The 108,822-nt window shown below is 45.0% G+C and overlaps 2 protein-coding genes across 2 annotated transcripts; one reads left to right on the plus strand and one right to left on the minus strand.

The window, feature by feature from the left end:
• Nucleotides 1-27,350: 27,350 nt before the first annotated feature.
• On the minus strand, nucleotides 27,351-61,818 carry Hacl1 (2-hydroxyacyl-CoA lyase 1). Its single transcript, XM_021181400.3, has 17 exons — nucleotides 61,557-61,818; nucleotides 61,271-61,375; nucleotides 56,803-56,843; nucleotides 55,110-55,190; nucleotides 53,775-53,847; nucleotides 51,839-51,916; nucleotides 50,906-51,000; nucleotides 47,407-47,519; nucleotides 43,589-43,724; nucleotides 41,675-41,780; nucleotides 40,533-40,616; nucleotides 39,637-39,738; nucleotides 36,054-36,208; nucleotides 35,048-35,206; nucleotides 33,859-33,966; nucleotides 29,456-29,642; nucleotides 27,351-27,527 (listed from the first exon to the last, which is right to left on the minus strand). The coding sequence occupies exons 1-17, from the start codon at nucleotides 61,644-61,646 to the stop codon at nucleotides 27,495-27,497; spliced, it is 1,746 nt and encodes a 581-aa protein (XP_021037059.1). The 5' UTR covers nucleotides 61,647-61,818; the 3' UTR covers nucleotides 27,351-27,494.
• On the plus strand, nucleotides 61,809-89,362 carry Btd (biotinidase). The gene is made up of 4 exons (XM_021181401.3): nucleotides 61,809-61,914; nucleotides 83,223-83,478; nucleotides 87,060-87,209; nucleotides 87,903-89,362. Exons 1-4 carry the CDS (start codon nucleotides 61,904-61,906, stop codon nucleotides 89,073-89,075), a joined length of 1,590 nt encoding a protein of 529 aa, XP_021037060.1. The 5' UTR covers nucleotides 61,809-61,903; the 3' UTR covers nucleotides 89,076-89,362.
• The last annotated feature ends 19,460 nt before the right edge of the window (nucleotides 89,363-108,822 follow it).

Below are 108,822 nucleotides of genomic sequence, written 5' to 3' on the forward strand. Positions count from 1 at the left end.
TAGCCCATGGTATGCAATCAGTGAAAAAGAGTCTCGGATAGAAATCTACGTCAGTGGTAGAGCACTCTAGCATAGAAGAAAATTGTGCAAGTCTTTGTACCAAGTGGTAGCTAGGAAAAAATGGAACTTCAACATACAAAACAGAAACAAAGACGAGCCCTTTTTTACCTTATCCCACTCATAAGAATTAGTTCAGGAGTTTGGGGTTTGAATATGCTTGGCCCGAGGAGTGGCACGATTAGGATGTGTGACCTTGTTGGAGTAGGTGTGTCACTGTGGGCATGGGCTTAAGATCCTCATCCTAGCTGCCTGGAAGCCAGTATTCTCCTAGCAGCCTTCAGATGAAGATGTAGAATTCTCAGCTCCTCCTGCACCATGCCTGCCTGGATGCTACCATGCTCCCGCCTTGATGATAATGGACTGAGCCTCTGAACTTGTAAGTCAGCCCCAATTAAATGTTGTTCTTATAAGACTTGCCTTGGTTATTGTGTCTGCTCACAACAGTAAATCCCTAACTAAGACAAGGAGCTAGGCAGAAGGCTCAGTAAGGTGCTCTAACGTGGATCCTCAGAACCTATGTAAAAACCAGACCGGGTGACATACACATGTAAATCTAGGGCTGGGAGTGGTGGATCTCAGGGGCTCGCAAGCCAACAGTGTAGCCAATGCGATGAGATCTGGGTTCAGTGAGAGACTCTTTCTAAAAAGACTAAGATGGAAAGGTGAGGAAGACAATGTCAACCTCTGACTCCACATGCGCCTGTGTACACCCTGCCATGTTCCCACCAGACACATGCACACATACACAAATAACACACACAATAAATGAATAAATTGGGGTTGGAGAGATGGTTCACTGGTTAAGAGTATTGACTGCCCTTCCAGAGTCCCAGCAACCACATGGTGGCTCACAACCATCTGTAATGGGATCTGATGCTCTCTTCTGATATGTTTGAAGAGAATGGTAGTGTACTCACATGTGTAAAATAAATAAATAGATCTTTAAAAAATAAATGAATAACTAAATATAATAAAAAATAATTAGTTCAAGTGGACATGCCTATAATCACAGTTCTTGGGAGGCTGGACAGGAGGATCACAGGCTATGGTTAGCAAGACTAATCTTAAAATATCAGTTCAAAATAAACCATAGACCTAAATATAAGAATTAAAGTCGTTATCGGGATGAGCTTTAGTGCATTGCTTTCCTGCTTTCCTTGTTGCTGTGATAAATAACTTGACAGAAGCAGCTTAAGGAGGTTCATTCTGGCTCACCATTTGATGGTGCAGTTCACCATGGGGAAGGCACGGCAGTCGGAGCATGAGGTCACACGGCATCGGCTGTCAGGAAGCAGAGAGATGAATGCTGGTGCTCTAGGGATTTCTCCTTTATATTCAGTGCAGGACCCCAGCCTGTGCATGGAGGCATCCCTCACAAGGTGAGGAACTGAACGCCCTGGAACTACTCTCACAGACACGCTCAGAGATGTATCTCTTAGTTGACTCTAAATCCCATCAAATTAACAATTAAGATTAACCTTAAATTATTATTAGAAGCACAAATCATGTATAACAACAGACAAGAAGACATGTTACAGCCATGAGATGGCTAGGTGGGTAAGGTCTCTTGCCACCAAGCCTGATGACCTGAATTTGATTCCTAGGACCCACGAGGTGAAAGAAGACAACCATCTCCCAAAAGGTTGTTCTCTCACTTCCTTATGTGTGCTGTGGCACACCCACACTCATGCACGTGCCCACACATGTGCACTCACTCACACACGCACACACACATGCACACACACGCACACTCACATACATGTGCACATATTCACACACATGCACACTCATACATGTGCATATACTCATGCACAGACACACACACATACATGCACACAAAATAAATACCTAGGTAAGTCAATAAAGATTTTAATCTTATAAACAGTTGTATAATATAAAGTTTTTACCAAAAAAAATTTGTTTCGGTTTTTTGGGATAGGGTTTCTCTGTGTAATAGCACTGGCTATCCTGGAACTCGCTCTGTAGATCAGGCTAGCCTTGAGCTTATAGATATCCACCTGCCTCTACCTCCAGAATGCTGGGATTAAAGGCTCTACTACCTGGTGGTTTTTTGTTTTTGTTTGTTTGTTTTTGCTTTTTGTTTGGTTTTTTGATATTATTTTATTTGTGCATATGTGTGCTTTGCCTGAATGTATGTCTGTGCACCACATGCATGCCTGGTGCCTAAGGAAGTAGTGAGCCTCTGCATATGGATGCTGGGAATTGAAGCCAGGTCCCTTTCGAGACCACTGAGTCAACTTTCCAGCCCAAAGTCTTACAAAATTTTAAACTTACATTTTAAATTAAGCAATTAAAGTCTATCCAACTGAGGAGTAAAGAGGAAAGAAAAACAGCATTTCTTCTGCATGTCTCAAGTCGTTCACCTACATGCCACAGGGGCAAACACAGTTAGTGATCGGCACTGGCATATACACACAGTTCCAAAGCTAGTCTTTCTGGCTCACAATTAACAGCAGTTCAGTTCCACAGAGGTCTCAGTGACCTCTGCCAGTGCACCAGCAGGCAAGACACAGAACTGAGCAGTGAGAAGCCTCAGGAAGCCTCAGTCTGTCCTCTGGAAACTTCATCTTAAATCAAGTCCAGAACTATATAGAATGGAGCCTCCTAACATAAAGGGCTGTTTGGTTGGAAAGCCCGGGAGCTCAGACAAAATCAAACACATGCAGGTCGCCGCCTGCAGTTACAGCTGAGAGGAGGAGGAGGAAGAAGAAGAGGAGGAGGAGGAGGTCAGTTTCCCCTCCTCGGGGAAGATTCACACCACTGGAGCTCAGTCACAACAGTACCAATGCTCTTCCCCAGTACTGTATTTTCTACACTGTGCTGGGTGGGAAACTCATTCTAAAAGATGCTGTTTAAAAGGCAGAGGAGGGCCAGCAAGATGGCTCAGCAAGTTAAACATTTGTTACACAAATGCAATCCCCAAGTTCCTCAAACTCCACAGAGAAGTAGAAGGAGAGACGCACCCGGGACTTGCAGACACCTATATATTGTGTTGCACTGATGTATATGTACGAGGGTATGTATCTACCTACATATACATCATGTACTACACAATCATAAAAACTTTAAAATGATAGTAAAGTAAAAAAGCAGAGGCGCGTTCTCACATTGAGAATCGCTGCCTGTCCTATGCCCTCAGAACGAGCACTCCTGCAGTAAAGACGCCTTCTGACCACCTGTACCTCTAAATGTATCTGTCACTCAAACCCGTTTTTATTTAGTTCTATGCCTTCACTACCATGATGGACTGGACCTTCACTGTGTAAGCCAGAAAAACCCCAGCGATGGCGGCTGAGAGTCAAGTCTGTGTGTGGCAGGCACAGCGATTCTGGAGAGCCTAGCTCCTGAGGTCTGCCTAATACAGCCTTGCTTTACGGTCTTCTGAAGTACACGTTGGAGCCATGAAACATGGATAAACCTTTACTAGAAACCAGATTCAGAAGTGCTGAGAGCCCAGGATTGGTTCTGTTCTGGACATGGAGGACTGAAACCGGGTAGGGGTGTAGGAATGTCACAGGAGATCCTGAATGGTTTATAACATCTGAGACTGATGATTCTGACCTTTGACCCCTGCTTTACCCCAGCTTTCTCCCCACTCCAGTCTCTCCTCCCAAGAGCTCATTCCCCTTGTGTTTCAAGCGACTGGGTGATGTAGGGAAAATCCATTTAGTTTAACTTGTCCCAAGGTCACTTTCAAATCGTAGCTCAAGAGCATGTGGTTGCATTTGGCAAGGCCTTCGAACTTCTGTTCCTAAACCATGGAAAGTTTGATGGTGATCCAGACCCCACAGGGCAGAACGGTAAAGGGCCCTGCCTGCCCTTGTCACCTGTAATTTCACATACTGTGGTCCTGGCTGTGAGAAAGGAGAGCCTGGCCAACACTGAGAAACAGTCACTGAAGACACAGAAAATGTCATAAACCTGTCAGCCCATGCTGCCTTTCCAGGGGTTCTGTAATCCCTGGGGCTCCCACCCTGTAGACTCTGGTGGAATGAGTCTGCAAACCTCAGACTCAATGTGGCCAGCATTTCATCCGCTGTTTTAGGCTTTGAAGTGTTTGAGAACACTTAGCCTACAGGGAAAGGTTTCTCCCCAATGACAATATATACGCACACACACACACACATACACACACACACGCACACACACAAATCTGGAGCAAGAGAAGCAGATGCCCTTTTTGAAAACTTTGGAATGATGAAAAAATTCCATTTAATTACACAGATTGTGCAATAACTTGTTTCCTTGCATACAGAATTATTCTAAGTAACTGATAATTTTAAAGCACCACTTAGTGGGGTTCTATTTCCAGAACCCACAGTGGGGAGGTGGGGTTCTGGCTCACAACTGATTCTAACTCCAGCTCTGGGCGGCTGACGCCACCTACTACCTGCACACCGGCAGCATATGTGTGCATTAAGATAGGCAAAACAAAACAAAAATCCTTCCAGTCAGGAGTAGACTAAGTTGAAAGTGGGGAAAAGGCATAAAAAAAGAGAGAGGTCATAGGCTTTGTTTATTAACCTGTTCTTTAGTAATTAATTTAACAATACTCTCTGTACTGGCTGGTTTCGGGTGTCAACTTGACACAGGCTGGAGTTATCACAGAGAAAGGAGCTTCAGTTGAGGAAATGCCTCCATGAGATCCAACTGTAAGGCATTTTCTCAATTAGTGATCAAGGGGGAAAGGCCCCTGGTGGGTGGGACCATCCCTGGGCTGGTAGTCTTGGGTTCTATAAGAGAGCAGGCTGAGCAAGCCAGGGGAGGCAAGCCAGTAAAGAACATCCCTCCATGGCCTCTGCATCAGTTCCTGCTTCCTGACCTGCTTGAGTTCCAGTCCTGACTTCCTTGGTGATGAACAGTAGTATGAAAGTGTAAGCTGAAGAAACCCTTTCCTCCCCAACTTGCTTCTTTCTTGGTCATGATGTTTGTGCAGGAATAGAAACCCTGACTAAGGCACTCTCTAAAGGGCTAGATCTGGGAGCTCACATGCTAAGAGGGTCTCAGAACAGAAGCACACAGAACAGGCCAGCAGCCTCCAGAGTAATGCAGAGTTGTGGGGTGAAGGATCAGGGTGGGCCACCCTGATGCAGAAGTGTTTACATAGAGACCTGTGTGAATATACCACAGATCTGGGAGGAAAGCAGTGGGCTTTCGAAAGCCATGTGCCGTTGCTTCACCACAGTGCTGGTGACTTGTCCCCTGCAGCTCCAGCCACCATGCCTGCCCGCCCCCTGCTCTCCCTTCACCACAGTGATGGTGACTTACCCACTGGAACTGCAAACCACAGTAAACCCTTCCTTCTATCCATTGCTTTGCTCATGGTGTTTAATCACAGCGACAGAAAATAACTACTATGGTAGACGTAGGACCATCTTTACGTTGTAGCAGAAGAAATGGAAGCTGATGACGACAGCACAGCCACCGTCCTAAGGCTGCAGAGCTAGAGAACAAAACTGACTAAGTGCCTGAAATCTGTGTTCCTTACGCCACACTAGTATGCCCCAAGGCCAGATACCAAGGGTAAAAGGGGAGGCCGATATGGCCCTGCTCCCTGTGCAGGCTGAGCTTAGAGCCCGCAGGAGTGCCTCTTCGCTAGAAATCCCAGAGAGCAACTCTGAACTAAGATGGCACGCAGATTTTGGTGGCTTACCATATTGGAAGGTCACTTCAAAGTTTGTTTTGTTTTTGTTTTTATTTTTCGAGACAGGGTTTCTCTGTGTAGCCCTGGCTGTCCTGGAACTCACTCCATAGACCAGGCTGGCCTTAAACTCAGAAATTCGCCTGCCTCTGCCTACCAAGTCCTGGGATTAAAGGCGTGCGCCACCACGCCCGGCTCACTTCTAAGTTTAAGCAGCTGGCAATGGTGGCTCACTTAATTTGACCCAGTGAATCTCAGTGCTTACTCCTGACAGGAGCTGCCTGCAGGGTTGTTAGCCGGTATTTTCCATAGTCTGACAGCCCATTTCAGAGCCACTTAACAGAGTCTTGCCAACCTTACTCTGCCACGATCAAATCCTCCTTGTTCCCAGATCTAACTGCTCCACCCCAACCCCAGCAGAGCCTTTGCCAAGAGGAGTGTGGTCACGCTTGGTTCATCACTAGCACATGGGGACAGTGGGGATGGTGGCAAGAACACCATGGTTTCAGCATGTGTTGCCTTCTGAGGTTCTAATGATGTATCCAAGACTAACATGGAGCCCCTTGAATGGGGATCATCAGATCTCAGCACCCAGACATCCCTGCTGCATTTAGGCTTCCTGCAGCTCAGCTCTTTGTAGACCTCATCAGTCCAGTGGGGGTGAGAAGACAGCCTGTTACTTATGGTAAAAACCAGACCGGTTCTGCCAGATGATGAGACGGGGATGAATGAGGCCGAGGAAGTGGAGGCTCCAGGCATGAGCAGGAGAGTTGGCAGAGCCCAGACCTGGGTGAGCAACAGGTCTCTATTTGAGTGGCAGTCCCTTGGTTGACTGGTGGTTTCCAAAGTGACTCCTGCCCATAAGTAAAGTGGCTCAGGTGGTGTTCTGATCTATTTATTTTTGCTGAAGGAATTGGCATGGATTTTGATGGGGTAACCCAAGATAGACATATGAGGAGAAAGGTCTCTTCATCAGCGGCATGGATTTGGAAGACTGTACTAAAATGCCTTGGAAAACATTCAGAAATGTGTGTGTGTGTGTGTGTGTGTGAAAGAGAGAGATGGGGGTGGGGGGAGGGAGAGAGGGGGAGAGGAAGAGGGAAGGGTGGCTGTCAAGTTGCTGAATGGCTCTAGTCAATGCCTTCAATCTGATAATACATTCCTTCTACTGTGTCTGGGTTACAACGGTACAATACCACAGACAGGCGGCTTGTCAGGAACCAGTCTTTCTTACAGGTCTGGAGGCCAGAAGCTGAAGACCAAGACAAAGGCAGATCGAGCTCACTTCCTGGGTCATGAATGTCTGTCTTGTTGCTGAGTTCCCAATGAGTAGAGAGAGTCCGGGATCTCTCTGGGGCCTCTTTTACAAACACACTCACCCCATTTATGACAGCTTAATCTCCACAGCTAACCATCAGTCCGAGGTCCTATCTCTGCACACTATCACCTCAGGTCAGGTCCAAATCTGAATTTAAAGGGGGCATAAATCTTTGGTCTATAGCAGTAGTTAGATACGTGTTTTCTTCCTCTGAATAGATTGCTAACTCATTGAGCAGGAAGCCCAACAGGAAAAAAAGCATTACGTGTGTATAGGGGGATTCTCACTAGACTTACAATAAATATTTCAGAAAAAAACACATTAAACTTTTTAAAAGTTAACCATTAGAAACAAAACAGAGAATACAATGCCGTATTTAATTATGAAAACAAAACCAAAACAAATAAAGCAAAAATCCACTAGGAACACCACACTCATCAAAACTATCTCCAGATCTGAGAGAGAAACAAAAATTTTTCCAAAGGAGCAGAAATTGAGGCACTTTTATTACTGCCAGACTAGTTCTCGGGGAAATACTTCCAGGGGTCCCACATTAGAAATAAAAATTTAGGGCACAGGGTATGGTCTCTACCAGCTCCTCACTCGCTCCTTACCCCACCACATTAAACTGCTTAAAAGTTAACCATTAGAAATAGAAGTATAAGCCAGATGGTGGTGGCCTACACTTATACTCCCAGCACTCAGGAGGCAGGCAGAGTTTGAAGCCATCCTGATCGAGAGACAGAGAGAGAGAGACAGACAGACAGAGAGAGAGAGAGAGAGAGACAGAGACAGAGAGAGACACAGAGAGAGAGACACACAGAGAGAGACACACAGAGAGACAGACAGAGACAGAGACAGAGACAGAGACAGAGACAGAGACAGAGACAGAGACAGAGGTAAAGTATAAGCCAGGCTTGGTGCACGTTTTTTAATTCCAACACTCAAGAGGCAGAGGCAGGCAGATCTCTGAGTTCAAAGTTCCTGGTCTACAGAGTTTCAGGACTATCAGGGCTATACTGAGAAACCCTGTCTCAAAAAAAACAAAAAACAAAAAACAAAAAACAAAAAAACCCAAACCCAAAGAAAATTAAAGTGTAATAACTACCATAATGGATACACACACACACACCACACACACACACACCACACACACACACACACACCACACACACACACCACACACACACACACACACACCACACACACACCACAAACACAACACACACACCACACACACACACACACACACACACACACACACACACACCAATGTACACATATACACCTTACTAGATGAACCAACACTACAAAACAAAAAATGAAGGGAGTATACATAATAAACAATAAGAAAGAAAGAAGGAATAACACTAACAACCAAGACACAAGGCTGGGTGTGGGGGCACACACCCTTAGTACCTGTACTTGGGCGACAGAGGCAAGTGAATCTCTGTGAGCTCAAGGCCAGTCTGATTTACATTGTGAGTTCCAGGCAAGCTAAGGCTGCATACTGAGACCCTATCTAAAAAATAACAAAAGCTTTAAGACCTAAAAGTAAGAGAAATACTGACATGGAAGGAACTCTGCTGACGTCTTTCTGCAGCCAGTGTCATTCATGCTAAAACAGACACACACGCAAAAGCAAACTATACATCCATATCTTTGATGACCACAGATGTAAAACTTCCCAATAAAGCCCTAGCAAGCTGAATGTAGTAAGGGCACATCCAGAAGATCATACAACAAGGTCAGGTAGGATTCGTCCGTGGGCTACACAGATGCTCCAACAGAAACACACAATGAGTGTGACCTATGAGGAGGGTGAAGGGGAAAGCACAACATGGCATAAAGAACAACAATTCAGCAGGTCAAGTTAGAAGGAAAACCACACACACACACACACACACACACACACAGCCAGTATCAGAACGAACAGGGGTGAGGTGGGGGGAGCTGAAAGCCTTTCCTCTAAGATGTGGAATATGGCAAGGATATCCACTCTCACCGCTCTTATTTAATAAAGTATTGGGAGTTTTAACAACAGCAATTAATCAAGATAGACACATGGCGTCCAAATTGGAAAGGAAGAACTTCAGTTATCCATGTTTGCAGATGACATGACTCTATCCATAGGAAGGACCAAGTACTCAGTCAAAAAATTCGGCTTTATAAACATATTTAGATGTTTAGCAAAGCTGGAGGATATAAAGGCAGCATATAAAAACAGTGATAGTTTATGCACAAATAGTGAACCTCATAAAGAGAAAATAAGAAAATGATTTCATTCACATTATCCATATAAAAATTTTATGAACAAACTTACCAAGGAAATAAAAGATCTCTACAATAAAAATTATAAAATACTGATGAAAGAAATTATATAGGGCATGCCCAGAGGAAATGGAACAATACATTCTAGTTCGTAAATAGGAAAAATCGGTACTATTAAAATAACCATATTATAAGAAAAATCTATAGTTTTGATGCAATTGCATCAAAATACCAACAACTTTTTTTCACAGAAATACAAAACAATTCCTGGTTAATGTAGAACCTTAAAAAACAAACAAACAAACAAACAAAAAAAAAACTGGAATAGCCAAAGAAATTCTGAACAGGGCCAAAATAAAGAGGAGGTGGGAGGTCAAAAAAACAGCACTGCTCAGCTCAGCATGCTGAAGTCTTAACGTTTTACCCCAGCACTGTCAAAAAGCAAATGAACAAGCAAGAAAACACTGTCTTGGGAGCCTGGAAGCATCACAGCATCTAATTTCAAACACAATACAAAGCTATAGTTACTAGGACAGCATGGTACTAGTATAAAAACAGACACACAAGACCATGGAACAGACCAGAAAACCAGAAACTGATCCTCAGTCACACAGCTGGCTTATTTTTTTCCAAAGGCACAAAGAACATATATCTGAGAAAAGACAGTCCACGCCACTAAATGGTGCTGGCAAAACTGGATCTGCATATGCAGAAGTTAAAACTAGATCGTCTAGTGACAGGACGCAGAAATCAACCCCAAATATATCACAGGCCTAAATCTTAAACCTGAAACTGAACTTACCACAAGAAAACGTAAGGGGCACACTTATAGGTGTGTCCACCCCAAGATCTTTGGTCTGCATAGACCCCAAGATCAATGCAGCCCAACAGAAAATCATACGTTATTAAGACATGCTGAGATTTCTGTGCGTTTTGTTTTTGTAACTCTTTTGGGAAGGTCTTAATATGAACTCACTAGATGACAATGTCAAGTTGCAATGTCAAAAGGTCACATAAGGCCAGCTGTAGGCAATGATAATTTAGGTAGGACCAGAAGCACAGGTAATGGGATTATGTCAGACTATATTATATACAAGAAACTCCTGCACAGGAAAGGAAATAATCGACAGAGCTAAGAGACGACCTACAAAACTGGAGAGTGTATTTGTGAATTATTCATCTTAGAAGAGATGATGCCCAGAAATCCTAAAGCACTCCAAAAATGAATGCCAAAAAATTTTAAATTAGGCTAAAGAACTAGGAACTTCTCAAAAGAAGGCACGTGCAAATATTCAGCAAGTACATGAAGACAATGCCCAGTTTCACTAATTGCCAGAGAAATGCAGATCAGAACCCAGTGAGACGTGCAGCTACTCGGCGTTGCCCTCTGAGCTGCCCCATCTTCATGAGATCAGCTATGCCCACCTGCAATAGTCCATCACAAATGGGCAGGGCGACTCCCTTGATATGCCGGCCACTCCTTCTGGCCATTTGTGTGCAGTTCCACACAAGGCCCTGGGCCGTGGGGAGGGGCTAGAGTGTGTATATTGGGGAAGAGTAGATAAAGGGGCCCTGTGAGGTCATGGGGGTGCTGGGTGAAGAAAGTGTCTGTAGAGCAGCTGTTTGGGGTTACCTGTGCTCCATCAGTCTCCTCATTCATGTTCTCTAAGTGAACCCGATAAACTGGTTTTCCATTAAGAACTGTGGTGGGATCTTACTTTGCATTTCTTTAGGACCTTAGGGGAAGGGGAAGACTTTGTTCTCATCTCTAGGGAAGGACGTTTCTTATTTCTCCCACATGAGATGGCCATTACAGGGTCCTGGGGAGATAGATAGCTTAGTTGCGGAAATGCTTGTAGCATAAGCAGATTCCAAATTCGTCTCCAATACTCACATGAAAAGCCAGACATTCACAGCCATCACAGCACTGCACAGGGAGAGACAGGAGCCCTCCCCAGCTCCTTAGTGGTCTGGCTGACCAGCCTTAGTCTAAACAGACAGCCCCAGGTCCCGGTGGGAGACCTATCTCAAAAAACAAGAGTGTAAAGCTGAGAAATGGCTCAGTAAGTCAAAGTCACTTAGCAGTCATGAACACATGAGTGGGATCCCTCCAAGCCCACATTAAATATGGGCAGTGCGGCCCAGAACAGCAGTGCTGGCCTGTAACTCCTCAGTGGGGTGGGTAGAGGATGGATGATCTCTGGGAGTTTGCTTCACTCAGTCTAGTCAAATGACAAGCTCCAAGTTCAGTGAAGAAACCCTGCCTCAAAAGCTTTGATGGACCCCCATAGGGGAAAACAGCCAAAGTCAGCCTCTGATCCCTACATGTATGCATTCACACACACCCAAGTGCACACATGTGTACATGCCACATACACACAGGGCTGCTATCATAAAAAAAGACAGAAAACTGGCACTCAATAGAACATCATGATGTCACAACGAAGCATTGGGTGGTCATGATGTGGCACTGTCCCATCACAAAGGTGCATCACAGCATCATTGAGGGGCATTGTGCATTGTGAAGACCTACATCAGCTCTGGGGTGACCCAAGGGAACATTCTGATGGCAGAGAAGAGAGCATCGTGATGTGATACCACAATTCACCTTCTAATGACACAATGGTGAATCTTGACATCACAATTTAGCATAGTGATGTCATAGTGGTGCACTGAACCATCACAATTTACATCTGTGATGTCACAGAGTAGTGTGATGTCATTGTTGAGATACCATGGGTGTCACAATGGGGCATGGCACAGTAAAGAATTTTGATACCACATTCACACTGGGATATAAAAACAGTGCAGCAGATCTCTCTCTGATGGCTGGGTGTTATAAGCACTGCTGTCTCCCCCATGCACTCAACCTCAGAGGAGGAAGGAACAGGAAGAGGAAAGAAGCAAGTCTCTTAAATTTTTATTGCTGTAACAAAAATACTTGAGAAAAAAATTAAGAAGGAAATGTTTGTTTGGTTCATAATTTCAGGTTTCAACCCTTAGTTGGCAGGATCCATGCCTTGGGTGGGAGGTGACTCAGCATATCAGAGCTAGTGGGAGCTGTGGTGGGCTGTTGACCTTCTGATGACAAAGAAGAAAGGGGAGGGGAGGGGAGGGGAGGGAAAAGAAGGAACAGGGAGGAGAAAGGTGGGAAGGGAAAGAACAGAGAGAGAGAAAGGAAGGGAGAGAGAGAAGGGAGAGAGGGAGGAAGAGAGGAAGGAGGGAGAGAAGGAAGAGAAGGAGGGAGGGAGGAAGGGAGAGAGAGAGAGCAAACAAGAAAGAACATTCAAGTCCATGTTGTATCTAGGTCCTATCTCCTAGTTTCTACCACTTCCACATAAAACTGTCGAATTATGACCCCATCAGTGGCTTAGCCCACTAAGGCAGAGCCCTCGTGATCCGACCACTTCCCTGAAGACTCTCCTCTGAGTGCTCACTGGAAACCAAACCTTAGACACATGGGCCTTTTTGGAGGACACTTCATAGTCAATCACAACGCTAAGATAGACTAAGCACTTAAAAGAGACCTAAGTTTTGTGGGCAGCTGAGATGGCTTGGCTGTTAGAGTACTGCTTGCTCTTCCAGAGAATCTGGGTTCCCAGGACCCATGTGGTGGCTCACAAGTCTGTATTCCAGGGAATTGAATGCCATTGTATTAGTCAGGATTCTCTAAAGGAACAGAACTGATACAATGAATTCCCCCCCACACACACATATATATGGGATTTATTCACGTGGCTTAAAGTCTGTGGTCAGATCAATCCAGCAGTGGCCATCTCCCAACAAAAAGGTCAGGCACATGTTAGTTGTTCAGTCCATAAGACTGGATGTCTCAGCAGTTCCAATCTAGTGCTGTAGCTAGAATCTGGGACTTCCTGGGGAAGTCCTAGAGAGCTGCTTCTGGTCTTCAGTCTGTTGGAATTCCAAGGAAGTAGGTTTTAACACAAAAGTAAGAATGTTTCAGGAACAGGGTAAACGAACTTTCCTGCAAGACTGAGGGCAAGCAGGCGAAATGGCTTCTGTCTTAGTTACTTTTCCATTTCTGTGATAAAACACCATGGCCAAAACAACTTATAAAAAGAAAGCATTTAATTTGGCTTATGGTTTCAGGGGGTTCGAGCCCACGATGGTAGAGAGAAGGAACAGCAAAGAGTTCACATCTTAATCCACAACCATGAAGCAGAGAGAGAGAAAGAGAGAGAGAGAGAGAGAGAGAGAGAGAGAGAGAGAGAGAGAGAGGGAATTATGTCTTTTGAAACCTTAAAAGCCTGTCCCTAGTGACACACCTCCTCCAGCAGAGCCACACCCTGATCCTTCCCCAACAGTTCCACCTTCCACCAACTGGGATCAAGTATTCAAATATAAACGTCGGTGCGGGTCATTCTCCTGCACATCACCACAGCCCACTTCTGACCTCCCAGAGTACCAGCCACACACACTGTACACGGACACAAAACTTCCATATACATGAAATAAAAGAAATTTAAAAGAAATGGAAATAAATCATGATTTCTTCGAGGTCATTTTGTCCCTGTGATTAGAAGGCAGAAGCTTTGAAACCACCTTTCACCTGTCCTTAAACCACGAGGCACACTGGACACTTAGCAAGGGTGGGAGCTTTAACCAATATGGCTGTGTGGGTCCCACCTGACAGATGCCAGTATGCTTGATCAGGATTATCTGAAGGCCCTCGCTGGGTTTCAGTGCTGATGTGGGCCGTGGACTCCACTTCCCACACATGAACAGACACAGCCCCACGCTCGCACAGGGCTTGCTAAACATCCATTCATCGACTGCAGCCAATTTCCTCTGATGTGCCCTAATAGGAGGGAGCTGTGGCATGGGTAATAGCAACCAACAAATAATTTAAAACTAATTTCTCCTTGGTTTGGGAATGCAGCATGTGACTTCCTGGCTGCCGACTGCCTGGCTAATTCAGTTTGCCTCAGATGAATGGGCCTTTACTGAGCTAACAGTACAGCTCAGCCCTGTGCTGAGGTGTGGAAGGAAGACTGCCAAGTGTAATGCGCCTTCCCCAAACTGTCAGACACGGTCACTGGGTGGTTGTGGGGACTTTGCTCACCAAAGGGTTACAAGGGTTACAAGGGGCCAGCATGTGAACGGACGTTGGAGTGGCAGTCTGCTCTGCTGGCTGCTAAGCATTTCTGGGAGCAGTACATATACCACACAACTCGAAGCTCAGTTTTTCTATCACCCTCCCTAGAGAGGAGAGAGAGTGAGGCTCCCAGAGGCTGAAACCTACCAAAGCAGAAACAGTCTGGGCACAGGCTCATCATGTGCAAAGCCTTTCCCCACCAGATACTATCTATCCAAATGGCAGACCTGTCCTGCAGAATGAATTCTGCACACACACATACAAACACACACACACACTCACACACACATACACTAACACACTCACACACACTCACATGCACACACTCACTCACACTCACACACTCATACCCACACACTTACACACACTCACACATACACTAACACACACTCACACACACTCACAACATACACACTCACACACACTCACACACACACATCTGTCCCCTAAATGCAAGGAGACCTCAAGACTATGCCGGAGGCAGCCTAGAGACCCCTTCCAGGATGCACAGCTGAAACCAGAGCCCCAGCTGCCACTGTGAGATCTGCCACACCTATTTGTACCAAGGCCACACCTTCCAGGTATTGTGTTATTCCCCACAATGAGTCCAACAAGAATGAGAAGGTGGCCCTGTTCCCGAGAGATCTGAGAACTCTCTGGGAGAAGCTTGGTTCCATTTTCCTTAACTTCTTGAAATGTGGACTCCTCATCTGAGCCTTCCCTCTGGGGTCCCACCTCCACCATTGCCTGACAGTTCAGCCAGCCTCTTCAAAAGTCCCCAGGTGGTGTCACTGGTCTCCCAAGAGGACCCTGGCTAAGTCAATGCATTATCATTGGTCTCCCAAGAGGACCCTGGCTAAGTCAATGCATTATCATTGGTCTCCCAAGAGGACCCTGGCTAAGTCAATGCATTATCATTGGTCTCCCAAGAGGACCTGCACTACAACGGCCCTCTTTACTTGTGCTTCCTATATAGGAAAGGGAGGTAAAACTACCACCCAGGCAAATTTACCAGATGAAACTGGCCAAGATTTTTAAAGGTTAAGACCACACAACAAAAAACAAGAACAAACAAAACAAAACAAAACAAAACAAAACAAACAACTACAGCTGTTTCAGTGTTTGCCATTATCACTGGCCTCAATGCCTGGAAGGAAGGCAATTCAGGTAAAAGTAACCGATCAGCAATGGTAGAAATCCACTCCCAGTGTTGTTAATACCTTTGGGGCAGACATTTGATAGTCAGCTTTTTTGCTGATGTAATAAAACAACTGAGAAAATCAACTTAACAAAAGAAACAACATTTCAGCTAATGATTTCCGAGGGCTCAGTTTATATTGGTAGGCCCCACTGGGGGACTGTGGCAAAGTAGGACGCTGTGTTAGGGAGCATATATAATAGAGCAATGATGATGGCCTTGTGGCGACTAGAAAGCAAAAATAGGGGGAGGGTCGGAGTTTAATACACCTTCAAGAACAAACTTCCTTCAACTAGGCCCCACGCCCTAACAATGCCACAGACATTTAGCATATGGGCTCTTGGAGAACATTTAAAATCTATACTGTATCAATAAGAAAACACTGCCGCCTGGAAACGCTCACTGGAGGCTTCCCATCATCCTTTGCTTCTGAAGGAGGGACGGAGGTAAGGGATGTGCTGAGTGTCAGACCTCTAGAAGCACAGCTGTTTGCCAGTACACTGACCGTTGCTTTTCGAGAACTAGCTTCTGGGTGAGAAAGGAGAAGTCTCTGAGAGTCCCTCAGGGCAGAGGCTGTAGATCAGTTGGCAGAGAGCTTGCATAACATGCACAAAGCCCTGGGTTCCATCCCCAGCAGTGAGTAAATGGCTCAGACGGTCAAGGAAGTAGGATCAGAAGTTCACGGTCATCAGCCGCAGAGTGAACTCGAGGTCAAAAAGAGTTACAGGAAATGTCAACTCAAGAAAATATTCATTAGGTATAGAATCCACACACAAAATATGCAAACATTAAACATGAAATACAGTGGAAATTGAAAACATATTTACATTGACAATGAAACAGATGTGTGTCCAGAAACAAATTTAACAAAAGCTCTGTAATGTCAGTATCATAAAACCTTAAAAACCTTGCTGAAGGACAAACACCAACAAGCAAACAAAACAACGACTTCAGGAAATTGTAAGATGTTATTCTCTAATAGAATACCCAGTGGTGGTGGCACAGACCTTTGATCCCAGCACTTGGAGACAGTGGCAGGTGGATCTCTGCGTTCAATGACAGCCTGGTCTACAGAGAGAGCTCTGGGACAGCCTGGGCTACAGAGAAACCCTATCTTAAAAAACAAACAAACAGACAAACAAACAAAAACAAATGAAGCTTAAAAAATAACAGCAAAACACAAAACAAACAAAAAGAAGTAACAAATAAGACACAAAACTTCTCAGATGTCGGTTTCCTATTGACTTGACCACTTAGGGACACTGTTTCAACCACAGCTTTTCCCTCCTGTATGGAGGGATGCGCTGACCCTGGGGGTTTGCCCCTCCTGGTGGGATGCTCTGGTCCCAGCGAAGGCAAACTTCATCTGCAGTGGCTGTCAGCTCACTTTTCATGTTTAAACCAACCAATCCCAGGCTGAGCGCCCCAGTTTTCCCCTTTGTGGTCCACATTTATCTGCTCTCCATTCTGGATCCTCCTGCCCTAAGTTTGTCAGTGCTACTTGGAGTCAACTGGGGACAGCCCCACACTACCCAAGACCTGCCCTGGATCGGGTTTCCCCATCTTCGCCTTTTTCTTCTGTCAATGATTCAGTAATGCTCTCTGCTTGAGTGTTGCCTCATGAATCTCTGTGGGATGTGGTACATCTCCTATTCTCCCCTTGCCTCTTCTCTCATACATTACATTCTGACCACAGTTTCCCCTCCCTCCACTCCTTCTAGGCCCTCCTTCTCCCCAGATTCACTCCTCCCGTTTTCTTTCAGAAAAGGGTGGAACTCCTAATGTTATCAACCAGCCATGCCATATCGAGTTACAGTAAGACTAGGCAACTGCCCTCATATTAAGGCTGGACAAGGCAACCCAGTAGGAGGACAGGGGTTCCAAAAGCAGGCAAAAGAAATCAGAGTCAGCCCACGCTCTCACTGTTAGGACTCCCACAAGAACACCAAGCTACACAACTGTAACATATATGCAGAAGACCTAGGTCAGAGCCATTCAGGCTCCATGGTTGTTGGTTCAGTCTCTGAGAGACCCTACGAGCCCAGCTTAGTTGATTCTGTGGGTTTTCTTGTGGTGTCCTTGGCCCCTCTGGCTCCTACAATCCTTCCTCCCCCTCTTCTGCAGGAATCTTCCAGCTCTGCCTAAGGTTTGGCTGTGGGTCTCTGCATTTGTTTCCATCAGTTGCTGGATAGTATCGCTGGTGAGGATTAGGGTAGGCTCCCATCTACAAGTACAGCAGAATATCAATAGTAATCATTTCATTGATTTTGGGGAGTTGGGGTGGCCCAACTAACCTGGGCTCATAGTTGCCTGATCAGAGAAGATGGTCAGTTCAGACTCTCTAGTCCCCATTGTTAGGACTGTTCACTAGGGTTACCCTTATAGACTCTGTGGAGTTTCCATTACACTAGGTCTCTACGTCATTCCCCAAATGCCCTCCAACTCCAATCATCTCTCCCTGTACTCTCTCGCTCCAATCTTTTCCCTCCTGTTCCCACCCCTATCCGCAGTCCACTGGTGAAATCTATTCTATTTCCCCTTCCCAGGGAGATCCATGCATACCACTTGAGCTCTCCTTGTTACGTAGTGTCTTAGGGTTTCCATTGCTGAGAAGATATCATGACCAAGGCAACTCTCATAGAGGACAACATTTAATTGGGGCTGGCTTACAGTTTCAGAGGTTCAGTTCATTATCATGATGGTGGGAAGTATGGCAGTGTGCAGGCAGACATGGTGCTGGAGAAGGAGCTGAGAGTTCTACATCTTGGTCAGAAGTCAGGGAGAAGACTGTCTTCCAGGCAGCTAGGAGGAGGGTTTTGAAGCCCACCCCCACATTGACACACTTCCTCCAACAAGGCCACACCTACTTCAATAGGTTCAACAGGGCCACACCTCCTAACAGTGCCACCTCCTGGGCCAAGCATATTCAAACCACCACAGTTAGCTTCTATGGCTCTGTGGATTATAGTATGAATATCCTTTACTTATAAGTGAGTACATACCATGTTTGTCTTCCTGGGTCTGGGTTCCTCACTCAGAATGATCTTTTCTAGTTACATCCATTTGCTGGCAAATTTCATGATATTGTTTTTAATAGAGGAGTAGTATTCTATTGTTTAAATGAACCACATTTTCTTTATCCATTCTTCAGTCGAGGGACATCTGGGTTGTTTTCAGCTTCTGGCTATTACTAATAAAACTGCCGTGAGCATAGTTGAGTAAGTGTCCTTGTGGGATGGAGGGAGGTGCACTTAAATGGGGGAACTATTTTGGCTCAGGGATTCAGAGGTTCCAATCCAGGATGAGCTAAGCATCATGGCAGTTAGTGTGCAGCAGAGCAAGGCAGCTCACCTTGTGGCAGAAAGGAAACAGGAAGACCTAAGGAAGGGACAGAGGACATAATACAGGTCTCCTGCACACCCTAGTGACCTCCTCCTTCCATCTATGCCCCACCTACTTTTGACCACATTCCAGCAAGAGCACATATCATGACTCTGTCATGGATTAATTAACTCCTTGATTAACAGCCCCCTCAGACCCAATAGCTTCGCCAAAGCCTATTAGCCAGCAATCAAGCCCAGATGTGTAAGCTTGTGGAATACATTTCCTATTCAAACCATACTGCTCCACCACTAGCCTGCAAACCCTCGTCTCCACTGTATAACCTAAGCTGCATTTAGTACAGTGGCTTTCCTCCTTCTTAATGCTGTGGCCCTTCACGGCGTTATGGTGATCCCCAACCATCACATTATTTCATTGCTACTTCATAACTGTGATTTTCCCACTGTTATGAATTGTAATGTAAATATCTGATAGATATGAGATCCCTGAAAAAGGGTCCTTTGACCCAAGGGGTGGCGATCTACAGATTGAGAACCATTCATTTAGTGCATCTTAAATGGCTATAATCTTAACTGTTCTGGCACAGCTGAGAAGTCCAAGTGCAGCCTCTTCTGAGACTCAAGGTTAAGCTGTGAACCTCATAAAATTAAACAGCAAGTTCCATACTTCCAAAATGCAAGTCCAGAGTAAGCATTCCCACTCTAAAAGAGAGGAGCAGGGTATAGAAGACTGGGATTAAGGCAGGCCAAAACCCAGCAGAGAAACATCACATCTTGTAGCTCTGTGTCTGGCATCTAGGTGCACGGTGTGGTGTGAGACTCAGAGGGCTTAGGCAGTCCCACGTCCATGACCTTGCAGTTTACAGCCCACAGGGTTCTCTCTAAGTCTGGTGTGAGCACACTGCCCATACCTCTACTTGGCAGAAGGTTCCTGGGGTCTCCACTACCCTCACAGCTTCGCACACAAGCCTCTCAGGGACTGCCCACTATGATTGCAGCCTCTGTCCAGCCTTCTAGTCTGGGTGGACCTCCATGATGTAGTAACATGTGGACTCTGCATGTCTGTATAGCCAGCATCATACGGACCAGGGCAATGTTTTCCTTATAGCAGGAAACCCTTGGTTCTAGGAAGATGCAGGGACCTCATAGTGCTTACTCGGCTGATTGTGGGAAACCTTTCCCTATGTGGTCTTGTGTGAGCTCTCCTCTCCAAGAAAACTCTAAACTGAGTTTAAACCTTTGCACCTGAGCCCCTGAGGTGGGTACAGGCTCATTCCCGAGGCCTCGAGGTGGGTACAGGCTCATTCCCGAGCCCCTGAGGGCTCAGTCCTAAGATGAGATCTAGGCGTCTTTCCCATCTCCTGGGTATAAACCACTTGCCTTGCTTTTGACAGCCCCAACCTCTTAAACAGCCACACTTTCCTCATCCCTAACATTACATGGACTTCTTTTCTGGGAAAACTCTGTTTTTCTAACTTTTCAACTATGCTTTTTGCTCTCAAGCCTTATTTTAAAATTGGCTGAAAAACCTCCAGCAATAATTATGCAATAGTCTCCGTGCTGCGATGCCTTGAAACTTCCTGTAAAATTAGTTCATTCTAAAAAAAAAAACCAGTTTCAGGGCTGGAGAGATGGCTCAGTGGTTAAGAGCACTGACTGTTCTTCCAGAGGTCCTGAGTTCAAGTCCCAGCAACCACATAGTGGCTCACAACCATCTGTAATGGGATTAGATGCCCTCTTCTGGTGTGTTTGAAGACAGCAACAGTGTACTCACATAAAATAAATAAGTAAATCTTTTAAAAAATCAGTTTTAAAATCTAGAGCATAGGAAATCTTTTTCTTAGCTAGAATTCACGAGTGGCTTCTACATTAATCTCAACAGAGCCCTCATGGGTATTCTCTACTGGTCATATTATCAAGATTCTGGTCCCCTGGTCTCCCACCAGAACCCTGTTTTAATCTTCTAAGCTTTCTTCTGGCCTGCTTCTCCACATTTATTATTTAAACCAGTTTAAAAAGAAAACTCTACAGAAAGTACACGGTCAGGTGGTTACAGCAATGCTGTCAGTTCTCGGTACCACCTGTCTGAATGAATCAATCTTTTGTCACTATAACCAACTACTTAAAGGAGGGAAGATTTTTGGTTCATGGTTTCAGCCCATGGTTGGTTGTCACCATGGCTTTTAGGCCCACTGGAAGATTGAAATGTCATGGAGGGAGGACAGGAGGTGGGGAAGCAGCCGGAGTCATGGCAGTCAGGGAGCAGAAGAGAGGATGGACTCACGCCAACAGGCGTCCTGCTCTCACTGAGAAGCTTTCAAAGGGGATTTTAAAATTGCATGTATGTGCCTGCGCGTGCGTGTGTGTGTGTGTGTGTGTGTGTGTTTGTGCACACGAGTGAGTGTGTGCATGACGAGCATGCATGCTACGGTGTGTGTGAGGGCAGAGGGCAGCTCACAGGAGTTGGTTGTCTCCGTCTCCCGTGTGGGTTCCAGGGATCAAGCGTGTCAGGTGCGGTAGGACAAGCCTCTCCCAGCTGAGCCGGTGTCCTTTATTCCTCTCAGCCTATGTGACAGTGCCACCCACACTCAGGGTGAGTTTTCTTCCCTTCATTAATACTCTCTGAAATATTCTCACTCACACAGACAGCCAAAATGTTTTTTAGAAACATTACAAACATTTACTCATCTTTTACTAACCATCTCTCCAATCAATCCAATCAGGTTGACAAGATTGAGCATCACAATCAACAAGTAAAAAAAAAAAAAAAAAAAAAAAAAGAACAAAACAAAACAAAAAACCAACAACCTGTGTGAGAGGAGCAGAGGGTGGCAGGGTGAGGGAAGGGTGGAGAAGCTGATGGAGACTGTGGACACAGGAATGGTAAAACAGGCTTTTGTTTTTTTGGGTTGTTTTGTTTTGTTTTGTTTTGTAAAAATGAATATTGTAGGCATAAAATCCAGACGTTAGCCCTCAAGTGACAGAAATATTTATTATCACAAATGAACTTAAAATTTGAACTCTATTTTGCCAAGGTAGAAACCTAAACTTCAGTTAATTGGGGGCCTCACCTCCCTCAGCCTCTGCCCCTAGCACTGAGGGGTTTATCAATACCCAGGCATTAGGGCAGGTTTCTGGTCCTTAGAAGATAGGTCCTCAGCTGGGCATGGTGGCGCATACCAAACCAACCAAACAAACAAACAAATAAAAAAAGATGACAGGTCCTCAATTGCCTGTGTACTTGTTTAAAAACCTGCTGTGGTTTCCGGGATGTATGACTCCTGAGTTTCTTCCTTCCCAGGATAGTGCTACTCTGTTGCTGTTTGCCTGGTGTAAGTCACCATGGAGCTGACCAAACAGGGGCAAGAGGATGCAGGTCTAGAGGATGGGGGAGGTGACCTGGGTCACACAGGTGCTCACCAACAGGGGCGTGAGGGGAGTGAACTTACCATGAATACTGTGTTGCAGAGATGCTACAGTGTAACAGAGGCGCTAGAAGGGAGGCAGCTTTGCAGAAGTACTGTGGATAAGGTACACAACGCACTACTGCAAGAATAGCAGGAGCTAAGCTGGAGCTGGGGAGAGACCATACTCAGGCTGCCATCAGGAACACTCGGGGACCAAGAGAATAAGTCTTGGGAGAGGAAAACCACATGGCTGGAGATTAACCACACCACCGAGCCAGCTCCAATGACAGTAGGAAAGAAACGATGGATCTTGCCACCTCTGTGGGCTATTTCTATGCTATGGGCCAACCTTGCACGCTTCCCTTCCTACTCTGAAACTGGAGACACTGGAATTTCTAGGTGTGTCTTCCTTTGCTCCTTAATTGGAGGGGTCAGTGCACCATCCAAATTTGCTGTGGGGTTTGTTGACCAGGTATCCTTTTTTTTTTTTTTCTGGATAGAAAGGCCTTGAGGAGGAGGGAAGATGGAAGCTTGTCCAGTGGAAGTCTCATGTAGAGGCAGTGGTGCTTATCAGAGTTGAATCCCTGGCGGTCTTTAGTTGTTCCCTCTCGGGCAGGGCAAGGTAGGCCATCAGCTGCTCTCTTCCTCATGATTCAGTTTTAGCTTAGCAGCATCAGTTACTAGACAGACAACACGTGACCTTCAACCTCCCTCAGCATGAACTCCACCCCCCTACATCAGGCTGGGCAGGTTTCTCAGGCTTTCTGCCAAATCCCCAACTAGAGTTTAACTGGTTTTCAGGCATCTTAATACACTCATATGGTGCTCTAGGGCAGTCTAAGTTTGCATGTATTTCAGGACCTTCTTCATAGCCATGCAGTATTTCCCCCACTTAAAAATTATGCAGCACTTGGGAGGTGGACACAGAAGGATTGTGAGTTTGAAGCCAGCCTGAACTACATACTGAGTTCCAGGCCAGCTTGGCTAATGGCTGGCAGGGTCTTGCCAAAGCCATTAGGGATAGCAGGGTAAGTAATTATCTTCACTTTTGATTTGTTTTTCCTTTGGTGTGCAAGGGTTATCGTTTCCTTGTAATGGACTTGAGACTTTTCCCTAAGGGGAGCACAAATCTACTGACTTCATATAATGTCCACAGAACCACTTTTTACTATAAGTTCTCATACAACTCTTATTTAGTGAACCCCTGCAGACACGGTGACCCACTTTCCTGAAAATATCTACTGTATTTGGGAGGAAGAACCACTTACTTCAAAAATAAACCACTGTGCTTCACCCTGAATCACCATTAGTTTCCTCTTGTGTTCTCTGCTAAGGGCCCACCTTTCCAAACGACAGTGCATTCATTATGTATGCCAGGCAAAGCGCTATGGCTTTGGGTAGCTTTTGGGCTCCCCAAATAACCCCATGAAATATGACCAAGCACATCAGTAAAGAAACTGACCTAAGAGATCACATTTGAGTTATTACCAGGACTGTGTAAGCATGGATGTTATTCAGCTATAAGATGAAAATATTTAAGGCTTTGTCTTTGAGACAGGGTCTCGATATGTAGCACTGGCTGACCTGTAAACCAAGGGTTGGTCTCAGAGAAATCTGCCTGCCTCTGCTTCCCTGGGTGCTGAGATGGAAGGGGTGTGCTACCATGCTAAACATTATTTATGATTTTGATTATTAACAAACCGATTCATATTAAAGGAGCTTTGGTTTTTGAGACAAAGGGTCTTACTATGTAGTTCAGGCCAACCTCAAATTTAAGACTCTAATGGTCTATCCTCCTGAGTCCTGGGATTACGATACATACAACTAGAGAGAATTTCTCATATTTTATCCTTCTAAGAAGTAACTCCTATGATAAAACTAACTACAAGGTTGTTTTACAAAATAAGCTGGGAGTGGATGATCAGGTACAGCGTTCTTGGATTAATCTGGACTGACCTCTGCTGGCCACACTATTAACCAGCCAACATTTTTTTCTTATAAGGATAACACAGTTAGAAAGGGGGACATTTATCCCTAATTATATCTAACTGGAGTAATACAGTTCAACTTAAAAATATTAAGCCTGCCACATAATCTGCGTCAAAACTTTGTATTACATTTGGCCGTCAGGCAGGTGTCCATGGGCAGAGGCGATTACCAAGAACATGTGGGTTACCCAAGTCAAATGCTCCTCTGTGATTCCTCCTGGGCAATTTGGGCTTGGATCAGGGCCCTATGAGAGCTGTACACTGCTCACTGCAAAAATCTTCCCGGTTCTCATCTAGAGCTAGAAACTTCCCACACTGAGGTGGTCTCTTGTGCTACAACTCAGCCAATGCAGACAAATCTATTGTAATGTTTATATGCTGAATTTTGATATAAAGTCTTGTGCTCTGATTCATGAAAAAATGCAAAAATAGCAGGTACATCCACCTCTAATATTTTAGTTCTAGTCGTTGTTGTTGTCGTCGTCTTTGTTGTTATGATTGAGTGCCTGCGTTTATCTATGTGTGCAATGTGGACGCCTGGTTCCTGGGAGGCCAGCAGAGGGCAGTGGATCCCCTGAACTGGAGTTAGAGGCAGTTGTGAGCCTCTATGTGGGGGCTGGGAACTGAACCTAGGACCTCTGCAAGAGAAGCTACCTCTGAGCCATCTCTCCAGCCTCCTATTCTAATATCTTAAAATATAGTTCTGATTTTTTAAAATGTTGACTTTTAGCTAGAAAGATAGGTTAAAAAAAAAAGACTCTTTGCTTAGTATGTACAAAGCCTTAGATTCAATTCCCAGCAACTGCAAAAACACTTTCAATATTTTCTTTTTGTTGTTGTTGGGCATTTATTGATTGATTGATCTATCATTGGGTTTTTTGTTTTTTGGTTTTTTTTGTTGTTGTTGTTGTTGTTTTTGTTTTTTTGTTTTTTGTTTTTTCTGAGACAGGGTTCTTCTGTATAGTTCTGGCTGTCCTGGAACTTGCTCTGTAGACCAGGCTGGCCTTGAACTCACAAAGATCTGGCTATCTGCATCCTGAGTGCTAGGATTAAAATCATGTGCCACCACTACCTGACTCACTTTTAATATTTTCCAGGAGACAAAAATGACATAAAAATACTCCCATTACTACGTTGCATTAAGTGAAACCCGGGTTAAAGTCCTGAAGTTCCAAGCAATATTGCTTGTCTTTTTCCATAGTTGTGTAAACCCAGTATGGGTGCACAACCTTATGCCACAACTCTGTCTTTAAAAGCTTTTACTTGTGTGTGAGTGCATGCACATATGTGGGTGTGTGTGTGTGCTACAGCCAAAGTGTAGAGGTCAGAGGTCAACTTTGTAGTCTTGGTTCCCCCTTATCTACATTTCTGTAGGTTCTAGAGATCAGGCTCTGCAAGGCAAGTGCTTTTACACTCTAAATCATTTGCCTGATTTCTTTCTCTTCAATTATTTATTTCTTTATTTATTGGTGGTACTAAGGATATTAAACTCAGGCTTGGAGTGTTCAAGACAAGCGACCTACTTGAGCCAAATCTCCAGCCTCACTTTTTTTTTTTTTTTTTTTTTTTGAGACAGTCTCTCCATAAGCAGCTCAGGCTCACTTTGAGCTCTCAGTGTAACTCAAGCTGGTGAGAGAAACTTTTTATCTCCCTTATAATTGTAAGGCAACATTATCATTGTGTGGCCTGTCAATGACCCAAATTTTCTTACACAACACATGATAATAAACCATGGATAACTTCCTGGGTCTCGGTGTGGTATGCCTACACAAAGTAGCTAATCTACAGGGGTTAGTATGGCGGTGGTGTGACTTCTCTGGATCAGTGAGTCCTTTCCAGGAAAAACATTCAAGTATATATAGGGCAAGTTCCACAACAACTGAGATCAGAACCAAGTCTCCAAAAATAAAATACAGACTAGACCGAGTCTCCACTCTGCGGCAGAGAGGTGCTCTCGGGATCTCTGGATGCTGCATCATTTACACAGCTTTTATGTCTTTCTCCAATGCTGGCATTTGGCTATTTATGTGGTAGGATACTATTAGTCAATCTCCAATCCTTGACAAAGTACTGGAGAAAATCAATTTAAAAGGAAGAAATATTTACTTTGATTAATAGCCTTTTAAGCTTTAAGCTTCATTTTATTTTAAATTGTGTGTATATAGGCATCTGTGTGCGGGTGTATGCATGAGAATGTAGCCAAAGGAAGCTGAAGGCATTAAATCCCCGCCCCGCCCCAAGTCCCTGGAGATGCAATTACAGGCAGTTGTGAACCACCGCTGTTGCTAAGAACCAAACTCATATCTTCTGCAAAAGTAGTTTGTGGGGCTGGTGAGATGGCTCAGTGGGTAAGAGCACCCAACTGCTCTTCCGAAGGTCCAGAGTTCAAATCCCAGCAACCACATGGTGGCTCACAACCATCCATAATGAGATCTGACTCCCTCTTCTGGAGTGTCTGAAGACAGCTACAGTATACTTACATATAATAAATAAATAAATAAATAAATAAATAAATAAATAAATAAGAGTAGTTTGTGCTCTTAACTGTGGAGTCATCTCTGCAGCCCTTGCTCAGTGGTGGACGTCCCAGTCCATGGTCACTTCGCCCTTTTGCTTTTGGGCCTGGAGTCCATCATGACAGGAGGCTCATGAAAGGGCTTGCTCAGCCCAGGGGATGTGAGCTTGAGGAGTGGCATCCCGCTGGGTCTTAGTCCCCAGTGACTTCACTCCGACATCCAAAGTGCCAGGAGCTGCGGACCAAGCCTTTATCACATAGCACAAGCCTTTAAGATCCAAAATCAGGGGGGCTTAGTGGTTAAGAGCGTTGTCTGCTCTTTCAGAGAACCCGGGTTCAATTTCCTGCATGGCAGCTCACCACTGTCTGTAACTTCAGTTCCAGGGGATCTGACACACTCATACTTGAATACACACACGCAGAACACCAATGCACAATAAAAAACAAAACAAAACCAAAGTCATAACAAACGTCTGGCTTTAGTCAATTTCTTTACTATAAAATACAATTTAAAGTGTATTTTTAAATACAATGTTAGCATTATGGTAATTTTGCTATGAAAAGTAAATTCTACCTTGCGGGAGAGAGAAAATTCCGCATAACCATCAAGTAGTTTATTCACATGTTAGAACGGGTGAGCCAGTGAAAATCCTAGAGGGAAAAAAAAACAGCATTGAGGCAGAAGAAATGGCCATATTACACTGTATCCTCACTGTAATCCCTTTAAGGACTATACAATATATAGAAGAACTAGACAATGGTGGTGAAAGAAGGTTTGTGTTTGGTCTAGTCAAAAAGAGCTGAAAAGCAATTAGTGAGACCAGTTCACCAAGACTGCCTTCCCCACAAGGCCCAGACGCAGGTTACTAGAGAGACTAAGATATCCCTGCAGAAAGCGGGAAGCAGCCAGCCACTATGACTCAATGGTGAACGGTGACAGACAACAAACATTCAATAAAGAATAACAGCTTGGAGATGAAAATATGTTAGAATCCCATTGGAACGAAGATAAAAAATGTTAAAAAGTATTTGATATAGGGATAATCCTACAGAATTACAAATGGCAGTGATAATTTCTACTTCTCTGAAATATGCAAATGCAGTTCATAGGAAACTGTAGATCAGATGTTGAAGCAGATCTTTAAGGGACTGGGAGGATCCCTGCCAATGCCGCCGCTCGCTCGTTCCGTCCCGACCTACTCTGTCCGTCTACATGACCAGCAGGTTCTATGCTGAGTATCTTTTCTCTGCTCTCATGTAAATTCTGAGGTCTCCCATGTCTGCCTGGACACAAGCAGAATCTCAGCAGAATTCTATATATCTGACAGTTTCCAAATCCGTTGCTGTATATTTTATTGATTGTTCAGGTATCTGCTCATAAGAACCAAGAGAGAGGGACTAGAAAGATGGCTTCGTGGATAAAGTGCTTGCTGGCAAGCATAAGGATTGGGGTTCAGACTCCTGGAACCCACATAAACACATGTGACCTCAGAGCTTGGGAGGGGAAGTTGAGGTTCCCTCTGGGGTGAGCTCTGGGTTTAGGAAGAGACCCTGGCTCAGTAAATGAGAAAGTGAAAGACAATTGAGGAAGACATCTGATTTCAGCTTCTGGCTTACGTACTCACTGCACACATGTTCACCCACATATGTGAACACACGTGCTCATAGACCACATATATACACACATGCTGGGGTGGGGAAAGGAGAGGGGAGAGGGAACGAATAATTGAGTAGATTTCTGCTCTGAAGAGTGGACTCATGGAAGACAGGTGTGTAAGCACAAGCAGGCGGAAGGTCCAGAGTACACAGATTAAGAATGAAAATCAGCTTACTCTAAGATGGAAGGCAACATCACATGGCACACCTTGACATTTATCTCACTATTGTGGCTACTGCATCAATACCCATTAGAGGTTACAGGGACTAAGTTGACTGCAATTGCATAAATCCATTGGCTGCACACACCACTGGCTGCACACACCACTGGCTGCACTCACCACTGGCTGCACACACCACTGGCTGCACACACCACTGGCTGCACACACCACTGGCTGCACACACCACTGGCTGCACACACCACTGGCTGCACACACCACTGGCTGCAGATTCCTCTACACGGTGCTCACTGTACTTGGTTTTCCTACAGCTCCTCCAACTGGCCGGCTGCCTCTTGACACAGAGCCCTGGACCCCTTTCCACCCTCTCTCTGCTAAATCATCACTGATTGCAGTTCAAGCACTACTACCAATGAGATTTCCTATAACAACAATGTGTTTCTTCACTTACAGCTGGTCACCGTGCTCTGTCATGTAGCACGGAGTTGTGAGGTAGCCTACTGTCCACGTCCCCTGCTACTGTAAGCTCTGTGGGATCAGGACAGCCTAGGTTTGCTCACCTCTTACTCTAAACAACACACATAGCGACATCTCAACAAATATTTAGTTGAACAAGGAAATAAAACTGCCAAACTCAGACACAGACTTAGACGGAACTCTGGACTGTGGTGGGCTCGCCTCTCAGGAAGGAGCCCTGAGAGAATGAATATACATTCTTGTCCTCTGTTTAGCAACGGAACCTACCTGGGCCTTGCGTGTACTTTGTGGCTCAATCATAATGTTGAGAAGGCAGGGTTTACTTGTGTCTTGCAGAGCCTGCCTCAGCGAGTGTCGGAGCTCTTCTGGTGTTCGTACAAAATACCCTTTGCCTCCAAATGCAGTCATGACCTGCTCATAATGCGAGTTGGGCAAGAGGCACATGGGAGGGACACTGAAAAGCAAGTTGTAAGACGGCAAAATTAAAAATCTTTAAGCTTCTAGAAACAAAGACTCTTCCAAGATTATCTGCAAAAAATTGAAGCTGACCCCCGAGGCATACTTTTTCTTTTTCCAGCACAGCTCTGTTTAGCAGCAGTATGTAACACAGTGTCCTCAGTACAGCTGTTTAGCAGCAGTACGTAACACAAATGTCCTGGTTCCCGTCCTTCCTCTGCTCCACCTCAGGAGTTTCAGGCACCTTGGGTGAGCTAGCTGAACTCCAGGCCTTTTATTACTAAAAGAAACTGCAGCTCTATCAGCCAGTGACAACAGCCTTAACAGTTAATGCAACAATAACCGACAGTTTACTGCCTGGCTAGTGAGGGCAGGTACCACCATGCCTGGCTTTTGCTTGTTTGTTTGTTTGTGGGCTTTTTCTCCTCATAGATTTTCTTTTGGTTTTTGTTTTTGTTTGTTTTTTCGAGACAGGGTTTCTCTGAGTAGCCCTGGCTGTCCTGGAACTCACTCTGTAGACCAGACTGGCCTCGAACTCAGAAATCCACCTGCCTCTGCCTCCCAAGTGCTGGGATTAAAGGTGTCCGCCACCACGCCCGGCCCTCATAGATTTTTTTAAAATATAGTTCTTTTCATCTTTAGAGCAAAACCAACCAACCAAACCAACAATCAGTTGACCACTGGACTCTAGCCTTAAAGACAACACCCAACAACTCTAGGACAGCACTTTAAACAGCCATCTGCATTGTAACTGTTGGATGTGAGTATACCCTTCAATGGGAAAGTCTTTAACTTTGCAGTCATTAACTGTCTCAACTTTTGAAGGAGTTTCAGCTTTGCGAAGGCTTTGGTTCCATGACCCTAACTTGTCAGTGGCTCCATGAGATTCAGATAGATATGTGCGTTTCTCAAAGTGTGTACTGAGTCACCTGGCTGCAGGCTGTGGTGTGGTGTGTGTGGTCATTCATGAAAGTCATCAGGGTACTAACTGGCAATGTTATAGAGCAGTCTGGCCCATGTTTCTTTCTTTTTTTTTTTTTTTAATTTATTATTGTATGTATATGAGTATACTGTAGCTGTCTTCAGACACACCAGAAGAGGGCACCAGATCCCATCACAGATGTCTGTAAGCCACCATGTGGTTGCTGGGAATTGAACTTGGGACCTCTGGAAGAGCAGTCAATGCTCTTAACCACTAACCCATCTCTCCAGCTCCTGGCCCATGTTTCTTGCCCTCTGGTACAGCTGGCTATTCACCACAAAAAACCAGCAGAGGGCACGGTGTGGAGATAGCGCCATCAGAGCCGAGATGACAGTACATGAAACTGCATCCCTCACCCCCTTATTTTTGCTTGTTTTGGGCCAGGGCTTGCTATGTAGCAGAGTAACTTGGAACTCAGTACATAGCTCAGGCTGGTGGCCTCAACTCTGAATCCTCCTGCCTCAGCCCAGATTTTCTACTGAATCTTTGTGTGTGTGTTTGTGAAGGAGCCTTGACGTATCTTGGACTCATCAGCTTGAGTGGTCATCTTGCCTTAGCCTCCAGGGAGAGTCGGTAGACCACACGTATGTTAGTACACGTTGCTTCTTGTATTTTTATTGTTTATATTGCAATGTCTAAGAGAACTTTCTGTAATGACAGAGGTGACTTACAGTATGCTGGCCACACACTACCTGTTAGTATGAGTACTTGAAATTTAACTAAACCAAGAAACTGGATTTTTAAAAAATATTTATGTATTGATTGATTGAGACAGGATTTTTTCTGTGTAGCCCTGACTGTCCTAGAACTCACTCTGTAGACAGGACTGGCTAGTCTCAAACTCAGAGATCCACCTGCCTCTGCTCCTCAAGCACTGGGATTAAAGATGGGTGCCAACATGCTTGGCAACAAAGGACTTATTTTTATTTTATATGTATGGGTGTTATACTTGCATGTTATCTGGGTACCGCATGTGTGCAGTGCACAAGGAAGCCAGAAGAGGGCGTCAGATCATTTGCCACAGAGCCATCAACTCTCAACAACTTCTCAGCTTAAGATGAGGGGAACTGCCGGGCGTGGTGGCGCACGCCTTTAATCCCAGCACTTGGGAGGCAGAGGCAGGCGGATTTCTGAGTTCGAGGCCAGCCTGGTCTACAGAGTGAGTTCCAGGACAGCCAGGACTACCCAGAGAAACCCTGTCTCGAAAAACCAAAAAAAAAAAAAAAAAAAAAAAAAAGATGAGGGGAACTGAATGTCTTTTCTTTTAAAATAAGAAACAGGGTTTTGTGTAATTCAAGCTGGCCTAGACTTGCTGTGGTGGTTTGAATATGCTTGGCAGAGGGAGCGGCACTATTAGGAAGTGTGTCCTTGTTGGAGTAGATTGGCCTGACTGGAGCAAGTGTGTCACTGTAGGGGTGGGCTTTGAGAGCTCCCTCTGAACTGCACGAGGATGCCAGTGTCTTTCTGGTTACCCTTCAGATGAAGATGCGGAACTCTCACCTCCTCTAGCACCATGCCTGCCTGGATGCTGTCGTGTGTCCTGATGTGATGAGAATGGACTGAACCTCTGAACCTGTAAGCCAGCCCCAATTAAATGCTGTCCTTTATAAGAGCTGCCCTGGTCACACTGTCTGTTCACAGCAGTGCAACCATAACTAAGCTACTTGCTGTGCAGCTAAGGATGACCTTGAACCTGCTCTTCTTGTCTTTAATGATAGGATTACAGGTGTGCCCAGCATATCCAAGCTAAGAAATACTGAGGCTCAAACTCGAGGTGTCGTGCATAAAAGGCAAACGCTCTATCACCTGAACCATGTCCTCAGTCTAGAAACCTTCCACTTTATTTATTTTTAACTGAAGTTAAGTAGTAACACGGGACCAGGAGCTACTACACCCTGACGGTATTATCCACGGTATTATACACCCAGTCTGTATTATCAACTATAATGAAGGCAAAAGAAAAGGCATGGATGGCGTGGTGGTTAGAATGAAAATGGCTGCCACAGGCTCACATATTTGAATACTTGGTCCCCAGTAGGTGGAACTATTTGGGAAGGATTATGAGGTGTGGCCTTGTTGGACGAGGTTTATTACTTAGGGCAGACTTTGAGATTTCAAACGACAATGCCATCCCCAGTGTGCTCTGTGTCCTCTGCTTGTGGATCACGGTGTGAGCTCTCAGGGCTGCCCCAGTCCACGTTTTCACTCCACCATCAGAAACTCTAACCCCCAGCACTGTAAGCCCCATTAAACTTTGTTTTCATAAGTAGCCTTAGTTGTGATATTTTATCAATGCAATGAAATAAGTAATACAAATGGTTATGTAAAAACAACCACGAAAGCATACATAAATGAAAACACTACTTTTCTCTATCCTTGGCTGAGATAAACTGTTATTTGTATACCCAGGACCAGTTCTAACAGACTTAAGTTTGACTCTGCCATCAGATAATGAAGGTTTAGCTTTGTGGGAAAAGAAAGGAAGATCTTTAAAGTATACATAACTCACCAGCCCCTGTGACGGCTAAGCTTGGCTGTCACCTTGTCTATATCTGGCATCAACTAAAACCCAAGCATCTGGGCACACCTGTGAGAGATTTCTCTTGACTGGATCCTTTCAGGTGGGAAGACCCACCCTCAACCTGGGCCACCCCTGGAGGTGCCTATGCAAAAGGACTTGGGAGGAGGGGGCCTTTGTTTTCTGTCTGCTTGCCCTCCCTCTTGCTGGCAAGTCCATCTGTTCTGCTGCTGAGGCATTCCTTCCCTGGTATTGGACCCTGCTTCATCAGGACTAAAGGCCAGCCTTGTGGACTGAACAACTATTGGGTTCTTCTATTGGAAGATAGCCATTGTTGGACGAGCCAGAGAAACCACAAACTGTAAACCAGGCCAATACGTTCCCTTATGCTGACTCTCATATACGCTCATGAGTTCTGTTCCTTGAGAGAACCTTGACTAATACAGCATCAACAGTGTCAGTAATTGCTAGCACTACTGTTACCTAAGTGTACACATCACAGAGTTTGCTGAGTTGACGGTGGTTCCCTGATTTCAACAGTCAACAGTCATGGGTAGCTAGCTGTATATAAAGGAACCGTGAAGAGATGGCTTTAAAGGGCCCGAGGAACTAGCCAAGTGTATGATATGGAGGCGCATTCCAACCCAGCAAACTATTAAAAGACAAACCAAATACCTGGCATAATATAATTATCCACTGTTCTGAGTTACTCACGTTGTAGCAGCTTCTTGAAAATGTAGCATTTTTTCCCAGGTGTCAGCATCAAAACCTTGGTAAATTCCATTATTGTTTACTACCAACAGTATGATTGGCAAGTTGTACCTAAAGAGAAAATAAACTATGAAGATATCATTCTTTCTAAAACAATTTCTTTTCTTAAAACTGAAATTTTTACTTAAAAGTAGATGTTTTCTATAAGAAAATTTCAATATCAGAGAGAAAACCAAGCATTTATTATCCCAATTAAAAAAATACCAAACCACTGATAGAAACATCACAGTAGTGGAATTTGTTCAAGACTCGGGGCTGGTAATCTGCTTAGCTATGAACCCTGGTAAATCACTGAACTTTTCCAGTTGGGTACAAGAAAAAACACCTCCCCCACTCCTCTGAGGCCTGTTTCTAGACGGTTCCTAGGCACACGGAAGTCTCAGTCTATTACTGAATGCCTCAATGACAACCAGCCTGTGCTGGCTGCTGTGACAACCAGCCTGTGCTGGCCGCTGTGAGAGACAGACAACTAACACCCAGTCTGCATCATCAATCACAGCAAAGCGTGATTGGTGCAGAGGAAGAACACCCATCAATGTCTTCAACAGTACAGCCAAGACAAGAAACTGAAAAGCTGAAAGAGAATGTGGGCTTTGTTTTCTAAACATAATTTCTGAGGGCTTGGAGTCATGACAGAACAAAGTAAATGAATGTGGTAACTTTGTTTTCTGTGCTACAAGGGAGTTATCACCCTCTAGAAAGCTAAATTCTCTCCGTACATCACTTTTTGGCACATGTCAATTGGTTGTTATACATGGGTTCACATAGCCTAGGCTGGCCTTGAACTTGTTATGCAGTGGAGGATAACCCTGAACTCCAGATCCTTCTGTCTCCACTGCTACCTCAGGACTACAGAGTGTGTTGCCAAACCTAGTTTTCTTGATCTCGACAGTCTTATATATCAAAGCTTTGAAAGTCCCAAAACGTGATTCACAGAATCGTACGAAGAGCTCTAAGTATAACATTTTATTGTAGCTTAAATGCAGCTGGGTATGGGGCTGGCAGAGTCCTCAGCTGACGTGGTGGGGGTTTCTCCTTGAGAGCTTAGACAGTGCTGTCCAGGACAGCTGCTTGGGAAGCAAGCATGTCTTGCACGGTTTCCTAGGTGTGAGCATAAAATGCTGTTTTTTACCTGCAGATGGTCTCCACTTCCATGCCGGAAAATCCGAAGGCACTGTCACCTTCCACACAGACGACCCGCTGCCCAGGACTTCTGTCTTTAGCCACTAGAGAAGCTGCAATGGCAAATCCCAGGCCAACCCCCATTGTTCCAAAAGAACCTGCATCAAGCCTGTTAGGAACAGAGCTGAAGTCAAACTCTCTAGACAGATCATGCAGTGTAGTGTTAACACAATCTTTCAGTTTTTGTTTATGTGGTTTGTGGAGAAAAATTAATAAACATTTTTCTTTAATACAAAATCTTTAGGACATAAGGAACTAATTTGTCAAGGATAAGCAGCATAAAAGAAACCAGCCAAAACCAGCCACGCATGCTTGCTTGGATAAATATCCTCTCAGGACACTGACTACACCAATTATCATACTATACCAAGGACTAGGAAGCATAAAAACTATAAAGCTATAAAATCTCACTTGAGAACATACTTATGAGCCAGGCAGTGGTGGTGCACACATTTGATCCCAGCACTCAGGAGGCAGAGGCAGGTGGATCTCTGTGTTCAAGGCCAGCCTGGTCTACAGAGTGAGTTCCAGGACATCCAGGGCTACACAGAGAAACCCTGCCTCGGAAAACCAAACCAAAACCAAACCCAAAAACCACTTATGTGTGGCTGGAGCGATGGCTCAGAGGTTAGGAGCACTTGATGCTTTGACAGAAGACCTGAGTTTACTCCTAATACCCACATGGAGGTTTTCAAGAGGCTGTAACTCCAGTTCCAGAGGATCCCAAAGCCCCTTTCTTACCTCTGAGGGCACCAGGCAGACATGCGGTACACATACATACACACAGGCAAATCACGTACATAAAATAAATGAAATAAATCTGAAGAAAAATTTAAAATACATTTATGAAATACGTCCCTATACAGTAGACATGTACAGTTTTCAAATATCATTCATAATCCGCTTCACTGGGGCTTTAAATGAGACCCACTGTCATTTCCTCCTCGGAGCCTCACCTGTGGCGAGGAAGGCAGTTCTGAAGCATAGTCCGTCCGATGTCCATGGTGTTTGCCCCCTCACTCACTATGAAAGCGTCTCGGGGCAACTGTTCTTGAACGTGGTAGAACACTGTGTAATAATTCATAGGGAGGGACTTTTGGGCAGCCAGTTCCTAAAATAGCAGAGGCGAGTATACAATAAATTATATTGGGACATCATGAAAGTTACTGTGACAGTAAGCTATTACCATAGTTATTTTAGAACAGTGTAATACCATCAATAAGCTACAAGATTCCAAAATGGCTGCATAGCAGTTACTCTTTCAACTGTGAACCATCCAGAACCATGCTAACACCAATGTGCCCTACAGTCCCAGCTGGGACATGATGGATACGCCATGGAATCCCCCATGTCCTGTGGAGTCGATGCACCTTACCACATCAAACACCTGCAGAAGTCGTACAGTAAAGATGGCTGAGTAACACTGGGATCAACAAAACAGAACAGTCCTATGGTACACTCTTAGAAAAACACTGTCTTTCAGTCCAGCATGTCCACAACTTACAACCACACGTGACTCTTATGGGAGATGGCAGCTTATGTGAGGACGTCACGTGGGCTGTGGGGACTCCTTTTGATCAGGGTAGCAAATTGGGGATGAAAAGTTTGACCCTTTTCTCTTTCCAGGCTTCCCACTTGCAGTTTTCAGTAACCGCCTCTTGAACCAGTGCATGAATTATAGCAGTCAGGTGTCTCTGTGCTGCTTTCTGATCACAGTACTGCACTGCGTGTAAATACATGTTTCTATTCAAAAAAAAAAAAAAACAAAGAAAGAAAACATTGTCTTACGTATTTTTCAGAATATTTTTATCTGAAATATGGCCCTAAGTTTAAAACTAAGATGTTAGGATTACAGAAGATGATCTGAGAACCTGGCTCTTCTCTCACACATTGTAGAGCAGCTATTTTAGAGTCTCTGAGTGAAGATATATATATATATATATATATCCAGACAGCCACAGGCCTGCTAGCGCCGGGAGGAGCCACTGGGTTTCATCAGTACCAGGCCCATCTGGTCCCGGCACTGCAGCCTCGCCTGTGCTAACCCTCCTGCTGGAGATGAGTTACCCGAGATGCTGGAGAGTCTGCACGCCACTACAGTAGACAGAGGACAAACCCTGAGGGCATCCTAGGGTATTTATGATAACTTAGAGAACAGAACTGAGCCTGGCTCCTGACAGTAGAAATAGTCCCGGTGGAGTTAGGCACATAAATTCTGCTGTGTTTGGTTGAAAATACAAACTTATTCTATGATGACAGATACATTAGGGGACAAAAATGCCTTGCTCAGATTTCAAATTTTCAAATGTATCATCCTATCAGGAGGAAATCCTAGGCCAGGCTGGAAAGGTAGGTCACTGGTCAAGGGCACTTGTCGCTCCTGCTGAGGACCCAGGTCGGGTTCCCTGCACACACATGGTAGTTCACAACTATTCATAACTCCAGTTCCATCTGACCTCTGAGGGTACTAGGCACACATAGTGTATATACATACACACACACAAACACTTATGTATCCCCCCAAAAATAAACTACTTAACAAGAAGAAACCCCAATCACAAAAGAACTCAAATGATATGTACTCACTGATAAGTGGATATTAGCCCAGAAACTTAGTATAACGAGATATAAGATACAATTTGCAAAACACATGAAACTGAAGAAGAACGAAGACCAAAGTGTGGACACTTTGCCCCTTCTTAGAATTGAAAACAATCACCCATGGAAGGAGTTACAGAGACAAAGTTTGGAGCTGAGACAAAAGGATGGACCATCTAGAGACTGCCATATCCAGGGATCCATCCCATAATTAGCCTCCAAACGATGACACCACTGCATACACTAGCAAGCGTTTGCTGAAAGGACCCTGATATAGCTGTCTCTTGTGAGACTAGGCAGGGGCCTAGCAAACACATAAGTGGATGCTCACAGTCAGCTATTGGATGGATCATAGGGCCCCCAATGGAGGAGCTAGAGAAAGTATCCAAGGAGCTAAAGAGATCTGCAACCCTGTAGGTGCAACAACAATATGAACTAACCAGTACCCCGGAGCTCTTGACTCTAGCTGCATATGTATCAAAAGATGGCCTAGTCGGCCATCACTGGAAAGAGAGGCCCATTGGTTGTGCAAACTTTATATGCCCCAGTACAGGGGAACGCCAGGGCCAAAAAATGGGAATGGGTGGGTAGGGAAGTGGGGGGGGGGGCTATGGGGGACTTTTGGGATAGCATTGGAAATGTAATTGAGGAAAATATGTATTTAAAAAAAAAAAAAAGAAGAAACCCTGGGTGTAGACTGAACACTTCACCCAGCTGAATCAAGACACATACGAGTACACAAAACACTACAACTTAAAAAGCCATCGTCCCCCTGACAATCAAGGAGGAAGTGCTGTGCATATAAAGACTTTGAACAGAAGTCCCCAAACATTGAAGAAGTGATCCACTGTGGTGCTCGCTAGGAAGGCTTAGTGGTCATTTCAAAACACATCTCCAGATCCTTCACTAGCAGGCAAAACCCCAAGGTCAGATGTGAAAGCCACAAGAGTTTCCAGCAGTGACATAAGAGTTAAATGGCTGTGTGTGTGTGTGTGTGTGTGTGTGTGCGCACATGCACATGTGTGTATGTGCATGTAAGGGGAGGCAGATTATACATTGATCAAATTTCCCATTTGGAAGAAGGAACTAGCTATCACACTCACGTGCCTTGAAGGAAAGGTATCTTAAGGGCAGATGACCATCTCCTAACATGCCCTGGATATACCGGATATTCTGCACTAGATCAAACTGACAACTTTCCAAGGTCAGACTGCTTTTCTTCTACCAGTTCACAGCACTCTCAAACGGAGACTCTTCAGACGCTCGATCTGCAGGAGCCTGAGGCCCCTTCCAGGTAAAGCACACACTACCTACACCACAGGTACACACACAGGGGCGTGCACAGGTTACAAGTCACACACAGGGGCATGCACAGGTTACAAGTACACACACAGGGGCATGCACAGGTTACAAGTACACACACAGGGGCATGCACAGGTTACAAGTACACACACAGGGGCGTGCACAAGTTACAAGTACACACACAGGGGCATGCACAGGTTACAAGTACACACACAGGGGCGTGCACAGGTTACAAGTACACACACAGGGGCATGCACAGGTTACAAGTACACACACAGGGGCGTGCACAGGTTTTTTTTTCTTATTTACATAGTTAAAAACTCACCTTTTAGGGGGGCATTCTTCAAGATTTGAAACAGGTTTGCTCTGTGTAGCCCTGGCTAGGCCCAAACTCTACCTGCCTCTGCCTCCCGAGTGCTGTGATTAAAGGCGTGCACCCTATGCCTGGCTTCACTACCATTTTTTATTAGTTCTTATCCCACTTTCTGGCTTGTAGCCCTTGTGAGAAGGGTGTCCTGGTTTTTTGACCCCGAGGCTGACAGAGTGCACTGTTTCCTATGACTGTCTATGTCCTATTCCGGAAGGACCAAGGGACCCATCAACCTGAGGGATTTTGAATTTCCGCTGGCCCCACGTTACCTTGGAGACGGCTTCATTGCTCTTCATTTTCTCCCTCAGAGTCTTCCACCACTGGCTGTCTGGGGGGCACTGCCATGGAGTTTTATCAAACTGTTCTAAAAGCTAAAAATATAACAAAACAAACTTTTCTTTCCTTTTTGAAAATAAACTTGAGGCGCATGAACATAAAAATTTTCCTAAAGAAGGCTCTCAGCACACTGGAGGAGGCTGGTGATACACTGCAATTGGCTCGTGACACACTGCAGGAGGCTCATGACACACTGCCCTTCCCATCGCACCCTCTGCCAGCAGCGAGAGACTGACAGGAGGTCAGTGGGTAGTGCCGTGAGCCATGTGACACAGACCAAGGGCTGCAAATTACCCAAGTGACAGGGCACACATGACAGGGATAGCATCTGCATCTCAACATGACAATTACACAAAATCAAGTCATAAAGGTGACCACGTCTGACCTCCTGCCACAATGAAATGTATAAATTACATACAAATAGGAAGTCTGCCAAGTCACTGATAACAACTTGAAGAGTAAAAATGTCCTTATTACCTGAAAATATACTGTTAGATTTCCCGCTGTGTAATAAGTCAATTTTAATTCCTTTAAAAGCTATACTGTAATTTTTTTTTCTCAGAAAGCTAAATTCTACTTAACTGAATTCTGGTTTGAATGACTTTAAATTTTTAAATGCTAAGTTAACATTCTACAATGCTAACTTCCACCAATATGACAATGTAGTGAGCTGAATTTACCAAGTTCAAAAGTTGCAGCTGGTTTTCTATTATAAACTTAGTGTAAAATGACTAGACATGCCACCAAGTAAATCAAAAGGAGCCTTATCCAGAATTGACTGCTTTAGGGGTCAATCCGCAGAAACTAAAACCCAGAGAAAGGCTTGTACCTGTTTAGAGACAGCATTTATATCTCCTAGCAAAATCACAGAAGGCCTTACATTATTCCCCAGTTCTTCTGCACAGATATCAATCTACAAAGAGAAAAACCCAAAGAACAAGCAATGTTTAGTCATTTTTGTTTTGAAGAAACGTTCAGAACAAAATCTTTTTTATTTTATGTGTGTGTGTGTGTTTTGTCTGCATATATGTTATATGTGTGCCTGGTATCCAAAGAGGACAGAAGAAGGCATCAACTACTCTAGGGATGGAGTGACATATCATTGTAAGGTGCCATGTGAGAGCTGGGAATTGAACCTGGGTCCTGTGGAAGAGCAGCCAGTTCTCCAGCCCACTGTGTTTGCTCTTAAAATCCTTTAGGAAGAGCTGTTGAGATGCCCCAGTGGGTAGAAGCACCTCCACCAAGCCTGATGACCAACTCCCAGAGGCTGTCCTCTGGCCTCAGCACATGTACTGACACGCAAGTACACATACACATATATGTGCCCATATGCACATGGACACACACTAAATAAATGCAGTCAAGAAAAATAATAAGCAATGGTATTACAAAAAGACTTTTAGAAGTTAAGAGCCACAGCAGCTCTTCTAGAGGACCTCGGTTTGATCCTCAGCACCCACACAGAGGCTAGCATCAGTAACTCTAGTTCCAGGCTATCTGATGCCATCATGTGGCCTCAGGGCACAGGAGCACACACAGAGTGACAGGAGAGGTTACAGGACTTTCCGGGGACTCAGTCTAATGGCAGGTGAAAGCAAAGTCATTTAAGAGATTTCAAAAGGTTGACAGTTTTGTCACCTAAAAGACATCTTCACCCCTAAAAGGCAGAGGGTGTCTCTCCAACCTACCCTCTACTCAAGCCTCTTTCCCTATCTTTAAATACAGTGGAACGGTGAGGAGGTAAATTATCCTTTTCAAACTATTCAAAACTTGACTTTGAAAGCTTTTCTGGTTAGAATTAGCACAGGATACCTTGTAGGCTTGAAAGGGCAGCTTAACTCTGGTACCTGTAATTATGTTAGATAATTTGTAAAAATCTATTTTTGTCAGAAGACAAAAGGTTCTTTACAAAAGCTGAGAAGAAAGCAGAGCTTACAATGGCTGAGAGGGAGAACAACCCTCTCTGAGTACCTGAATAAACTTCACGTCTGCCTGATATCTTGGAGGCAGTCCAAAATGTAATATCCAGTTTAGTCTCGCACCAAATAACACAATCACGTCAGCGGATTGCAAAGCCCTGTTGAAGAACAAAAGGAGGAGGTTTAACAAGGGCGCACTGACACTTTTTACTTGAGCTCTTCTAAACTTCTTAAAATATTTTCCAGGTCTATAATTTGGAGCTTCCAGAGTAAATCTGATCTTTCAGATTAAGGTGAGTTTTGGAAAGCTGGGAAGATGGCTCAGTGGGCAAGACGCTTGCCATGCAAGCGTGAGAACCCGAGGTCGGATCCCCAGCACCCACGTAGGGGCTGACTGCTGTGGTGCACATCTGTGCTGAGCCCGGGGTGAGGGGCTGGGGGGATCGGGGGAGGATCCTGGAAGCCGGGCGCCTAGTCAGACAGGCAAGCTGCAGGTTCAGTAAGAGAGACCCTGCCTCCAGACTAAGGAGAACTTGAAGGAGAAAGCAAGAAAGCTGGGCTCAACTGTGACATGCACACGTGCATGTGTGTGTCTCACTCCCAACACACACCCCATCTCACCCACGCACACACACAAGGACATGATGTGTTAATTTGTTCTGTTTTGGAGATTGGGTATTGCTTTTTCAACTAATGCTGGCTTCAAACTTGTGATCTTTTCCCCTGGCCTCCCAAAGGCTGGGGTTACAGTATGTATCACTACGCCTGGATGTTTTCTAGGAGCACCTATTTATAGACATTATTCATATTCCAGAATTTTCTCCCCCCCCCCCCAGAAGACATGGTCTCATGTAGCCCAGATTGGCCTCAAATTCCTTAAGTAGGAGTATGACTTTGAACTTCCAGTCTCCTTGTATCCAGTAATAGGATTAAAGACACATGTCCCCATGCCCAATTCCTGAGTGCAGGACTTCACGCCTTCTAGGTAAGCACTCTCCCAACAGAGACATCCTCAGCCTGGAATTGCTTTCTAAAATACACTACGCATTACCTAATGCCCAAATAACTGAGACCACGCTGTTTTCACAAATTTTCAGTAACTTGATCATCTAAATTCTGGTCCGTTGCTTTGTGAAAATTCCAAGGAGGCTACAGATGGTACTGTACGTACAGATGCACACCACTAGGTAGGTACCAGAGGGCAGGAATTGTGCTAGTGTGATTCCAACCTGGAAACTGAGTAAGAGTCCAAACAACTTCCTCTCCCGAGTGAAGCCATCCAGGCACACACGCATCCAAGGCTCCCAGTGCCGTGCCCCGTGAAGCCATCCAGGCATACACGCATCCAAGGCTCCCAGTGCCGTGCCCCGTGCCCTTCCATTTCTTCCAGTGAAGCCAAACGGCATACACTCATTCCAGACTCCGCCATACCTGTTCCCCCATCCTGTCAATCCATTAGCCCCTCCCTTTCTTTCCTCTCATACTCCTCTCCCCTCCCTCCTTCCACTGAAGCAGAGCAGCATGCCACAGTCCACACCCTCCAATGGTCCTGCTTCCCAGCTACATTCCTTCTTCATCCCTCCCTAGGGTTTCACTATGCTGGCCACTAATCCAGCCTTAAGGAATACAAACAAACATGTGCTTCTCCACCTAGCTAAGAGAACTCTTGAAAGTGCCAGAGATAATGAGAGACTATGTTCAGGAGAACCGTGATACAGGTAACTGAGGGGTTTCCTCTAAAAACCATAAGGGCCAGGAGAAAATCAATAGTATCTTTTAAAAAATGGAAATGTTCAAAACAGGTATGTTTAGAATTACATGAACTTTTTAGAGCTCCTCTCGCAATTCATCAAGGTCTCACACACACACACACACACACACACACACACACACACACACACACACAAATTTAATCCAGTCTAAAATCTGCCAAGCCATTGTACGTAAAACCTGGAACGCCACGCACCTGGATCTGGCCGCGCCTACGCAGTTGGGATGATTGTCAGGGACAACCCCCTTCCCCATAGGTGTAGGCAAAAATGGCAAACTGCACTGCTCCACCAGCTTCCTGATACTGTCCTCTGCATGGGAATAGGCAGCGCCTTTGAGAAATGCAAATCACAGGATGACACAGTTACACTCAGCACTGGGAACCTCAAACCTCAAACGTGTCACAGGAATTTGCTTTTAGATCCCAAATCCTCCTGCTGCATAAAACACCAGCCTGAAAGCAAAATGAATGGTGGCAGATGTTCAGGAGAAATACCTCGCAATAAAAACCTGTATCTGTGCCTCTGACTGCAGTCACCTTTCCTGTCTCACGCTCTGGGCCTACTAAACTACTACCCACGATTCCCTGAACATAGGCGGGTAGGGAAGACCTCTGCCCTGAAAGATAAAGACTGAGGAAACTGATCTACATTACCAGTAAACTCCTTTGCAGTCTGCTGTGCAGGACGTATGTATGTATGTATGTATGTATGTATGTATGTATGTACTGTGCAGGATGTATGAGTCTCTAAGCCTCTACAATGCTGCGGCTGTAACAGGGCTAGTCTGAGCAGGCACATATCTGTTTGTTTTATCCTGCAGCATATAGTTGTAAAACTATATGCTGCAGGATAAAATATGCCCTCAATGACCCTGAGAACAACTTCCTGTCTTGACATATAGAATAGATTTGTTTCTAAAGGCATCGCCCATATAGAATAGTTTTGTTTCTGAAGGCATCGCCCACGATTGTTTTTAGCTACTTAGTTGTATATTCTTTAGCGCTAAAAGCATAGCATCTATATCTATGAATCCTAGTAAGTAATAGAGTGTACGTTCAGACTCACTATCACATTCTGCACTAAAAGACCATCTTAAAATTCTCTGTTATACGTATGTGATGAAAATAGTCTTCTTTATTTCAGTCAATAAGTTTTCTTTTCTTTCTTTCTTTTTGTTTTTTTTTTTTCTGCTTGTTTATTTTGTTTGGTTTTTCAAGACAGGGTTTCTCTATGCAGCCCTGGCTGTCCTAGAACTCACTCTGTAGAGCAGGCTGGTCCCTTGAACGGAGATTGGGACGCCTCTGCCTCCTGAGTGCTGGTAATGGTGTGTGCACCACCACTGCCCAGCTCCAGAAAATGTTCTTATTCTCTTTCTTATTTTGGTGTCTTTCTTCACGCAGCCCTTTTTTCCTTCACAGCCTTTGTTCCCTTGTCTACTAGAAGACTACAAATTTTTCATTGCACAGCTGTGGTGTCACATCCTCTGGACTCTCTTCCACATCACTGAGGCAGAAGACCCTCCCTTCCTAAACTCTGCCTCACTTTCCCTGTGCATAGTGTACTATAACAGGAGCTATGAGGACGAGGAGGCGGCTCTGTCGGTAAGGTGCCTGTGGTGCCTGAATGAGGCTGAGTTTAAATCCAGGAGTGGTGGCACACCTCTGTAACCCTAGCACTGAGGGGAGTAGACAGGTGGATCTCAGGAGCTCACTGGCCACACAGTCTTAGTCAAATAGGTGAGTTCTGGGTTCAGTAAGAGACTGTGTAAAAAATATAAGTAGGGAAACACCTGATGTCAGTTTTTGGTATCCACATATGCACATACATGAAAATGTACATGCATATACACCATACAACAAATAATTTAAAAGTGCACTACTTTAATCCTAGCACTCATGAGCAGAGGCAGATAGATCTCTGTGAGTTCAAAGCCAGCCTGATCTATACAGTGAGTTCCCAGACAGCCAGGACTGTCTCAAACCAAACTAAACCAAACAACAAACAGTAATAATAAAGGCATTAAGACTTTACTAACCCAGCATGATGGTGCACATGTTTAATCCCAACACTGAGCCACCTCTCCAGCCCCCCAAATAATTTTTTAAAAAGCTCTGGGTATTCTAGAACTCACTATGTAGACCAGACCGGCCTCAAACTCACTGAGACCTACCTGCTTCTGCCTCTTGAGTGCTGGGATTAGAGGTGTGAGCCACCACTCAGCCTAAAGCATTTATTTGTGTGTGTGTGCACGTGTGCATGGGTATGTGTAGTAGCCAGAGGACAATTTGCTGGAATCCACTCTCTCCTTTCCCAACACTCAAGAGGTGGATCTCTGTGATTTTGATGCCAGTGTGGTCTACCCAGTAAGTTCTAGGCCAGTGAAGACTATATTGAGAGACTCTGCCTCAACCAAACCAAAACAAGCAGAACACTGGCCTACTAGACTTATTTATTATCAAGTGTGTTTTCCTTTGGATGGGAAATTATTTTTTCACTGTATTCTTCATGAATTCTATGATTGCTGCCACATTGTAAGCAGCCATCAGTAAATGCTTGTTCAAGGAGGAATGACAACTAGAACCACCGAGAGCTTTCCACACTCATTGCTGCTTAATTACATCCCACTTGGATGGCTGCTATCCTTCATACATCAGGTGATGAGACTCAAAGCAACTATTTGCCAATCAAAAAAATCAATGCATTGTACAAAGCACTGAGCGCAGCACTGAGCGCAGCACTGAGCGCAGCACTGAGCACAGCACTGAGCACAAGGTTTTTCCTTCATTGCCTCCCCTGGATTAGAACCCAGGATTTCAAACCAAACATTCTAGCCCAGAGCTGCATCCTCAGCACCACCACCTTCCTTAAAACTGTCTTCAGTTTGTCTACAGTTGGCTCCTAAGCAGCTGAAATGGATGCGCACGCTCACAGGCAGTCCTAACGGTTCTAGGGTAGCAAGCAGGTACAACAACTATGTTCCAGCCAGCCATGAGCCTGGGGTACATGTAAGCTTGAGGCAAACCTAGGCTATGTAGGAGATCTTGTATCAAAAAAAGAACACAAAATAAAAGAAAAAATAATAATACATTAACAGGCATATAAATTGTTTTATATGACACCTAAGGGGTAAGCAATTTGAACACTGGACCAAAAGCCTTCTGGATATCCATACCTTTTAATTTAGTTAATTTTCCTCTGGGACACCACCATAAATCCTAACTATGGAAAAACCTTCATATAAGAATGTTTATCACAGCCAGGCGTGGTGGCACACGCCTTTAATCCCAGTACTTGGGAGGCAGAGGCAGGTGGATTTCTGAGTTCGAGGCCAGCCTGGTCTACAGAGTGAGTTCCAGGACAGCCAGGGCTACACAGAGAAACCCTGTCTCGAAAAACCACACACACACACAAAAAGAATGTTTATCACAGCTGTCAAATGTTTGACAGCAAGTGTCAATGTATATGAGTCAATGCTAAAATTGTATTTAGGAAATAATTTTAAGAAAAATATTTCTTCCAGGGGTGGTGGTGGTGATGGTGATAGTAGCCTTTAATCCCAGCACTCTGGTAGGTGGATGTCTGTGAGTTCAAGGACAGCCTGGTTCTAGGATAGCCAGGACAGAGAAACCAAGTCTCAAAAGAAAAAAAAAAACTATTAAAAGCTTATAAAACGTAAAGCTGCCTATATAACATGATTACAGTATGTAAAATAGACATTAAAAATAAAGTTCTGAAGGCTAAGACTGGTCCCCCAGATGGAGAGGTCTGTTTTAAAACTTTTGTACATTTTCCAAAGTCTTTTGTAAAGAAGAAATACATTTACTTCTAAGTCAAGGAGTGAAACTTTTTCTTGTAAAAGTGAGGTCCCTGGGCCACTGAGGGTAGGTTCTATGATCTGAAAGTGTATGAAAAGAGCACTTGTCCCAATCATGAGCAGAGATCACACAACAAAGAGCAATGAAGACACCAATGGCAGAGGCAGCCTTCCCAGCCTGTTAGCAGCTCGGATTACCTTTCCCGATGATGAGCAGGGGTTGCTTGGCATCCCGAAGAACAGAGGCTGCCGCACACACAGCAGAGGTTTCTGCCATGCTAACTGGAGGTGGCATGCAGCACTCCTTGTACCTGAAAGAAAAATGATGTTATAATAATTAAAAGAGGCTAAGGGGATGGGGAGACGGCTCAGCAAGCAAGATGCCACCAAGCCTCATGGCTTGAGGACCTGAGATGAACCTCTAGATTGGCGAAAGGAGAGAGTGGATTCCAGCAAATTGTCCTCTGGCTACTACACATACACATGCACACTCGCACACACACACAAATAAATGCTTTAGGCTGAGTGGTGGCTCATACCTCTAATCCCAGCACTCAAGAGGCAGAAGCAGGTAGGTCTCAGTGAGTTTGAGGCCAGTCTGGTCTACATAGTGAGTTCTAGGATAGCCAGAGCTTTTTAAAAAATTATTTGGAGGGCTGGAGAAGTGGCTCAGTGGTTAAAGAGCTGGCTGCTAGTCTAGAGTTCAATTCACAGCAACCACACAGTGGCCCCTAACCATCTGTAATGGGAGTGCAGTCTCGAAGGCACATAGAACACGCATGTACATAAAATAAACAAATACATCTTTAAAAACAAAGGCTAATTTTAAAATTTCTTACTGTGAAAATTTCAAAGTTTACATAAAAAGGTAGAAAACAGGCTAACACATTCTATGGCCTTGGCCAGCATGGTGATGTAACCTTTAATTCCAATACTCAGGGGCACAGGAAGAAAACTCTGTGAGTCTGAGGCCAATCTGGTCTAGACAGACAGTCTGGGATACACAGACCCTACCTTAAAAGAAATTGCACAAACTCAATTAAAATATTCAACGAGAATGTCATTTTACATTTGCATCACTCGAACACATACATATGCACACATAGAGCCCCTCCCCCTTGAACCTTGAACTTCACTGCAGGAATCAGACCTTTTATTCTTAAAAACCTGCAAATGCAGCTCTAAAGATAAGGACCCACTTTTATACAACTATAAAGTCCTCTGACATAGTAGGAGTTGGTCCTGAATATCAGCTAATAGCCAGTCAGATGAACAAACAACTGACAGAAAGTCTGGGTCCAGGGCACCCCAGCAGGAATAGTAGACCAGAAATCAGTGGCAGTTGACATAGAAATGAGCTAATACATAAGTAGGAACTATTTATTCTCAGGTGACTTTCAAAACACCAGGTGAAGGGTTACTGTTATCTCCTCCGCACTGGGTTCCAGCTGGCAGAGATGCACTGTGCAAGTGTTCTGTCGCAGAGGTCCCTCACCATTCCTGATTCCACTCACACGTAAATCAAATCACGCTAGTAAGCTAAAGTTAGTAAGACATCACCACGGGCCTTACTAAGAACCATTAAAGCTGCCAGAGTTAGCTATCTCTGAGTAAAAGCCCCTCACAGTGACCATCCACTCTCACAAAAAACATGGAAGGTTACAGATTTTTAACTTATGAAAGGCTCACTGTCCTTCATCCCTCAGCATTACGGTGATTGTCATATTCTGATGACTACTCAAGAGATGTTCTTGTGTTGCATTCTCAAAGACAGAAATTTCCCCAGTATATCAGATATACTGACCACTCTCTGTAACCATTAGACAACCATTTCCATAACAGCAAGGCCCTCAAAAGGTACATTTAAGAAATAACTTTAGAGCTGGCGAGATGGCTCAGTGGGTAAGAACACTGACTGCTCTTATGAAGGTCCTGAGTTCAAATCCCAGCAACCACAGTGTGGCTCACAACCACCCATAAAGAGATCTGACATCTTCTCTGGTGTGTCTGAAGACAGCAACAGTGTACTCATTTATAATAATAAATAAATCTTAAAAAAAAAAGAAATAACTTTAAAACAATGGACCATGCTGGGTGTGGAACACCTTCAACCCCAGCACTTGGGAGGCAGAGGCACAAGGATCTCTATGAGTTTGAGGCCAGCCTGGTCTACACGGAGAGTTCCAGAACAGTCTAAACTGCAGTGAGACTCTCTCTCTTTTTCTTCCTCTTTCTTTCTTTCTTTCTTTCTTTCTTTCTTTCTTTCTTTCTTTCTTTCTTTCTTTCTTCCTTTCTTTCTTTCTTTTTTTCTTTCTCTCTCTCTCTCTCTCTCTCTCTCACACACACACATGCACACGCACACACACACACATACACAATTAAAACAGCAATGAAGCATGCTGTGGTGTTTAATAAACCATAGCAGGAATGAATGTGACATATATAACATGCATAATGCTCAGGACAGTGGTGACACCTGCAATCCCAATACTTGGGAAGTGAACTGAAGACTCAGAGTCTGAAACCAACCGGGACTACACAATAGATCCAGGTTCAAAAACCTCTCAAGACAAAATTTAGCACACTGACTAAGTATGAATGATAAAAAGGAAGGCTTGGCCCTAAATGCTAAAAATGCTGGATAAAAAGATTTCTTCGGGGCTGGAGAGAAGGCTCAGTGGTCAAGACCTGATTTGTCTTCCCAGCACCCACATGGCTTACAATTGCCTGTAATTTCAGCTCCAGGGGATCTGACGGTTTCTCTGGCCTCCACAGACTCCCACACACATGCAGCATACAGTCTCTCTCTCTCTCTCTCTCTCTCTCTCTCTCTCTCTCTCTCTCTCTCTCACACACACACACACACACACACACACACAAACACACACACATAAATAAATAAATAAATAAATAAAACCTTTTTTTTAATTATTTCTACACTTCTGGATCTTTCTAAAAATGTTATAAAAGAAAAGTGTATTTTATTTCTAAGACTAAAGAAATATCACTTAGAGGACTGACAGACTACAGCAGCATCTTTTTTTTCTTCCTCGAGACAGGGTTTCTCTGTATAGCCCTGGCTGTCCTGGAACTCACTTTGTAGACCAGACTGGCCTCGAACTCAGAAATCCGCCTGCCTCTACCTCCCAAGTGCTGTGATTAAAGGTGTGCACCACCACCGCCCGGCCAGTAGCATCTTTATCAATACGAATGATACCGAGTGTGAGGTTGTGTGAGGTTTTTAGACCTCTTTTCGCTCGGAGTGTTTTTAAGAAATGCATGTAGAGGACAAACCCTCGACACACTTCAGAACATCGTTTTTAGGATCAGATAGACAGACGCCTTTTCTGCTGAGCTTCTCAACAGCTGTCTGCCTCACCTCTTGCCTTACATGAAGATGTCTGTCAATATCCCATACATTAATGCAGATACATATCTGAAGTTCCTGGATGAATAACTTCAACTGAGGAATTCACAAAGCTCCAAGAATTAGATTTAGTAATGAAATCCACAAACAGTTGCTAGGTAACGCTATTGTAATGAAGAGAAGCCTTTTGGCTAGGATTCAGTTTAGTTACAAAATCATCAAAAAACTATTGAGACACATGGAAATTGGCCGATGAACTCCTAGATAATTCTTTTTAAAGAGTAAGTATGATAACATAAAAATTTAGGAGGAATTGTGGCTAATTCTTACTTTATAGAAGTCACGTTCGCCTGGAGGCTCACAAAATCTGCAGGAATGTCAATGTAACAAGCTCCCGGGCGACCATAGATACTGCTCCTCACTGCCTGTGTTTGTCACAAACAAAAGACTTTTAATGTCTCAATTATCATATTCTTCTTGAAATTAATTTAAAAGTATAAAATGAACACTAATTTTTCCTAAGGTATTCTTAGTTGGAGAAAAAAATTATAGTTAAAATAGAAATGTCCTTTATTATCTATATTTTGAAAAATATTTTCATCTTAAAGGAGATAAAGAATTCCTGTAGGGCTCTGAAGTGCATACTCTGTTACCCTTGAAGAGTAGCCAGAGCCCTGCTTGCTGTTGATGCTGGAACACGGACTTTCACCTACTTCTTAACCTTAATCACTTCATAGAGACTTCAGAAACCGTGACAATATGTGTCAAATCAACCTTGTAACTCGTGGTTTTGAAATAGCTCAAACTTAATTTCACATAAAGTCGTCCTTGACAGCTAACATCACTTCACAACATGCTTTAATTAAAAGATGGTTGCTTTTTTCTTTTTCAAGAAAGATGATCTTACATGCAGTTGTTCCAAAATTTTTGCAAATGCTGAAGAGATCACTATCCAGGAGCTTATCATACATTTATCTTTACTTTGCTTTAAATAAAAAGATAATTTAAGAAACTAACATACAGGAGAATGTTATTTCTAGAATAACTTACTTTACCTCTGTCTCAATAATTAATGCAACAGCAGTGAGCATTAGAACGTAAATAGCCATTTAACAATGCTATTTCTCACAGTCTGGGTGTACTCTCATCTTTCCATTAAGAACAATAGCAGTGCTGGGGGCGTGGCTCTGTAGAGCAGCCTGTGCTCAGCATGTATGAGACCCTGCATCCAATGCCGGGAAGAGCTTTTCAGTAATACTGCACCTTTTCAATAATAAACGGAATGAGCTCTATGGTGCTTGGCCGGGCGGAGAACTTGGTATACAATCTGCAAGCTTCAACCTACACAGAAAATGAAAATTATTCAAAGTCATCTCACAGTCTTATTGCTCTCATACAGGAAGACAAAATGTTTAAATCATTGCTTCTTATTACATTTAGAGGCAAGAGAGAAAAGAAATGTGGTTTTTGTTGTAATATCGAAAAAAAAATATTGAGATCACAATCAAATTTCTTCCTCAGGATAATTCTGGAAACAATTCAAAACAACACACTGCATTCAACTCTCAGGTTGGCAAAAATGAAGATAACACATACCATGCACTGTGTACCATGTAACCACAACACAGGAGCACAGGCACTGTCCCTAATTGCTGAGGGAGCAGACAGAAGGCACGCCCACCAGGCCCCGCTGAGGACACGGGTGCCTAAGATGGGACTCGCACACTTCTACTGCTTTCCTGCTCTTGTATCTGCTGCTCTGCTGTTGGGAACATTGGAGTTGGGGCTCTACCTCTGCCTTGGCTAATGCACTCTGAGGCTCGTGGGGAAGCTTTCTCTGCACACTTCCAGTATGGAGTCTATGGAAAAGACGGCAGCCTCAATTGCGCAGGCTTGAGAGAACCACGGTCAGCCTTCAGGTACCAGATGCCTATGTCCATGTCCTTCAGCTTTAAGAACTTCCAATAAGAAAAAGATATTTGAATTTTAAATCAATCTGTTTTAATTTTTTAATTTAACCTAATAAACTATTAGGACTTTTAGGAAACTATAACAGTTGACATTAATGCTCTGCTTCCTATCAACGTAATTTTTGTAGTAACTTCAAATTTTCTTTAAAATAATTTTTATACTCATTTATTTCTTCTCTGTGTGTGGTGGTTTGAATGGAAACGGCCCCCATGGGCCCACAGGGAGGGCACCGTAGTGAGATGTGGCCTTGTTGGAGTAGCTGTGGGGGAGGTGCGTCACTGGGGGTCAGCTTTAAAGTTTCAAATGCTGAAGCCAGGCCCAGTGTCTCTCTCTCTCTTCCTGCTGCCCGAGGACCAGACTAAAACTCTCAGCTCCTTCTCCAGTTCCATGTCTGCCTGCCCGCCATCATGCTTCACACCATGCTGATAATGGACGGAACCTCTGAAAGCCAGCACCAATTAAAGTTTTGCTTCATAAGAGTTGTCGTGGTCATGGTGTTTCCTCACAGCAGTGACACCCTAACTGAGACACTGTGTGTGTAGAGTGAGAAGGTGACAGGACATGAGGGAGTTTTGTCTCTCTGTCCACCATGTGGGTTCTGAGCGCTAACCACAGGTTGTCGGGCTTGATAGCACACATGGAGGTCAGAGAGCAGCTTGTGAGAATCAATCTCTCTCCTCCTCCACGTGTGTTCTAAGGATAGAGCACTAGTGTGCAGGCAGACTTGCAGAAAGGAGCCTTTGCCCACGGAACCATCTTGCCTGCAAGACATTGATTTTATTTATTTATTTTTACAGATTGTATAAGTTGTATCTATGCTAGTTTTTCATCATATTGACACAAGCTAGAGTTATTTGAGAAGAACCTCAATTGAGAAAATGCCTCCATTCCATTGCCTCTAGGCAAGTCTGTAGGGCATTTCCTTGATTGACAATGGTTATGGGTGGGCCCAGCCTACAGGGAGGGCAATGCTGCCCCTGGGCAGGCAGTCCTGAGCGTATAAGAAATCAGGCTGAGGGAGTCCGAGGCAACAGGTGAGTAAGCAGTGTCCTTCCATGGCCTGGGCGTCAGGCCCTTCCTGACCTCCCTGGATGATAAAATAAACCCTTTCCTCCCCAGGTTGCTCTTGGTCAGCGTGTGTCATCGCAGCAACAGAAATCCCAAGTAAGATAGCGTTTTACTTTAGTGGGACTTGCTCGTGGCTTGGAGGTTAGCGGCGGATGGATACCTGTGGAAACTCCTGGAAGGCTCCCATTGCTTCTTGATTTCTTTCAGAAGAACCACCAATCACAATCAAGGGCCTGAAATAGTAAGGATTTTTTTAAGAAATATTATTACAAGTGAGAATATATAGGGCTAGAGAGATGGCTCAGCAGTTAAGAGTACCGACTGTTCTTCCAGAGGACCCAGGTTCAATTCCCAACACTCACACAGCAGCTCACAACTCTCTGTAACTCCTAGATCTGACACCCTCACCCAGACATGCAGGCAGAATACCAATGCACATAAAAGTATCGTTAAAGAGAATATATAAAGCATCCATCAGTGTCCAACACACAATGAACAATAATTCTGAGTGACTGAGACAGAAAGCTACATTTCCCTTGAAAAGCTGGAGGCTAAAACAATTTAAGATGCAATCTGATGCGAGAGACACTGCCCTCAAGTTCATAAGATGGAAAGTGTATGGCAGAGTGGGTCACAACCACTCTGGCAAACCTCTACACCCAAAGATATTAACGTTACAATTCATATCAGTAGCAAGATTACAGTTATAAAGTAGCAACAAAAAGAATTTTATAGTTGGGGGGTCACAACATGAGGCAGTGTATTAAAGGGTTATAGCCTTAGGAAGACTGAGAAGCACTCTGTGTGTGTGTGTGTGTGTGTGTGTGTGTGTGTGTGTGTATGTGTGTGTGTCTGTGTCTGTGTCTGAGTATGTGTCTGTATGTGTATGTATCTGTGTGTATGAATGTGTGTATGTGTGTATGTATGTGTGTGTCTCAAATGCTTTTTCTTACATCAGCTTGTAGATGCTTAGGCTTCCAGGTTGAGGGACAGAAAATGAATTTTATATGTTTACTATTCCTGAGATGGAGAAAAGATATTTTATATTTCCCTACGTAAGTCTATTTGAAAATGGCAAGATGAGCGATAGTTGTATTCTACGTCTCAAGGTTTAAAAAAAAAAAAGACCATATTTAAATTTAAAGTTATTTTAAAATAAACCCTAAGATAGATTTAAACAAAAAAAAAAAGGGCAAGGAAAGAAGACAGAAGCACCCCCAATCTACTCTTCCCAGCAAGTGTCTCCTATTCAGTGCAACGCTGTTAACTACTGTCCTCACGCAGCACATTGAAGGAACGTTTGCACCATTCCGCCCCATCCTCCTGACGGCCAGACCACTTCCCAGTTAATTACCCTCTTCTCTATTTCTAAGCCTCGCAAGGTGGATATTTTTTTTTTCCTCTCCCCAGCTCTTTCCACCCTAGATCAGTTCTACTTGGTTAAATTATGCAAAGACACATTAAGAAGTGTTTTCAGCAAGAATTATTTCATTACCAACAGTTCATGTTTGCATTTGCCATGCCGCCCAAGGCGTGGATGAGACCCGGACCGGAAACAACAAGGCACACTCCTGGCCTAGAGGCAAAGCAGAGGTCATGGATCAGACTTATCAGCTGGGTGGGTGGGGAACATGTAGACACCAGCAATCTCAGCTCGGAATTACCAACTACCAATTCATCGTATGTTAGGGTTTCCATGGACACTTCTTGGTCATCAAAGGAAAGATATGTAGGTCTCTACTATAATTGCTAAACAATTAATAGAATATTTTAATTAAAAAAGAGTAACATCAAGTTTCTTATAAGATATAATGTACACTATTACTTCCCCACTGTATTTTACTAACCTCCTCACATTTTGCTCTATATTTGGGTTACAACAAGCTGACTGATTATAGAGGCAAATTTTGACAGCCACATATATCTCCTATGATTTTTTTTCATTTCCTAACAGAAACATATGATATACTAGATCTTTGTGAGAAACGCGATTCTAAGTGCATGGGTTTCCTCTAAGTCTTTCTGAGTGCTTTCTCTTGACATAACTTGCTGAGCTTAAAGGACTCAATGATAAAGAGTCACTGTATCATTAAGTTTACCACTTTTCAGTTCTAACCTAATAACCTTTTAGCCTTTAAATGACATTAACACAAGTCTCACCAGAGATTAAACACCCAGAACAGCACCACTCAGTAGAAAGTTCTACAGTAGTCATTATAGTCCCTGTGCAGTTAGACATGATATGGACTCTATACACAGACACTTAAAACTGTGGCCAGTCCAAACAAGGAGCTCTGGCTAAAATGTTACTTATTTTGAATTAAATGTAAACAGTCACCCATTGCTGCAATACTAGTCAGTACAACTCTAAAGTTCTCAAAATAAAATTTTCAAAATTAACCTTTAGCTTGTTAAAATAGTTATCAGTCTGGAATCACTTAAGGCATAAATGACTGTAATTTAAATGGTTTCCAGGGTCAGCAAAAAAATTAAAATATTGTTTACATGTAAATAAAGCAACAGAAGTAATCCAGAGACTGTTTTAGATGACCTAGTTTTCCTCAGGGTTATGTTCAAAAGGTCATCATTAAAAAAGAAGGATTGTGAAATCTTGCTTGGTTATATTTCTTAGTATTTAATTATTAACTTCAGTTTTAAATTTTTTTTAAAAGCTTATGTAAGTGGCAAAAAAGTATAATACAAATTTTATCAGAAATCCAAATTCCACCCAAAAACTGTGAATGTAGAAAAAAAGTTGAATATATGAAAAATCTTAATGGTTGTGGAATTATCCTTACATACTTTCTAAGATGGTTACTTTTAAAAAGAATTAATTTCTAATAAAGATTGAGGGGTAACTGGCTAGCACAACTGGAATATGCTCTGGTAACCTCGTTTTGGAGCCAAGCCTTTTGTATAAAGTTCTCACTTCTTTTTTTTTGGGGGGGGGGGGTTGAGACAGGGTTTCTCTGTGTAGCCCTGGCTGTCCTGGAACTCACTTTGTAGACCAGGCTGGCCTCAAACTCAGAAATCCACCTGCCTCTGCCTCCCGAGTGCTGGGATTAAAGGCATGCGCCACCACGCCCGGCTAAGTTCTCACTTCTTATTAATACCATCTTCTATAAGACAACAATATATATTTCTACCCCAAACACTTGCTGTATGCAAATGAACCAGACTTTATTTACCTGCCTGTCAGGTATCCAACCGCAGAGGCGGCATAACAAGCCTATGAAGAAAGGACAGTAGGACTTAATTAGACACACAGGACTCTTGGGCATAAATACAAGAAAAACATATTGCTAAGAGAGAAGATGAGCTGGCATGGTGGCGGGCGCACACCTTTAGACCTGAGGCCAGCCTGGTCTATTGAGTGAGTTCTAGGAAAGCCAGGGCTACACAGAGGAACCCTGTCTGGTGGGGAGGGGTGGGGATGAGAATTCACGTAGTAAAGGGAAGGAAGAATTGCAGCACCACTCATTTTTATGAGATGTGATAGCCATAAACTTCAAGGCCTGACTTAAGTATCTAGGTGTTTTAGTTTTAGTTTTTCAAGGGATTGTCATTGCTCTCTATGCTGTCCACATTACCAACTCATAACAGCTCCAGGATCTTGAGAATCAATAGGAATTGATTTCTTACTGCTCATGTCTGTCTTCTCTCACTCTTCTCTGAAGGGTTAACTTTTTTGTTTAGAGCCTGGTCTCATTACCGCCTAGCCCACGGTGACTCGCACGTCTGGAGCTTCCAAGTCCTGGCACGTTTAGGTTTTTTGTTTTTCTGTATCGTTTCCTACTTCCCTAGTGCCTGCGTATGCATTCATTACTTAATGTCTTTCCTTGAGTTTGACTTGCCTTGCCTTTCCTGGTGTCTTGAAAAAAAAATCAAAAAACAAACCTGACAGCATTGGTTTGAAATCTTTACTAACAGATTCACTTCAGCTACTTCGTCTAAAAGGTATTTTATCTTACGAATTACATTTGATACTCATTTCATTATCACTGGTTTTAAAAAGTCTCCATTTTCCACTGTGATTTCTTCAGCCCATTTACACATTAGGGTCTGTAACGATGTTCGTACTTTCGTTCCTCATACTGGTAATCTATGTTTTCTCTTACCCCTCATCAGTTTGGCTTGATGTCTGCAGATACTTATATGGGCCGGGTGAGTGTTGCTCCATTTTAAATGGGATTTTTTCAGTTATCCCTGTTTCTGAGTGTGCTTCCACACAGTCAGGTTACACATTACTGTATGTCTTCAATTCTTAGCAAGCAAGCTGGTGACTTTTTTTTTTTTCCTGCTGACATGGTTTTTTGTTTGTTTTGAGACAGGCTCTCATTCTGTAGCCCAGGATGCCCTTGACTGCACCTCTTCAGCCTCATGAGCTCTGGCATCCATCTGGGAGTCACCATGCCTGGCTGTTTTTCACCAAACTATACTTCCCTCAGCTTACAAGGAACACAGGAAACTCTAAGTTAAACGAAATATGAGATGCCCAAGAAGAACGCTGGGGGAATTTAAAATTATCCTTTGTCTAGAACATTATAGACATTACTTGTTTTCTTTTTAAAAACAAGAGTAAACTGCATAAAATGTTTGCTAAAATTAATATACTTAATCATATATTGGGAATAATTGTTCACTTATAGTAGTAAAATACAAAACATGCAGAAAGAACACTCCTCTGGCATATGCCAAGCGATGAGAAATAACAGATTGCTGTTGTTGGTTTGGTTTTGTTGTTGTCGTTTGAGACAGGGTTTCTCTGTGTAGCCCTGGCTGTCCTAGAACTTGATAGGTAGACCAGGCTGGCCTCAAACTCAGAGATTCACCTGCCTCTGCCTCCCATGTACTAGGATTACAGTTCAGGTATGAACTTCCACTGCCTTATGAAAAATAACAAACTTTATTACCACTAAAAAAAAAAAAAGCCTCTACTTTTCTATCAAATTACATCCCCTCAGCACACATAGTTCTCAAGATATATCTGGAGCCAAAGTGCTCTGATTCAGAGCCTAGTTCTCCTACATTCTACGGTGTGATTTTGAGAAATTACTCTGCACATTGGCTTCTTCATCTACAAAATGAATATAATTCAGAGCACCCCAAAGAGAACAAGATCAGCAATCCCAGACATGTAAAATACTTAGAATATAGCTAAATCCCTGATAACCTCCTATCTTCTGGCCACACGGATGTCTTGACTACTCTAAAAACCTGACAAACAACATATAAAGCAATAGCCAAGTGCACCTTTCTTTTTAGCACAAACCTGTTCCTGAATCTTTCTGAGAACTTTTGAATATTCCCTTTGAAAACTCCATCATTATACCTGCCATCTTCGCTTGTAAATGGTCCTCCTCTCTCTATTCTAAGCCTCAGTCAGTAGCCATATCATCTAGTCATGTAAGCCGCTAACCTAGGGATCCCCTCTAGAAGAGCTAGCCTTTCCCTTCCTAACAGGCCATGCCTACTCTTTCTTCAAGAGAGCTCCCTTATCATCTTCTGTGGGATGCTCTCTCAGAAGACTGTATGGATTTGTCTGTTTATTCAAGTCTGTTGTCTTTGTACTAGGGAAACCCAGAGCACTGGACATGTTAGACAAGGACTCTACCACTGAGAGATAACCCAAGCCCTCCATGCTCTCAGCTGACCAGGTTGGCTCCAAACCTGAGATCTTCTGTTTCAGCTGAGTAGCTACAGAGACTGCAGTTGTGAGCTGCAGATTTTCCATAACCATCCTGGGGCCTAACTACCCACTCTCACAGTTTGCCATGCCTTTAAGTTATACTGATGCAGCAAGGACAAGCCATCACCTCTATGAGCAATCTTTCCTGTCCCAGTGAGGACAGCCAGTCACACACTGGGTGTGACTGCTCTCCCTTTTATGGATTCCTTTTGTGAGGAGCTAAATTATTTCAGACTGTCTTTTTGTGTCTTATCCTCATTTCCCCCAACTCATCAACTTGGAGGTGAAAAATAAACCTTATATCTTCTTCATATCCCTCTCTTCTGCCGCGTATACAGTCCACATCATGCATACAGTACATACTTAGTGCATGTCTACTGCATGAAGAAGAAACAATGGGCAAACATACTCTAGAAAAATAGTAAAATATAGATCAGCACCTATACTTTCTCATGCAGGTAAAAGAATAGAAGGTTGTTCCACATAAGAAAACTGAGAGGTAAGGGTACGGCTCAGTAGCAGAGTGCTTGCTTTAGTATGCACAAGGGCCTGGGTTCAATTCCCAACCCGGGAAAAAACAAAGAGGTAAGGGAATAAAAGTGTAAACAACACAAATTAATACCTACCAGTTTTCTGATTAAAAATACTCTACTCCCTATAACTTTCAAGCCTTATTGATAAATGTCTTTCAATTAGCAAATAATGTAGTACACACCTAGATTACATAGAGACCTCAAGTCAAGTCAGTGCTGTGGGGATTTGAAAGCAAAGGAGCCATACCCAATGGAACTCACATCTGACGGCAGAGAAAAGGGGTCAAGAGCGTGGATCAGGACAGCAGTGACGGCAGCAGAAGGGACAGCAGTGTGTGTGTGTGGGGGGGGGTGTGAATCGTGTGTGCCACCCATGAAGGCCAAAAGAAACCATTAGATCCTTTGGAACCAGAGTTATGGGAGGTCATGAGCCGCCACGTGGATGCCAGAAATCAAATCCTGGTCTCTGAAAAAGCAACAAGTACTATGAACTGCTGAGCTAAGTCTTCAGCCCCAATTCTTAATCTTTTAAATTGTGTGTGTGTGTGTGTGTGAGAGAGAGAGAGACAGAGACAGAGACAGAGAGAAGAGAGAGACAGACAGACAGACAGACAGACAGAGAAACAGAGAGTGCCTGTCTGTGTGTGTGTAGGTCCAAAACAATTTAACTCAGCCTGTGTGTGTGTGTGTGTAGGTCCAAGGACAACATGAATCATAAATCAGAAACCGCCTTCATTTTTCCATACAGGCCCTGGAGATTACACTCAGGTTATGAGGTTACGAGGCTTTGTAGAACTTCACTGAACCACTTCATCTGCACCAGATACTTGATATTTTTGCCTGGGTTGCTAAGAGAGGGTAATCCTGGGCTGCCAGAGAAAATACTGTAAGTGGGTTCATAAAATGTCCTTTGGTTTTCCCTCTCCCAAAGGAGGGAGGCATAACGCTGAGGGAAAGCACCAAACTGGGGTTTGAGAGCCCTGAGTTCCAATGACGGCACTGCTGTCTATAATGTCTTCCACTTTATGTTGCATGAGTCCTGGCCTTCAATCACTAATGCCATATCTCTCTGACACCTGTCATGTACAGGAACTACATCAGATGCTGGCAATACACTTACGTAGCGATGAATCAATATGCCTTCTCTGCTAGAACTAGCAGTCTAGTAGTGAAGTAAGACTACCCCTTTCGATTCTGATATTTGGATGTGGCAGAGTACACTACGGTAGGAAGGTATAAGCATAGCTCCAAACTCAGAATACCTGAGTTCAAATGCCACTACCAAATGACTTGCGGTGGGCAAGTTTAATTTAGTCTCTCTGCTTCTCATTTTCCTGTCATGTAGGATTAACAGTGGTACGTGCAATGCTTTAGAAGCGATGGGACGCTGTGTGCATCGAATGGCTGCCATTCGGTCCCTGTGTCAAGACTCACCGCTTGCTCATTCCGCATCCCAATGTACTTGATGCCCAGTTCCTGGGCAGCAAGGGCGATTTCGGTCACGGGGATGCCTACGACACCGAACATGTACTCCACATCCTGAGGGTAGGAGGGAAAAGGGGCAACAAACGCCGATCATCAGGTGACCCAGCCTTCTTGCCCTCCCGGGGTGTCCAAAGGAAAGACCTACAGGACCCCCGCCCCTGCCTCCTTCTCTAGGACAACGCGAGGTCCCCGTCTGCTTCTGTAGAGCCTTTCACACCCGAGGGATCCATCGTACTTGAGTTTTTAGAGCCTGGGCAATGACTTTAGCACCAGACACCTGCTCCTCGCTTCCGTCGCTACCCTCTGCAGAGTTACTTTCTGGCATCTTCCACCTAAAGTTACTTCAAGGCACTCTCGCGGCTCACAGCTTCACTAGCCTAAGAGTCGGTCGCACGTTGTTGTTGGTGACACCCGCTTCTGACAGACAGGAGGGCAGCCCAACGGATTTAAGCAAAGGGGAGAAGGGGCGGGACAAGAAGTCAGTGCTTGGTGAGGCGATCCTGTAAGCACGCCCATTCTCCAGTCAGTCTTTTCCGGACTCCGCCATCAGCAGGAGGCGGGACGAGCCGGAGGCCGCGTCCTATGCGAAGCAGGTAAGAAACCCAATCTCTGAGGATGCTCGCCTTGGTTTTGTCCTCCACTAGGGTAGCGATACAGCTCAGTCTGGTATGGAGGGGATGGCACATCTGGAGGGTGACAGTAGAGACCAGGCGAGGAGGGGGCGTGGCCCCAGCGCGCGTCCCCGCCCCCGCCGGGGCTTCCCGCTGATTGGGGGCAAGCTACGCAAAGGCTGCTGGGACGCGGGTAACTTGGAGAGTGTAAAGTTGGAAAAAAACCTGGCTTTTGGGTAGTGTGTCGTGCTCCTGTGCCCTCTGGTTTTATAACTGTGGTTTTGCTCCCCACATCATGTGCACGTTCCAGAAGTCTGTGAGCAAAGGTGTATTCTTAATCAGAGATGACACCAACATTGCTCGTCAAGAGATAAACTTATTAACACCGTAGCTGCTCCTGCCCACTGCCTGGTTTATATTTACTTATTTTGTTCCAGTTGGCTATAACTAAGGTCTGTTAGAGCCATTACTTAATAATTAATGTATGATTGCTTAACTTTTACCAAAGTAATAGTGTTTGTTTTCTACTTACTGGTTCATGGATTAGCCTGCTTGACCCCCTGGCATCGCGTGCTTTGTAGACATTAGTGGATTCTTGGCCCCTTAACACCGATTGCTTTCTCAGAATTACTGGCAGAACACTGTATGAAGGGCAAACTGGACCCTGATGGGAACAAATCACTGTGATTCAGATCGAATGGGCTTTTGTTTTTGGTTGGTTGATTGGTTGGTTTATATTTATTAAGGATCAGTCTTCAACTGGCCTTTTTTTTTTTTTTTTTTTTTGGTTTTTCGAGACAGGGTTTCTCTGTATAGTCCTGGCTGTCCTGGAACTCACTTTGTAGACCAGGCTGGCCTCGAACTCAGAAATCCGCCTGCCTCTGCCTCCCGAGTGCTGGGATTAAAGGCGTGCGCCACCACGCCCGGCTTCAACTGGCCATTTTTGCCATTTGGCAAAGAGAAAAATCATTGAGCTGGTTATTGCCTTCGCCTAGCAGTTCAAGGTACAGCGGTCCATGCTTCCCTTGCAGAAGTGACGTGAATCCGTCTTCCAAGGGCAAAAGTCACTGTTGTTCCATCCAACTTCAGTGTAAGGATCCCAGGAGCTGTAATTTATACAGAGCACTCTGTGTGGACTTGGAATATGTTAATCATATGTTAATCATACTCCCTGTTATTTTTGTTGGCAGTATGCTTAAAATATTATTTATTATTTTGATGAGATTTGGCATCGTAGCGCCAGATGTGGTGGCTCACATCTGTAATCTCAGCACTTGGAGGCAGGAGCATGTTGACTTCTGCGAGTCTGAGGCCAGCCTGGGCTACCTAGTGAGTTTCAGAATAGCCAGGGCTATGTAGAGAGACCATGTCTTTTAATTACTCAAAGAAAGAATAAACCATAAAAGCAACACTAGTGACTGAACCTAGGACTTTGCACATATTAGTCAAGCACTCTACCACTGAATTATATCTCAGGCCCTAAATTTTAACTTTCTTAAAAATCAGAAGGCAGGGGTTGGAGAAATGTGTTTAAGAGCAGTGACTGTTCTTCCAGATGACCTGAGTTTGATTTCCAGCAATCACATAGTGTCTTACAACCATCTGTAATTTCAGTTCTGGCAAAGCCAATGCCCTCTTCTGGCCTCTGAAAGCACCAGGCACACACGTATTATGTAGACATACATGCAGGCAAATAAGCCATAAACATGAAAAATAATAATTAATAAAGCATTAATAATTAAATTAATTAATAATAATTAATAGCATTAGTGACCTGTTCTCCACAGAGCAAATCCAGGCCTCAGAGTCCAGATAGTGATTGCTTTAGGGATCTAGCTCTGGGATGGTGAGAAGTTGCTTGACAACTTTCTTCCAAGTGGGTGAAGATAACCTCAAAGTAGCTGGATGATCTAGAAAGAGTTGTAAGACGGGTGTGGTGAGGCCGACCTTCGGGACCGTACTCAGGAAGCTAAGACAGGATCTCACGTTTGAAGCCAGCCTGGGCAACAGTAAGACCCTGTCTCAAAAATAAATCATATTTTAAAAAGAGTTGTAATATGCATAGGGAAGATGAACTTTCAAAAGAAGGCAGCTGCTATAGGCAGTGACTCCACGGGCCCCCAAATTCTGATTTTTATCTCAATCAGTTCACAAGAACACTAGGGATCCTGTGCTCGTTTTTAAACCTAACCTAGCTGAACCTGTGAAAACCAGTGCACACTTTGCCAAAATGTAGTGCTTGTTTATTAAAGAAAGAAAGAATTAGGGTTATTTGTCCTCTCAACTTCATTTTGTCATTATGGCGAATACCAGGAGTAAAAGCATGTTAGGGAGCAGAAATTTAATTTTTCTTACACTGCCAGGTCACAGACCATCTTTGTGAGACAGTTGTCAGGACAGGAACTGAAGGCAGGAACCACAGAAGAACCTACTTGCTGGCACACTCTCTGGCTTCTCCCAGACTCATGCTTGTCCAGCTTTCTCACACGGCCCAGGACACCTGTCTTGTGGGCTAGGCCCTTCTGCATTGGTTAACATTCATTTTGGTTTGTCCCTCACAGACCTGCCCACAGACCAACCTGGTAATGTGAGTTTCTTTATGAAGCCTCTTTTCTCAGGTGATTTTAGGCTGTGTCAAGTTGTAGAATGGCTAAAAATGAAATTGGCTGACAATTAATAGAAAATGGAAATTGAGTACATATCTTCTGTTATGTGGATTGAACCAGCATCTTGTGCCTGCTAGGCAGCTACTATACCACCATAGTATTACTATGTATTTCCAGCAACCACATGGTGTGTATAGTATTATAGTGTAGTATACCAACTATAATATACTATACTATACCACCATAGTATTACTATATAGCATTATAGTATACAATACCAGTATAGTATTAATGGATTATGGTCTAATTTAACCCTGACCAATGCTAATTTTCTTATCTATACCTCTATAGTAGCTGCCTGGTAGCTTAGTATAGTAGCTTGCCTTCTTACATTAAGACAAGGTTTCTTTAAGCTATCCAGTCTTCCTGGCTCGGCCTTCAGAGGAGCTGAGATTACAGCTCTATGCCACCTGCGAGCAAAAGGCCAGGAATAAAAAATAAAAAGGAAACTTATATAAAGCACTATCTTTCAGAACAACACTTAAAAGTACACCGCAGGTCAGTGTGCTGAAGGAAACGCCAACAGAGGCAGAACAGGCAGAAAATGACGTAATAACATGGGCCGTTGAGTGAAACGGACTGAGTTGATTTTGTTTGCTTCTCAAAAGATTTATGAACTGTACAGAAGCAAGGCTTAGAGCTAGGCTTGAAGCAGCAACAACAACAACAATAGAAACAGGTTTATATTCTGGAGCTGTCAGGGACAGCTTTGAAATAACTCAACTGTAAAAGCTGAAAGGCCCTGAGCCGGCTTCCCTGGTAGCCTCTGACCTAGAGAACGCTGGATTCCTGCCCAAGGCCTGAACTTTGCTTTGCAGTTTAATGTTCCCATGACCTATCACTGAAGCAATGAGCACTGTGGAAAGAAAATAGAAAGAGTCTGGTTTTCCTGTTTTATCTGTTTTTTTCCCCCCTCTGTGAAGTTGAGAGAGTTTCACACTAGCAATAACCACCACAGTGATTTTCTTTCTTGTATATAAAACGGTGACAATTCTAGGTGTGACACGAAGGCGTGGTATGGCTTCGCAACAGAGTGTTTCTCCTTGGAATAAAACTGCAAAGTTCCCAGGGTATGGGGTTGGACTGGGAATATTTCATAATGAAAGACTTAAGTCCATAAACTTGTTTCTTCATCATAACCTTTGAGCTCTTTCTTGGGGCTTACTGATTTATTATAGTTAATATGTATGATATCTCTCAGACACATGGAAGGATCAGAAGTTACTACATACCCATAAACCAGCAGCTGGTCAGTCCATAAATACACAAATGGCCTCCTATGTGCCCCTCCCTGACTGCATCTCCCTTCCCATCCTACAGAGGGAGCCATTGCTTTGAATTTAATGTTTCTGGTACCCGCATTATCCACTTTCCATAAGACCTTAATCTATTTCTGTTGTGAGAGAGTATACGAGAGTAGCAGTTATTTATTTGCTCTGTGGTGCTGGGAAGGCAGTTGCTCTATCACTGAACCAGATCTCTGACCTTTCCCCTGTTTTGTACTTTGAGACAGGGTCTGTGAGTTTCCCCAGCAGGCCTTGAACTCACTGTGTAGCCCAGGCAGGCCTTGAACTGGTGATCTTTTTGCTTTAGCTTCCCAAGCAGCTGGGGATTATGAAGTCTGCTCTACCAACCTTGGCCAATGCTAAGTAATTCATAAAGACACTTATTTCGCCCATTTGTCTAGCAGCTCAGGAGTCTAAGAGCCCATTGCTAGCATCTGGTTTTGATGAGGGCCTCAGAGCAGAAAGGCCAGCAGCAGATACATGAAGAAGAGAGAAACAGCAGGCCAAGCTAGAGATGGCTAACTTCTCTCTACACCAAAAGCATTCGTGTGGATGGATAACTCAGACACCTCCCAGCATGGCTGTGTTGAGCGCATTCAAACAGTAGCAGACGTTCGCGTTACTTACCGTTTCAGGGTGTGAGTAGTGTTCTCTGAAAGTATCTTTGTCACCCATGTGAGAGTCTCTATGTATAATACGGGCATGGGGAGGGCATTTCCAGTTTTATCAGAAGTTGTCAAATTATTCTCCAAAGCCGTAAGAACTTTGTTTCATCATTACGGGAGAACTGCCATTTTTCTCTCAGTTGGAAACGACATGCTGTTGTTTGGTTGGTTTGTTTTTGTCATCACTCTAGCTCCACTCACTCATAGGGCCATGTCATCTGCTTGTCACCTAGATGACTCTACACCGATAGCTGGCAAACAAGTTTGCCGTCCTGGGCATTTGGCATCTCACCATCCAGACACCTTGTTTCTTCATGCAAGAACAAGACCTATTGTGTATGCCTTTGTATGTGTGGTAATGTCCCATGAGACACAAGTGACATGGCTGGACTTAGACCAGACTCTGAGTTAAATTACATTATGAGGAAATAGAGAGGTAACTGACGGATTGCTTTTGATCATAGTCCATTTGTCACAATAGTTGTTCAAGCACCATTTGTAACAGCTCATTCTTTTCCCTTTAGATACATCTGATCACTTTAGATACGTACCAGATTTCATGTGTATTACTTTTCTGTTGCTGTATCTGATAAGGTTATGTGACAAAAAGTGACTTCAAAAAGAAAGAGCATTTACAGTTCCGGAGGGATAGAGGCCAGGGTGGTAGGGTGGCGGGACCAGGAAGCTGGCTGATGGCTGATCACATTTCGAACAACGAAGAAAGGACAATGGGGGGAGAAAGGGGAAGGTTACCATATGCAGGAAGTGGAGTGAGGCTCTTAGCCCTTAAAGCCACTCCCAGTGACATCATCCTTCTGTCCAGAAGCCTCCACCTCCTAAAGGTGCTATAACCTCCCCAAATAGTGCCATCAACAGGGGTCAAGTGTGCACATACATGAGCTTATAAGGTACTTTCCCAATGAAAATCAGCATGTGTGTGTGTGTGTGTCTGTGTCTGTGTGTGTATGCATATGTGTGTGTGTCTGTGTGTGTGTGTGTCTGTGTGTGTATGCATATGTGTGTGTATGCATATGAGTGTGTGTGTCTGTGTGTGTGTGTGTTGCATACACTTGTGTGGACTCTGCAGTTGTGTGTTGAGGTAGATGTTGAATGTCTTTCTCAATGCTCTCCACCTTGTTTTTCGAGATATCGTCTCTCCCTGAACCTGGAACTCATCAGTTCGGCTAGCTTGTGTATCGTCTCCCTTTTTCCCCAGTGGGGGGTTACACCATTCACCCCTGCACCCCACAGTCGCTGAAGATCGGCTCTCAGGTCCGTGTGATGGCGTGGCAGACACTTGACAGACCAAGTTGTCTCCTGAGAACATCGTCTTTGTTAGTTTTAGGAAAATAGAGAGGGAAGAAGAACCTATAGACTAAAGCCACATACGAGATCTAATTTTTCTCAAATGACTAAATTTCAAAAACCGAAATTAATCTACAGTGGCTGACAAAACTATTTCTAAAAATATAGAAGTGGTGCTTTTAAAAGTCAGGGTTGGGGCTGGAGAGATGGTTAAGAGCACCAACTGCTCTTCCAGAGATCCTGAGTTCAATTCCCAGCAACCACATGGTGGCTCACAACCATCTGTAATGTGATCTGATGTCCTCTTCTGGTGTGTCTGAAGAGAGCAATGGTGAATACATAAAATAAATAAATACATCTTTTAAAAAAAAGAAAGCCAGGGTTACAATTGCATGAGCATTTATGTGTAAGGTTTGTCAGATTTAACAAAGCAAAAATCAAAGCCTGGACTTTAGCTTTTGACTAGCGGTGGGGAAAAGTTTAGCATAAAGATACTCTTAACACTTGTTATGAGAAATTCAGTCCTAACTGGGCTTCCTATATCTGGCAAAACCATGATTTTATTCAAAGATGGCAAAGTAGTTTACCTTGGCCAGCTTTCCTTGTAACTGAAGAGGTTGCCAGGCAGGGTGTTGGGGGTAAAGTGGGTGGTACCAGAAAATACCAGCCTGCTGCTGTACTACGTGGTACCTAGAGTCAGAGCTGCAACCTTGATACCACAAGGTAATCCTGCAGGTGGAAGACACGTGTCTAGGAAGATGATTTCGGAGAGAGAAGGCTCTGGGTCTTAGTGAAATCCCTCATGAAATAAAAAGTTCTACTGTATCCCGGGATGCTCCCAGCATCCGGATGCTCGGTTGCTTCATAGAGTCCCTCGGGAAACTGTCTGTCCTATTTTGAGATTGGAAGATGAGGCTTTGGTGGTGGGGCAGGGATGGCAGGACCATGATGAGCTGGGGGCAGTGCTTGTTTCATAACTGTTGTTGTTTCTGTGATTCTTGCCTTATTCTAGGTTTTTTCTCTATCTGAATTTTGAGTGTCGTGTGTGTGTGTGTGTGTGTGTGTGTGAGAAAGAGAGAGAGAGAGAGAGAGAGAGAGAGAGAGTGTTGTGGATTTTTTTTTTCTGGGAAGGACCTTACTGTGCAGGTATAACCCAGGCTGCTCTGGAACTCACTACCTAGCCACCCATGCTGACCCGGAACTCACCGCAATTATACTGCCTTCTTTTAAAGGGCTTTAGACTAGGTGCATCTGGGATGTCTCTTGAATTGATGAGCAGAGAGTTCAGTTGCACATTGAAGTCAAAGTTTCATTGTCAGCTAGAAGCAAAAGGTTTCTAATTCTTGAACATTTCTATTGTTTATTTACAATATCATCTAGTCCCTTTGACTGTTTCTATATTGGGGGAGGGGGGGACGCAGTACAGGCCATGTGTGGAGGCCAGAAGTAGACATTAGGCATGTCAGCTATCTGCCACCACTATTGCTACCCATAATCTCTTGCCAATCCTGGAATTTGCAGATTCAGCTAGACTGGCTGGCCAGGAAGCTCCTGGAATTGGCCTGTCTCCACCCATCAACACTGGGTTACAGGTGCATATCCACAATCTCTTAGGTGGGTGCTGGGATCTGAACTCAGATCTCAGGCTTGCACACAGCCACTTGTCCATCCTACCATGGTCTTCTCTAACCTTACCTTTTTTTCCTACTTCTTTTTAAATTAGGTTACATTTCTGCTCTGTTCCTCCTCCTCTCTATTTCCTTCCCTTCCCTTTTCTTATTCAGTCTCTTCTTCCTTCCCCTCTTCCCTTTAATGCTTTCATCTCTTGTCTATTTTGTGCTGTTTTTTGTTGTTTTTTTGTTTGTTTGTTTTTTTAACAAACAAGAAATTGTTACTCTGTCTTGATTCCAGGCAGTATTTAGTTACAGTTCTTAGGGCTTAAGGAAATTTTCTGATGAGTAATCTTCAATTTCTTTGCTTACAGTGTTTTTCAGAATATCTTTGTTTACTCCTTTTGGAGTGAGTGAGTCCCTGCTGTGCTGTTTGGGTTGGTTTGGAAGGGTTTCTGTGGGAGGTAAACAAGGCTGTGCTGAGAATTCCTTTCTCTCGGCACTCTGAAGATAGCTCTCTTCTTTCTCTGGTATTGAGAAGTTTACTATGATTCAGATCACTGTAAAAAAAAAAAATCACTGCATCATTTTTTCAAATTAAAAGATGCTGTGGAGTGTGGACATTCTGAGAACATCCCCCGGAGGTTGGTCCTCTCCTTCCACCTTTAATTGGGATTTATGAAGTGAACTTAGGTTGCCAAAGCTTTTCCCTGTTGAGCCATCTGGGCAATCCCAAATAACTGCATCCTTAAAGATCATTGTTCTCCCACGGTGGCTTCCCCGTTTCCTTCTTAAAACCTTTAGAGAGCCACAGTTTCACAACACTGTGTCTAGCTGTGTTCTTCTCCCTTATGCTAGATGTGTTATCTTGCATTTCATTATCAAACTTGAGGCTACTATTCCCGTGTAGTATCACTTTCCGAATTTACTGCTCCTTAGGAATATTGTAGGACATCATATGGACTGTCCCTGTCTCCCACCCTTAGTCTTTGTTTCTGTCATTTTTGTGCTATATAGTTTTTTTTTAGTTTAAAGATTTATTTATGTATTTATTTAATTGAGCCACACAGATGCAGCTGGGCCCTGCACTTTGTTTTTCAAGACAGGGTTTCTCTGTGTAGTCCTAGCTGTCCTGGAACCTGGTCTATAGACCAGGCCAGTCTCAAACTCAGAGATCCACCAAGCAAAGTTTTTGTTTTTCTTTTTAAAGATTTATTTATTATATGTAAGCACACTGTAGTTGTCTTCAGATACTTCTTGCTTGGCCCAAAGATTGCTATATTTATTATATGTAAGTACACTGTAGCTGTCTTCAGACACACCAGAAGAGGGCATCAGATCTCCTTTCGGATGGTTGTGAGCCACCATGTGGTTGGTGGGATTTGAACTCAGGACCTTCAGAAGAGCAGTCAGTGCTCTTAACCGCTGAGCCATCTCTCCAGCCTCCTAAAGATTTGTTTCTTAAATTTTATTTTTATGTGTATTTTGCCTAAATATGTGTTTTGCCTGAATATGTGCCTTGTGCATGCAATACCCAAGGAGGCCAGAAGAGGGCATCAGATCCTCTGAAACTGGAGTTACTGATGGTTAGCAGCCACATGGGTGCTGGGAGCCCAGTCCAAATCCTCTGCAAGTGCAACAAGAGCTCTTGACGGCTGAGAGCCTCTCCAGCCCCTTGTGCTGTTTTAAGCAATATTTGTTGGCAGCTGAAATTTTCATATTTTAGGGACCTCTCCATCTGACTTTATTTACTCTTTGGTCCATGAACTTGACCGTTTTCACTTACATTACAGTCATCTGAATTCATTGGTCCCCATTTTGCTGGGGTTTTTTTTCCCTCTTAACCCATGAGTAATAATTTCTTTGTGTGTTTTATAATTTTGAACATTTTGTTGGCTCTCGTTGGGCTGCCTTGGTCAAGAGTTCCTATAGAGGGGATGTAGACTGGCTTTTCTAGGCATCTTAGGTTCATGAACATCTTCAGCACTTGGTACTCCTTTATCCAGTTACCTGGGTCATGTATACTGTAAGGATTTGAATTCTAAACTCAATATAAACAATAGCTCTGGTTATAATGTCTCTAGAGTGTGGTGCCCACTGCCCAACTTTGCTAAGGCACATGGACAGGCTGCCAATGGACAGAACACAATACTCAGACACAAGGTTCATTGAAAGTTATTAACAAGGAGAGTCTGGTGATGGAGGGGTGATCTTCCCAGAAGGTGCAGTGCTGGCAGCCTAGAAGGCACGGGCACACATCCCCTCTACAGCGCTTCCTCACACTGCTTACACCACGAAAGAGACTGGAGGTTGGCTGACTAAGCATTGGTCTGTCTTGTTAGATGTCCTTGGTTACTGTGTGGTCAGCATCCCATGGTCAGGCTCTCGTTAGAGGCCGCATAGGAAAAGAAGTCTCTCTGCTTCTCACAGATGACAACCCTGGTCTGTCGGTTCCCAGCCGCCTGTCAGTGTTCCTCCCAAAAGCACTCACGGGGGCATCCGGTCCAGTCCCTCCCTTGTTATCCATGCTAGGGTCAGAGTCGAGGGATCAGATTGGGAGATGCTCTCCCCTTCTTGGGGGTGGGGTGGGGCGCCGGTGGTGTTTGTTTTCCTACTCAGAGTCCAGCATGAGATAAGAGAGCCTCCAGGTCCAGGCAGATCCTTCTCCAGCCAGGCGAGTGCTTGTTCTCCATCTTTACAGGGAAGGAATAATTCCTCAAGCTATATGCACAGCTCTCACTACAACCCTAAGATTCTTCTCTAAGACTGTCTCTCACTATTAAATAAAAATCAAACTTCTTAGATACCAAGACTAGGAAATGTCCCAGTCTTACCTCACCATTCTGGTTTCTAGTTTCTAGCTTATTTTATATGTCAAAGACTTTAAGAGAATCTCTAAGGGCTGGAGAGATGGCTCAGCAGTTAAGAGCACTGACTGCTCTTCCGACGGTCCCGAGTTCAAATCCCAGTAACCACATGGTGGCTCACAACCATCTGTAAGGAGATCTAACGCCTTCTTCTGGAGTGTCTGAAGGCAGCTACAGTGTACTTATGTATAATAAATAAATAAATAATGAACAAACAAACAAATAAATAAATAAATCTTTTTTAAAAAGAGAGAGAATCTCTAGGCTCGTAGTAAAATAGAACAGAAAAACAGTTACCCTGCCCCCACTGTCCTGATTCTGAAAGGAAATAAAGCTTGAGACCTGTGATTCATGTAATATATGTCAAATAGCCCAAAGAGTTGTTTGTGAGCTTTGAAACCTGGGGCTGAGAACATAGCAGGACAGACCAGGACATGCCCTGGCAGGCCTGTCCTTAAGACATTCCTGAGGCTGCTTGGCCATAAAGATAAAGAGAGATAAAGAGAATGACATGCTGGACTGGCCCGGTGCCTCCCTTTCTCCCGCCCTTCTGACCTAAGTTAAATGTTAACAGGCTGCTGATGTTTAAATGAACCAAACATGTGAAAAGGCGCCAATTCCTCCCCCAACCCCAGCCCCTTTTCTATAAAAACCCCTCGCTTCCAAGCCTCGGGGTCGAATCCACTGTCTCCTGAGTGAGATATGGTTCAACCTGGAGCTCTGCCATTATGGCTCTGCCATTAAACGGTCAAAACCACTGTCTCCTGTGGGAAATACGTGTCGGCCGGGAATTGAGTGGGGGTTTCCCCACTAGGTTCTTTCAATTCCTGTACAGTCTGTATCATTATCAGCATCCGGACCAGAGTGTGTGCACAGGGAACAGCTGATGAGCCTGCATCGGCCTCTCCTCCCCAGAGCCTGCAGTTCACGCTAGGATGTGCTCTGCCTTGGCATCTGCACACCCTCGTTGGTAACAGAGGCTGTGCTTATGGGCGATCATACAGGAAGGAAAAGGCTGTGGAAGCCCAGCAGTCCATCCGACCTAGACCCAGGGCCCAGGGCCCAGCTCACCTGGCTTCAGGTCCACCTAGCAGTGAGTGAGGCTGCTCCTGAGGCCGAGCAGGTGTCCAGGCTCGGCTGTGAACCAGAGGTGACAGGGCTGACTTGTCCCCATAAGGCAGGCCACCGACTGCTGCGTAGGCTCCCTGCTGTCTAAACACAACTCCTGGGCACTGAGCTCTCTCTGTCCACCTGTGTAGGACTTACCTTTTCTGTTGCTGTGATTCAACAACAACAACAACAACATACCAAAGCAACATAAAGAAAAGTTATTTTGGCTCTCAGTTTTCAAGAGTTAGAGTCCATAATGATGGGCCGGCTGGGAAGCAGACTACAGTTTCTATAGGCAGACAAGGGTGAGAGACTCTCTCCTCAACCACATCTGTTCTACTGATGAACATGGAAGGGATTCTTCATTTTTGTTACAGTAGGGTTTTTTTGTTTGTTTTAATTTCATCACTTCTTAAATACGTTCTTAGAATTTCCCTCTTTTGCTTATATTACCCATCTGTTTGCCCCAGTGTCTGTTTTCTGCCCAGTAGAGAGAGCCCATAGCATGGCCATCATAGGCATAAGTGCTATTCTGATATTTGCTGTCTCTTCAAGCTTTGGTTTTACCCTTTAATATCCTGTAATCTGTCGTCGTTGTTGTTGAGAGATGACATTGGCTTCTGCTAACGCAAGCAGGCACAGTGACCAGGCATTTAGCAAGCAGGTGATGTTATAGGGAGCCCTGCAGAAAAGACCCCTCACTCGATCAGATCGGCAGCCGGCTGGGACTACACTCAGGGACCCAACTGTAGTGGCAAGTGTTTGGAGAACTGGGCTTTTAAAGGCAAAGGCCACATGCTAATCTCTCTCTTCAGCAGTTGCAGGGGGAGGTTTTGTCCCAGCAAACAGTTTAAGAGAAGATAAGATATATGGCTAGCTGAAGGGGGAATGTTTCCACAAACAGGCAGTTAAACAAAAGCTAACTAGTTATCTGCAGCATCCTGACCTAGGATTCCTAGAATAGGGTTGGGTCATTTCCCACAGGGCTTACCATCAAGAAGATCAAATTCGAGCAAAATCTGAAGTGGCCACAGCAAGACCACAATGTGGAAGAGCTCCTGCACTGCCTTGTCACGGCACCAAGATGGGTGCCCTAGGGGTCACGGTTACACCGAGGACTGTGTCTGTGTCCTTGTGCCTTTGACCTTGAACTGAGGGCTTCATCTGTGCATGGGGCTCTCCCGCCAGGTGAGGTGGGGACAGCCAGAAGGACTGTCCCTCTCCCATGGGGATGCTGGAGAGGGCTGGCTGAAGTTCGCATGTCTCCAAGTCAGTTAGGTTCAGCTAAAACCTCCCCAGGTTACGCTCTGATAAAGTGACTTCTTACCAGGGGTGGGCCTGCTGAAGAGCAGGGCCTCTGGCTACTTTCCCCCTGGCCCTGGCAGGGGAGGCAGGGGAGGCGAGGCAGGGGAGGCAGGGGAGGCAGGGGAGGCAGGGGATTCTCCAGTCTTTGGGGAAATCAGTAGAACTCCTAGAAGGCAGACTCATGCCGGTCCCTGAATCTGACCATCCCAGCCTCATCATGCTGAGCTTCCTGCAGGCCTCAGTGATGGGTTAGGCTTCCCGCCAGGTTCTGGGGGCCAAGGAGCTTTCTGCTCATCAGCTTCTTGAGGCAATGGTTGGCTGCAGGGGTTCAGTTCTCTTCCAGAGCTGAAGAGAAATCCTGATTCCCAGCTTGTCCGGCTCTGGTTAGGATAGAGCCACGGTATCTGTGCTTTCTGTGGGCCAAACTAGAAACTTGAACTCTTTGGTATTTTTTAAGTGGTTTTGATTTATTAGAAAAATCATGTAGCACTGAAGAAAACAATCTTTTTTTAAAAAAAGATAGCCTCTCTCTTTGTAGATCAGGCTGACTTCAAAATCATGGTGCCTACCTGCCTCTGCCTCCCCAGTGCTGGGATTAAATGAAGTCTTTTTCAAAATTCTTGTTTTTTAAGACAGGGTCTCTCTTTCTAGCCCTGGCTGTCCTGGAACTCACTTTGTAGACCAGGCTGGCCTCAGAACTTACAGAGATGCAGCTGCCTCATCCCTGCTGTGGGGACTAAAGGCATGCACCTTAGAGCTGTCTTGATGTCTGTATTTTGCACATAGATTGTATCAGTCTGTCCTTCCATTATTTTAACTGCTTCGCTGCTTAGACATTTGTTCCAAATACCGGATGCCCAATTCACTTTATGATCTATTAACTCCAAGTTGGGAGTGATCTCTTTGTACGGTCACAGGGTGTTTGAGCTCATTTCCAAATTGTGATTTAGTCATCCTCGGTTTGCTTATTCAGGCAACCTTTCCTCCATTTTGTGAGTATGGCATAGAAAGACTGTGTAAGCTATTTCAGAGACAGATGTGGGTGAAATCCTGCCTGTGGCATAAGTCCCTCTCTAGTTAAAGGGTAATCTCTCCAACCAAGGAACTAGAGTGCCCGCCTCAGCTCTGTAGTTAATGCTAAGCAGTGCAGAGGCTAAAGCTTTCATGGGAGAGACCAAACCCTCCCTTCCCAGCCTTAGCCCCAGTACCCTTGGCATGCCCTGGGTCTGGAGGACCTGAGCCCTCACGCTTGGTAAAGCAGCAGGATTTGGGAGGACTGGCCACATGCCCATCCTGCTGAGATTCTAGGGTGCACAGGACAGTGGAACTTGTACTGGGATATGGATGCAGTTGTAGCTGAGCTGGGACCTATGCTACAGAGAGAGAAGGTGCCCACATAATTCCTGACTTAACCACATTAGACCAGGCAGGAATGCTAGTGCCTTGCAGGCTGAGGTGCAGGTACCACGTGCTACTCGCAGCTCTGACTACTGACCAGTTAAATAGGCCTGGGCAGGGCAGGGTGGGGGAAGGAGGTGGGGGGATGGAGCTGCCATTTCTATCACACTCTGCCCTCTGACTGAACACCAACAGCCTCTCTCAAGGTGGTGTGCCTGTGCCCAAACAATGATGTGTCACATGCCTCCTCCTCCTCCTGATCTAGGAACTGACCATATCAGGATCCCTGAGTGTCTGTCATCTCTGGCTGAACATAGCTAGCTACCTTTCCAATATGTCCCCATCAGCTTTGCAGAGGAGAAGGGGCCTTTGCATGTGGCCTGTCGGCCTCTTGCTTATGTGTTGGTTGTTCTGTCTCTTCCACACCCCCTGCCATCGCTCTGGTAGTGAAGGACATCATGTGGATATGAGGGACAGGAGGTGACGTTGGCCCTGTCACCCACTACCTGCTTCTGCATCTTCATTCCTCGCTTCCGAGGATCAGCAGGCAGGAGCACGGGTGTCTGACGAGAGCAGGGGCTTGGTTCTACCGGACAGACCTAAAGAGCTTGCATCCATTGTTCACGTAGGGATTGGTGCCCAACATGCGTTTAAAAAGAAAGGTTGGCCTTGGTGTTGTCTGTCTTCTGAGTCCATCTTCCCAGACCAGGTCAACAGAGGGCGCTAAGCCCACTGTGTTGTTCTTTTAGAGGATGGTCCTTATGACTTCAATTTTAATTAGCTCAACAGGAAAACAAAGGGGAAATTTATAACACACTCCCAAAACATTTCCCTACTGACGCCTATTGAGGGTCACTTCAAATAATTTTATTTAAAATGAATTCTCAGAATATTGCCCAGGTTGGTCTTGAATGAGATTATCCTCTTGGGCAGCCTCCTGATGGCTGGGCTCATATAACACTCTTCCTGGCATTTGGTGGATTCGATGATGGCTCTTGGGAGCTGCGAGCTTTACAGAAGAGGAAACTACCTGGAGACGCCGCCCTGTGGGCTCTCCTCACGGCTCAGCCACGATCATGTTTTCCTGTGGATTCTGATGTGCGTGTGAAAAGTGCATTATGCTTTATAGAGTAAGGCTGGGTGACTTCTCAGAGAATTCAGTATGCTCTGCTGCCCTGTTTTTGTTTTAAATCAGGGACTCTGGAGGGAAAGCTGTAGCATTGGTTATCTAAGGTGATCCTGGTCTGGCTAAGGTGAGCACCAAGTCTGTTAACCAGCTGGCTTTATTTCACATCTGTGGCTGCTAAGACAACCTGACCCAAAGTGACATGGGGCAGGAAGCGGTGTGTCTGCTTACAGTTCCAGGTCGCAGTTCGTTATAGCCGACAGGTAAGGCAGGAGCGTCACACCCACTACCTAGAGCTGAGAGAGAAGGGTGACTGCGCTTGGCTCCTCCTGTCTTAGTCTCTGCCCATCCGTTAGCAGCACACACACATACCTGCAGGCCAGCCCAGGTAATCCCTCAGTGACCTCTATTCCTAGGAGACACTAGGTGTGTCCCACCACATCAGCCAAATGTTGCCAAACTGTTGGCAGGAAATTCACTGAAAACACTTTGAAACCTATTCACATCCTATCAGGGCCTAAGGAAAAGCATCTGAGAAATAAAGGTGATGCTTTTGAGTCCTGGCCTAGGAAGAGTGAATCTTAAAACAGCCAAATGTTTCAGTATTTTCATTATGAAGTAGATGGGCAAGATATTAGAAGTGGAAAGAGAAGGGGAAAACCAAAACCCATTGCTACTGCCCGAGTCTGTCGCCCACTGGTGTTATTCTCGGTTTGTCCACCAGGTGGCAGTCACACCTGCAAAATCAGTCAGCTGGGTGTTTCCCTCCATACATTGGTACACACAAAGACCCTCCTTACCTTAAACTTAAACCCTGTGGCACAACAGGAAGATACTTAAAGTAGTGAGCCTGGACCTAGAGCCCTGCACATGCTGCCCAGTGCTGTACCATGGAGCTACCCACCCTTAGTCCGGGAGATTTTATTCTATTTAAATTGTGAAGGGATTCCCCATTTGAGAGAGAGAGAAAGACAACATTTAGGTTAACATGTTGCGATTGTTGGATATCTTGTTTAGTTTAAGATACATTGTTCTAGTTAGTAAAGCAGAACTTGGCCCCTGTCCAAGCACAGAGCAGTTATTTCTGCCTGTCATTGTTAAAGGGAAAAGGTGAAGCCACAGTTTACAGATGTATCTAGGAGGACTGGACCCTTTATGTTCCTTGTGGGTTCAGCCCTGAATTGCTACCAACACTGATTGTCACATTGTGTTTATCTACACGGGACCTTTTCAGCTGGCTTGCAGGCTGTCATCCAGATAACTCAACAATGGCTGTCTCACAGTAGAAAGGGCAAGAATCAGGTCGCCCTCCAGCCCACGAGGGTGGCTGTCTCTGCAGTCCCAGTCTGAGGCTGGGGTCCTAGAGGACTCCTGGACTGTTGCTGGTTTTCAGTCTACACTGTCCTGAAGAAGTTGGATTTAACTCCATCAGCAACAGGACAGGTGAACCAGCCAGTTAGAGTGAGGGCCTCAGGGAAATGGCAAAGTTTTCGTCTTCCACGCCAGCGTATGTGAGCTGCCATCAGGAGGTGGGGCCCAGATACAGGGCAGATATTCCAGCTTCAACACTGAGAGAATCCCTCCAAGAAAAGAGTGTCTAGCAGCTTGGGTTTTAGTTGATTCCAGATGTAGTCAAGTTGACAACCCAAATTAGTCATAACAAGTCCACCCCTTGTCAATGTGACACACGATGACAGACATCTCTTTCTGTCATGATTCATTTCCAAATTCAAACAGTGACCAGGTCATAACTCTGCCTAACACTTGTAATGAGATGTGGCTGGAGGGCTTCAGGCCAGTGACTTGACACAGTGACTTGAGGGTCTTCCTGCAATCCCACTGGCCACCGCTTCCCACCTGCCTCCCGTGCTCCAGCCACACTGCTTCTCTGGCTGTTTCTCCTGCCTCAGGCCCTCGGCATGGATGCTCCTCCTCCCCCTCCTGGTCCCATGGGCTGTCACACAGCCACCTCTGGTCAGGTCTCTGCACGGCCTCACCTTCGCTCTCACCCTCCTTCCCCACACTGTTGGAATGATCCCCACTCCCAGTGCCTGGCTCTCCTTTGCACTTGTTGCTGCCTGCCTTACCGATCCATAGCTCTGTATCAGGCCTCCTGTGCGCCGTGAAGGAACTCCAAGAGGCCCTGTTTGCTCACAGCTGCATTCCAGACATGTGCCTGGGTCTGGCTCAGTTGGCTAGTATATGGATGTCTGCCATGAGTATCTTCCTAGAAGAGGGGTAGCTTGGAGCCAGACCCTGTCTCAGAGCAGAGCACACCCACAGAAGACAGACACCGTGTTTCTACAGCAGGTATTGGCCCAGGTTCCGCTTCAGTCTCTCATGTCACTTCAGTAAAAGGATGACTCTGTTACCATGATGGTGGATCAGATACTTACTTCTCATTATTTTCTTTAGGGTCAAGGTCCTGACCATCTCCAAAGATGGGTTACTTTATGGGTTTCCAAGAACATCTTGGCCCCAGAGCCCCCTTGTTCCAAGGGACCCCTGTGTCCTTGTGTCCCTGTTCATATGGCCATGAGCCAGCACCTAGAAACTGCCTCGTCTACACATATCTGAAAGTTCTGACTCCACCAATCCTTCCCTTCCTCCCCTCCTCCCTCCCCCTTCCTCCCCTCCTCCCTCCCCCCTTCCTCCCCTCCTCCCTCCCTCCTTCACATAGCTGGCCTTTGGCTCCTATGTTGGGTGACCTTGAATTTCCTTTGGGTTTTGGTGTGGTGTATACAGATGCATGTGCCCATATGTGTGTCTTGGTGGCCAGAGGTCAACATCTGGAGTCTTCCTCTATCATTGTCTACTCTCTTCTATTTTTTTTTTTTTTTGGGGTGGGGGGAGGGTTTCTCACCGGACCTGTGTTCAGGGCTAGACTAGCTGACTGGCTAGTCCTTAAGATCCACCTATCCCACCCCACACAGTGCTGGGGTTACAGGTGTGCCACCATGCCCAGCTTTTCTGTGGGTGCCAGGGATCAGAATTTAGGTCTACTTTACTCCCCAGACCAATGGCCTTGAACTAATGATTCTCCCAGATTGCCCAAGGATTGTTAGCTATGTACTACCAGACCTGGTTTTTGTTGTTGTTGTGTTGTTTTGTTTTGCAGTGTTAAGGTCAAAGCCAGGGCTCTATGTGTGCTAGGCAAACACTGTGAGCTGAGCGACCTTCCTAGTCCCTGGGCCTTTCACTTTAAGATCGAGCACCCCTTCTGCTGCTGCTGAGCCCTTCAGTGTCCTTGCTCAGTCTTGTTAAGTTGTTCCTGAGACTGTCTGTGAGACAGACGCCAAGTGCGGAGGGGAAGCCAGCCTCACAGCCTTAATGACATGTCTCCTGCTTCACCGCTATTTGGGAAGGGCAAACTCGTGCAGCTATTTTTATTACCGTTACTCATTCTCTCCTACCTCGTTAAGCCTGGATCTTTCAAGCATGAATATCTGGTTAAATATGCAGAGTGTCTAATTATTGATGCACACATGCGCATACACACACATATACACACACACTCACTCACACTGACACACACACTCACACACACACACACACACACTCACACACACTCACACACAGATGATTGCCACTTAGAGCTTTCCTACTGGACTCCTTCCACAAATAATACAAATTTTATTTTTCTGAAAATAGAAAGGAATGTGGTTTCTTGCTGGCTCTGCAGTTTCCTTGTTTGGTTGGATTACATGATCTTAGAGTCAGGTGTTCTGTATCCCAGGGCGGGGCTAAGGCTCTGTGGTAGTGGCTGGCCCATGTGAGACCCTGAGTCTTATCCCACCCCTGGTGTACACGCAGAGCCCCATGTGCCCACATCTATTATGCAGATACCATGAATGCCCTTCCTAGCCCAAGAGTTCTGACTTGCTCCCTCCAAGGCCTGCCTCATGTATCTCCACCTCAGCTCTTCAAGAGGCCATCGACCTGGACTTTAAAAGTGTTATCACTGTGACCATGATGTCACTCAAACTACCCCATTATCATCCTTTCAAAATGGGATGTAAAGTAGATTATTTGAGTCATTTAAAATTATTCCCTGGTATCTTTAGAAACAAAGTTCCAATACGAAAGCTTATCAATTATCCTTTTGTTTCCAGCCCAAAACTCATGACTGCTGGCTCAAAGGCCCCTTGTTCTTACCACAGAACATTGCTTACAGTGTAGATGAGTGGCACCAAGCCCTGGCCTTTGTGTGGTACATTTATCCCCTAGGGAAACAAGAAGCAGTTTGAGATGAGGGGTGGGAGGGAGACGCTGCCCCCGGAGGTGCATGTGCTGTAGACTGGTTCTGAATGAGGAGCTCGAGGTCTGTTCTGTCGCTGAAATAATTACGGGTTGTTTCTGGGACTTTTTAGCTAAATAATACACAGAACTAGTGGCCTATGGTGTTTGTTTAGGAATGCAAACTCTAAGAGTCCCGGCTTGAGGTTTGGACAGATGTTATTTTTGGGTAGAGTGCTATTTTCTTCTTAAAGAACAGCAGTGGGATTCCTTGGTTTGTCAGTTACCTTAGTATTGAACGGGGATTCTTGGGCAGTTGTCAGCCCCTATCTGTCTCCACAGGGCAGCTGTCTGGCTGAGGTAAACTGCCTGATCAGTTTCTGTGCCAGGGGAGGGGCTTTAGTCAGGAGGCCAGGGTGACTTTCAGAATGGCTTTGATTCTAGCCCTGCAAAAACCAGGCATGGTGGTGCAGAGCTGTAATCCCAGTTAGTAACACACACAATTATGCCAAGTAAATGTTCTATTTCCCGGGGGTTGGGGGTGGGGGGGTACAGAAATGTACCCCCTACAAAATTCCAAGGTATTTTCTAGAAAATCCCATGTTATGACTGTGAGAAGGATACCCAACGTGTGTGTGTGTTTTGCTTTTGTTTTTTTTTGTTTTTTGTTTTGTTTTGTTTTTTAAAGATTTATTTATTTATTATACATAAGCACACTGTAGCTGTCTTCAGACACTCCAGAAGAGGGCGCCAGATCTCGTTACGGATGGTTGTGAGCCACCATGTGGTTGCTGGGATTTGAACTCTGGACCTTCGGAAGAGCAGTCGGGTGCTCTTACCCACTGAGCCATCTCACCAGGCCTGTTTGTTTTTTTTCGAGACAGGGTTTCTCTGTGTAGCCTTGGCCGTCCTGGAACTCATTTTGTAGACCAGGCTGGCCTCGAACTCAGAAATCCGCCTGCCTCTGCCTCCCAAGTGCTGGGATTAAAGGCATGCGCCACTACACCCGGCTTGAACCCGGAGTGTTCTTAAGCAAGTGATTTGGAGTAGCAGACAAAGCAGAAGCAAGTGATTTGGAGTAGCAGACAAAGCAGAAAGCAGTGGCGAGGCTCGCTCGGGTTCCAGGCGAAAGCTACACGGGACTCTGACAGGGAGAGAGTCCTTTATGGCTGGCCTATGGGTGACACAGCAGAAGCTAGGACTCCAGACCGTCCCCAAATAAAGACTGAAGAATATCAGCTAGGAAACTGCCCTGCGTTCGGGAACCTTGGGACCATCACGGCTGTCCTAGAGGGCTGACCTGCCATGCTGAGTAAGAAGTCTCGAGCAAAGCGTCAAATATATCGCAGAATTGTGTCCAAAATTTCAGCCGCGCTCCTGCAGTGCGCAGTGTAGCAAAGCTAACGGCGTGGCTAGCAAGGCAGCGGCGCACTGCAGGCTTCCTGCCCGCCGCGTTAGAAAACCGAGGCAAACACCGAGTCTGTTTTGGAAATGTTCTGAAGCCCAGTCTATTAACACAGCGAGCCATTTGAAACGCAGCTCTACGTGTTTGGAGAGAAACACACGGGCTTTTATTAGGGACATGAAACAAACTCTTTGAGCCCCGGCCTCGCTGCGGGCGAGTGTAATTGCCAGGATTAATAAATCACAGCTGTGAAAGTTCAGTCCTTGGCAGCTTTCCTTATTCAGCTCTTCTCTCCTGCCGGTTCATTTCAGATTTATGGTCTGCATTATGTCTGGAGCCCGCACTGCGCCTGCTCTCTTCTTCCTCGGCTGTTCTGCGCTGGCGTTGGGCGTCAGCTCGGCCTCCCAGGAGCACCGCGAGGCTGAGTACTACGTGGCTGCTGTGTACGAGCATCGATCGGTCCTGAGCCCAACCCCCCTGGAGCTCGTTGGCCGCCAGGAGGCCCTGGAGCTCATGAAGCAGAACCTCGACGTCTATGAACAGCAAGTGATGGCTGCAGCCCAGAAGGCAAGAGCAGCTTTCTGCTCCTGACCTGGGCTCAGGGCTCGCAGAGCCAGCTAGCTGATCTGAGTGAGGAAAAACCCCAGACTCCCGAGGTCCTCCTGAGAAGTCGGGTCAGCTTGCAGATTTCAAGTTGACATGGCTGCTTGTTAAATTAGGCCCCACCCCTCGCCTCCAGAGCCAGAACTGGCATGGAAATACATGGGAGTGTTTTGCCTAAGCTGGAGAAGCAGTGCCTAGGTCACTGATTCATGTGCCTGTGCCGGGAATCAGCGAATTGTAAACAAGAGCTGGGGTGTGGGGCTGGGACTGTGGCCAACTGGTCCAGAATGGGCAGTTTGGGCAGTGGGAATTTTCAAAGCCCGTCCCTGGGTGATGCTAATATTCAGAAAAACAAACAAACAACCTTGAAAACCATTAAGGACAGTGAACTCCATGCTCTGAAAGGCATCCAAAGCTTGTCAGAGCTCACAAAACAAAGGCTGTCTGTGCACTGTCTGTGTCGCACTTCATCCAGATGGGAGCCCTGCGTCCAGACAGACTAGGACCCCAGCCCTTCCTAAAGGCTTCCTGCTTGACTGTCTTTCCTCTCCAGCCAGCCAGGAAGGGTGGGGCTGCTGAGGCTAGACTCCCCTGGGACTGGACAGGAAGTGGCTTTTCTAAGAAGCTGTGGGGTTGGGAAGCCTGGGACCAAGGGAGTCTGGGCTTTATCCCTGTAGGTGGGGCCGCTAAGCCTGCTGCTTGTGGAAGGCCTACTGTGGTCGCATGGCAAGTGAGCCAAACTTCTCTGCTGCTGGCTTAGAGCTGGCCTTGCCAGTAGGTCCCCTTACTCCCATGCCCTCATCACATGATCTGAAACGACTCGGCTATTTCTTGTTGGTGCGTTTTAAAGTCCTGACTTAGTGTGTATGGTCCAGCACTCCTGACAGACGGCACACCTCTCTTGGCTACCTTCAGAAGCTCAGAGCACAGTTTCCAAGGTCCTCGTGTTCCATGTAACTGTGGGAAGGGTTGTTTGTTTATTTTACCATAGTTCTGACCTTGAGCTCAGAAAAGTAGCTGCGTTCCATCTTTGGCGTGACCAGAAAAAGTGTTGTAGTCCCAGGAAGAGCCTTCGCTTCCAGGCCTCTTCCAGCTCTCTAGACTTCGTGCTTAGAACTGTGTGGCCCACAATCCAGCTGCTATGTGACCAGGGCTGGGGGCAAGCTTCTCTCAGCTCTCTTACTCCAGATGTCGTTCCCAGGACACTTCTGGCAATGCCATCACACTGCATTTCCATGGCACTTGTGACTCCTGTTCCTTTACGCACACAGCCACGTGCTGCCCTGCTGCACTTGGGCAGATAACCGGAGCAAGGCTTCCCACCTGCGCTGCTCACTGGTCAGCCTCGTGGGCTATTTAGGGCTCTTCACTGGCATCCACATAGCATCCGCACATTTGATACTTATCCCGTTTATGTCCCTGCTGAAGTTTGTGTAAAATGAATCCCAGCTGCACCTTCAGGTCTCCTACCAGCACTGACCCAAACAAGGGCAGGTCCTGTGGTGAAGGTGTTTAACGGCACTGTGCCACCTCGGTCCCCTCAGCTTTTCCTCTTCTGCCTTTTTTGTCTGTCCACGGTGCCTAACCAAATCCCCTGTTTGGAGCTTGTTAGGTGCTTCTGGGAGTCATGGCAGCTGCTCACAGGGGTGCTTCTGTGCTGTCAGGTGCCACAGCACCTCTGCTGTGTCTGTGGGCACCAGAGTTTTCCATCAGATTCACTTAGGATAGGAACCTCACATGCCCGGTGAGACTCACTTGGGACAGGAACCCCTCACATGCCTGGTAAAGCGCTATCCCCCTGGCACAGAGGGAAGATGATTTTCAGAGCCCGTTCTTGGGGTTGGTGACCTCCATTCTTCAGGAGTTCTTGATCTCCTGCCAGACCACTGCTGAAGCACCGTGGTCGATGTGTAGACGTAACTGAAGTGGCAGGCTCTATAAGATGCCCTTCAAGGTTTTTATTTTCCTGAAGAGAGGAAAAGCTCTCTCCAAATATAATTTTCAGGAAGTTAAAAGCATGACTCATGGCAAATACAGAATGAATACAGTTTTTTTTTTTTTTTAATGCATTAGATAACGGTGGGAATTTAAGGAGTTGAACTGTCGCCCGTCAGCCCAGCACTGGCTCAGTGAATTCGTTGCTAGCTAAAGAACTGGCTAATGTCCCACGAGGCACAGATGTAGTCTCTAGTGTGAAGACCTTTGTTTTTAACTTGGTTTTGAAACAGGGTCTCATCTGTTAGCTAGCTAGCGTGGCTTCGAGCTCGGGATCCTTCTGTCTCTACCTCCCAGGGTAATCTGCTGAGTAACAGTCCAACAGAGGCCCGTTCTGTACACAGTCAAACTGCCCAACTGAAGCAGCCCCACTAATCTGGAACCCCTAATCTGCTGCATCTTTTTATTACAGAGGTTGGATTCAGATAATCAGTAGAGAAGAAACGGTAGTGTCTCACATATGGGGTGGCCATTACAGACGGTATGTCCGGATGCTCTCTATGAGAAAGACGCGTGCTACCCAACTTATCATCTCGTGCATACCCAGCTGCACAGAGAGAAAAGGACGAGGAGAATGTTAACAAGAGCACCTTTGTGTTAGAGGATGTGAGAGAATGTGTATGCACACACACACACACACACACACACATACATACACACACACACATACGGGGGGGGGGGGAGGAAATTCGGAGCTTTTATAACCAGAAGGGGGAAAAACCCTAAAGTTGCATTGCACTGTTGTCGATGACACGCCTTCACTGCCTGCTGCCTCCACCTTCTGCATTGGGCCAGCGTTCTGGGCTTGACATTTTAATCCACAGAACTGGAGAGCGCCAGGAGGGCAAGATGCTAAGGGAGAGCCAAGGGCAGTCCTGTTTCTTTCTTCTCTCGCCCTAGGATGCTGTAGATGGCACAGGGAGCCCAATGTGGGGAGAAGCCTGTAGCGCAGCCAGAGCCCCTAAAGCGACTCTCTTAGTTCAGCACACTTGCTGCCCATCCTCGGCCCCCAGAGTCACAGCTGGGACTGCTCAGCAAAGTCATCTTTAAACAAATCCTGCAGCCAGGACTCACCCACATTCCACTCAGCCGTTTTATGGATGGGGCCCACATCAGTGTTTCTCCCAAAGTTCCCCAACTGACTTAGATATGGGAGAGGGGATGAAATCCGCGGGACTAATGATGACCCATCTGTGAATAGGCCAAATGATTTTAAGTGCTTCACAATGGCTCTGGCTTCCACTGTACACCAGTGAGAGCAAGCCCAGCCTAACATTCACTCAATGAGCTCTGTCCTTGGGCCTTCAGCAATGCTGCCCACTCCTCCGTCCAACCACGCATGCTCATGGTTCTTCCTAGAGAACACGGAAACATGTGGGGCCATCGTCCTGCACTCGGGGAGTCAGCTGATTGCCTGAGAACAAGCCTTTCCATTCAAGCTGAGTCAGGCTAGCATCTTTAAAGCCCTGGTCAGTCAGCCTGCTGATGTCTGGCAGTGAGGGACACTCGCTCCCCTTACCTCATGGCACTCTCTGTCTTTTTGCTTCCAGGGTGTGCAGATTATAGTGTTCCCAGAAGATGGTATCCACGGATTCAACTTCACAAGAACATCCATTTACCCGTTCTTGGATTTTATGCCGTCTCCCAAGCTGGTCAGGTGGAACCCGTGTCTGGAGCCCTTTCGGTTCAATGACACGGAGGTAGGTGAGGAGTCCAGCAGACTGAGCCAAAAGCCACAGCGTGCTGCCTGAGGTTTGAAGGAGGCTCTGGGATCCAAACCACCGAGCCCAAACTCCCCAAGCCCCGTGCCAGGACATTACACAGATACGGATCTTTTCATTGGTGAATTTCACAAGACCCACACTAATCGAAACATATTAAACAAGTCAAGTTGTAAAAAATACTCTAAAGGTTCCTCACCACCACTGCACTCCCGAGGAGATGCTGTGCCGCGCCTTGTTTCTTTTTTTCCCACCGTCATCAGCATCCTGTCTAGTAGGAGGCATGCTACCATCTTTTTAACTCTTTCTATTTTTAGCACTGTCTTAATGAGTATCCTCTACGTATATTTTTATAAGCATGGTCAAGGTTTCCCGTAAAACCCTTGGCAATGGAATTTCTCAAAGGCTATACATATTTTAGTATATTTTTAAATGCTAAATTTAGAAAGAGTCATCACTATTGAGTCTAAGTACCAGTCCAGGTGCTTCGTATATTTGTCCTGTTAGTCACCTGTGTATCTCCTTTGAATGTTCTCAGAAGCCTTTTCTCACAGACCTGTGAGAGCTGCTTACATATTATAGACGGGGACTTTTTTTTTTTTTTGTAATCGAAAATGCTCCCCACAAAAGGTAGAATTTAAACTTACCTATTGCGTTTATTACCCACCCCAGGTCCTCCAGCGCCTGAGTTGTATGGCCATCAAGGGAGGGATGTTCTTGGTGGCCAATCTTGGAACGAAACAGCCTTGCCTCAGCAGCGACCCTGGCTGCCCATGGGACGGGAGATACCAGTTTAACACAAATGTGGTGTTCAGCGACAATGGAACTCTTGTCGACCGCTACCGTAAGCACAACCTATACTTTGAGGCGGCCTTCGATACCCCTGCTAACGTGGACCTCATCACCTTTGATACGCCCTTTGCTGGCAAGTTTGGCATGTTCACTTGCTTTGACATCCTGTTCTTTGACCCTACCATCCGACTCCTCAGAGACTTTGAGGTGAAACACATTGTGTACCCCACAGCCTGGATGAACCAGCTGCCGCTCTTGGCAGCCATTGAAATCCAGAAAGCATTTGCTACCGCCTTCGGTGTCAACATTCTGGCAGCTAACATCCACCACCCGACTCTGGGGATGACCGGCAGTGGCATACATACCCCTCTCAAGTCCTTTTGGTACCATGACATGGACGACCCCAAAGGTCACCTTATAATTGCCCAGGTAGCCACAAACCCACAGGGCCTCACTGGGACAGGGAATACAACTAGTGAGATGGACCTGTCCCATAGGAAGTTCTTAAAAATCCTGTCCGGGGATCCATACTGTGAGAAGGACGCCCAGGAAGTGCACTGTGATGAGGCCGCCAAGTGGAACGTGAATGTACCGCCTACCTTCCACTCGGAAATGATGTATGACAATTTCACCCTGGTCCCTGTCTGGGGAAAGGAAGGCCACCTGCAGGTGTGCTCCCACAGCCTCTGTTGCCACTTACTATACGAGAGGCCCACCCTATCCAAAGAGCTATATGCCCTGGGAGTCTTTGACGGACTCCACACCGTGCACGGCACCTACTACATTCAAACCTGTGCCCTGGTCAAGTGCGGGGGCCTTGGCTTCGACACCTGCGGGCAGGAGATCACGGAGGCTGAGGGCTTGTTTGACTTTCATCTGTGGGGGAACTTCAGCACTTTGTATATCTTTCCTTTATTTCTCACCTCGGGGATGACTCTGGACACCCCTGACCAGCTTGGCTGGGAAAATGACCACTATTTCTTGAGGAAGAGGGGACTGTCCTCCGGCCTGGTGACAGCAGCTCTCTATGGACGGTTGTATGAGAGGAAGTAGGAAAACTGTGGTCAGCGGGGTGGGCTCTGGGGGACGACCTGCCTTTCCAGGGCCACAGATCCCAAACGCTGGGAAAGCCACCCCTGTGGCACTGGCTCCCACCCTGGGGAACTGTAAGAAAATGGGAGGGGCAGTTCCTTCTTCCTTTCTACATAATGACAGAGACATTTTCTGGTATTTTCTATTCTCATTAGTCTGTCAGGCCACACCCTCTTCCCACTACACAATTGGTTTTAAATTCGAAGCCAGAAAATAAACCCCAGTTGCTATTTTACAAATCCGCACAATACTGGGTGGGGTTTTTTTCTTTGTTTTGTATCTTTCACTGTTGATCTAGTGACACCTCATTGATATCCCCCAAGCCCGAACACTTTCTGTGCTAAGAAACACACTCTCTTTCTGTGCTAAGAAACACACTCTCCAAGCAAAGCTGTATAAATGGCTGCTCTGATGACTGTCCCTATTCTGGCCAACAGGAACTTCCAGATGAGGTGGCAATGCCCGAGCCACCAGCGGTGTCAGAAATGCAGTCCTAGGAATAGCTCTTCAAAATAGAAGAGAGGCCTGACTCGCATCTACCTTGCTGTCAGTGGATGGGTGTGTGGGTGGGCCTCAAAATAACTGGGGAGCGCCGCGCTAGGGATGGCAGGAGGGGCTGGGAAGCATTGAGCAAGGCGAGGCTAGGAAAACATGAGTAAAAGAATTATTCTGTCTGAGATGTCTCATCCAGGGATTCCAGAGACTTTCATATGTCGGTTTAGTTTTGCTCAACTGTGTGGCTACAGTGACACTGGTTTAGTTAAATTTGTGTTAAAGAGGTCTCCCCTGCGTAGAGAGGCTAAGGGAGCTGTCTGGGCAGCTTGTCGCCGGCATACACTTTTGCTTAGCCCAACAGCAGCAGCTCTTTTCCAAGATCCCATGAAAGTGCAGGGCCAGGGCTGCCCACAGTACCAGTTCCACACTAGAAACTGACAGACATGGTCAGGACAGTGAAGGCATTTATAGGCCACTGGTTTCTAATTTGCATCCAATGAAGATGTTAGACTTGTGCAGAGCAATAGTTTCCATTATAATTGTTTATAAAGTGCAGAATGGATAGTCTTCTGGTATTTGCCTCTTAATGTTGCTGCTACTTAATGCCTTTAAAAATCCGTGTGCCACGGAGTGTATTTGTGAGAAGGAGGTAGAGGCAGGCAGATTTCTGTTCCAGAACAGCCAGGGATACACAGTGAGTTCTGGTCCCAAAACAGCAACAACAAAATCACCAAACTGTATGAGAGGAAACTGACCTCGTCCCATTCTCTGGCAGGAACGTCCCTATTCTGGTCCTTGGCAGGGCAACTGAGCATGTACCCGGGATTCCAAAGGATTCCAAAGGACAGCTCTTTCAAGTGGCCTCAGCGGTGGGTTTAAACCTTCGGGTGCTGTTTCACCACTGGGGCAAGCACAGGCGTCATGCTAAAGCAAAAGGCACTGGTGGCGCCAGCCCGGGTTGACTCATCGCTTGCAAAGGCTCGGGATGAGTCAAGTCTTGAGGAAATGAACAACTCAATCCCTCAGGAAATTCTGGGATTCCTTCGCCCTGGGAATCCCCTCGGGATGGTGCAGGACCTCTCCCACCAGATGACAGTGCCTGCCTGCCCTCCCAGTGCAGACTTCTCCAGCAGGCGGGAGCTGGCAGGCTGGATGCGGCTCCAGATGTGGCTGTCCACACAGTCCGCACTGCTTCCCTGCCCCCAAACCTCGAGAGACAGAAAGTCTTTTTAAAACGCATCTTGCTACTTCATTCCAAGACAACCCAAACCCGCAGGAGAAGCAGGCACAGGAAGGCTCATCCTGAGTGCAGGGCCGCTCCATCCAGTCCTCCCAGTAAGTGACAGTACTGGTCAGATCTTCATTTGTCCCTGCTGACTAGCTCCAGACCGCTAATGACAATTCAGAATGAATTCCTCCTGCAGACAGAAGGGCAACAGCAAATAATGGGGGTCGGACAAAGGGACTCTTACAGTGAAAGGAAGTTGCCAGGTGGCAGAACAAAGGATAGGAAAATGAACGAAACCAGCCATTGTAGGAGGAAATATGCCAATGACTAATGACTGCGCTATGCTTTCGTTACTATGGCTCTCGAGTTCAGGAAGCAAACGGCTTTCTGACCACAGCATGGAGGCAGGAAGCCAAGGGTATTTTTGGTGGAAACAGACTTGGGGGAAGTGGCTTAGTCTGTGTGGGCTCCTCTGTAGGCACAGCTGTGCCTGGCTGTGGTTTTTCTCACAAAGGAAGTAAGGGCATAATGAGATATATTCAGTGAGCTTAACATCTGTATGCCAAAGAAGGAAAAAAAAACAAAACAAAAACAAATAAATAAAACACCAACAAGAGCCTTCTGGAAGACTGGCCTGGTTCCACTGGGGCAGACATGCCCGCTGCGATCACCGAAGAAGATCCGTGTGGTGACCCCTTCATGGGTGAGACAGTGTGGACGGTGTTGGTTAACTATGGATGTTGTAACAAGTCTCCAAGTCAATAATAGCTTTCAAATAAACGCCAAATGGATTTTAACTCAGCTGCCAAAGTATTAGTAAGGACCGGGACTTTACTGGAGGCACCAGGGAGATACCCCTTGGCTGAAACCCACTGACCAGGCAGGCACAAGACCTAAGACTAGTCAGCCAGAGGGCAGGCTGCCATGAGAGGTAACCTGGTGTAAAAATCCCATGTAGAGGGATGGCAGAGAGCCACTTCTCTAGTTCCCACTGAGGGTTAGAACTGCCTAAACGACCTCAAGACAAACATGGATTTTCAACATCCAACATTCAGGGTCTATATATGACAAAATAAAGTCACAGCAGTTAAAAATGTACAGGACAGCTGGGTTCATACCATCCAGGCACACAGCTGAGATCCCAGCCTTCATTGAGAATCTGGCCTTCCTGGGTCAAGTGAGCTCTTGCTGCAAAAACATAACCATAAACATACACCAAAAACCATCAACCAAAGAAAAGTGTTTTTAAACTCAGTGCTAGGAGCACAGGGAAACATCCCAAGGATGCTGCTGGGCTGGGGACAGGCCTGTGCTCTGTCCCCAGCCTTCTCCTCAAGGTTAACATCTGCTGCCTAGTCGTGACAAACAGCCCAGGCAGGTCACAGGTCGTTAATTGTCACAAGGATGCCTGCCTGTTGTCCTGGGTTCCTGATGTGTCACCTCAATTTTCACTAAGCTACAAGCAAAACCACTGCTTTCCTCATCTCTAAGACAGCATGAGTGCCCACACCTGACACTGCCTCTAAGGATCAGAATCGGCAGGGATGGTGAGAAGCCCAGGCTTTTGAAGTCTCCTGTCTGGTCACTGAAAGATGAAGTCTATAAACACTGTGATTTGGAGATCGGGTGCAATAGAGGAGGCTCTAACTCTTTAAAGATTGTTGCTGTGGTAATATTTTTGCAACCCAAAATACACAGTGAGAATAAAGTGTCGGTCCGTGCAAGAAGCTGCGTTAAATTGTGGTGTGGAGTCACATGAGAGAAGGTAATTTTCTTAGAGACTGCTTATTGTCTTGGTTCACATAAATATTAGATTTAAATGCACACACACACATATACATGTGTATGTGTGTATATGTGTGTGTGTGTGTGTGTGTGCACCAAAACAAACTGCTGACAGGGCAGGGCATGATGCTGCCCATCTTAATCCTCACACTTCGGAGGCAAGGTAGACCTCTGAGTTCCAGGCCAGCCTGGCCCGCATAGCAAGTTCCAGGCCAGCCAGGACTACACACATATTGAGATCATGAGTCAGTTAAAACAAAAGCCAGAACAACCAAAATACAAGCAAGCAAGCAAACAAACAAAAAACCCAAACCAAAACAAAAAAATGGAAACAAAAAACAAATCAAAACAAAACAAAAACCCATGGCGACGGTTGTTGCCTTTCTACAGACTGTATTTCCACAGATGTCTAAGCTGTCATTTCCAGTCATCTCTGTTCTTCCAGAACTTTGCCAGTCCTGATTAAGGAAGTCTGTGCTCCTTGCTTTAGCTCTGGAAAGGACTCCGTGGCTGCTTCAGAACCAGCCACCATTGTGTGGAACCATTGTTATACACGATGACACCACTTCTGTCTCTGGTGACTTCCTCCTGGGAACCCCATCAGATTCTCTGAGAAAATGCAGGCCCAGTGTACAGCCTCAGCCCTGGTTGGCTTGCAGCCCCAGCAAACACTCTGCTGCCCCCTGAGAAACAGACTCCACAGCCCTAGAGGAACTATGGCAGCTAAAGGCGAGAGGCAAGGCCCAGGATGCAGACATGGCAGCAAAAATAAGTGACGTTTGTTGTTTGGAACCACTAAGTTCTAAAACGGCTTGTCATGCAGTCATCAGTCATAGCTGGCATCCATGAATCATGTGGTTTGAGCTACTCGACAGTCTTAAAATATATATATAAAAGCCCAGTGAGGAGACATTAGCAGCTACTGTCTGTGTGCCTGTGGGCCGTGGAGGATTGTGGGTCTCTGCACAACAGCGGCAGTGTTAAGCTGGGGGTGACATGGCCATTTGAAATGATTCCCCTGCCTGCTGCTGAGTCTCACAGCAGCTAGTGGCTCACCAGGGCAGAGTGCAATAAAATAGTTGTTCTAGGAAATGGAACTGCTAGAATTTAGAATAAGGAATAATTTAAGGGAGAGAGGAGGGGAGTGATAGAGAGAGAGAGAGAGAGAGAGAGAGAAAGAGAGAGAGAAAGAGAGAGAGAGAGAGAAATATCTTTTGAGTTATACATTCTAACTTTAATAGTCTCTATTTGTAGTCCTTGTGCCAGGCTGGCTTTGAACTCCCAAGTAGTTAGCCACATGTAGGTTTGGGAGTGGCCCAACCATTGAGCTGTTTAAAGAATACTAAAATATAAGTGCCACGTGTATGTGTGTGTGTGTGTATCTTTCATTAGGGAATCCAGAACACTGGGGCGGGTATGGAGGAACATACCAGGGAGATTTGCGTAGAGGTTAGCTGACAGCAAGTGCTTCAACTGTTAGGACTCCCACAGGAACACCAAGCTACATGACTGTCATGTTAGTATGGAGGGCCTAGGGAGTCCCATGCAGGCTCCCTGGTTGGTAGTTCAGTCCTTGTGAGCCTCTGTGGGCTCAGGTTAGTTGATTCTGCAGGTTTCCTTGTGGTATCCTTCACCTCTCTGGCTCCTACAATCCTTCCTTCTTCCCTTTCTTCTGAAGGATTCTCAGGCTCCACCAGTTGCTGAGTGAAACTTCTCGACAGTTGGGCTAGAAGCCAATCTGTGAGAATAGCAGAATATCACGGGTCTGTAAAGAATTGCATTGGAATGCTGATGGGAATTGTGTTGAATCTGTAGATTGCTTTTGGTAAATGGCTATTCTTACTATGTTAATCCTTCTGATCCATGAGCATGGAAGATCTTTTCTTATATCTTCTCCAATTTCTTTCTCCAAATCATGAAGTTCATGTCATACATGTCTTTGTTTTGTTTGGTTAGTTACACAAAGATATTTTATATTATTTTTATATTTTATATTATTTGTGGCTATTGTGGGGTGTCTTGTTTCCCTGATTTCTTTCTCAGTCCATTTATAATTTGTATAAAGGAGAGCTACTGACTTTTTTGAGTTAACTTTGTATTCAGCCACTTTGTCTATCAGCTATAGGAGTTTCCTGGTAGAATTTTTGGGGTCTTTTATATACACATATCATATTTATATAACATATCATATTATCTGCAAATAGCAATGTTTTGACTTCTTCCTTTCCAATTTGTAACAACTTGATCTCCTTTAGTTGTCTTATTACTCTAGCTAAATCTTCAAGTCTATATTGAATAGATAGGGAAAAAGTTGACAGCCTTGTCTTGTCCCTGATTTTAGTGGAATTGCTTTAAGGTTCTCCCTGTTTTGATGTTGGTTATCAGCTTACTGTATATTGCTTTTTTTGGGGTTTAGGTATATCTTTTGTATCCCTGATCTCTCCAAGACTTTTATTATGAAGGGTCTTGGATTTTTGTCAAAGACTTTTTTTAACACCTGTACTGGCTAGTTTTGTGTCAACTTGACACAGCTGGAGTTATCACAGAGAAAGGAGCTTCAGTTGAGGAAATGCCTCCATGAGATCCAGCTGAAAGGCATTTTCTCAATTAGTGATCAAGGGGGAAAGGCCCCTTGTGGGTTGTACCATCTCTGGGCTGGTAGTCTTGGGTTCTATAAGAGAGCAGGCTGAGCAAGCCAGGGGAAGCAAGCCAGTAAAGAACATCCCTCCATGGCCTCTGCATCAGCTCCTGCTTCCTGCCCTGCTTGAGTTCCAGTCCTGACTTCCTTGGTGATGAACAACAGTATGGAAGTGTAAGCTGAATAAACCCTTCCCCCCCCCCCCGCCCCCCCAGCTTGCTTCTTGGTCATGATGTTTGTGCAGGGATAGAATCCCTGACTAAGACAGCACCTAATGAGATGATAATGTGGGTGTTTTTTTCTTTCAGTTTGTTTATATGGTGCATTACATTGATAGATTTTTCCTATGTTGAGCCATCCCCACATCTTTGGGATGAACCCTACTTGATCATGATGTATGATCTTTTTTTTTCTTTCTTTTTTTTTTTTTGGTTTTTTCGAGACAGGGTTTCTCTGTGTAGCCCTGGCTGTCCTGGCACTCACTTTGTAGACCAGGCTGGCCTCGAACTCAGAAATCCGCCTGCCTCTGCCTCCCGAGTGCTGGGATTAAAGGCGTGCGCCACCACGCCCGGCTCGATGTATGATCTTTTTAATGTGTTCTTGGAGTTGGCTTATGAGTATTTTATTGAATATTTTTGTACCAATGTTCATGAGGGGAATTGGTCTGAAATTCTCCTTCTTTGCTGAGTATTTGTGTGGTTTAGGTGTCAGGGTGACAGTGACCTCATAAAATGAATTCGGCAATGTTCCTTCTGTTTCTAATTTGTGGAATAATTTGAGGAGTATTGGCATTAACTCTTCATTGAAAGTCTGGTAGAATTCTGCACTAAAACCATCAGGCCCTGGTCTTCTGGAGTGGGGCGGGGGAGACTTTTAATGACTGATTTCTATTTCATTAGAGATTATAGATCTTGTTTATCTGATCTTGATTTAACTTTGGTAAGTGGTACCTACTGAAAAAATTGTCTGTTTCTTTTATAATTTCCAATTTTTTTTTGAAGTACAGGTGTTTGAAGTGAGACAGTAATTCTTAGGATTTCCTCAGTATCTATTGTTATCTCTCCCTTTTCATTTCTGAATTTGTTAATTTGGATATTCTCTCTCTCTCTCTGCATTTTAGTTAGGTTGGCTAAGGGTTTGTTTACCTTGCTGATTTTCTCAAAGAACCATCTCTTTGGTTGCTTCTTGGGTGTGTTTGCTTCTTTTTGTTTTAGAGCTTTCAGGTGTGCTGTTAAGTTGTATGAAGCTGGGCGTGGTGGCGCACGCCTTTAATCCCAGCACTCGGGAGGCAGAGGCAGGTGGATTTCTGAGTTCGAGGCCAGCCTGGTCTACAGAGTGAGTTCCAGGACAGCCAGGGCTACACAGAGAAACCCTGTCTCAAAAAACAAAACAAAAGTTGTAGTATGAAATCTTTCTAATGTCTTTATGAAGGCATTTAGAGTTATGAACTTTCCTCTTAGCACTGCTTTCATTGTTCCCATAATTTTGGGTATGTTGTGCCTTCATTTTCATTGATGTCTAGAAAGTCTTTAATTTCTTTCTTTATTTCTTCTTTGACCAAGTGATCATTCAGTAGAGAGTTGTTCAATTCACATGAGTTTGTAAGCTTTCTCTTGTTGAAGCTCAGGTTTAATTCGTGGTGGTCTGATAAGATACATGGGGTTATTTCAATTTTCTTGTATTTGTTGGGAGTTGCTTTGTGACTGAGTACATAGTCAATTTTGGAGAAGGTTCCATGAGGTGCTGAGAAGGAGGCATATTCTTTTGTGTTTGGGTGAAATGTTCTGTAGATACCTATTAGGTCCATTTGAGTCATAATGTCTGTTCCATTATTTCTCTGTTTAGTTTCTGTCTCAGTGACCTGTCCATTGGTGAAAGTAGGGTGTTGAAGTCTCCCACTATTAATGAGTGGAATTTGATGATGTGTGATTTAAGATTTACTAATGTTTCTTTTACAAACATGGATGCCCTTGCATTTGGGTCACAAATGTTCCGAGTTAAGATGCCATCTTGGCGGCTGGGCGTGGTGGCACACGCCTTTAATCCCAGCACTCGGGAGGCAGAGGCAGGCAGATTTCTGAGTTCGAGGCCAGCCTGGTCTACAAAGTGAGTTCCAGGACAGCCAGGACTATACAGAGAAACCCTGTCTCGAAAAACCAAAAAAAAAAAAAAGATGCCATCTTGGTGGATTTTTTTCCTTTGATGAGTATGAAGTGTCCTTCCTCATTCTTTTGTTTAATTTTGGTTAAAAATCTATTTTGTTAGATATTAGAATGGCTACACCACCTTGCTTCTTGAGTCCATTTGCTTGGGAAATTGTTTTCCAGCCCTTCACTCTGACATAATATCTATCTTTGATGTTGAAGTGTGTTTGTTGTGTGCAATAAAAGGATGGATCCTGTTTTCACATCCATTCTGTTAGTCTGTGTCTTTTTATTGGAGAAGTTAGTCCATTGATATGAGAGATATTAATGACCAATGATAGTTGATTCCTGTTATTTTGTTGTTGATGGTGGTTGTGTGTGTGCGCGTGTGTTTCCCCTTTATTGGTTTTGCTGGTATGAAATTATTTATTTCTTGTTTTCTTGGGTGTATTTAACTTTCTTGAGCTGGAGTTTTCCTTCTAATATTTTCCATAGGGATGGACTTGTGGATAGATATTGTTTAAATTTGGTTTTGTCATGGAATATCTTATTTTCTTCATCTATGATAATTAAAAGTTTTGCTGGGTATAGTACTCTGGGCTGGCATCTGTGGTCTCTTAGAGTCTGCAAGACATTTGTTCAGGCCTTTCTGGCTTTTAGAGCCTCTGTTAAGAAGTTGCATATACCAACAAGCAGCTGAGTCAGATGCAGATATTTACATCTAACCAGTGGACAGAAGCTGCTGACCACTGTGGTTGAATTAGGGGAAAACTGGAAGAAGCTGAGGAGGAGGGTGACCCTATAGGAGGACCAGAAGTCTCAACCCGGACCCCCAAGATCTCTCAGATACTGGACCACCAACCAGACAGCATACGCCAGCTGAAATGAGGCCTCCAACACATACACAGCACAGTACAGCTGGGTCTGGGTTCAGTCAGAGAAGCTGTACCTAACCTTTAAGAGACTGGAGGCCCCAGGGAGTGGAGAGGTTTGGTGGGGTGGAGGGAATATCCTCGTGGCTGGGAGGAGGTGTGGGATGTGGAATAGTCAGAGGGAGGACTGGGAGGGGGATAAAATCTGGAGTGTAAAAGAAAAGATTAAATAAAAAAAAAAGAAGTTGGGTATAATTCTATAGGTCTGCCTTTATATATTACTTGGCCTTTTTCCTGTGCAGCCTTTAATATTCTTTCTTTGTTCTGTATATTTAGTGTTTTGATTATTATGTGGAGGGGAGACTTTCTTTTTGGTCTAATCTACTTGGTGTTCTGTAAACTTCTTGTACATTTACAGGCACCGCTTTCTTTAGGTTCGGAAAATTTTCTCCTATGACTTTGTTGAAAATATTTTCTGGGCCTTTGATCTAGGAAAATCTTCCTCTTCCTTCTCCTCCTCCTTCTCCTCCTCTTCTTCCTCCTCCTCCTCCTCTTCTTCTCCCTTCTCCTCTTCTTCCTCTCCCTCCTCTTCCTCCTCCTCCTTCTCCTCTTCCTCTTCCCTTTTCTTAGATTCTTATTTTTCTTTTTTTTTTTTTTTAACTTTTTTTTTTTTTTAAGATTTATTTATTTATTATATGTAAGTACACTGTAGCTGTCTTCAGACACTCCAGAAGAGGGCGCCAGATCTTGTTACGGATGGTTGTGAGCCACCATGTGGTTGCTGGGATTTGAACTCTGGACCTTCGGAAGAGCAGTCGGGTGCTCTTACCCACTGAGCCATCTCACCAGCCCCCGATTCTTATTTTTCTTAGGTTTTTTTTTTTTTTTTTTAAATAGGGTCCCAGATTTCTTGGATGTTTTGTGTTAGGAAGATTTTAGATCTAACATTGTTTTTTGATTGATGTATCAACTTCTCCTATTGTATTTTCTATGCCTGAGATTCTCTTTTCCATCTCTTGTATTCTGTTGGAGATAATTGTGTTTTCTTTAATGCTTCTATTTTCATTTTCAGATCTTGGACAGTTTTATTTATTTTCTTCATCTTTTTATTGTATTTTTCCATATTTCTTTAAGGGATTTAATTTCCTCTTTAAGTGCCTCTATCATCTTCATAAGATTGGAATTAAGGTCATTTTCTTGTGCTTCAGAGCTGTGTTGGAATACCCGGGGCTTGCTGTATTAAGGATAGCTGGGCTTTGGTGGTACCATATTGCTCTGGATATTGTTAATTGTGTTTTTATACTGGCCTCTAGTCATCTGGGTTTGGGGTTATTATAGGTTTCAGTTCTGATTTCTGAGTTTATCTTTGTTAAATATTTTTTTCCCCTTGGTTTCTGTTTCCTCTCTTGTTTTCTGGCTTGAGTGGCCTGGGGTTCTGGTGACTATTGAGTCTTCAGGTCTAGTAGGGTGTCTCTGATGGAGTCTTTGTGGCCTGTGTGATCTCTTGCTTTGAGGTGGCAATGTTGCCTCTGGAGATCCAAGTAACTGTGTGGCCTCTAGAGTTCTAGTTACCGGCTTGGTCCCTGGAGTTCCTAGTATGGCATGGCCTCCAGTAAAGCAGAAGTGTTCTGCTAAAGTTGAGAGCCCAAATATGGGGCTTAGGCAAAAGGTACTATTGAAGGATGTTGGATGGGCTTTAAGTAGTACTAGCAGGCAATGTATCTTACCTGGTGTTCCCTAGTACAGTGTGGCCTCTGATAAAGCAGAAATCTGCCTGAGTTGTGGGCTGGAATATGGAGCCCAGGGGAGGGGGTGCATTTTAGGGCTTTTGAGTAAGCTTTAAGGAGTGCTGTGGGGGTGGTGGGGGTGGTGATGAGCTCAAGTTTTTAAAGCATTATCAGATACATGAAAACCAAGAAACAAAACCAAAGCCCACATCCATAGATAATAGAAAAGCATATATTTTCAGTAAAAATCAGTGCATCTTCAAAGAATATGCAAAAAATCAGTGCATCCCCGAATTTCCAGCACCCATTAAAAGAACAAAGAGGGTTGTGTCCTCTGAATATGATGCGTTCTTCATGGGGACTGGCGCAAACAAGGCTGAGCCATGCCAAGGGCTTGACGTATACGTGAGGCAAATGGCTGAACGATAAACAAAGATGTACTTGTACGAGAACCAATACTTTGGCATCATAAATGAGCTTTAAAAGTGTAAGAAAAATTCGTTGCAGTTAATATACAATGTGAGTGTGACATTCTACCAATTCTGAACATTCTATCTCGGATCTTTCCAAGGAATGGGCAACGAATGTTGAACATGTAAAACGAACACGATCAAATACAGATTCATCCCTGCAAAGTAATTCTATGAAAAAACTAAGAACTTAAAGGAGACACCAGACTTAAGACAACTGTTTGGGGAGTTAAGAGGAAGTCTGGTTTCTTAAAAAATTTGCTGTGTGACTTTGGGTACACACAAAGTGTACCTCTCTGGGCCGAAGGGTCCTTTCTGTGGGGTGGAGGAGACTAAGCCTGTGGCGTCAGACACTTCCATTCCTTGGTACAGTAAATAGGAGTAAGTACCATCCACAGGACTGGCCCTGATTATAGAATGCCTTGTAAACAAAAACAAGGACTTAATTTGGCACCAGAATTGTGTTCCTAGGCTGGAGGCCGCCTGCTCTTTCAGCTCATCTGTTTAGGAAGTTTAGATTTCCACAGCTGCTACTACCATTTACTGATACTAGAAGGAGTTACTCTGAACCATCAATGCTCAAAACAGCCGTTGTCTTTTGTGCCTTAAGTTGGGGTGTTTAGCTGTGCAGGATCCTCTTAGCTGGGGGTAGAAGCTACTTCAAAGGCCTGGTAGAGGGGTAGGGAAACAGGAAGACCCCAGGGGTGCTCCCCTGCTTGGCTGCTCTGTGTACCATACTGTGCCAAGAGGGTTGCAGGACAGCTGGGACTTGCAACTGATCTTCATGGGCAATGGAGACAAGAAGAAAGAGCCTCCTCCATTTTCTTTTTAACAAAAATGATTTAACGGGTATGGGCAAATACAGTGTGCATGTGGAGTTCAGAAGACAATCTCTCTCTCTCTCTCTCTCTCTCTCTCTCTCTCTCTGTGTGTGTGTGTGTGTGTGTGTGTGTGTTAGATTCCGGGATTATCCAACTGGTGGAAAGCATTTCACTGGATGAGCCATGTCATTGCCTGTGTATCCATGTTTGTTTGTTTGTTTTGTCTTTTTATTTCAGTACTAGGAATGAGAGCCAGGGCCCTGTATATGCTGGTATTTATTTTTATATTATTTGTGTGGATGAGTGCAGCCACATGTGTGCCCCAGTGAACATGTGCCAGTCAGAGGACAACTTTGGGGGAGATGGTTTGCTCCTTCCACTATGGGACCTGAAGATCAAAGTCAGGCTGTCTGTCACACAAGCGCCTTTATTGGCTGAGTTATCTTGCTGACCCCGTTTCTTTGTTTTGAGGGGAGAGACAAAGTTTCATATAGCCCAAGCTGGCCTCAAACTCACTATTCACATCCCTTAAGGTTGGGCCAGAACTAGATATAGTGACACAGCTCCCTCCTACAGTCAGAGGAAACAGAGCACATGTGCCAGGCAGCAGCTGGTAAAGCAATCCCAGCCACCTTAAACCTGTCTCAATGGAGGTTTCTACACCATTGGTAGGTTTATCTAGAGTTTACTCTAATAATGCCAGTTGTAGTAGCCAATGTAATGCTTTTGCTCTAGAAGATATTCTTTTAATTTCGTGTGTGTGTGTGTGTGTGTGTGTGTGTGTGTGTGTGTACATGTTCACCCAGGTGTTCAGAAGCCAGAAAAGGGCATAAATCCCCTGGAGCTGGAGCTATAAGTGGTTTTGTGTGTGTGTGTGTGTGTGTGTGTGTGTGTGTGTACATGTTCACCCAGGTGTTCAGAAGCCAGAAAAGGGCATAAATCCCCTGGAGCTGGAGCTGGAGCTATAAGTGGTTCTTAGCCACTTAATATGAATGTTGGAAGCCAAACTCAAGTTCTCTGAAAAGGCAAGCACTCTTACACTGAGCCCTCTCTCTACCCCAAGACAGATACTTTTACTAACCTATTTCACAGAGGAGAAAATCCCTGAGACTCCCAGGTTGTATGTGAGCAAGATTTTGAAATTGCGTGGTCTGTGCATGAGAAATTAATGAATTGACTAACAACTGTATTTTCATAAATTGCTAGATTTAAGAATAGCCATGACAAGGCCTGCCGAAGCACGCTGCAGGAGAGAGCCTCTTCCTGTGTCGGGCAATGTCCTGGCCCAGAGCTATCCCACATAGCTCAGATGGTCTCAGAGGCACAGGAGATCCTGCCTGTGGGTGAGTGGAGGGGTCCTTGGGGGAGTCCCCAGAGCAGCCTGGCAGTTTCTCTGGGCATGAAGTTTATGAGCCTTCAAGCAGACAAAGGACACCAGGGGACCGAGGACATAACCTGCATGGCAACAGAGATGAGCAGAAGTGTCACTGTGCTCAAGGAAAGCAACAGTGCATCTAACCAAGTGCTGGTCTGCCCAGAATGTGTGTCAGCCCTTTCAAAAGCTCTTCTCTGGTTAATGATGGAGTCATCTTGCCCATACCTCTTACCTGAGTGATGCCACGCTGTCCCACACAGAGAAACAATAGTGTTTGGGAATGAAAGTGCCTGGTGTCAAAAGAATATTGCCAGGCCATTAAGCACAGCTTCTCAGTGTACCGCCTAGTGTTTTCTTGCCCATGCTTTGGCAACCCCACACCCATTTCCTGGATATCTGGATCATATCTTTGGGAGACACAGCTACTCCAGATCAGCTGCACCTGCCTTAGAAGGCAGTACTGCAGGCAAGACAGGGCTCAGAGCCCTGCAGCCCTGCCTTCAGCTGCTGCAGCTCTCAGTAACTCAGCAAGATGCAATGCTGGCGATTGGTGCAATGCAGGATTTGAGACTGGTCTATATGTGGGGCCTGTGATTGGTAGAACTGGAAACTGTACTGAGGTTGGTGCAAATACAGTCTACACCAGCGCAAAGGAAAAAAAAAAAAACCTTAATTTGTACACACACTCTCATCTCGAGTCAGCCTTGAGGAGACTTCTCTGCCCTGTAGTGCTCCATTAGGCCAGGCTTTCACCCTCGGCTTCTGAGAACACGCTGAGGATACTAAAGCAGAGACATTCTGGAAGGAGGGCACTCTGGGCCCAAAGGCTTCTGTGTACTTTGTCAGACATTTGTCGCACAGAAGGAGTTGATAAATGGTGTCTCTGAGGGTAGACTTGAAGCCACCTCAGGCTTCACCCTCCCTAACTTCCTTCCACAAAGGCGTCTCCTTTAGTCAGACTCTTGCACAGTGAATGTGCGTTTGTGCAGACGCAGACCAAGGCAGTAGGTTTTAGATGACTTTTGAATGATTTTCATTCCCTGAAAAAACATAACGTCTTCTTTTGGAGAAGAGTATCATAGCAGCAAAGTGTTTGGCAAGTCGCCTTTCAGGAGGGCTCCCCAACACCAGACCATGTCCCATCTCCTCTGCATGTGTCCCTCCTACCGATCTTCCATGATCCCTTCTCAAAAAAAACCAAGAAGCCCCCAAGCAACAGCAGCCAGAGAGATAAAAGAATAGGAAAAAAGTTCTCATTTTACAAACAAAACCCTCAAAACACTTGAAGTTCAGAGAAGTTAAATGACTAGTTTTAAAGTCACTGAGTTCAGATTCTAGGCTGTCTATTATCTCATTTAATCCTTCCCATAAAATGCCAGGGCACAGCCGGGCGTGGTGGCGCATGCCTTTAATCCCAGCACTCGGGAGGCAGAGGCAGGCGGATTTCTGAGTTTGAGGCCAGCCTGGTCTACAAAGTGAGTTCCAGAACAGCCAGGGCTACACAGAGAAACCCTGTCTCGAAAAACCAAAAAAAAAAAAAAAAAAAAAAAAAAAAGCCAGGGCAGAGAAGAGAGCTAACCTTTACCCTGTGCGTGTTACACACCAGCCCCCTTCCATGCACTCTCACTTAATTCCCACCATGTCTGTGGCAGAGATGAAAGCACTGCTCGGAAACCCTGTACATCGCAGCTCTGCATATCACTATTGTTTCACAGCCAGGAAACAAAGGCAAGGAAAAGTGAAGAGATGGCCCTGTCAGGAGGCAACACTGTCACAGCCATTGGGAAAGGCTCTCTGCTTCAGCTCCCCTTCACAGAGATCTGCTCGAAGCCCTGCCACTCACGGCGGGGTTCTGCAGGAATTCTACCTTCCTCTTGCCTGAACCCCACACCATGCTTTTCATGACTTGAGACACACATAAAACACAGTTGCCCATGTATCTAGTATTTCAGTAGAACACCGACACCCCACTAAGCACCAAATGTATTTCTATATAATGTGCTTTGTCAAAGAGTATCTGCCTAAATGTCTTTATTATCGATGTTGACATGGAAATGTATGGTAAGTGTTTAAAGTCAAAAAGTACAATTATCTTGATATCACTAACAAAAGGATTTGCATTGGAAAATACAGAATCAATTTAGTGCTTTGTGGTTTTGTAACAGTAAGATTGGGTATTTCTCTTCATAGTATCAGAGTAGCTTTGCTGCCCCAAGCATCTTGTGCTGTTCCCACAACCCAGCTCCCGCAATCATTGCTCTTGCTCTCGCTAGAGATGCCTCTTCCCCCAAAAGAATATTGCTGGACATACAGAATATGCAGCCTGTCTGCCACTTCACTTGGTAATCTGCATGTGTGTGTTGTATGTGTTGTATGTATATATATGCAAGTGTGTATGTGTACATATACATGCATTATGTGTGTGAAAGCACCTGTCACTGATATTCAATTTCTCTCCACTCAATTTTTGTGTGACAGGGTCTCCAGTGCACTCACCACTTGGGCTAGACTAGACACTGGACAGTCAGCAAGTTCCAAGGCTCCTCCCGTTTCTGTCTTCACAGCTTTGGAATTATAGATATATGCCCATTTGCCCAGCTCTGTATATGGGTCCTTGGGATCTGAACTCGGGTCCTTATGTTTCATGGTAAGCACTTTCTGGTAGCATGTAGTTTCCTTTTTTTTTTTTTTTTTTTTTTTTTTTTTTTTTTTGGTTTTTCGAGACAGGGTTTCTCTGTGTAGCCTTGGCTGTCCTGGAACTCACTCTGTAGACCAGGCTGGCCTCGAACTCAGAAATCCGCCTGCCTCTGCCTCCCGAGTGCTGGGATTAAAGGCGTGCGCCACCACACCCGGCTAGCATGTAGTTTCTATTAAACCACTTTGAGCTCCTTGGAGAGTTGCAGGCATGCACCCATCCAGGAGCTATCTCAGATCTGCAGATAGAAAACACACACACACACACACACACACACACACACACACACACACACACACCAGTTAATCTTGAAATACCTTGGCTGACTCAATGGGCACTCCTATGTCATCCCCTGCTACCCCAGGCCTGAAAACTTACACGGCTGGTTGTCTTTATCTCCTCTGCTACTGTGTCCCCTCCTCCTCTCCCCAAGTCTTCCGATTCTCTTCCTCTCCCTAGCCTTTGGGAACTTGGAAGTCCCATCTCTTTCTCCCCATCCCCCAGCCACTTGCATCTTTATTGTTAGATCAAAAACCAATTAGGGGCAAGGACCTTCCCTATGTGTTTGTGGATTAAAGGCATATGCCTCCATGCCCAATAATGTTATCGTTTTGTGAGAAACAGACAACGTGCTTTTCAGATTGGCTGAGACAGATGTTTTGAGTTCCCACTAGAAATGGATGGAGTTCCCCCTCCTCAGCAGCTGTGTTCTGTGGTATCAGTGCTCTCAGCCTATACCATTCTTCTTGATGTAGTGGTTCATTTGGTTTCTAATGGCAACAATGTAGAGTGTCTTTCCAGTCTTCTGCCATCGGTACTGTCTGTCCCTTTATTCGTAAGGGAAACATTCTAAGACCTCAGTGGGTCCTTGCAACCTTACAGTACCAGACTTTCTATGTGTTTTTCTATCTCTATATATGTATGATAAAATTAAACTTGTAAATCTTAGTAAGATATTAATAACCAATAATACAACAGTTATAAAAATATACTGTAGCAAGTTCCATGAATGTGACCTCTTAAACTACCTTACTGTACTGTAAACTTGAGCAAGCTCAGCAAATTATTTCTTTCCTTTTAAAGTGAAGTCATTTTACCTTCTTTCTTTGCTGCAGGAGGCACTGTCTGGCTTCCCCAGCTGCATTTTCAGAGCACTGCCCTTGAGCTTGGGGTCATTATTAGGCACAGTCAGGGTTAGCTGGACTCTAGCACTGAGACTCTGCAGCAATCGCTCTGATGGGCAGGATGGCTAAGGGATGGGCAGGCGCTGGTATGTCCAGGGTGGATACGCAGGGCGTGCGAATGCCCCGTGTCCCCTGTGTCCTCTAGAGGGGCAGAGAGGGCGAGGAGCTGTTTTACCACACTAACCAGAATGGTGCACGGCTTCAGGACTTGAGAATTGCTTACTTCCTGATTTTGACATTTACATTTTCTGGTCTACAGTGAAACCACAGAGGGGAGAATATTCTTTATCTGGCTTGGTAAGGTCTGCTGTCTATTTTCCACAAAGGGTTATTATAGATCTATTTTTAAATTAATATTCTATTTTCCAAATTCAGAGCCTTAACCTCTCTTTTCCAAGGCTTTAAAAAGAGTTTAACATTTTTTTGTTTTATTGATTATTTGGGAATCTCACATGCACCCGTTATGCTTGCTTCCCCCATGTCAGCCCCCCCTCACTGGTGACCCTCCACCTCCTAAAAAGAAAAAGAATGAAAGAAAAAACCCCACAAGTCCATCTTGTGTTGTCCACACATTCGTGGAGCATGGACAATCCCTCGTGGTCAGTCTCCCGAGGGAGATGAGTTTTTCCCACCTGCATCCCCACCATAAGCCATCAACTGTGGAGAGCAGTGAGACAGCTGGGGAAGAGCAGGATGGTTCTCTCAAACTCGTGCCATGGTTGGCACCTCTGTGAGGCTGCTGAAATGTCAGGGCAAGCTCATACCTCCACAGGTGCAGGCCAGCTCTCTGGCATGCCCACACCATGCTGGTGAGGGGTGGGTCCAACTCTCCCTGATCCACAGACATAAACATGGCAGCCCAGACCATGGACATCAGACTTCAGGGGTAATGCAGGCCACAGACATCAACACAGCCCCTGGTCTTATCAGGACCAGTGACCTATTCATGGCCCTCAGCAGGTACACAGACCATGGACTTCATGTCCTCAGACGGCTACACATGCCAATCACAACTAGAAGGCCCTCAGAGGGCATCACCAAGGCAACCAGTCACCAGGACAGACTACAAACATCCACATAGGTCTCAGGCTTCCTGGATGTCTGGGGCAGTAGAATGGACCAGACACCAACATGGCCCCTAGTGGCATCATGGGCAAAGGTGGTCTTTCAAGGAGATCCAATCCAGTCATCTCAGGCTTCATTGTTGCCTAGAGCCAAGGTGATCCTGTAGCCGCTCAGCAGGGGTTGAGTCTGTGTCTGCATAAGTTCCAGGTTGTTGCACCACTCTGCCAACCTTTCATTCCATTTTTCTATTTTTCCCATCTCTGCATCATGTCTATGTTCATCCTAATGGTGCCCACTGCCCTCCTCCGCCCACAGTGAGGGCAGGGTGGCTTGTTCTATGGATTTTAAAGTCATCTGTACATTTTGGATAACACTCCTTTATTGGCTGTGCCTTTTGTTAGTATTTTATCCTAGCCTATGTCCTGCCTTTCATTCTCTTCCAGTCAACTTTTGCATAGAATTTAAACATTTTATTGAAGCTTAGCTTCTCTTTTCTTTACAGATGGTGCCTAAAATCTGCCAAATCCCAGCTCATGGAGGTTTTGCATCTAGATCTGAAATCCATTTCTGACTAGGTTCTGAGAAGTATGTACATCTGTGTCTACACTTTCAGTAGATGTCCATGAATCCCTGCAGTTTGTCTAAATGGTTTTCTTTGGCTCTATTATATCCCCCTAACTCTATTGTCAAAGATTAGCTGACTATTGATTCCTATGCTTGCACTCTATTCTGTTCCACTTTCTCCCAATGTCATACTCTGTAGTCAGTAGTCTACAGTTTACTATAGCTTTATGTTATGCTATGAAGTCAACTCTGACATTTCTCTTTGTTCTCCAGTGTTCTATGAGAGGTTCTGGACTTTCCTTTATATTCAAACTTTAGAATCCTTTTGTTTGCAAATATACTGGCTGGAATTTTCATCTGGGCTGTATTGACTCTATAATTGTGGAGGGGGTAGATATCTGATATCTTCATATTACTGATGTATAGATATGAAGTATTGTTAGTTCACCTCATGTAGTGAATACACACATTTTCCTTTTTGTCACTTTTCACAAATTGTGTTTCAAGGAACTTGTCTCTTTAATCTAGGTTATAAAAACTGTGTGTAGAAAGTCGTTCTTGGCAATCCTTTATTATTCATGTCTGTAGGCTCTGTGGTTGAGTATTCTAATTGTTCCTTCTGTTTCTCCCTCTGCCCCCAAGCTT

The sequence above is a fragment of the Mus caroli genome, unplaced genomic scaffold, assembly GCF_978045245.1.
Source record: "Mus caroli unplaced genomic scaffold, Mus_caroli_1 scaffold_12, whole genome shotgun sequence".
Lineage (NCBI taxonomy): Eukaryota > Metazoa > Chordata > Mammalia > Rodentia > Muridae > Mus > Mus caroli.

Bases quoted from the DNA above. Each gene is read 5' to 3' on its own strand.
- Hacl1 (XM_021181400.3), bottom strand. From the start codon at position 61,646: ATGCCAGAAAGTAACTCTGCAGAGGGTAGCGACGGAAGCGAGGAGCAG. The intron at 56,844-61,270 runs GTGAGTCTTGAC...CTTTCTTCATAG, and splicing joins GGATGCGGAATGAGCAAGCG to GCTTGTTATGCCGCCTCTGC. The intron at 51,917-53,774 runs GTATCCATCCGC...TTTTCTGTGTAG, and splicing joins CCTTCCAGGAGTTTCCACAG to GTTGAAGCTTGCAGATTGTA.
- Btd (XM_021181401.3), top strand. The intron at 83,479-87,059 runs GCAAGAGCAGCT...TTTTGCTTCCAG, and splicing joins TGATGGCTGCAGCCCAGAAG to GGTGTGCAGATTATAGTGTT. The intron at 87,210-87,902 runs GTAGGTGAGGAG...TACCCACCCCAG, and splicing joins TTCGGTTCAATGACACGGAG to GTCCTCCAGCGCCTGAGTTG.